At 36.8% G+C, this 130,125-nt stretch overlaps 3 protein-coding genes, 1 long non-coding RNA gene and 1 pseudogene across 4 annotated transcripts; 1 reads left to right on the top strand and 4 right to left on the bottom strand.

The window, feature by feature from the left end:
- Nucleotides 1-9,881: 9,881 nt before the first annotated feature.
- On the bottom strand, nt 9,882-11,419 carry LOC149843697 (uncharacterized). The gene is made up of 2 exons (XR_016431151.1): nt 11,012-11,419; nt 9,882-10,288 (listed from the first exon to the last, which is right to left on the bottom strand). It is a non-coding gene; the product is annotated as an uncharacterized LOC149843697 (long non-coding RNA).
- A 27,370-nt stretch (nt 11,420-38,789) lies between these two features.
- On the bottom strand, nt 38,790-56,773 carry LOC149843698 (protein CLT1, chloroplastic-like; annotated as a pseudogene).
- Nucleotides 56,774-58,352: 1,579 nt separating this feature from the next.
- On the bottom strand, nt 58,353-61,897 carry LOC149843699 (Thioredoxin z). Its single transcript, XM_090001896.1, has 4 exons — nt 61,693-61,897; nt 61,285-61,407; nt 58,945-59,025; nt 58,353-58,838 (listed from the first exon to the last, which is right to left on the bottom strand). The coding sequence occupies exons 1-4, from the start codon at nt 61,879-61,881 to the stop codon at nt 58,722-58,724; spliced, it is 510 nt and encodes a 169-aa protein (XP_089858022.1). The 5' UTR covers nt 61,882-61,897; the 3' UTR covers nt 58,353-58,721.
- A 1,961-nt stretch (nt 61,898-63,858) lies between these two features.
- LOC149843700 (transcription initiation factor IIB-like) lies at nt 63,859-96,466 on the bottom strand. The gene is made up of 7 exons (XM_090000027.1): nt 96,071-96,466; nt 90,766-90,790; nt 75,002-75,131; nt 73,724-73,854; nt 73,483-73,571; nt 64,241-64,317; nt 63,859-64,151 (listed from the first exon to the last, which is right to left on the bottom strand). Exons 1-7 carry the CDS (start codon nt 96,421-96,423, stop codon nt 64,018-64,020), a joined length of 939 nt encoding a protein of 312 aa, XP_089856153.1. The 5' UTR covers nt 96,424-96,466; the 3' UTR covers nt 63,859-64,017.
- Nucleotides 96,467-120,997: 24,531 nt separating this feature from the next.
- Nucleotides 120,998-122,620, top strand: LOC149843701 (cyclin-D4-1-like). Its single transcript, XM_090000955.1, has 6 exons — nt 120,998-121,135; nt 121,239-121,325; nt 121,439-121,537; nt 121,640-121,841; nt 121,954-122,078; nt 122,215-122,620. Exons 1-6 carry the CDS (start codon nt 120,998-121,000, stop codon nt 122,389-122,391), a joined length of 828 nt encoding a protein of 275 aa, XP_089857081.1. The 3' UTR covers nt 122,392-122,620.
- The last annotated feature ends 7,505 nt before the right edge of the window (nt 122,621-130,125 follow it).

Genomic DNA, 130,125 nt, shown 5'->3' on the forward strand with positions numbered 1-130,125 from the left:
ATGTTGGGATGCTGACAGAGAAATCTTGGTGTGATTGTCGTCTGGTGAGCCGAGATGAATCATATTTATCTGATTGATTTTCTGAGAGGTTTCTTGGTCCTCCCATGAAATTCTTCTTCCGTGTACTCTCATTTCTCCTTGAAAGTAGACCTGACAAGCAAAATATGACTAATAAGTACTTACATTACTCACAAAGGCTCGAGAAATGCATGTCACTGAGTTAGTGGGCAGTCCTTGCTCTATAGCCTTTTTCGAAAATCAATTATCTTTTGGTTCACAAGCTTGGACCCCTACTTCCGTATTATGATTTGGGAAAGGCTATTGAAAAATATGCAGGTCATTGTTGTACAGTTCTGTGGTTCCTTATTAATCAGGAGCTCACCACTTTCAATGTTGTCTTGTATGATATGCCTAAGGATGACACATTTTTCAGTGTGGTGGCCCATCACCCGATGATATTGATAGTACTTGGATGAGTTTTTACCTTTCATTTGTGGTGGATTTGACACTTTTGGTAACTTCACCAGGACATCATGCAGTAGAAGATTAAGGATTTGTGATCGAGCTTGCTTGAATTTAGTGAATCTTTGGTCTCTGGTCCATTTTGGATTTGCCCCATACCTGCTCTCATTCGAATTTGTCTTCTTTGGGGCAACTTTCTGTCCTTGGTTACCTTGCTTCTATGGAGTATGTCTCGAGGCTCGAACAATATTGACCTGATCCTTGGATGGGTCTGATTTCCTATAGACATTGTTGTCCATGTTGCTTTTTAGAAATCTAGCATACACTCGCCTTCTTATGCCTACTTTAAAGGGAGTAGCCTTCTTGATGAGTTTATCATAAGTTTCGACATGAGCCATACTGATCAGGCTCCTAGAGGTTGCAAGAAGTTGTCCATGACAATCATTAGGGCATGAGAGTCTGATATTAATTCCTATATTTGATTAGCCATGTACCATCAATTATTTATGAACTCATGGGTGCCTTCTTCTCTCTTTTGTTTTAGGGCATAAAGTTGATTGTTGGTTGGAAGGGCCTCAAAGTTGAAGCAAAAATGGTCCATGAATAGGTTCATGATCTGCTTGAACTCCTTGACCTTTTAGAGGTTCATGGTGACTCAGGGAATATCAGAGCTTTTTTCTTTTTTTTGGTCGTTCATAGACTCATCAGGAATGTTGGTATAGGTCATTTCTTCTAGATTCTCATCGAATATGATGTTTGGCATCCCGAATGTGGGATTATCTAGAGATGGATCCTGTAGGATGATTGAACTTGAAGTTTGTGGGTTTTAGATCGAGTATTCATTATACCCCACGCAATTGGTTCACAAAAGCCTAAATAAGTAATGAGAGATTTTCAAAATTGATAGGCATCCTAATTCTTCTCAAAAGATGTATCCATGAATTTACAAGGTCTCTTCGAGTTCGAAGGTTCAGAGTTCCTTCCGAATCTACACTGATATACCCAAGCTAACAACTTAAGGGTATTGATGTGAAGTATCTTGCTTCAATGGTATCACCACCAATATTGGTCGGAGGATCCGAATATCCAAATGCTAGGGCAATAGATTTCTTTTGAAAAGCCCAAATAAAAGAGGGGATCTAACTTAATAGATGAGGGGATAAAAAATAGAGAGCGCACATAATGAATCAAACAATGTCCAAATCAAGATCCTAACTTGTTGAAGGTAATATTTTCCTAATTTCTAATGATATGAATTTTCTCCAATAAGGGTTTCTAAAATTGTGATAAAACCTAAACCTATTATTTATGCATGCACCTATTGCAAAAAGATAACCCTAAAAAGAATAAAATTTATCGAAAAAGCAAGTGCAACGGTCGTACAGAGGTAACAATGACAAAGTTTCTGAAGAACAAGATGGCAGATGACAAAGTACCAGATGACAATGCTATCAGACATTAATGCTACCGAATGATAAATGGGTTCATATGGTAGTGCTATCAAATGTCAATCTTATCGAATGGCAATGCTATCGGAAGGCAAAGCCCGAGACAATAATGCTACCAGATAGTAGTCCTTACCGAACGATAAAACCTCAGGTTTAGGGGTTTTACAAATGGCAAAACCCTGCAGACAACAAAAGGCATATAGAAGGATACTGAACGACAAAAGTGTTAGACGGCAAGAGGGACAAATGTTAGACTCTGCAGACTGGTGGGTCTACAGATGACAAAGTGGGGTTTAGAGAGTTTGGGCTCATTAGGGCTCAAATTCTCTTGGCAGTGCAATTCTAACTGCGAGAAATAAAAAAAAGTATGACATCCCATCGTGATCGTTAAAAATTGTTGATACAAATTTTAAGGTTTGGATGAATAACTTACCCAAACTCGCGAAATCCTTTGCTTGAGGAAAAGGTAAAATCAAAACAGATTTTTTGATCTTCGTAGCTCGAATCACACCTTCAAGAAATGCTAGATTGTAATAGAATAAAAAAGAAATGTATAAGTATCTATTGAAATTGAATAAAGAACTAAATAAATAAATAAAAAAGAATAAATTGATTTGAAAAGTAACTTTTCCAAATCGAGGGTCCATTTTGTTTCTTTTGTCTCTTTGTAGTCCGTCAGTACCTCTGCGTAGGTATGATGGTTCTTTGATGGCTTCAGGATTGCCAACTTAAGGGGTAAAACATCCAAGTTTGCAAGTTAGAGGCTTGCAGACAACAAAACATTGCAGACCCGCAATCTGCATATGATAAAACTATCAGACGACAAAATTATTGAATGACAAAAGGCGTCAGACAATAATAGGTTGGATGACAAAGTGGGGTTTTACCGTCTGAACAAAAAGAACCCTAATTTGGAGATTTTGGGCTTGTTAGGGCTCAAATTCTTCTAGCAATGCAATTGTAACTATGAGAAATTGAAAAAAATATAGCATCCCGTGTGATCGCCAAAAACTGTTGATAAAAATTTTGAGGTTTGAAAAAATAACTTACCCAGATTCACAAAATCCTTTTAAAGCCTTTTTGAAAAGATGTGGGGACACCGTTGGTAAGTCTTGACAGTTCTTTGCCTAAAGAAAAAGTAAAGTCAAAATAGGTTATTCGATCTCCGTAGCTTGAATCACATCATCGGGAAATGCTTGATTGCAATAGAATAAAAAGAAATGCATAAGTATTGAAATGAATAAAGAACTAAATAAATAAATAAAATGAGACAAATTGATTTGAAAAATACCTTTATCAAACTCAACAATCTGTTTTATTCCTTATAGCTCTTTTTAGTCCATCAACACCTTTGCGTAGGTATGATGGTTCTTTGATGGCTTCGGGACAGAGTGCAGACATGGTTGAAGTAGCCTTGTTTTGCAGAGCCAACACTTAGATATCTAATTTTTAGATGAGCATGCTCTAGAGGAAGGGTTCTATTTATAGGTTTTTTGGACGAGATATGGATTACTAGATTCTCGAATTTGGATTCAACACAAATGAATTAAGGCATATCCAGAACAATCCATTTTTGAGAAATGCTCAGGAGGGGAAAAAAAGGTTAGGGAATGGCTTATCCGCACATTTGGTGCAATGGTCGACAAAGAAGTTGTGTCGTCCCATAGCGGAGTACATCTCCTTTTTCCATCCTCAATAGCGAACGATGTTTTGTTTTGCCATCCCCAATAGCGGACAACATTCCATTTTGTCGTCCCTTATAGCTAACGAGTCAAACAGAAATGAGACAAAACTGAATGGCATAGACACTTTGTCATCCTCTATAGCTAACAAGTCAAACGGAAATGGGACAAAACAGAATGGCAGAGACACTTTGTCATCCCTAATACCAGACGAGACTCGACGTTTGCTCCATACGAGGGAACAGGGGTCCCTAGTGGATGACACTTCTACCAGACGACAATCCCTACCGAACGGCCTCCTATTAGATGACAAACCTTAAAATTTCAGGATTTTCTTATATTTTAGGTATTTTTGATATTTTTGTAGGATTTTCCTAAAATTTTAGAGTTATACCTAACTTGTTGGATTTTTTCCTAAACTAGGGTAAGAAATGACTCGGTTTTGAGATTTTCGCCTTAAGATATAAAAAAGCACTTTCTAACAATATTAATATTTGGGCATGTTAGAGAAATTTAGTGTTTATACTCTCAAAAAATGTGTGTGTAGACACCCAATTTTTCACGATGCCCAAATGCTAACATCCTTTCAAAGCATGTTTTTAGGATCTAAGGTGAAGATCTCATATATATATATATAATTTCATAAAAAATAAAGCCTTTTTCTCTTGGATGAAAAAACTCTGTCATTTGGCATAAGGGATGACAAAGTACTTTGTCAGCCGGCAAATGGGACGACAAATCTCTTTGTCATCCAACATATGTGACGAGTCATCCAGTCTATAGGATGGCAAAAAACTTTTCCTTCTGGTCTTTGGGACGGCAAAGCACTTTGTCGTCCAATTCATAGGACAACAATAATTTTGCCATTTATTACTAGGATGACAATCTCCCGTCGAACGTGAGGATAAGCCTTAAGAGGTGTGTCCCAATCCAAACCAAACTCTTCATGTGAGTAGGACTCTTATTGGATGAGTTCTATCTTTTTTGGGGGATAAGCACAAATTCATTTGGGTTTGATTCCAATTAGAAAAACCCTTTTGTATTTTGTCTTAAATCCCTGTAAATAGGGGCAGTCCCTTAGAGCCTAATCATATGGAAATTCTCTATCTGCTGGCCCTAGTGAGAGTACATACCTTAGCCTTGTCCTCACTATGTCACTCTATCGATCCCTAAACTATCATACCTTACGTGGAGGAATTGTTGAAAAAAGCAAGTCATTTGGAGCTTAAAAGACAAGCAGACCTACAATCCCAAAAAGGTAATTCTCAGATCAATTTGTTTGTTTGTTTGTTTTTTTATTTTAATTTTTATATTCATTGTCTTTTATTATTTGTTTCATAAATAATTTTCATAAATATTTATACACATTGATCTTGTTCCCATATCTTGTTTGATTTCGAATCCAAATTTTCTTGATAGTAAGCTTCAAGCTGGAGAGATCAAACATGCTTTTGCTTTACTTTCTCATGGAGAAAGGTGGCATAGGCTTGAAATGAGTGTATCGTGCCTTTTAAATGAATTTGAAAAAAGGTTTTATGAAACCAAGATGAATAAATATTTCTTTTATCACAAAATTCTTTTTAACAATGTATAAACATGAAAAATACCTAATTTAATGCTAATTTTTACAGGGGAAAACCATGTCAAACGCATCTGTACGTTGACATTAAGCAAAAAAACATTTAGTGAACCTAACTAACACAAGTGGCACACACACATGATATATATATATATATATATATATATATATATATATATATATATATATATAGAGAGAGAGAGAGAGAGAGAGAGAGAGAGAGAGAGAGAAGGTGGCTAATGTCTATCGTACTTTTGAATCGTCCAATTCCAAAAACATGTAGAGAGGTTTTTATAATATTTACAAATAAACGATTTAAAATTTTCATAAATATTTAAGGCTTAAAAAATCTTATTTTTTATCGAAAAAGCATGACCTAAGTATTGTTACCTAATACATGTGCATGGTCAGATTTGCAAAAAAAAAATACCCAGAATGCCCGTTCGCTGGTGGTAGGCTGACCGTAGGCCAAAAAGGTGGTAGCTGCCCTAACACTTCTCATATACAGGGTGATTTTATTGTAGCATCGTACCACCTTAACTTAAGGTGGTACGCACCTGGCATATGTTTCAAATGCGATTAAAAATGGTATGTAATTTGTACATGTGATTTGAAACGACATAACTTCGAATCACATTTGATTCCATCTCATGTGATTGAGAATCACGTGTGATGCAAACAAAGATACCCTGATTTACATAGATTTAAGCTCAAAAAGTAAAATCTAACATTTGGATCAGTATGTTTTATTTACCATGACCCAGTGTTAAAAAGTTGATTCAAATATGCTCTTTTAGAACATTTTTTAAACTGCTCTTATTTTGATGAATTGTGATCCGTTGAATTTTTTTTTTTTGGACATCTCAAAAGTAAAGAAGTTAGTCCAAGACCATTGCTAGGTCGTCGCCCAGAAGCGACGCGTCACACCGGCGCCCGGGTGTGGTGTCAAATAGGCAAGGGTTCCCTCACTTTGTTGGACGGGTGGGGGTAAAGAAGTTAGTCCAAGACCATAAAATTAGGTTAGCCACTTGGAACATAGGGTCTTTAACTGGTAAGTTGGTAGAGTTAGTAGATGTTATGTGTAGGAGAAAGATTGATATTTTATGTCTTCAAGAGACCAAATGGGTAGGTGAGAAAGCTAAAGTGATAGAACCTTGGGGATATAAGATTTGGTATACAGGAATAAATAGGAATAGGAATGGAGTAGGGATTGTTATGAGTCGTCAGTTTATAGATAATGTAGTTGAGGTCCGTAGGAAGGGTGATAGAATTTTACTTATTAAATTAGTATTAGGTACGGATATTATTAATATTATTAGTGTTTATGCACCTCAAGTAGGTTTAGATGATTCCATTAAGCATCAATTTTGGGAAGATTTAGATGGAGTAGTACAAGAGACATCTTATGGAGAAAAGCTTTTCATCGGCGGTGACCTTAATGGACATGTAGGCATTAGTAGGGATGGATTTGAGAATATCCATGGAGGCTATGGTATAGGAGAAAGAAATGAAAGTGGAGAAAGGATTTTAGATTTTTGTTTGTCCTATGATATGATCTTAGCAAACACTTGGTTTAGGAAGAGGGAGTCTCACCTAGTAACATTTAAAAGTGGGGTTAATACGAGTCAGATAGATTTTTTCCTACTTAGAAAGAGAGATAGGGGTTGTTGCATCGATTGTAAGGTTATACCAGGAGAAAGTGTAGCTACACAACATAGAGTCTTAATTTTAGATCTTAGAATTAGACAATGCCGCAAAAGGGATAGACATAGGATAGATCCTAGAATTAAGTGGTGGGCACTGAAAGGAGCTAAACAAGGAATGTTTGTAGAGCAGGTAGTTAAGGAAGTTGATTGGTGTCTCGAGGAGGATTCAGAATCAATGTGGAATAAGATAGCGGGTGGTATGATAAAAGTAGCTAAGGAGGTATTGGGTGAGTCTAAAGGCGGTGCACCACTAGGTAAGGATACATCATGGTGGAACGAGGATGTCAAATTAGCTATTAAGGTTAAAAGAGAGTGTTATAGAAATCTAAGTAAGAGTCGTGATAATGAGAATTTGGAGAAGTATATGATAGCAAAGAAGGAAGCTAAAAAAGTTGTTCGAAACGCGAGGGCTAAGGTATATAAGGAGGTTTATGACAAGTTGGATACCAAAGAAGGCGAGAAGGATATTTATAGGCTTGCAAAGATGAGAGATAGGAAATTGAAGGATTTGGGTATGGTTAGATGTATCAAAGATGAAACGCAAAGGGTTTTAGTCAAAGATGAGGAGATTAAGGAGAGATGGAAAGATTATTTTGATAAGCTATTTAATGATAGTCATGCTCAAGATCTTGGTGACTTCTCCATTCCTTTTCATGAGATAAATCGTGACTTCATGCGCAAGATTCAAAAGAAAGAAATTGCAGAGGCTTTGAAGAAAATGAAATCAAGAAGGGCAGTTGGCCCATATGGTATACCTATCGAGGCTTGGAAATGCTTGGGAGAGAAAGGTTTAGAATGGTTGACAAATCTTTTTAACTTGATTTGGCGAACAAATAAGATGCCTAATGAGTGGAGGAAGAGTACTTTGGTGCCTTTATATAAGAATAAGGGTGATATACAAGATTGCACAAACTATCGTGGTATAAAACTCATGAGTCATACTATGAAACTTTGGGAGAGGGTGATTGAGTCTAGGTTGAGGAAGGTTGTCATGATATCGGAGAATCAATTTGGTTTTATGCCTGGAAGATCAACTATGGAAGCTATACATCTTCTTAGACAACTTATTGAAAGATATAGAGAGAGGAACAAAGATTTGCATATGGTTTTTATTGATTTAGAGAAGGCATACGATAGAGTACCTAGGGACGTTCTCTGGTGGACAATGATGAAGAAAGGTGTTTCTCTCAAGTACATTAGTATAATTAAAGATATGTATGAAGGAGTAGTAACCAATGTCCGCACTTGTGGAGGGGTGACAACCAATTTCCCGATAACGGTTGGGTTACATCAAGGATCTGCTTTAAGCCCTTTCCTATTTGCGATAGTGATGGATGAGCTTACGAGATCAATTCAAGAAAATGTACCGTGGTGTATGTTGTTTGCTGATGATATTGTTTTGATTGATGAGTCTAGAGCTGGGGTTAATGCTAAGTTAGAATTATGGAGACAGACATTGGAAGCTAGAGGTTTTAAGTTGAGTAAGAGTAAGACTGAATATATGGAATGTCGGTTTAGTAAGCAACGAAGTAGTGATGGGAGTGTAGTGAAGCTTGGTGAGCAAGATATACCGGTGAATGATTATTTCAAATATTTGGGATCCATCATTCAAAAGTATGGAGAAATTGATGGAGATGTAAATCATAGGATAAAGGTTGGGTGGATGAAATGGAAAAGTGTTACTGGAGTGCTGTGCGATCGTAGAATGCCATTGCGGTTGAAGGGAAAGTTTTATAGGACGACTATTAGACCCGCTTTACTATATGGTACGGAATGTTGGGCTGCCAAGAGACATCATATTCAAAAAATGAGTGTAGCTGAGATGCGGATGCTTAGATGGATGTGTGGAAATACAATAAAAGATAAGATTCGGAACGAAGAGATACGTAAGAAGGTAGGTGTTGCACCCATTGAAAATAAGATGCGAGAGAATCGTTTACGGTGGTTTGGACATATTCGGCGAAGGCCTAATGATGCTCCAGTTAGAAGGTTGGAGAAATGGGAAAATATATTAGTTAAAAGAGGTCGGGGTAGGCCTAGGAAGACTTGGATGAAGATGATAGGAAAGGATATGAATGCTTTGAACCTCACCGAGGACATGGCGTTGGATAAAAATGATTGGAGGAAAAGGATTCATGTGGAAGACCCAAAATGAATTTCTTTTTTGGTTCATATCGCTGACCCCAATTGTTTTGGGATGAAGGCGTAATTGTTGTTGTTGGACATCTCAAAAGTAAAATCTTAAGTGTATCAGTTATGATAAAACCTTTTAACATAGCAAATAAATGATGCCTATAGGTTAAGGTTCATCTCGGCAGGAGTGCCAAGACAATATTTTTCAGATGAAGCAGCCTGTCGTCCACAATGACAAAATCCTCTCCCATTGGCCATTGGTCTTCAGAGACCATGTCCTCCACCGCAGTAAACCTCTTTTGAGGGCGGATCAGGTGCAATCACACATTGCACACTTTGAGTGTGCTGCTGCACCTGACTGCCCTCCATCCCTGGGACACAGCCTGTCAGAAGTGGGATCCAACAGAAAATGGACGGCAGATCGGCACAATAAAGTGTGCAATGTGATTGCACCTGATCTGCAGTCACCTGTTTTGGGCACTCATTTACCCGCATAAAAAGGGGTAGCAGACTTGCAGTGTAGAGCACAATGCAATCTCCCAGGTTTATAATTTCACCTAGACGAGTGGGAGTATAAAAAAGCACCAGTAAGGGCACTGCGAAAGAATAGTGATAACTGACAAGTCAAGGCATCCTCACGTCCCTCTGCTACGGAATGGCTAAGAAGATGATAATAAGTCTACATAGCCAATGACCAGAAGGTACTAAATCCTTCCAATAAAGGGTACAAAACCAGCAGGGCCATAGCTGTCATCATATGCCACACACAACTCATGACGATACCTTTAAAGATGTGCAAATGACATTGGAATCCTTCAAACAATCTCATTTGATGCAATGTTCTCTCAATTTCATCCATGACCTCACTCCATTGATTGAAAAAATAAAAGGCAAGATATATAATTTACAGAATGAACTATGCTAAAGATACAGTATCTCATTCTCATGTTCATTTGTTGGGAGATGAAGTCCCACAGCTTACACCTAAAACAGGCAGCAGGCTCAAATCTTTCTAATGGGATTCACTGTTCAGCTAGCTCAACCACTATCTTGGATATTCATTAATGGCATTCATCTCACCATCTTGAAAAACACTTGAGCAGCCCTTGCATAGAGCTTTTGTCTCCCTTTTATAACAAGCAACGATCTAGACATGATGACCGGGGCCAAGTTGGTATGAGCCTTCCACTCGTTAGTTTGTGATGTGAAACAATATAAGCCATCCTCTCAGGTTCCCTCGTCCAACTTTCCATCAAGCGGCGATTGTATTAAACAGGCCTACTGATGCAAAACAACGGCACAATGTAGCAACAACTCCAAACTCTTTCACACAAAAAAAAACATGAAGGGGAAAAGAAAAAGAAACAAAGCAAAAGAAATATAAATTCTTTATGATCCCGTGATCACAAACCAAAATCAAAATCCAAAAAATACCAAACGCCCAAGACAAGCAATAAATCAACAGACAGACCTACTTAAAAGGCTAAAAATATACCAATTTAGATCTGCATATCACACAATCATTTTACACTTGAACCAACAACAAAATTTAAGCAGGAAGAAAAGAAATTACAAAGACAAAACCTTATTACAAAACTTGGAACTCTTCCCCTCCAACTCCACCCGTTTTCTTTTCTTTGATCCTTTTATTTAGACAACTAATATAGATAAGGATTATCTGCCCGCCCCCCATCTCTCTCTCTCTCTCTCTCTCTCTCTCTCTCTAGACTTTCTAGATCCCCATCAAAGAGGGGAACCACATACACAGCACGGAGATCAAGAAATTCGGATACCCAACACCCATTTAGATCAGAAGACCGCGTAGAGCGAAGAAAGGAGGCCACCCACCATCCCTCTCTCTCTCTCGTTTCTCTATCTAGACTCTCTACATCCCCATCAAAGAAAGGCACCACAAGCGCATAAGGGGATCACGAAAACTTGACTAACCAATACCCATTTCGATCAGAAGACCTTGTAGAGCGAAGAAAGAAGGCCACCCACCATCAAGAAATAAAACAGAAGTGGATCAAACGACCATATGAGTGATGTGAGATGGGGCGATAGCGAGGAACAAGAGGACCCCAAGTATGGCAACGGGCACCAGGAGGAGCATCAACGGCGGCGGAGGCAGAGGGGGCAGCACGAGAGGCAGCAGCACCAATGACGCCGTCAGGCTCAGCAGTATCAGCAAGGAACCAGAGCCGAAGTAGCGAAACATCCACGCCCTCTCCTTCATCACCACTTACCAACACTACCACCACCTCCTCCGCCTGCCGGCCTCCACCACCGTCTTCCCGGAGCACTTATCCCGACGACCACCTCCGTCCATTCGATCGGAGAATCGGACTGCCGGAGACTCTTCCCTTCCACCGCGAAGCTTTCTGCTCCGTTTGGCCTTTCTCCTCACCAGACGACGAGTTGGGCAGGGCAGCAGCATCATTTTTATACCAGGGGTTTGACAACCTAACCCTGGGTTCGAACTCTTGGTTAGGAAGGGGGGGGGGGGGGAACTCCCCCTCACCAAAAAGCTAAAAAAGTCATTTGGTGGGTGTAGGAATGACCAGGAAGGGATGACAGCTCTTTCTCTCTTTTGGTTTTTATTTCCGAGGGGGAGTGAATCGAGTGATCGTAGTTGAGAGAAATCCAACGAATAAGTTCATGGTTTTCAAAATCTCAGCAAATAAATAAAATCGGCTTTTGAAAGTTAGATCTTTAAAAATTATATTCCAAAAATCACAAAAACCTAGAATATGAATCCACTTTTATCAAATCTTAGGTTCAAAATTCTCGATTCCTATATTCAAATGTTGAATAAAATGAAAATTAAATAGTAACAGTTTCCCAAAACATGGTTCTTATTGTTGTGCACAGCGTGCACCTTATGATCTAAATATAGAATCTAATAAAAAAAAAGACATCAAATATGAATGAATTGGATATCATTTGATATCTTGGGATCCAAGAATTATCAGAATTCAATTCTGTCCAGGGGTAAGCTCACGGAGTTTTACTTTGTCACAGCGATTTGCAAGTACGGCAGGCAGAGTTTGCACGGCTAGGTCACTCATCCTGTGGGCTGATCCTGTGGGCGGTTTGTCCGTACGAGTATAAACAAAAAAATCTGCCTTGTTGACAAAAGTTGGTTACAAAATATCAAGTCGACAGGTAATTTGTTGTTATTGATCTTTCCTATAAATGATGAAATGAATGTATTTTATTCATATACTAGAATTTATTATTTGCTTTTGTATTTTTTACTATTTTTTTGTGTTGTTTTTATCCATTTTTTAAATTGAAAACCATTTTAATCATGTATTCAGTCTTTATCAAAATTTTGCCAATTAGGGTAATGCTAAATACGAGAGCGATGGAATTAAACGGTGCTGATATTGCTCTGGTGGACTGTCTCATGTGGACCATACCCAAAACATTTGGAGTTGGGTTTGGACCTAGCAGGAATGCCACTCGTATGTACAAAATTATATATATATATATATATATATATATATATATATATATATATATATTACAAAATTATAAGAAGTATATAAACTTCCGAAAATTTATAATATGCAAATTTTCAACAACATTGTGCAAATTTTCAACAACATTGCCTTCTTTTTGCATTTCATGAACTTCCGAAAATTTATCGCATGAGAAAATCACGATGCATTGGAGCATGGAACTTGTTTGAGTCAGAATTTATCCAAGTTGAAATAAAAAATGAAGGACAATTTACATATAGACACCTAAAATAAGCATTTAGCTTCCTATGGTTTAAAATATATTTTAAATATACATTTAAATTTTCAGAAATTGCTTAGATGATCACCTAATTTACTTTCTAATTACCTAACTATTTTTTTTTATTAGTCAAAGGGCCCAAACCCCATCATCGACCACACGTTTCTGGACTCTGGTTGGTAAAACCCTTGAGGCCCCCCTGCCCACCGGGTAGTACACCCAATTTCAAAGGGGCGCCATCTTTGGGTTTCGAACTTATGACGTTCCATCAACTTAGTGACACTCACAAGTTGCCCGACTAGTTGAGCTGAGCCCTTGTGGGCGACCTAACTTTAATTAGCTTTAACAATGTCACTTTGTTTTACTGGTGGTTTTTGTGAGAATGAAGATAGTGGCTTTGTTAGTTTTCAGAGAGGTTGGTACAAGAAGACTGTGGAAGGTATTTGGTTGCAGATGGGATAACCATATTGTACTCTCTCTCTTCAGTGTGGACGGTGTTAAATTTTCATTTTTTTTTCAATTTTCCCATTTTATTTCTGAAATCTAACATTAAATATGTGATCTATATGGTCTCTTCAATAAGATTGAAGCTCTTGGATTATACGGTTATGACATTTGAGTAAATTTCTAAAGGATTAAAAAATCAATAGCCTATAATTTTCATAATTTTTGAAGTTTATAAAATCATATTTTTATTGGAAAATACAAATTTTTTTTAAAGTCAAGCTGGGTTTAGGCAGACCCCTACCAGTTATACAACTATACCATTGGGTTTTGAACCTGCAATGTCCCAACATAAGGTGACGTCACTAGCTGCTCCAAGCAGAGCCCCAGTTAGTGAAAAATACAATTTAATCGGCCGATTCCTACCAAATCGATCATGTTGAATATATCTATAAGGTCAGATTTGCAGAACATGACTTGCAATGTAACTGCCTACACCAACCCATACCTAAGCTATTATGATGGGCTCTTGGGGGGTTTATCAAGCTTATCTCAAATTTGACTATACAGATGTGTTTTATATGCTTGATTTTTTAGGGTACTGACTCTTGACACGTCTGATTTTGACACATGGATATGTTTACAGTTTAATTTTTATATAAATACTCAAAGGTTAAAAAACCATGTTCTTTTGTTGTCAAAATCATGATCCGAGTGTTGTTTCCTACTAAGTCAATCATGTCAAACACATCTACAGCATTAGAATTGTGAAAAACATCTCAAAAGGCCTCGTTTTCTGGCCGTAGATGCCTAACTTTTGTTATCACCTACTCCTAGCACTACAATGATGAGGGTCAATAGCGACAGACTTTTGTGGCTGCTAGTATTCTCTTTGTCACCGCTATAGGTCTATAATGGTGACAAAAAAGTGGCCATCTAGTTTTGGCCGCTGTTGAGTAATAACGGCGACAAAAAGGTGACTATCTAGTTTTGGCCGTTAAAGGGTACGCCCCAATAGCAACGACTTAGCCTATAACAGTGATGTCCCTATAATAATGACTAGCTTATAACAACGACTTTAAGTTGCCGTTATTGGCATATAGAGGCAACATTTTTGTCACCGCTTTAGGCTGTAGTGGCGAAAAAAAAAATATTTATTGGCCTATAGCAGCAAAAAAATATATATTTATTGCTATTAAGCCTATAGCCAACAAACAGACCGATGAAGGTATTTATTAAAAAAAATAAAAAAGATTAATTTAATAATAGATGGGCACCAACCCAAGAATCTTATAATTTGAATCAATTAAGTTCAAATTCACTATGTTAACCATCAGTCCAAATTATGGCCATAAACTGTATTTCATATGACAAGGCAGAGAATCGATATCCAAAACAGAGTAACAGTAACTAGAACATAAGTTACCAGACGAAACACGAGTTCACAATTCTACCAAAAAACAATACAATCAAAACTCTTGAACAAAGTGAGGTTGAAAATATTTCAGTTTTCAATTTTCATACCAGATCAAAAATCTGCAGATAGATCTAAATGTTGCCGATCAAATTCAATCTTGTGTCAAACCTCCACATTCTTGAACCAATAAGCAACAAAATCTCAGCATCTTAATCTTCTTCTCTTTCAGGAGGTAAACCCCAGGGCAACAACATTTTCTGCCAAAATAAAATGCAATATTATGAGGCATAACACACAAATGCAAGGAAAAGTTCTCCCATTATGTAACATGAATTAAGATACAAGACTGCTATAGTTCCAAATGATTTAAAAGATCCTGGTATAGAAAATTCAGAGTGATTTGTTTGACTCTTCTTGTCCAAAGGCGAAAAAAAATTGGAAACTGAGTCTATCTTGTATTGATGAGTCAGATACGATCACATTGACATTGCAACTCCTAGAAATAGAGTGACCATAACAGGGTACTGGTCATAAATATATATATTATCTCATTAGATTCTGCAAATCTTCACTGGATTTAACACAACTCACAGGGAAAAAATGCTGATACCTTCTCAGCATGAACATGTGCAAGATCCACCCAAGAACTTTGGAAGCTGGTTGAGGATAGTAAAAAGAAAATTAAAAAAAAGTAACATTTCATCTGTCCATCTTCCACTCAACAAGAATAAAACAGATAGAAATGAACATACCATGAGTCGATGTTTTCAAGTAGTTTATTCCAGTATCTTTGACCAATACCTGCAATTCACAAGTGTAATTAGAACAAGGCAGCTCAGACAGTGTCAAATGATTTAAGAGTAATATGTCATCCATACGTTTATCTTTGCAGCAGTCATTGCGTCCAAAAAACCTTTAACAGTGTTTCAAAGAAGCTTGAAAGCAGGTCCTGCATTTATGATGAACATTTGATGCAAAGTTTGCCCAAAAGAATAAATATAAGAATGTCACAGAGCTTTTGTGAAGTGACCTCAACAATTCTAGGTGATGGGATAAATACCTCTAGATAATAATCACTATCAATTTGTTGAATGTACATCAACATATCTCTTGCATTCTTACTAAAATTCTTCCAACCCTGTTCATCTCTTATAAGATCAGTATAAAAGACATGCCAGACAAATGACAAGTTCTCTTAATTGATTTGCTTTCATAAAACTAACTTACAGGAAAAATAAACAAGAATGAACATCAATTACTATTATAATAAACTATACTAATAAAATACCTCAGCCACAAGACAATGAAGGAAAATCATCAAACAACATCTAAACAGTTATTTTCCTGAAAAGTTATGCAAGACACATCCCCTAAACATTGCATAGGGAGAGAAAAAAAGAAACATTAGATCATAAAAGAGAGCACATTCCAAGACCATGGCACTAGAAGTGACTAGCACTTGCAACATTAACACTCTTGGCATCATGTGAATCTGATATTGCACTAGTTCTTTTATCCTACTAATCACAGAGGTTTGGTGCTAAAAATGTACTGTTATATTCTTTGAATTTTGTAACACTCTAAGCATCATGTGAATCTGATATTATACAGAGTTATGGCTTCTATAGCATGTTTATACCAAAATTTGCCTCATTATAGATTATGGTTTGTCCAAATCTCAATTGTGGATAGTGGCATGTATTTAACTTGAAGGTTGCAGTCGAAGCCTATCAATGGGTTGAAAAAAAAAACATCTCTTATATTACCAATTGGTGAAGGGCATAAAGATAAATTATTACAAAATCTAAGATTGGCTATACGCTCTATGATTCAAGACTCGAAGGCATGATTTGATGCTTAGTTATATCCAGTGAAATATGGTCTAAAAACTAATTGTATCCAATATTTTAGGAGCTGCATCCAACACTTTCTGTGTCTCAAATATTGCTTGAGTCAGTCTTTCATAGAAATATAGACCTTGAACAAGTAACAAACTTGTGCATTAATGCAACACTAACACAAGATTCACATGGTGCAAGCAAGAAAAAGAAAGGTGCTTCATTGAATCTACTGCAGCAGCAATAGCCCAACCGATAAGACGGTAGATGAGAGGAAGACGTTCTGTAAACAAAGATTAAAAATCAACAAAAAAACCAAAAATTTTGACCCTATAAACAAAAAAACGAAAAACCCACAATTTCATAGGCAATAATCACCACCGAACTGCACAAGATCAACTAACCCAAATCAAAACAATAGATGTAAATAAAGACTACTCACATAAAAAACAAGGAAGAAGACACCCATTACAAGTTCAAAAAAGGTAAAAAAAATATTATAAAAGAAACAAATCATAGAACAATAAACCACCCACCATGTTTCTCAATTAACAACAGAATAAGAGGACTAGTAAACAAAGGAGACAAGATCCAAATTCAACTGGTGAATGATTACCTGAAAGATGATAGGGGATGGGGTGATGAGTGAGGAGGTTTGTGTTGAGTCCCAATATGGTGAAAAACGCAGGGGGGAGGGGGTGAATTGAGTTTTAAAACTATTTCTCTTTTCACACAGACAAATATAAGTAAATCAAGAAAAGTGATGCGAAAGCAAAAGAAATAAGCAAACCACAACACAAGGTTTATATAGGTTCGGCCAAACCCGACCTACGTTCTCTTGACACTCTTTCCCAATCCACTATACCCCTAGCTTCACAGTGCTAGAAACCAAATCCTCTAGCTTCACGGTGTTTCATCAAATCATATGAAACAATGTAAGCATATAAAAAATTGATCTTTTGAAAGAAAAATATTTATTCATAACATAGAATTCATATGAAATAATATAATCCATTAACACCAGAAATAGAATTCATAAGCAACATTTAAGCATGAGATAGAAAAAAACATTCATTCATCACACAAACATCATGAGATCCATCCAAAATGTACAGTCACTTAACACTTAGGTAGTCTAATTAGCCAAAATAGTGACTTGTAACACATGATATTCACAAAATTGCTACATTTCACAACAATAATATTCTAAGATTTTTTTGGATCCTGAAGCTAAAGATTGATGCAGTACAGGGTATCTCTCATCTCCTACTGAAAAGCTCTTACTTCCTGCTGAAAAGCATCTTGCCGACTATTCATGTTGGACATCTCAGTCTTAATGGACTTGATATTTTCAAAGATAGCTTGTAGACAGTCAGTTATAACTCGATGCTCCCCCTCAGCTTGTGCTGCATCCAAAGAAGATGCATGATGTGCACCTAAGGTGGGTACTTCAGCAATGTTCTTCCTTTTAATTGCTGCTTACTTCCTCCTTGCAACCCATTGAGTTCCATCCCATTTATAACCTATTCTATAAAGAGTGCTCTCATAAAAAATGACGTCTTCAAATTCTTTCCTTTTTGTCCTTTGAATTTTACTCTATACTTCTCCAATATCTTAGTGATAACAGAATCGTACGGCAAAGGTCCTCGAGTTTTGGGTACATTCAACATATGGTGGATGATGAAATTGGGTAGATTTATAAGAATTTCCCTAATAATGTAATCCATAAACTGCAGTTGAAGGGTAGAAACTCTATCATAATTACCGTTTATAGGAAAGATGATAGAGGTCGTGATGTAATGGATTAACTTGTAGTCCAATATGAACTTTGGGGCTCTGAGGTCTTCATTTTCTGTAGCATTTGAATTTTTGGCGATGAGGCTTACAATGGTCTTCAAATATGTATCATGCTCATCGAAGCCATTCATCCCACTGTTTGGGATATTTAAAATGCTACTCAAAATCTCTCTATTGATCACAATGTCCTTCCCTTTAACAAAAGTTGAGAATCCATCAGAGGATTATTTCATATTGGCTTAGAACAACCCCATCAGAAAAGGGTAAGAGGGTTTCTTTAGGGCCAAAAATTATGTCCATCCCATAACATCAGATTTTTCTCTTAACGGAAGAGAGAAATTATCCAAGAAATCAAAATTGAGTGGCTTGCTATTCAAGATCATTCGATGCCTGAACTTATCTTCAAATAACTTTTGATTGTCCTCAGTTCAAAAGAGTAAGCGGTCAAAAATCAGTGGAGGAGGAGTCAATGTATCGTTGAAACTTTTTTAATGAACCTCAAAATCACGGGTGGAAGGAGAAGTTGTTCGTTTCTTGCATGCACCGACTTTCTTGGTGGTCGTAGAGGTCATTCGACTCTTCTTCGCATAACTCTTCTTCCTCATGTTCTTGATTTCTTCAAAGATATGGAATTGAAAAGGTAAAAGCTCCCAACAGATGGTTGATTTTTAACCGCTCAGAAGAGGGGCATATCAGTTGGGTGACAACTGCCCTTGAGGATGATTGAGGGAGGAGAGGGAAAGAAAACATGGATGACAAAAGAACGTTATAGTTTCCACAAAGAATTTATATCGCTCCCGGAGATGTCAATATATGTAATAAGGGGTCGACATTCGAGTATATGTATGACTCTTTAATGAATAAGATATGGGTCGACATCTAAATACAAGGGGTCAACATTCGAGTCTATGTATGATACTTTAATGAACAAGAGATGGGTCAACATCTAAATACAAAGGGTCAACATTCAATGTTCGAAATCAATTTTTTAAATAGAATCAATGTGGATTCTGAAGGGGATTTGACTTTTCTTTTAAATAGGTTGATTCAGACACACTTGAGTTACAACCGTAGAGGATTCAAGTTGAAACTTGAAGAATTAAGATGATGATCTGAGATACTTCTAAAATTCTAATAAAATTTCTTTTTTGACTCAATTTCTATTTGAAAAATACATAATCAAAGCACATAACTTCATATGATTTATACCAAATAAGACACATTTTTTTTACAGTAAATCATACATTGAGGAACAAGAAGTTTCATAAATAATAAACTGCAATTACACATGCCAAGCTCTCTTCTAATGTTAGAAAATCTTTCTTTACTCAAAGGTTTTGTAAAGATGTCAGCTAACTGCTTATCTGTTTCAATAAATTTTAGTTCTACATCACTTATGCTAATATGATCTTTAATAAAATGTTGTCTCACTTCAATGTGCTTATATCTAGAGTGTTGAATAGGACTCTTAGATAGATTTATAACACTTGTATTATTACAACAAAGAGGTATGTGGTTTAAGTTAACATCAAAATCATGTAATTGATACTTAATCCATAGGATTTGAGCACAACTAATTGCAGCCACACTATTCAGCCTCAACAGTGGATAATGACACATAATACTATTTCTTGGAAGACCAAGAAATCAGGCATCCACCAAGTGTGCTTTTCCTATTAATCTTGTAACTGGCATAATACACATCCGAATAAGCTGTAAGATCATATGAGAATCCTTTTGGATACCATAGACCAAAGTCGAAAGTGTTCAATAAGTATCTAAATATCCTCTTAACAACAATTAGATGAGATTCTTTAGGATTGCTCTGGTATCTTGCATACAAGCACACACTAAACAAAATATCAGGCCTACTTGCATTTAATATAATAGTGATCCCATCATGCCTCTATATAGTTTAGTGTCAACACATTTACCTTTTTCATCACTTTTAAGCTTGATTGAGGTAAACATAGGAGTTGAATAACCTTTTGAGTTGTGCAATCCATATTTTTAATAGTTATTTGATATATTTGATTTGGCTAATGAATATACCTTTTTTTATTTGCTTTATATGAAGACCAGTAAAGAAGCTCAATTCTCCCATCAAGTTCATCTCAAAATCTTCCTACATAAGCTTAGAGAATTCTTTGCTCAAAGACTCATTAGTAGCACCAAATATGATACCATCAACATAAATTTGAACTACTATAATTCTAAGTTCATTTTTTTTTATAAAAAGAGTTATGTCCACTTGGCCTTTGGAAAAATCTTGATTAGTCAAGAATGTGCTAAGCCTTTCGTACCAAGCACGAGGGGCTTGCTTTAAATCATAAAGAGCTTTTTTATGTTTAAAAACATGGTTTTGGAAATGAGGATCTTCAAATTCGGGAGGTTGTTCCACAAAAACTTCTTTGATAAAACCATTTAAGAATGCACTTTTAACAACCATTTGATATAATTTAAAATCAAATATGCATTCAAATGCCAAAAGCATCCTTATAGCATCTAATCTAGCTAAGAGTGCATATATTTCATCAAAATCAATTATCGCTTCTTGACTATAACCTTGAGTAGCCTAGCCTTATTTCTAATGATTTCTCTGAATTCATCAAGTTTATTTCTAAAGATTCACTTTGTTTTAATGATATTTTGATCTTTAAGTCTTGGAAGTAGATCTCACACATCATTTCAATCAAATTGATTAAACTCTTCTTGCATAGCTAATATCCATGATTCATCATTGAGATCAACATTAATTAACTTTGGTTCAATCTGAGACACACAGCCTAAGAACTTGCATATGTTATTCAAATAGTACTTTGTTCTTGTTCACTTTGATTTCTAAGGATATTTTCTTTATGATGATCCTTTGCATATTTTCAATATTTGGAAAGATTATCATGTTCAACATTCTTCTCTTACAAGTCTTTCAAAGGAGGATTCAATTCATTTTGAACATCATTTTCTTTATCCATGCCTTTAATTCTCTTTTTATTCTCAAAGATACCTAATTTATGATCAACAATGATTTCACTTAGAGGAAGATTAGATTCCTCAAATAACACATGAATAGATTCTTCAACAAGTGTTCTTTTATTGAATACTCTATAAGCTTTAGAGTTCAATGAACATCAAAGAAATATGCCTTCATCACTTTTATCATCAAATTGATTTAAATTGTCTTTTTCATTATTTAAAATGAAACATTTACATCCAAAAGACTTAAAGTAAGAGATGTTTGGTTTTCTTCATTTATAAAGCTCATAAGGGGTCTTTTTAAGAGTGGGTTTAACCATAGCCCTATGTATTATATAACATGCAGTGGTGACGACTTCACCTGAAAAATATTTAAGAAAAATATTTTCATAAAACATGGTTCTAGTCATTTTCTCTAATGTCTTATTCTTTCTCTCAATAACTTCATTTTGTTGAAAATTTCTAGAAGCTGAGAAATTATGGAAGAATCCATTTGCATCACAATACTTAGAAAAGTCCAAATTATTAAATTCCCCACTATAATTGCTTCTAATGTGAACAATTAGAAAGTCTTTTTCTAATTAGATACATTTGCAAAGTTTGATAAATTCATGCAGTGCATTGTTTTTGTTTGTAAGAAGAATGACCCAAGTAAAACATGAAAAATCATCTATAATAACAAAACCAAACATTTTTCCACAAAGATTGTTTGTCCTAGAAGATCTAAATGTAAAAGTTTCAAAGGTCTTGAAGTGAAAACAATATTTTTTGATTTAAAGGATGATCTTGTATGCTTTCCTCTTGCACAAGCATCACATACCTTATCCAAAGCAAAACACAAATTTTGGCAAACTTTTGACAAGATTATGCTTGACAATTTTAGAAATAATACTAAAGCTTGCATAACCAAGTCTTCTGTGCCAAAGCCAACTCACATCTTTGTCATTAGATATGAAAAATACATTAGAATCATGAAATTTTTTTAATTTAACAACATAAACATTGCCAACAAGATTACCAAGAATTTTAACAACATTAGTTTTAAAATCAATTACTTGACTGAGATTCTTCAAAACTAACTTTATAATCCTGATCACATAGTTGGCTAATGCTAAGAAGATTGTGTTTTAGCCCTTTTACATAAAATATATTTTCAATGAGTTTAGAGCTTTCATTTTCAATTGTACATATACCAATGATTTTTCCTCTCCCATTGTTTTTATAGACAACTGATTCATGATCTTGCATTATGAGAGAGTGAAAGTATGATTCGTCTCTTGTCATATGTCTTGAGTATCTACTATCCAAGATCCATATATAATCATCAATCTTGGCTTTAAGACATACCTGCAAAAGAACAAGTTCATGTAGAGGCTTTTGGTACCCAAATTTGTTTGGGTCTGTTTGAGTTAGTCCATAATCTTAGTTGATCCTTGAAAATCCACTTGGTTTTCACCGTGTGTCTATTCTTTTGAAACCAACAAGCATTGCATACATGACACTTCTTGCCACACAAATTGCAAGTGACAAATGGAGTACTTGACAATTTAGCTTTGACAAAAGGCCTTCTTTTCTAAAAACTCTCATTTCTGAGTCAAGCATAACATTTAGCATTTTGGTACCACCAACAAATTTAGCAAGAAAATTATTTAAAGCAACATTTTTTTCTCAAACAAATCATTCTTGCTATAAACATCATTTTTCTCATTTATCAAAACATTTATTTCATTTTGCAAACATTCATTTTCAATACAAATAAATTTTTTCTCATTTAGTAAAACATCTTTTTCACTTTGCAAACATTCAATGTGTTTGGTTAAATACTTAACATTTTTCTTAAGTCCTTTGTTTTATCAAAATTTTCTAACAATTTTTTAAATTCCTCTAAAATTTCATCATAAAAACAAGAAGAATGTTCATTATCAATTACCTCATCATGGTTGACTTGATTGGCTATGTAACAAACATTTGCAACTTCATGTTTGCTTTCATCGAATGAAGAGTCATCTTCATCACTCCAAGTTGCCATGATAATTTTCTTATTTTTTTTCTCCTTCTTATGGAGATTCTTCTTCAATGAGAGACAATCAATTCTAATGTATCTTGATTTCTTGCATTCAAAACAAATGATTTTATCTTTTGGTTGATCCTTCGAAGGAGATGATTTCTTTGAGAATCTCCTACCACTTGATTGACCTCTTTTTTGATATCTAAGGATTTTTCTGAAATTCCTTGTTATCATGGTAAACACTTCTTTCTCACTTGGTTTTTCTTCATTAGAACTTGAATCCATATTTGATGACTTTGCTTTTAAAGTAAAAATCTTTTTATCCTTTATTTTTGTATCATTATCTTCTCTTTTCGAAGATATTTCATGGGTACTGAGTGAACCCATCAATTCATCTAAGAATAGCATGTTGAGATCTTTAGCTTCCTTGATGGTGGTTACTTTCAGACTCCAAGACTTTGGAAGAAACCAAAGTATCTTACTCACTAGCTCTGAGCTTGGGTATTCCTTGCCAAGAGATTTCAACCCATTGATAATGTTGGTAAATCTCGTGAACATATCAAAGATGGACTCTTTGGTCTTCATCTTGAAGAGTTCATAGTCGTGTACCAACATATTTACTTTGAATTGCTTCACTTGAGTTGTTCCCTCCTGGGTAACTTCGAGCTTATCCCAAATCTCCTTTGCACTCCTTCAAATTAAAACACGGTTGAATTCATTAGCATCAAGCTCACAAAATAACAAATTCATAGTTTTTTGTATTTAAGGTCAATTTTTTATGGTAGGATTTTGTCCACTTGTTTTCATCAACTTCTTCCGATTTGAACGAGCATTTCACAACCATTTTTCATACCTCATAGTTGATGGATTGAATAAAAATACTCATTCTAATTTTTCAATAGTTGTAACTTGTTTCATCAAATCTAGGTGGTCAAATAAAAGAAGCTCATTTTCCAAGAGGAGTTCTTACGCCATATGGATCTACTTCTTCGAACAGTAAAATTCTTGAATAAAGAAGTGAGGCTCTAAGACACACAAGATGGTGGGGTGAATTGGGTTTTAAAACTATTTCACTTTTCACACAGACAAGTATAAGTAAAACAAGGAAAGCGATGATGAAGCAAAAAAAATAAGAAAACCACAATATAAGGTTTATAGAGGTTCGGCCAAACCCGGCCTACGTCCTCTTGACACTCTTGATCAATCCACTATACTCATAGCTTCACAGTGCTAGAAACCAAATCTCGTAGCTTCACGGTGTTAGGAACCAATAACAATGGTTTCACACTGCTTGTGAAACCCAACCGTGAGCTCTACCGACTCATCATAACTCAACCCAAGAGTTACGAATACAAATAATTAAATGCAATCACTCTTGTACACCATACAAATGTGAACACAGATATGTACAAGAGTTAAACCCAATACAGAAAAGCCTCAAATAATCCCAACACTAAGCAAAGAAATCGATGAAGATCGTTTGTTGAAACACTTTACAACACTTGAGAGCTTTGATCTTTAAGAGCTTGATGATTTGATTTGTTTTCACATATTCAACAGTATTGGAGTAGTTCTTCCTCTTCAATAAATACTTTGGAATGATCTTGATCCGTTGGGAGAGCCATTGGGCACACAAACAAAAAATTTCAAATGGATTTATGTTCATTAGAATTGCCCACTGCTCTTACATGCCAACATTTAACTTCACGTGTCAACATATATTCCCCAAGTGTCAACATATCATCATCCGGGTTGACACTTCATTCATATTTTAAATTTTTTTTAAAGCTCCTTTCATCATCAGATGTTGACATTCAGATTCAGGGGTTAACATTTCACTTTTTGATTCCTAAAGGGGTTGATACTTGCTTCATGAATGTCGACACTTGTTGTGCTCAGTAGATATTCAAACATTTAGTTGCTGGAGGTTGACAAGTCATTCAAGGATGACGACATTTATAGGATCGATACTTCAATCCCGAGAGTTGATACTTTTTTATGTTTTCATGAGTCGACACTTCATCTTTAAGGGTCGACACTTTGAGCTCAGTTCAAACAAACATGCATTCGGTTTGTCGAGAGTCAACATGTCATTCATGCGGGTCGATATATTTTGCCTTTCAACATGATATTCTTTTGAACTTTGTTTTTGGGCTCTTCATGGGTTGACATGCTTTTCAAGGGTTGAAACTTAATAAGTAAACTCTTTGTATTTTTGCTTAAACACCTCATTTTAAAGTGTGATCTTTTTTGTACTTTTGGGAGGAATTTTTAACACTAAAATGTGAATGTTTTCTGCATGTAAAGTCAGTTAAAATTCCTGCACACTTGAGGTATAACCATTAGTCCATTAAAGAGTTTTGTTATCATCGAAATCAGTATAGGAGTTCAACAGATCGAATGGGGCCAGATGAGTCACAAGAGAGGGTGGCCTGAACCAGTAAAAGTAATGGCAAAATAAAAAGTATAACCCTGCCTTACTGTGGTATTTTTTTATGCCCAAATAGCAATATAAATACACAACATTTGTTTGTTTGTTTTTTTAGAGAAATAGATTTGAATTAAGAAGTATTTTTTTTTTTATAACCCGAAGAAACTACACCCGGCATGAAGACCTGGTGGTGCTGGCTCAATCGGACATACCTACGGTCGTCATGCCAGCAGCGTAAAACTCTGAGGCTAGGACCCCGCCCGCCCTCCGGAGCTTATGCTGGGCATAAGCTTGCACAGATAAGAGACACTAATGAGAACCAAACCTTGACCACCCATCTAGTGGTCGAGGTCGATCCTACTATGTCAAACCCGATCCAGGCTACTTCAGTTTTGTGGCAAACAGCAGATGGGATTTCTCAACCTGTTGGATACTCTTGAAATAAGATAATTGATCACCGAGCCCCAAGGGGTTTGGTGCAGTGGATGGTGCCTTGGCCATTAGACGGGTGCACACGGCTCCATTTACATAAGTGTACCCATTGCATTAATGAAGGTAAAGGGATAAGCCCTCGCTCAGCTGAAGCCAGGTGACTGTCTAAGTACAGCAGGCTTAGCCAGCGTTTAGGTCTCTGATTCTGAGGGTGGTTTTCCCGTCCATTAAAAAAAAGAAAATTGATCACCGAACATTCTGCTGCTTTGCTTCAGCCCGAACCTCCACCAGTCCAATAGAATCCACCGTCGTTTCTTTGCCAACTTGAACTTAGGAGGACCAAGGAGCACCTGATATTAGGCGAGGCCACACAGACAGATGTTGAAAGAAATTGCATAACAAATGCAAATGATACGTCCTTTCCTCATTGCACCAACACATGATACACTGGGAGGCAAGATGACACCTTTTTTTTTTTTTTTGAAAGGCAAGCTGGGGTTAGGCAGACCCCTATCAGTTATAAAACTATACCATTGGGTTTTGAACCTGCAACGTCCCAACACAAGGTAACGTGCACTAGCTGCTCTGGTAGTACACCCCCCCCCCTCTCTCATAAATGATAATGTCTCCCCCCTCTCTCATAAATGATAATATTGAGTAAGGACTTGGGCAACAAAAAATATTTGGTCAGCATTAAAAGCTCCAACCTACCTTTTATCATTGCAGTCGGAACACATTGTGTGCTCTCCAAGGTGCCAACAATGAAGCAAAAGAAAACTTGGATGCATGCGGGAAGATGGAGACCTCCATTAAAAGGTTGGATTAAACTGATCATCTACTCACTTGACAGTCATAAATGGTTTGCTACATTCATTGTTAGAGATCAGATGGGTCATTTCAAGAGCTGGGGCTTCTTGTCCGCTTGTCTGGCAGGAGCAGTTATAGTGCACGTCACCTTGTGTTGGGAAGTTGCAAGTTCGAACCCCAAATGGTATGGTTGTATAACTGGCAGGGGTCTGCCTAAACCCAGCTTTCTCTGTCGAAAAAAAGATCTGGGCTGGTTTTTGGAGTACTGGTTTATAAGTCTTAACTTCAGCCCACAAGGGCTCGGCTTAAGAAGTTCAAGCTGAAAGATGTCACAAGTTCAATACTTGAAGTGTCTGAGTCTGCACAAGCCCTGCTTATCTACAAAGAAAAAAAGGTGAATACATACAGAGTTATGCTAGGGTGCTCCCAGAGTACCTACTCCCCACGTACTAGAAATCATGGTTGTAGGTTGTACCTTCTCAATTAAACCTTATGGATGTACTCAACATAGTTTATTTGATATGAATCATGCTTTGGTTCATGTTTTTTTAACATAAAAATAAGATTTTTTAAGTAACAAAATTTTGATACATTACCAGCCAATGATTTTTAAAGTTCTTAAAAAAACATACATCTATGCTATAATCACATGATCTAAAAACTTGTTTTCTACAAAATAATAAAAAAAGTTTAAGAAATTTGAAAATCTAAAGCTTCTATTAGGTGGGAGTAGGTACTCCGGGAGAACATTAGATAGATAGATGTTAGTATTAGACTATTAAATACTTTTTGTTATTCAAGCCTTATGTCTTGATTCCTACACATAAAACTCTTACTACCTCGGGGTTGTGTCCATGTCCTAGTGGACTTATGGACAAATTGTTTTTTTTTTCCTCACCTCATAAGAATAGTTGAATATTATTTCTTTTCCAACTACAGCTTATCAGAATTTTGGTGTAGTCGTTTAGACGTCATAGTGGGGACCTTTGGTTGGGTGCATCAGAATGAACATGAGATCTACATCAGTGAAAGGGATGGTCCTCCTCCCTTGGCAACTTTCTATGGAATCGTCTTCATACTGATGCAACATATACTAGTGAGAACATGGGCTTGTGTTATGGGGGCACGATTTTATTGTCAAGGTCGCTGGACAACCCAACCACAACCATTAATTCTGAAGATAGATTGAACTAGTTTTAACTACCAAAAAAGAAGAGTAAACCAATGTGACAACGACATTGTAAGAGCTTGCAATGGGATGGAATTGACTTCCCTTGGAAGTAAATGGGTGGCATAGCATGTTGTGTTGTAGAAGTCCTTTCCCTCCCTCCCCCGAAATTTTTGGTCCATTTGTTTAGGGAGTGCCTTTTTGGAGGTGGGACAGAGGGAAAGGAAGGTTGGAGGGCCACCATGAATAACAATTTCCCAACAGTGTATCAAAGGGATGGTTGAACAAGTGACTCATGAATGCGGACAGGTCAGGCATGACAATAACTTCGATGTGTTTGGTCCATCTTTTGAGCAACAAGCACAACATTATCTTACTTTTATCATGATACAGACTTTAAGTTCTTATGGCGACATTTGGTCAATACAAAAGCTTTATGAACGGATCAAATTGACTGGACTCGTGATCTATTGTTCGCTTAGGGAGGTGTTTGATTGTTTGTCTAAGATTGAACGGAACATACAAAACACATGTTTTATTTGTTCTATAACAAATGTACTATGTTCAACTTTTGTTTCGACTGCACAAGAAGCTGTGTTTTTTTGTATCCATTGTTTGATTTTTACGTTGTACGAACAACTTGAACACATAGGGATAATAAGTCGGATAACTTCATTTTGGATCGTACGACTTGATCTATCCCACCATATGAGCGTTTTAACATGTTTATTATGGATTTTAGTCCTGAATATGGATCTCAAATTGGATCTAAATATAAAAAATTGTTTAAATTTTAGGTAATTTGAGAAAAAAATAAGAATTGATATTTTTTATATATAAATGATTTAATCGATGTCATATTCGATCTAATTATAAAAGTTATAGATTTTAGCCCTAAATATGGATCTCAAACCGGATCCAAGTACCAAAAATGTCTAGGTAAATTTTAGGTAATTTGAGAAAAAATAAGAATTCATATTTATTCATATATAAATTCAAAAACCATAAATAAATCATAAAACCCTAAAATACAAGAAAATAAATCATAAATAAACCAAAAATTGCTAAACTACATGAAAAGTAAACCATAAAATTGAATATAAAAATTCTTAATTCAAACCCTAATAAAAAAAATCAAAGAGAAACATTCCTAGTCAATTGCAAGAAAAGCCCTAATCAAATTAAATATAAAAGGTCCTAATGAAATAAATTTATAGAAAATCCAAGGAAAAAAACCTTAATCAAATAAAAAAACCATTGTCAAATTAACTATAAAAACCCCTAATTTAAGAAATTTGATTCAAGGCTATAATGAAAAAATCAAATAAAAACTTTAATCAAATTAACTATAAAAAGCCCTAATTTAAGAAAACATGATTCAAAGCTCTAATAAAAGAAAATCATAGAAAAAACTCCCTAATCAAATTAACTAAAAAATCAAAGAAAAAACCCTAATCAAATTAAAACCTTAATCAAATCAACTATACATTCCCTAATTTAAAAAATTTGATTCAAAGCCCTAATCAAAGAAAAAAACCTTAATCAAATAAAAAAAACCCTAATAAAATTAACTAGAAAATAATTAAAAAAAACCCTAATAAAAAAATGTCTTATTCAAAGAGCTAATCAAAACTCTAAGAGAGAGAGAGAGAGAGAGGGGGGGGTTGGATGTAGAAACCATCCCCCGACTTTTTTTTAAGAGCATTCCCCACCGTTCCATGGATGTGTCCGGTGTTTGATCACTGCAGCATCCCACATCGCGATCAAACACACTCTTAATGACATGTATGACTTGGAATCAAGTGGTTCACAATAAAACTGAGGCTAAAGCCTAGAGGGTCAACGAATGGGATGATCGTGAAGGCGCACAAGTGAGATGAAGGAATCGTTGCTATATCTACAACTCATCAAGATGGGAACAAGACATTAGAAAGCAACTTTTCTTGAGACACAAATTCTTGGTTCTCTGCAAGACCCTGCTTGCATGCAGCTTCTGTCATTCTAGACCAGGGCTGAAATTTGCACAGGAAGGTCATTGATCTAGCTAGAAGGGCACTTCTCACATGATTAGTAGGTGGCCAGACAGTTCGCTGTCGGGTAGAGAGAGAGAAAGAGAAGATCAACATTACCACTCATGAAGATCAACAAAATGTTGAACCCATGAACCGAACAATATAGAGAACAAAACAAAAAATAGCTAAAGAAAAAGAAAGTACAAAGAGATAACAACCGACAACAAAGCCAAGCTCAACCAGGATCCGTTGGATTAGAAGAAACCACCGATGAGTGAACATTGTTAAGAGGGAATGAGAGGTCTCTAAGATGCATACGTAGAATCGCATATACATCAACCAAGATTTTATGGACAAGATTATTAAGGACGACCGGAATTTGACGAAAAGTAGCATCATTACGTGCCATCCAAACAAACCACCAAGTAGTAAGCAACCAGATCTTCCAGATTAGTCTCCACCGCTTGCAACGTCTAATTCCAATAAAGCCCAGAAGCAGATCAAGCGCAAAAGACTTTTCTTTGACAATTACGTCCGGAGATCTTCACGTCTTATTAAACAGGGCCACAAAGATTGGGCAGAACCAGAATAAATGAGAAGTAGTCCCTTCAGCAGCTTGACAAAGCACACACCAGCTAAGAAACTGAAAGCCCAACTTCTTTAAATAACTATGAGTCTATATCCTATCATGCAAAATTAACCAACCCAGGACCCGAGATCTTGGGGAGGGGCCCTTAGCCCATAACACACACTCAGGGAACCAATATGCCCCCGGGGGGAGCAACGATCTATACACTTTGTGGGTGAGGAACGCACCATTTGGCGCAATCGCCCATTGCAACCACTGATCGTAATTTTCCGCATCTCCAATTTGATCTCTGAAGAACGATAAGGCTCTCAGCCACATGCTTTGCAAGTGCGAGATCGCCAACCCCCCGGGTTCCATGACGAAAAAGAGATAAATCAGGAGCACTATATTTAGCATGAAACAAACTAGCGCATAGAGAATCTGGATGATGGGCCATCCAACATTGCTTGGCCACAAGAGCAATACTCCTCTGTCTTGGAGCAAAAACACCTAAGCCAGCCATACGCCTAGATAACACCATCGTTCGCCAACCAACCAAATGGCGCTTACTCTAGAGTTGACACCCAGACCAAAGAAAATCCGCCATTAAACGACAAATATGTTTCTTCACACCCACAGGCATCACGAACATTGACATGAAGAATTCAGGAATAGAAGAAAGAACATGTCTGATTAAAATTAGATGGCCAGCGATGGAGAGATAAGACGCTTGCCACGCAAAAAGCTTATTTTTTACTTTTTAAATAGTTGGAGCCCAAGCAGCGGAAGAGAGGCGCTTCACTTGTAACGGCATACCCAAATACGTCATCGGCAACTCAGAGATAGCGCAATTAAAAATCCATTGACCTACTGCAAGCATAGAAGACTCAACATTAAACATAGTAAGAGAGCATTTGCTATCATTTAGGGAAAGCCCAGAAAGGGACAGAAAGAACTGAAGAATAAGTTTGAATCTAAGCATCTCCTGCACGTTTGCTCGCCCAAAAATAATCATATCATCAGCATAAATAAGGATATGATCCGAGAAACCCGGAACATCTAAAGGATCTATCAGGCACTTTTCCGCAACACGCTTGAGCAACACCACGAGACCCTCAGCAATCACATTAAACAACAAAGGCAAGAGAGGGCAGCCTTGTCGTAATCCACGCCCCAACTTGATTTGGCCACCTCTAATGTCATTAATCTTAATCATGGTCTGAGCATTAGAGATCAATTCCCTCACCCACCCAGAAAAACGACAACCAATGCCAAAATTGGATAACATTTGAAATAAGAAGGGCCAATGCACAAAATCAAAGGCTTTATGAAAATCTAATTTAAGAGAAAAGTAGGGCTGACCACTAAGATGTAAGGAGTGAATTACTTCAGAGGCCAAGATGAATGAATGGTGAATCCTCTTATTGTGGATAAAAGCGAACTGAGAGTTCAAAAATATTTGGTTAGCCACGACCTTCATGTAATGAAATAAGCGGAAGAAACCAAGAATGCTAAAGCATTCACTATGTCCCACACGGACAAATGCAACAAGCACAAGAGAGAAAATCCACTAAGGGATATACAAAGGGCCTTATAAAAAGGCTACACACATAAAAAATAATATCACTATTATTGAAGAGGAGCTCTCAAGAGCAATACAACATACATGGGGGGTTCCCCCTATTTATAAGAAGAGGAGACCAAAGGGGCTCCCAATAGAGTCGTTGGGAGCCCCCAACGGTCACATATGTGACCGTTGGGGGCCCCAACGACTCCATTGTGGGGCCCCTTTTCGGTATCCAAAAAATACAAAAATAAAAATAAAAAGAAAAATAAAAAATAGTGAAATACGAGAAACAAAATAAGTACCCCTATGGGGTACTTTGTGAAATGACCATAATACCTCTATCGAGTATTATGGTATTATTACATATGTTTTAACACCCCCCTCAAACTTTACGGGGGAATGACCGAAAGTTTGCCAAGGAGGAACAAGAAGCGAGGAGCAGGTAGGGCTTTGGTGAAGAAATCAGCAAGTTGATATTCTGAAGTGACATATGGCAGTGTTACTGTCCCACGAAGATATTCATCACGTACATAATGACAATCCATTTCAATATGTTTCGTCCTCTCATGGAAAGTGTGGTTGCTGGCAATGTAGATAGCACTTTTGTTGTCGCAACAAAGCTTCGAAGCCCCGGTAATTTCGACTCCCATATCTTGAAGAAGTCTTCGAAGCCACACCAGCTCCATTGTAGTGGTTGCCATAGCCCTGTATTCTGCTTCAGTAGAAGACAATGAGACTTTCTGCTGTTTCTTGCACCTCCAAGCAATTAGCGAATCTCCTAGGAATACACAAAAGCCAGTAGTTGAGATTCGATCATTTGGGTTTCCTCCCCAGTCAGCATCAGTATAAGCTAGTAAATCTAAGGAAGAGATTGAGGATAGGAATAGCCCTTTAGTCAAAGTATTTTTAATATATCGAATGATCCGGAGCACAACACTCATATGCACAGATGTAGGAGCATGCTGAAATTGGCTTGCAGAGTGCACAGCATGAGCAATATCGGGCCTGGTGATAGTCAGATAGGTGAGGGAGCCTATGAGTTGCCTGTAGGGCGTAGGATCGTCCAGCAGAACTCCATCCTCCAGTCGTAGTTTAGCATTGATAACCTCGGGAGTCTCCACCTTTTTATCATCTGAAATCCCAGATTTGGAGCATATGTCTGCAGCAAGCTTCATCTGTGACAGTATATACCCTCGAGGAGAGTATGCAACTTCTATGCCAAGAAAGTACCTGAGAAAACCCAGATCAGACATATCAAAATTATGTTTTAACATATTTTTAACTTTAAGAATACCGCTTTCATCATTGCCAGTGATGATCATATCATCAACATAAAGCAGAAGGATGATGATACTATTACCTGCATTTTTAACAAAAAGAGCAGTGTCAGTATAACATGAGCGAAATCCCAATTGTAACATGATAGCACTAAATCTATCATACCAAGCCTTAGGGGCTTGTTTAAGACCATATAAGGCTTTTAATAACCGAAGGGTTTGACCTTGGTTAACATTGATTCCCGGCGGAGGATCCATATATACTTCTTCATTCAACTGACCATTAAGAAAGGCATTTTTAACATCTAATTGGAATATAGGCCATTTCTTAGATGATGCTACCGCAATTAAAGTTCTAACGCTTGTCATGCGAGCCACGGGAGCAAAAGTCTCCTCATAATCGATGCCATATTCTTGTGAGTATCCCTTAGCAACTAATCTAGCTTTATAGCGCTCTAGGGAACCATCACTTTTTGTTTTGACTTTGTAGACCCATCGACATCCTATAGCTTTCTTATTTGGAGGAAGGTGAACTATTTCCCAAGTTTTAGCTTTATTTAAAGCATCTAGTTCAACTTTCATTGCTTCAACCCAATGAGGTATACTTTTTGCTTGATTATAATGGGAGGGTTCATAGTAAGAATGCAAGGCTATTAGACAAGCTCTATATTTAGGTGAAAGAGTTTCATATGAGACAAACCTATTAGGTGGAATTGATTCTCTAGAAGAACGCCTAAGGGAGGTTTCTTCTAGGGGTTCATTAAGCCGCAAGAATTTTTCTAAAGCACTAATAGGTTGGGCTTCCTCACGCCGAGTGTATACTTGGAGATTGTCACCATTAGTTGGTGATACATCATCATCATGAGAATCATGAGTATTTTCTAAAATTTCCGGATGACTCAAAGGCTCATCATTTGAATCTTCTAAAAGATCATTGATAAACATATAATCAATTTCATTTGATTTTTCCAATATGTCAAATCCATTTTCATCTTCTAAAAAGGTTACATCTTTGGAGACAAATAACTTATTGTTTTTATGATCAAAGCATCTATAGCCTTTTTTATTTTCACCATATCCTAAAAATACACATTCTATTGCTTTAGGTGACAATTTATCTCTTTTATGTAAAAGAACAAAGCATTTACACCCAAAAATCCGAAGACGATTGTAGTCGGGTGTCATATTAAAGAGTTTTTCATAAGGAGAGATATTATTCAATTTTGAAGATGGCATCCTATTGATTAAATAGGTGGAGGTTAACACGGCTTCGGCCCAAAAATTTTTAGGAATATTTTTAGAAATGAGTAAGGATCTAGTGGTTTCCAAAATATGCCTATGTTTTCTTTCCGCTAGACCGTTTTGTTGAGGAGTTCTTGGGCAAGATTTTTGATGACAAATGCCATGTTGTTTTAGATATGCTTGAAAATCATTTGATAAGTATTCTCCACCCGAATCGGATCTAAGAATGGATATTTGACTTTGAAATTGATTTTGAATTTTTGCATGGAATTCTTTAAAGAAGTTAAAAACTTCCGATTTAAAGTTAAGAAAATAAATCCATACATATCTAGTATAATCATCAATAAAAGTAACATAATATGAATAACCACCTTTAGATAGAACCGGAGATGGCCCCCAAACATCGGAATGCACCAATTCAAAAGGTCTTGTTGTCACAAAGGATCTAATAGGAAAAGGAGTAGACTTCATTTTGCCAAAAATGCAATCTTTGCAATTGATATCTTTTTCTTTACAAAACTTGTGTCCAAAAGGAAAAAGATACATTTTAGAGTAACTTGGATGTCCAAGCCTTTTATGCCAAGTTTCAATATTTTTGTCTTGGACATAAGTACAAAATGAGGTATTTGGAAGCATTAAATTATCCATAAAATAAAGGTCTCCCTTCCTATGGCCTTGCCCAATCCGCTTCCCGGACCGGAGATCCTGCACAAAGCACCCTTGGGATGAGAAAGATATTTCACATCCATGGTCGGCTATTTGAGAAACGGAAAAGAGGTTAAGATTTAATTTTGGAACTATTCTAACTTTTGGAACAAGGAAATTTTGAACATTTTTAGAATCAAGAGTTCCAACACCATTTATTTTGAGAAAAGTTCCATCGGCCGTAGAAACACAAGACATTTTTGAATTGGTGTGCACATTGGTTAATGCATTTTCATGAGGGGTCATGTGAAAAGAAGCTCCAGAATCTAAAATCCAAGAGTACGTACCGGGAGGTGATGATGAGGCAATGGCGGCACCGGAGGTGGAAGAAGTGACCTTTAAGATTTGTTGAAGAGCCAAGGAGATTTGTCCAAGAGTGTCTTTGAGATCCCCGTTCTTGCCGTCATCTTCTTTGGTGGTGGATTCTTCAACAGAAGCCACCTTTGGCTTGAATGCCCCATTTAGCTTTGGGCAAATGGGTTTAATATGTCCCAGCTCATAACAATGGTGACATATAATCATTTTTCTTCCACCACTCCCTTGCTTACCAAAATGAGGTGGTTTGTATGTTTTAACATGATTGCCGAGTTTAGATACGGCAAGAACTTCCTCTATGCTTTTACCCATGCTATGCCTAGTCTCTTCTTGAGTAATCTCGGCAATAGCTTCTTCTAAGGGAGGAAACGTGGATCTATGGAGAAGTGAGGATCTCACTTGTTCAAATTCGGGACGAAGCCCAAATAAAAATTGAAACAATCTATCTTGTTCCATTTGTTTTTGTCTTAGAACCACATCCTCCATAGATACCCATTTAGGCTCTAAAAGAGCCAATTCATCCCACAAAGGATTTAGAGCACTATAGTAATCTTGTATGCTCATGTCGCCTTGTTTTGTGGTTCTTACTTTTTCTTGCAAGAAATAAGCTCTTGCAAGATCCTTTTGGGTAAACATACCCTTCATAAAAAACCAAGCTTTATTTGCCCGACAGAATTTTGCAATATTTGCACATACCTTAAGTTCGACATTGTTCATAAACCATGCAAGGATTTTTGCATGGTTGCTCTCCCAATCTTCCATTTGATGATTATAATCTTCAATGGCCTTGAGACGAGCATCGCCTTCAAGTGCTTTCTCTTGATCTCCTTCCATCTTTGTGAGCTTAAGTTGGGGTTCCGGAACGGTTCCCATTACATAACCCCAAAGCTTCTTGCCTTTGAGATTATTCTCCATTGCGGATGCCCACATCATGTAATTTTTTCCATTGAGTTTGAATGATAGATCGATCTTGACTTCCATTGCTACACAAGGAAGATGTGAGAAAGAAAGGAAGTAGAGAGAGACAAGATTTTACCTTTAGAAGATCTTATGGCTCTGATACCATGTAATGAAATAAGCGGAAGAAACCAAGAATGCTAAAGCATTCACTATGTCCCACACGGACAAATGCAACAAGCACAAGAGAGAAAATCCACTAAGGGATATACAAAGGGCCTTATAAAAAGGCTACACACATAAAAAATAATATCACTATTATTGAAGAGGAGCTCTCAAGAGCAATACAACATACATGGGGGGTTCCCCCTATTTATAAGAAGAGGAGACCAAAGGGGCTCCCAATAGAGTCGTTGGGAGCCCCCAACGGTCACATATGTGACCGTTGGGGGCCCCAACGACTCCATTGTGGGGCCCCTTTTCGGTATCCAAAAAATACAAAAATAAAAATAAAAATAAAAATAAAAAATAGTGAAATACGAGAAACAAAATAAGTACCCCTATGGGGTACTTTGTGAAATGACCATAATACCTCTATCGGGTATTATGGTATTATTACATATGTTTTAACACTTCAACCTATTAGCCAACACATTGGCAATCATCCGATAAAGAACACTCATAACAAAAATTGGACGAAACCTAGAGGTATCAGTGGCAGCATCATTTTTTGGAATTAAAAAAATAATTGCCAAGTGGGTTTGAATAGGCAATCTGGAGTTGCGATAGAACTCATCAAACATGTTAATAACATCAGGCTTCACACACGACCAAAAAATTCTGAAGAAATCCACATGAAACCCATCAGAACCTGGAGCTTTCTACCCCGACAAACCTTTGATGGCCCTAAAAATCTAATCTTTAGAGAACTTCATTTGCATAATTCTGGCTTGATCTTGCTGAATCGAACCAACAGAAACAGGACCAATGACACCCTCCACAGTAAGTGAAACAGAATATAAATCTTTAAAATACTGAGTGACAGCTGAAATAACATGTTGACAATAGTTGTAACCATGACGATGATGATGATCATTACCTAAAGTGGTGGTGGTTAAAGAAAATGAACGATGTTCATGTGTTTGACAACATGAAAGACGATGATTATGAATTGTGATGATTATCATGATCATGGTGATGCATACAACTCTGAAGAATGATTGAGATGCTGCTATTGATAACGGTCTTTTGATGAGTAAGATGAGATTAACAACATGAAATGATTGACAACCGCAAAGTTGGGCCAACTTGATCAGCTTTGTGCATAGCCTGATGCGTAGCAGGTTCAGGTCAACGTCAGGTAGAACCTAGCTAAGGGAGGGCCATGGACCCAGTTAGGAAGGACAAAAGCTATACCAAACATAATCGAATGAAACTCTTATTTTGCCACGAATTTTATGTTAGACAAAATGGGCGTTAATGGGTTCTATTTAGGTCCAAATATATTCGATTGTCTAGATGGGAAGAAACCACCTTGCTCTACCATATTCGAGCTGTGGTGTAAAACCCAAGGCCCACCTTAACCATCGAGCTGTGATGTACACCCAGCTTCAACCTTGCTTTGGGAATGCGCATCCCATGGGTTTCTAAACACAAACAAAGGAATAAAAACCCATTTCCATTTCTAGTAGCATGTTAAGCAAAATAATTGGAACCAAAAATTAATTACCTGAAGTTGATTGTGTTAAATTCCTCAATACTAAAAGGAGTCATGTCACATAAATCTGAAAATATAACATGAGGATCCTTATCATGGATCCTAAGGAAGAATATTCTGATATCTAAACTTAACATAGAGTACACAAAACTCACTTGAAAATTAAATGGCATCCTTGGTCTGTCACCTACATAGAGTGCACCAAACTCATACCTGTGTCGCCATTAGGCACTAGGCTAGCAATTCATTTTTCCGTTAATTACTCTTACATATCAATTCACAAACTGGCAGCACAACATTGGATATGAGAGAGAGAGATTTACCAAGCTTTTCTCCCAAGAGCACAAGCTCATGAGATTGTTAGCATCTACCTCTCAACTCTCTCCCTCGAAGATCAACTTCAAGGCCAACAAACGATTAGCCTGAACAATCTAATTTAACAACATCAAGCCGTATCAAGCCAGTGATATTATATATTTGTTCAGATGAAGATCCAACTGATGATTGCCATGCATACAAAAACAAACCAATCAAGAGGATGCCTGCCCCTGATATGAAGCCAGACGGTAGAGTTGAAGGCACTCCAAGGTAAGGTAGTGGAAGGGTGAAAACATATATAGAGATGGGGACTCCATCATGTAACAAAAACAATGAGAATTGGAAGGTAAGGAAAGCTTAAACTTCTTTTTGCTCAAACATAGTTGTTTGGATTTGTGTAGTCATAACATGAGAAAGTTGCAGCAAGAGATGACACCATTGCAGAGGAGGTCTTGATAAGATGAAGCAGTGATATGTTGAAGGCCATGTTGACTGATACAAACAGTAATGGCAAAAGTGGTGCACCTTCACATCTGGATAATTATAACAAAATCATGTCAGCCAAAGGCTATATGAAACACAGAAATTTTCTCGTGCATAAGTTTTGAATTGAAAATATGCATTGTTTTGCAACTCTTGTCCCCTTTATCCTTTTTTCAGTTTCCTCAAAAACAAAGGTTTTCAATTACAAAGGAAGCAAAAACATACAAAAAAATGTTTGAGAGAGAAGAAAGAAACCAACTTGTTTTCTTTTTTTTTTCTTCTAAATTAGGACAAGAGTAGGTACATAATTTGATTTATCAGATTAAACAGATAGGTCAAATAAGTAGATATTTTTTTCTAAAAAATTGGGAACTATCATTCTATATCTATCTCAAATGTGCCTTACACCGATTTAATGTGTATTACATTCCAAAAATCTACATAAATCCCCATAAGTCCATAAAAAGACAAAAAACTAAATGGCTCACAGATTTTCTATTACAAGTATATAATGCATAACAATCAATTTATTAAATTAAGAAACTTTGATTTGTATTAGGAACCAAGTTCCATCATGTTTTATATAAAGGCTGAAACAGTCCCATCACTGACAGGTATTTTGCTATAAGCTTATAATGTAGAAATATTGAAGATCAAATCATATCATTGGGCCATTTCTTAGCATAGATTCCGTTCAGCTGTTAGTGTGATAAAGGACACACAAGTTTTAAAGCGTAACCCAGTTCATACATATCTTAATTAAGAAAATAAGCAGGCATACCACTTGACAAGGAACCCATATTCAAAAAGCAGGCTGCCCCATCTCTTAAATAGCTGGGTAACTGTACGAAAGGAACACCCCATAACTTGGACAAAAACAGGAGTAGAAGGCAAATAAATAGTGTCTGCAGGTAGAACAAGAAAGATAAATGGTAAAACATCAGCTTGTGAGCAAATAAATTGTTCGTATTGTAGAATCTTGTGATCCAGTCTTACTTGAAAGGCTGATCCATAAGAATTTACAACAAACAAATCAACTAAATCCCCCTGCATTTGAACGAGTAATTCCTGTTAGCATCCATATACAATATCTTTGACATGAAATCCACAGATACAAGGTATGCCTGACTAGACCAAACGAGATACTCATCCCATCCTAGTATAGAGATAATAGACCAATGGTTTCTCTCAGCATATGTACCTTTAGCTGGTGGGCAGCATCCATGAAAATTATTTCCTGCCAAACACATTTAGATTTTAAGGTTACTAGAAAAATAGAAGAGCAAAAGAGGTAAACCAGTTAACTTTAGTTATTAAAAGTTGCAGTAATCTTCAAAACTGTATCAGCAGCTTGAAAGAAAAACGATGTGACCATCAAAAGTGCCCAAAAAATTCCAGCTTCTTTCAATGATTGACCAGCAGCTGACCCACTGAACAAGGGAAACAGTCAAACGATTTGAATTCATGTTATTCATAGAAAGCAGAGTTCATATGAAGCAAGTCGTGACAAAAATACAGGACTAATGCATGAAATTCATAAGATGCCTAGGTTATTTTGGAAAATAAATTCTCTCACTAATCCTAGATAGGACATTAAGAAAATGATGCAACATACTAATATGACCAAAATACCCTAAAATGATAAGCATAAAACGTGTACTATAAAGGGACCATAAGTTATACAATGTACGATTCTAAATACTTGATACCATTATTCTTCTCAGATCCATCAGCAAGAAATTTGTCAAAAGCTTTACACCACATTTGTAAAGAAATCAAGTAAAAGTTCAACAAAAAAGAGCATCAAAATAATGCCATTTAGGTGTTGCTATCAGTTAAAATGAGAATGTAACTCAATATATATTTGAGGCTTGTAAGTTTTCTAGTTTGCAAGATATATAAGAATCTTATTGTTGTGGTAAAGTATAGACAATAAAGGCAATGAAAGACCAATAAACAAACTAAATAAATGAATAAATGAACATAGACCATAGTATTTTGCTTTGAATATGAAGAAATTTGGATATGCAAATGCTTCTTGTAGCACCATTCTACAGTGGAACATAGCCTATGTCACAAATATCTTGAGAACTCCATGTTGTTTTTGCAGAGATTTTCTACAAAATAAAATTTCAAAAATTCATGGAAAGTATACCGAGTTGTGCTTATGTCAACATCTTAGTTGTCAGAGGTGCTAGGAGGAGTCTAGGCAGTGAGCCCCTAAAAAGACTAGGCGAGGCCTAGGCAGTACTCCAAACAAAAAAAATTAAAAAGAACATACAAAATATGTAAACAAACTACTAAACTTAATAACAAACCTGTGTACAACATAAAATCAATCAACAATAAGCAATAGACAAATAATAACATGTTGTCAAACACTGTAAAGCAATTATATTACATAAAAACAGTCAAATAGATAACTCATATGCTTATAGATTATATATGAATTAAGTACGCCGATATGTATATATATATATATATAATATAAACACATAATACTGTAAATTTATAATATATGTTTATGATATATTAATATATATAATTATATACAATTACACAAAACACACACACACACACAGAAAACATATATATATACAATTACACAGAAAACATATATATATATATGTGTGTGTGTGTGTGTCTGTGTGTGTGTGTGTGTGTGTGTGCATCAAACTGAGAGACTACCTCGGCTAGGCCGCTTTGGCGACACCCAGGCTCCGCCCTTGACAACTAAGCAAAGGGGTGAAAGGAGGAGGAAGAAGAAAAAAAATAAGGTAAAAAAGAAAAACAAAAGAAGAAAAGAAGAGAATAAAAAAAGAAAGCTTTTGGAGGAAGAGGAAGAAGAAAAAGAGAAAAAAAAGAATGAGACAAAAAATTATAAAAAACATGACTACTATGTCCCTGTGGCTTAGGCATGGACAGCTTAAGCAGCCTAGGTAAAAAAAAAGGGCTCTACTGCCTAGACCCATAAGTCTAGGCGGTGGCCCTACGCCTATCCAGCCTAAGCGTAGCTTTTGACAACTAAGGTCAACATTATATCCTGATATTCACAAACTTATAATGATATCTTTTAACCCAAAGCAAAGCATCATCTAGACAATTGACCACTTCTCCTATCAACAGCTAGAGTCTCTCTTGACTATACAGGGCAAGAATACTTCCAGTCCAAAAGTAAGCAGGACTAAATAAATTGCAGGAAACACCAAGCAATCTTCTTGACTTGGTCATGCTTGTGATCAGCAATCACATGCAAAGGTGACTTATATTAAATATTAAAGCATAAAAAGTTTAAAAACTTGACAAAATCTTAAATGACAAAACTGATGCCAATATCAGATTAAAAATTAATCACAACATATTATAGGATTAATTCAGTGATGAAATTTTAACTATGAGCAGTCAAAGAGTCCTTCCCAAGCTAGAGGTCCCACATAGAGCAACCAACAGAATGGAAAACAACATCATAACCATAACCATTAATTTAGGAAACAGAATGTGGACTAAGAGAATCTGGATATTTGATAAAGTCAACAAGCAAAAATAATAGATGTATAATAAGAGACTGGAACCTGTTCTAGAAAAGGTAGGCATGTCATACCAACAATGGAAAAGCAAAATAAAAAGAATCAAAAGGGTGAAAAAATAAAAAGAAAAAAGCAATAGCAAAGAGGACTGTGAATGATGTCTTAGAGACAGTAAGGCAAGATAATATACCCTGAACAAAAAGGACTAAACAGGAAAATAGCAAATATAACAGATGAGCAATTAAAGAACTACTGAAGCTGCACCTCAATCAGCTGATGGGAGAAAAAAATTATTTTTCATCTAAGAGAATGGTTGGGGAAAAAATAAATTTCAGTAAAAGGATTGACCATTGAAACCAAACTACACCATTTAATATCAATGCCACGAGAAAACCAACACAAAAACCAGATAGAGAGGATTACCTAGCAACAATTATTATCACACCAACAGCAACAAGAAGGCATCCAAATATTTGATTTATTTTGTAGCGTTTGCCAAGAAAAACAGTAGACAAAAGAAGCTGCCATACTAGAAATGTCTGCAGCAAGCATTTACACAATAAAAAAAAAAGATGCTTCATTCTTTCTCAAACTCAAAATCCCAGACATTACACTCTGTTTTGTCTGGATAGAGAGCGTAAATTACCTGAGACAATATTGGTATTGCTGCACCAGAAAGCATTGCTGCAATTCCAAAGCAAAGATGCACATGAAGATCTCTTTAGACAGTATATTGTATAAAATTCAAGAAAATGGTTGATCTATGGACATATTTATAAAACCAAAAAATGGATATTCAGAAAAACAAGGCCAAGTCTTACTATGAAACTAACAAAGACTAAAATAAGCAAAAAAATGCTGAGTACAGTAAGATTTATTCAAGACTATTAAAGTACAGATGATCCTACATCAATAATGTGTTATGCAGAATAGTGGATGAATCTAGAGAAGCAGCAGCCTCAGTTATCTCATTGAAAGCTCTTATTTGGAGATGAAGACAATGAGTTTCACGGATACAAACTAGCCTAATTTACATGGATTTTCTTAGACGTTTATCAAGTATGACCAGATACATTGCTGGAAGAAAGCAGTCGCCTAAGTTATATCCCATTTTATCTCATTGAAATGTGAAGTCTATGCATACTGCAACTCTTAATGAAGACAACAGCATTTTCATGTGTGTGAACTGGTACAATTGATGTAGTTTTCCTCAGGCATGAACTAGTAATATTGAGTTGACTTTTATAGAATACTAAATTAAACCTAACTAAACTAATCAAGGATTAGACATAGCAATTTGAATGTTGATATTAGCAACTACTTCAGTGCACATTTCAAAAGACACTACTTTTCAGGCCACAAAGCAGAATGTGAATTAGAGACATCACTTCAGGACTGGTTGAAACTTCGCCCCTGCTCTCTAATCAATGTTCTAGAAGGAGTTCTGCAAGAGTTCTTGCCACTTGCTGCAATTACAAGCATTCCCCCATGCTATCCATACAATATTTTGGGAAGTTAGATACTGTGCTCATAGTTACTTCGCATAAGTGCCTCTTTGGTTAACCATAACACAAGCATCACTAGACAAGAAAGCATATGAAGACTAGGAAAATAACATGAAAAAGTAAAGCTCATTATTGGGTCTGCAAACAAATTTTGAGCAATAAATTAACAGCAAAGAAACTGTTTTCCCACATTATAATAACCCCCAAAGAATGGCAGCTCATAAATTATTGATGAGAGGGTGGTGTATGTTTGCCCCCGATGATTCACTGAATCCCACGTCTGTGTTCGGGGCTTTGAATGAGCACCACGTATACAATCACATGGGGCTCGTATTCCCGTGTATGTTGACATAACTTTGCATCGGACTCTGGTGTTGTTGCAAAGACTTAAGTACCCTTTCTTGCTATTCTTCTCATAAAGTGATGGTTTGAGTAAATGACAAAAATGCCCTTCATTCAAAAAAGAAAAAACAAACAGTTCAAAAAAAGGACAAACATGTCCTCCATCCAGAAAGTCGAGGATGATGTTGACTCTTCAAAGTCTTCTTCTTCTTTCTCTGTTCAAAAAAAGGACAAACATGTCCTCCATCCAAAAAGTCGAGGATGATGTTGACTCTTCAAAGTCTTCTTCTTCTTTCTCTGTTCAATAAAAGGACAAACATGTCCTTCATCCAGAAAGTCGAGGATGATGTTGACTCTTCAAAGACTTCTTCTTCTTTCTCCGTAAAACACTGTAAAAGCCTCTCTCTCTAGAGAAGAAATCAAGGGAGGCAAAGAGTTCTTCCTGGAGAAGGCCATGAACATCAACCCTCTCACTCTCTCTCCCTTCTCTCTCTACTTCTGTGCACATCCAACAGACGATCCTACATTGCTCCATCGCCATCTTCTTCTTCTTCTTCCTTCTTCGTAAAACATTGTAAAACCCTCTCTCTCTCTAGAGAAGAAATCAAAGGAGGTAAAGAGTTCCCCCGGGAGAAGGCCATGAACACCAACTCTCTCACTCTCTCTCCCTTCTCTCTCTACTTATGTGTCTGATTTAGAGTTTTTGCCCTTACAGGAGGGGGATCCGGACCAAATTTTTTTTGGGCCTTCCAACAACGATTTGTAGTATTATCGGGCTTTCCTACAACAATTTGTAGTATTTTCGGGTCTCCAACGAAACACTATAGTGATTTGCGGAAGACACTACAAATCGCTATAGCGATTTGCGGAAGACACTACAAATCGCAAATCCCTATAGCGATTTGTAGTGTCTTCCACAAATCGCTATAGCGTTTTGTAGTGTTATTCAGTAAGCAAATCGTTGTAAATCGCTACCCGAATTAGGACCAACTTGTCAGGGCCATATCTCCCTAACCAGAGGTTATATTCCAAATCCGTAAAAAGTGGTGTCTTTGTTATTAAGTCTAGTTTATTTTTGTAAATTTTCAGCGATTTCTATTATCATTTCATTCCTCATTTTAACTAAAAACCAGACCTCTATTATTTTGTGTTATTTGAGTTGCACAACACCATTTTTGCTTGACATCCATATCTTGATTCTGGCATGCTCCTTGTTGAATTTTCCATTGATTTCTTTCAACCTTGCTTGGAACAAAAATATGTCTTTCTCACCACGATACCCTGTGCATTTTTTGACCACGACACCCGGGACCCGTGCCGGGGGGAGCCCCCGAACCCCTCTCCTGTAAGGGCAAAAACTCTAAATCAGGCTCCACAACGAATCAAGTTGAACAATGCTACCCACGCTGGAAGGAGCCCCCAAACCCTCCTCCTATAAAGGCAAAAACTCTAAATCAAGCTCCACAATGAATCAAGTTGAACGATGCTATCCACGCTGGGAGGAGCCCCCAAACCCTCCTCCTATAAGGGCAAAAACTCGAAACCAGACTCCATAACTCATCAAGTTGAATGGTGCTACCCATGTTGGGAGGAGCCCTCAGACCCCCCTTTTTGTAAGGGTAAAAACTCGGAATCAGACTCCACAACTCTTAAAGTTGAATGATGCTACCCACGTTGGGAGGAGCCCCCAGACCTCTCTTCTGTAAGAGCAAAAACTCTGAATCAGGCTCCACAACGAATCAAGTTGAATGATGCTACCCACGCTGGGAGGAGCACCCAAACCCTCCTCCTGTAAGGGTAAAAACTCTGAATCAGGATCTACAACTCATTTAGTTGAATGATGCTACCCACGTTGGGAGGAGCCCCCAAACCCTCCTCCTGTAAGGGTAAAAACTTTGAATTAGGCTCCACAACAGTCAATGTGCAGGTTAGCCGGTGTTTGATGGATCAATGTAAGTTCTTCTGTTGGATGTGCATAGAATCAAAAAGAGAAGGGAGAGAGAGAGAGTGAGAGGGTTGATGTTCATGGCCTCCTCCAGGGGAGATTTCTTTCTCAGATAATCCTGCAGTGCAGAGACTGGGTCTTAAATAATCATTTTGGGGGCACTTAAGTCTTTACAACCACTCCTTTTCAAGAATCGTCATTTTTTTTTGCACCAATGAAGGAGAGGGTACTTAAGTCTTTGCAATCGCATCAAACTCCAATGCTAATTAATGCTGACAAACATGGGGATACGAGACGCACATGCTTACATACGTGGTGCTCTTTGGGACCCCCGAACATGAGATGTAGCTAACTGCCCTGTTCGGGGGGGGGGGGGGGGGGGGGGACATATAACCTGCTTTGATTATTGATAGAGCAACCATCTTCGTTTTATGAAAAAGGGATGATATTGCTTATCATAAATTAATGAATCCATACCATAAGAACGTAAATAGCTTTAGAGAGTTAAGCTACACATGTTTAAGGAAACTTGGTAGTGATAATGGAATATAATTTCACTACATATGCAATTATATCTCATTTCAAAGATGATCAAAATCCCCTGTTGTTATTGAAACTAAAACTTAACTACACCAAAAGTAGATGATTCTGATAGAATAAGCTGCCCAGAAAAGTGTTGGACAACTCAAATAAAACACATACCGCCTGCTGCCATTCCAGAAGCAGCACCAAGAGCCTCTAGAAGACCAACATTAAGGAAACGGTACTTGGGTAATGAAAGCATCACATTCGTAACAATACCAAACTGGTAAGTGGTAACGGAAGTAGAGAATGGAGAAGTACACTACCACGTACCTGGCAAATGATTCAGATGGTGATACATTTAGAGAACATAAAGAAATATGGAGATACAATTGAATATGCAGTTAACTGAAACATGTAGGCATACAAAGAAATCTCAGTACATACACTTGATTCAACACAAAAGAAATTGGCAAAATCAACCAGAGGAAAGATAAAATAAGATGATTTACAGGTACCAGACATAGCTGTAAACAAGATGACAGAAAACTGATATGTATAGGATAAGATGGACTGGTTAGTCTGGTTAGCTGTCCAATAAAAACATGATCAAGTTAACAGGTCATCCACAAATTCCAGAAAATACTGCTAGGTGGAACCATAGTCACAAATATTGGCGATATTTTCAAAAGATCACAATATTATCACTGCATTTTCAGCGAATGATATTATATAAGAATATTGTGATAGTGATATTATCAATTATTTTTACTTTATTTATTTATTGTTTACATCTTAAGTATGTTTTTCTGCTTTATTTTACAATTTTTACTTATTTCTTTTACTATATATGTATTTTATTATCTAAACATGATATTTTCTTTCTAATTTTTGTTATATATATATAATTTTTAAGATCCTAGATTTACCAGAGATTTATCACCAAACCTATAATATCATGAGAAATAGCCTTGCCCATACAGATATTTGTGACTGTGGGTAGATCCTTGTCATTGTATTCTTCCAATGTTTCATTAGTCCCAAACAGCAGTATTTTTCTCATTTATGCTTGAATGTGTAAACACACCTCATTGAATAATCCCTATAATAGTACATAGGCACAATAGTTTGAGCTAAAGTGAAGATACTGGATCAATTTTGCCTATTGAAAATATTTGTTAAAGACAATATTCATAGTTGCATATAGGTGTGTTAGCTTGAACTTATATGGAGTTCATAGGTTTTTCTCTTTTTTTTTGGCGACAGAGAAGGTTTGCTCATTGAATGAGTGGCCCAATCTGCCCCCACCCAGTGAAAATAGTGGGAGTGGGGAAAACTTTTCTTTCTTGCATCAATCATGAAATCCAACATTCACCACTGCCGTGCATTGCCCTCTCGAACCAGCCAAAACTCATCTACATATGATTGTAGCACCTACTTATGTACCTCATAATCGGACGTACCATCCTCAGGTGTAACAACATTTTCTTTTACTTTTTCTTTTTTGCTTAAAAATTCATGGTGACTAAGTTTCAGCCTGAGTGAAATCTTATAGATGAGCAACCTTACCTTAGAAGGAAAAATATAAATATATTCTCCATATCTCAAAGAATCCATGGCTGATTCTGCTAACGCTGAATTGCTTCAGCCAAAAGTTAAAATAAAAAAAATACAAAGAATGATTAACACCATCTTTCCATGATGAGAGCTCTGAATTCTACTCGCGTATAGATTTCAAGCAAAACTATCAAACCGCATCAATCAGAATTTAGTAACGAGTGAATCAAAGCATCAAAATTGAAGGAAACCGACTATCCAGCGAAACTTTGGTGATGAATGAACTAGAAACATCACAGTTTAAGTTCTCCTTTCTTTCAGAGAAAAAAAAACATCACAGTTTAAGCAAAACATTCTAATGGGATCGATCAACATTTGGCAGATCAGCAATCGAGGAATCACAAATTTAAGCACATCAACCAAACGAGATGAATCAAAATATCAAACCAAAACCAAAACAAAAGGAAAAAAAAAAAGTAAAACAACTTTTTTTTTCTTCACCAGGAAACGGTCAACGGAGTTACCCGAAGGTAGCGAGCCTACTGACCCGTTTTTAAAAACATTGTGATACTACTTTCAACTGTCAATGCGCCATTTGAATGGTGCTTAGTTTACAAACAACAAGTGGAATTGGCAAAGTTGCTCCCGAGGAAACGTCTGTCAGTTTTCTTATCTATATGTAAAGTCCTTCCTAGGCAAGGAGATGCTTGTTGCCAAACTTGTAATTTCAAAGCATAAACAGAAGATCGCCTCTTCCTCTCTTGTTATTGAGAGAATGAGAGAATTAACCATGGGCATAGGTCATATATGACTTGACCACATAAATCCTAGTTTGTGTTTCTCTATATTTGTGTTTGCTTGATCCAAAGGCCCTTATGTATGATCTTACGGGGCTCATTGACGGCACAAGACCTCCAAAGTTCAAAGAGAATGCTGAGAAAAACTGGCGTTCTTCCAAGTAAAAATCAATGGAAGCAAAATATATATATATATCAACAGAAATTAATCTCTCAAAATGAGGTATATCGTGATCGATAGGTCAATTTCTTCTACTATCTTCAAACAAATTTTACAAAGTGGCCAAAAGGCATAAGCCTTACAAACACACAAAACTGTAAAAAAAAACAAGAGGAAAGACCTCACCAAAAAAATAGGAACAAATGTTCTGAAAAACTAGCCACACGAAACAACCTCAAAAGAAGTGAAAAAACTCATTGCTAGCCGAACCACTCCTCCCTAAATAGAGAACGAGATTCACATTAAATGTAGAAGACGAAGCACCAACACATAAATCGCTATTCAGCTGAAGCGCCATCACACAAATCGCTATTCAGCTGAAGCTCCATAAATTGATCTTGAGATAATCAGAGGTCGTGCTTGGGAATCCCTCCGCAATAACAAATACGTGTGATTCCAATGAGCATGCCAATAAATGTCAGTTAACAAAAGGTTCTTATTCAGTAAATAGATGGATCCCACAAAGGAGGGAAACCCAACATAGAACTCTATGTAGTTGAATCCATGCTACTTAGAATGGTTAAGACAAGACTCAGTTGCTAATGAATTGGATCATCTCTTCTTTATTTGAACTGGTGCATAGCCAAATAGTTGGCTTGAACTCGTCTAATGACATCTGGACAACATTGAAACATTCCTATGCTGCTCACTCCTGGTCCAGAGTGATGCAACTTAAATCTTAGTTTAGGACCTTTAGGAAGGTCCCAAAACCATTGATGAATATCTTCAAAGGTTGAAGAGCTTGGCTCATTAGCCAGCCGTTGCATCAAAACCAGTCGATTAAAAAGACCTTATTACTAATGCTTTTAGAGGCCTTCCTAGTGAATATCATGCATTCAAGACATCCATTGAAAGTAGATCTGACCATATTTTTCTCAATCAGCTCCATAGTACATTTCTCGTTCAGGAAGCACATGTGAATGAAATAGAGGTCACAATCCTATTACACCTGCAATGAATATGCCTGATAAGCAGGGAGGTCGTGACTTCAATGATTGTGGCAGAGGAAACCATGGTGGTGATCAGTTTAGAGGCAGAGGTCGGTTCAACAATCAAAGCTCTAGTTCTAATATACCTCGAGTCTCGTGTCAGTTATGTGATAAACCAGGCATTCAGTCAAGCAGTGTTATCAGCTATTGAGTTTTGCTTAAGCTAGCACAAGTTCTCTTCAAGCATATCATGCTACACCAATTTCGCATGCCAATCAAGTCAGGGATGATAATTGGTATCCCGACTGCATCACATCATATTGTGAGTGATTTGAATAATCTCTCAATTCATGGTGATTATCAGGGCCACGATGCAATCAAGATTGGAGACTATTTAGGTTTGCCTATTGCTCATATTGGTTCCTCTATTGTTAAGAATAAATTTAAATTAAATAAAATCATGCATGTGCCTTATATTTCAAAAAAAGTATTGTCAATCCAAAAATTTGCTAGAGATCATAATGCAGTGTTTTCACCATGATCACTGTTATGTGAAGGATCGATACACCGGAAAAAATCTCCAGCAAGGAGCAAGGAGCAAGGACCAAGTGATGATGGCTTATATTGGGTCCAACTAAAAAGTCTCAAGAGAAGTCTGCATTGTTAGGAGAGAAAGCTTCTTTGGATCAGTGACATAAAAGGACGGGGCAACCTTGGATGAGAGTGGTTGATTTTGTCATTTAAAAATTCGGTTTACCTTTTGAACATTCTATGATTAGTATCTGGGTGGCACTTGACAAAAAGCTAAAAGTCATAATTTGTCATTTGACACTTCTTTGTGTGAGACTCAAGGACCTTTCAATATTATCTTTTTTGATTTTGGGGGTCTAGCCCCAGTTAGTTAGTATGGATATATATGGTCATAGATATTGCGTAGTTTTTATATATGAATATTTATGCTTAGACAGAAATGGGATGTCTTGAAAACTTTTAGAATTTTAAGGTACTTGTTGAAGACATAATTGTTAGAAAAATCAAGTCCTTACATACAGATTGAGAAGGCGAGTATCAATTACTCACTAAATATTTGATTGAGCATGGTATTGAATACTGTTCACATACACCTCAATAGAATGGCGCAATTGAACGAAAGCCATATAGTTGAGACATGGTTGTCTCTCATGGCTCAAGGTGAGATTCCTACAAAATATTGGTCCATTTAATGTTGTTTATCTCATAAATCACATGCCATCAAAATTGTTTGAGGCAAAAATCTCATATGGAATGGAAGTTGTGTTTGGTGTTGAACAGGATTTTAATTTATTAAAAGTGTTTGGTTGTGCTTGTTATCCTTGTTTGCATGCTTATAGACAACATAAACTTGATTATAAATCTCAAACTTGTGTTTCTTGGCTCTGCTCCTCAACACCATGAGTGTTATTGTTTGAACATGAAAACATGAACGATGTTCATCTCTTGTCATGTGATCTTTGATGAGGGTGTGTTTCTATTCAAGAATTCTTGTAACCACTGCTCAAGGTCCCATTATTGTTTCACACTTGTCATTACTGACTGTTGAGCATTTTAGACGGTGAGTAGAGGTTTGTTTGGAGAGTATGGTGGCTGTGACTTATGGTTAGAGAAGAATGATAGTGTATTCAGGGGAAAACAACGGAGTCCGGACAAGATTGGCTTTTTGCTGAAATTGGAATTAATGATAAGGGTACAACGTAAGTGGCTAGGGAAGGATTTTTGATGGCTGGTCTGTAGACGGGTCCTGGCCTGAATTGTTGGGTGTTTGTGTGAGTGGGTGTGTGGGTGTGGGTGTGGGTGTGGATGTGGGTGTGAGTGAGTGAGTGAGTTCATATGGTTGTGTGTGTGTGTGTGGACTTGTGTTTTGTCAGTGTAAGTGAATTCAGTTCATATTAAACTGCGTTAGGCTTTTCTGGTTTTGCAGGCAGTTGACAATATTTTTGGAGGCATTGTAAGGATTCGTATTGGTGGCAGTTGGGATTGGATTGCTGGAACCTCTAAGTTTTAACTGGACTGGCTTTGTTCTTTCCTCTCCTATTTCGGCCATCGATGTTGGGGGTGGTCTTTTAGCTTGACTGCCCGGCTACTACAACAGCAACTAAGTGGAGGTGGATTTTTCTGTGAGCTGGGGCTGAACAGTTTGGCAACTTCAAAGAATCGTGTGGGCCTATCTGTCCCATATTTTTTCTGTTGTAGGATTATTAGCTTTTGTTGGACAATTGCCTTCGCTCCTGGTCCAAAATTCTGTTCTCATGGTCTTACACTCAATTTAGCGGACTTTGCAAGGCCTTTGTCAGCATATCTGCACCATTATCATTTGTGAAGATCTTTGCAAGATGAAACAATTTTTTCTCAAACACATCTCGGATTCAATGGTATCTGATATCTATATGCTTTGACTTTGAGTGAAAACTCGAATTCTTGGCGAGATGAATGACACTCTGACTGTCGCAATACACAAAGTACTTGTCTTGTCCTAAACCCAACTTCTTCAAGAATCTTTTCATCTACAACATCTCTTTGCAAGCTTCTGTAAGAGCAATGTACTTTGCCTCAGTAGTAGACAAAACAATACACCTTTGCAATTTTGACTACCTTGATACAACTCTCCCTGCAAAGTGAGTACAAAACCTGATGTAGACTTCCTCGTATCAATATTTCTAGCCATATTTGCATCTGTGTAACATGTTAATACAGGTGGTCCACCCTCAAAGCTTAAACAAACTTTGGAGGTCCCTCTGAGATATCTAAAGATTCACTTTACTGATGCTCAATGCTCTTTTTCATGGATTTGCAAGAAATCTGCTAGCAACACCTACTGCATATGCGATGTCTGGTCTCGTACATACCATCGCGTACATCAAACTTCTGACTGCTTGACTGCTGAAGCATAAGGAAAATTCATCATTTTCTCCTTCTTCTCATCACTTAATAGACTCTGCTCTGAGTTCAGCTTAAAGTGACCTACAAAAGGAGAACCAACTGGCTTTGCATTGTTCATATTGAACCTGTCCAACACCTTCTCGATGTACTTCTCCTGTGATAACCATATCTTTTTGGTTTTTCTATCACGAGAGATCTGCATGCCCAATATTTCCTTTGCTGGCCCCATGTCCTTCATTGCAAAGGTCTTACTCAGTTCCTTTTTGAGCCTGTCAATTATAGACATATATTTTCCAAGGATAAGCATATCATCAACATATAACAAGAGAATAACAAAATTCTCACTGAACCATTTTATGTAGACATAATGATCTGAAGCTGATCTTTTGTATCCATTTTCAGCCATAAATGAATCAAATTTCTTGTACCACTGTCTTGGAGCTTGCTTCAGCCCATACAAACTCTTTTTCAACCTGCATACAAGATTTTCTTTACCTTTGACTTTGAAGCCTTCTAGTTGCTCCATGTATATCTCCTTCTCCAAATCACCATGGAGGAAAGCAGTCTTCACATCTAGCTGCTCAATCTCCAAATCAAGGTTAACAGCAATACCTAGAGCAACACAAATAGAAGACATTTTAACAACAGGAGAGAAAATCTCTTCAAAGTCAATAGCTTGCTTTTGACCAAAGCCTTTCACAACCAATCTAACTTTGTACTTTGGTTGAGAACATTGTTCTTGAGTCTTTAACCTGAAAACCCACTTGTTTTTCAAGGCCTTTCTGCCTTTTGGTAGTTCCACCAAGTCATAAGTGTGGTTCTTCTGTAATGCATACATCTCATCGTGCATAGCTATTAGCCACTGCTCTTTCTGCTCACACTCTTGTGCTTTCTGGTAACTCTCTAGTTCACCTGTATCAGTAAACATTACATACTCATGTGGAGAATACCTTCTGGAAGATTGTGACTAGCTGGAAGATCTTCTCAGCTGGGGTTCTGGAGAAGGGGGCTCTCCAACTTCTTTCTGCTCAACATGGCCTGCAGGTAAGTCAACATTAGCCTCTGCATCATTTTACTGCAATGGTCTTCCTTCAACTTGTGCCATTGGAGGAGTAACTGGATCCAAGTAGATAGATTCACCTGCAGAATTCTGAATTGACACATCTTTCTTGATATCTTCAAGTGTTTGGTCTTCAAAGAATACCACGTCTTTGGATTTGAATACCTTCTGCTTCTCTGGATCGCATAGCCTGTAGCCGAATTCAGCATCACCATATCCCAGAAAAATATATTGTCGCGTCTTATCATCAAGCTTGAACCTCTCCTCCTTGGGGACATGTGCAAATGCCCTGCATCCAAATACCCTCAGGTGCTTGTAGGACACATCTTTTTCTAACTACACCCTATCTGCAACATTATTTGCTAAGGCATGAGCATGAGACAAGTTGATCACATCAACTGTTGTCCTTAAAACCTCACCCCAAATTTTCTTTGGCAGCTTGGACTGTGCAAGCATACACCTGATTCTTTCTGCAATTATACGATTCATCATTTTTGCAACTGCATTGTGTTGTGGGGTACCTGGAACTGTCAACTCATGGTGAATTCCATGAATTTTATAATATTCATAGAATGGACCTGTGTACTCGCCACCATTATCTGACCTGATGCATTTTAGCTGTTTTTTTGTTTTCCTCTCAACCATAGCATGAAATTGCTTGAATACATCAAGAACCTGATCCTTATTTTTTAGAAGGTATACCCAAACCTTATTGGAGAAGTCATCTATAAAAGTAACAAAATAAAGTGCATCATTGAAAGTTTTTACATCAGTAAAACCATTAACAGTTTTTGTTCTTAGAGGACCACAAACATCAGTATAAACTCGCTCCAGAATGCAAGATTTTCTATGAAAGGTATTTCTAACAAAAGATACTTTATGTTGCTTACCAGCTAAGCAATGAACACACGTGTTTAGATGTATACCTTTTAACTCTGAAAGTTTCTCCCCCTTAGCAAGAATCTGCAAGCTCTTCTCACTCATGTGGCCTAATCGATTGTGCCACAAATCAATAGAAGAGTCTTCAGTTGTATTCAACTGTTCCTTACATACCTTACCTTGCATCTTGTAAAGGGTACAACATCTCTTTCCTCTGGCCTGAACCAATGACCCGCTGTTGAGTTTCTACTGTCCTTGGCTAAAAACACTACTTTTGTCCTCTTCATCAAGCTTTCCTACTGAAAGCAAATTCAACCTCAAGTCTGGAACATGTCTGACATCCTTGAGCACCAACATGTACCCAAGACTGGTTTGGAGATGAATATCTTCAATTCCTATAATTTTTGACGTTCATGTATTTCTTATTCGGACAACACCAAAATTATCGGTCTTGTATGTACTCAAATACTCTCTCCGTGGTGTGGCATGGTACGAGGCTCTTGTGTCTAGACCCAATCTGTATCCTGGTACACACAGATACATGGAACATTAGTAGTAGACAAAATCACAAGCTCACCTTCAACTGTGGTTGTGATATCTTCTTTGGTTTATGATGATTCTATCTCTTTCCCCTTTTTCTATTTTTTTCTTTGGCTCTTTGCACTGATTCTGGAAGTGCCCTTTCTTTCAACAATTATAGCAAGTGATGTCATTCCTTGACCTAGACTTGTTCCTATATCTGAGGTCATTTTTTTTGTCCCTTGACCCACCCCTGTCTTTTGATGAACTCACCATCAATCCTTCACCAGAATCTTCATTCGATGATAGTCTTCTCCTAATTTCATTTGAAATGAGCGTACCTGTGACCTCTTTCATATCCAATGTTTCTTTTCTATAAATTATAGTTGTCACAAAATGCTCATAAGATGGTGACAATGAGGATAGTAATAACAAAACTTTATCTTTATCTTCAAGTTTAACATCCAGACTAAACAGATCAGCAATAATCTTATTAAACACACTAAAATAGTCAAGAATGGGAGCATCTTCCTTCATACGAAGACTATAAAGTTGTTTCTTGAGGTGTAACTTGTTGGATAAGTTCTTGATTATATAGAGGCTCTCTAGCCGCAACCACAATCCCGCCGATATCCTCTCTTCTATCATGTTATACATGACTTTATTTGATAGACACAACTCAATCACACCAGCGACCCTTAAGTCAAGATCATCGCATTTATCGTCAGTCATGGTCTCTGGCTTATTCGTCTTCCCAACAAGGGCCTTGTGCAACCCTTTCTGTGCAAGTAGAGCCTTCACCCCTCTTTGCCATAAAGAGAAGTTTTCTTTGCCATCAAACCTCTTCACCTCAAACTTGAAGCTAACTGACTTTGAGGACATGACTTTTCACGAACCAGCTTTGATACCACTTGTAGAGTAATCAAGATAACAAAAATATTTGTGTGAAAGCAATATAGGATCTAATAAAGGCATAATCAAATCACAATACAAGAGTTTACGTAGTTCGGTCAACACGACCTACATCCACGGGGCACAAAGAGAATAATCCACTATAATAAAAATAGAGAGTACAACATAGAGAGTACAACATCCAATAGCTTGCCCAAAGCTAAAGAGAATAACAACAAAAGAATCACAGGAAAAGATGAATACAAGAATACCTCCCGGGTGCACAACCCGAGTCAAAACCCACACCACAACCAACACCTCTCTCTGAGGATCAATGCGTAGTAATGAACCTTCTTCCCTCTTCATCTTCTCTCTACTCTCTCTCTCTCTTACTTCTTTTCTCTCTTCACACTACCACTCTGCCCTCCTACTTATAGATGACATAGAGCCTTCTAGACTCATTCCAAAAATCGAAGGGGTTTTGACCCTTCAACTTCTCTTGCATTATTGAGAAGCAGTGGGTGGCTATTCCACTTCTCCATATCATTAATGAGCGATAGGGCTGGACCCAATAGGTATGATAGGCTGAGGCAAGGCAACCAGGTCTTTGTGTTGAGTATCAAGAAAAGCAAAAACTGACTACCTGTGGGGCATTATCACAATATAGTTGGTCTTACCGTACCTGATGATTTTGTACATGGGGTTCATACTCTGGCGACTACACTGTAGCCACATGGTGGACATCATACTCAAATGCCTTTTGTTATTTCATTCTGTGGGATTATTGGCAATGTGAAGACATGGATGCAATGGAGAAAGAAGCTCAAGGATATAACATCAAGTACATAAAAAGGACTGTTGGTGATGATGATCCAAGCGGGTTGAGGATTGATCAGCTGTTTTTCAATGACCCTGATGAATTCATGATTGAGAAGAATCTTGAGTTCGTGCCTGCAGGTTCACTCGGCTGCATCAGAGGCTGCCAATGGATAGGCACAACCCACCTCTTGCCATTTAAACACCCCAATCATGAAGTTCTCTCTCTCTCTCTCTCTCTCTCTCTCTCTCTCTCTATATATATATATATATATATATATATATATATATATATATATATATATATATATTATGGTCATATAGATACAAAAAAAAGAATGAACCAATCTCGATGATTTGTGGTATCATACCTGAAAGGAAGAAAATCTTAAAGGTGTCATTTGATACGAGTGAATGCATATGATGCAAGGACCGGTTTTCGCATTGCAAATACATGTTTGATGAATGATAGCCGACGAAAGTATTTTGCTTGGTTCACGAGACTCTTCATATGGCATCAAAATGGCACTATTTCATCTTCACTCTAGCATGTTTGCTTTGGTCACAGGTGGGGATGAACAATCACCGTTGAGAAAGTTGTGATTGTTGGTCACAAGGCCAAGCTTGTGACCAACTTTCACAAGATTAAGTCTGGAACAATCACAGCTGGCAATCACAATCACGACTTCTACTTTTTCTCATGTTTCACTAACCATGTAAAAATCTTGTGATTGTGATTTACAATCACAGGATCTTGAGAAAATTCAAGAATCACAGGGCATTGTAAATATTGTTTTTAAAGCAGAAGGAAAACATAATCTCTGAAAGGGGAAAGCATTCATCCCTGTTTATCACCTACTCAAAATAGTGCTCGCCCATCAGTTTAGTATAGAGCAGGCTTCATAGGTTCTCGCCATGTTCATTGCTACAATGAAAACTTGAATACACAAAACGCCATTATACAAAAAAAAAGACCAATTCTTTCTCTTCCCTTCTGCCTTCAATTCAGCCATTCTTGGCAAATAATTTACAAATAAGCAATTGATCTAGCACTTTCAAATTCATGGTTTTACCATGAAGCCTAAAGATCCAATGAGAAAGTGCAGTTGGTCTTGTGGAGCTCTCACAACTCGGTGTCTATAATTTTTCTCATCATCTCTATGGGGATGAGACCCTCTGTTCTTATCGCATCTTTTGAGGGATCTGGGCTCACAAAAAACAATGTTGGCAACCCTCGTACCTAGTATCATGAAAAACATGAGATCCACGTAAATGAAATTAGATAAGATAGTGATTTTACTAAAGTATGCGTGGTGTAGAGAGTGCGAGAGACAGACAATCAGTACCTGCATATCTCGGGAAAACTCGTACTCATCATCTGTGTCCACTTTGACAATCATCACGTTACTTTCATATTCCACTGCAAGCTAGAGCAGAAACAAAAAATCAGCCAAGAGCCAGTGTGTAACAACATCAGCAATGCTTCTGAGTTTAATTTCAAATTAATTTGAACTGATGCGATGAGCTGTCATACAGCAAATATATGAAAAAAATTGGTAACTAGGAAGGGAAACAAGCAAAGGGGATAATCACGCTGTGCAAAGGTTGGAAGATCATAATTTTGGCATCTTGGCAAATGGGTATTAGGTACAGCAACCATGTCTCTTGCCCAGGAAAAAAGGTAAGAAATAAAAATGAACAGCTGATCTTTACGAATCTGAAATTTGGCAGGTCCAAATGAATTTTGAGGAATAAATTGTTGCTGCTGCGCTCTTGTTGAGGCATACAGTGATAATTCGAACAAGTGGCTAGTCAGAAATTTCTAAACAAGTTTCAATTTATACTTGAGCGAAACCAATTATTTCCAGTGAAGGTACAAAGAAGATTGACAATCATGAAGAATTAATCCATAGACTCATTATAATGTAGAAACTGCTACAATGAACTACACGTAAGGCATGCCCTTCCAGCCCTAGGAATCCTCTGTGTGGGTGTGAGTGCACGTGCATGTGATTTTGATGTTTTTAACTCTTGTATTTCCTCTATTCTTCACCAGGTTACTCCAAGTGGATTCTACATCAAGACTCTGTTTGGGAGCCTTGCATTGGGATGGAAACACCATTTCCATGTGTTCTCCAAATATGATTTTGCCAAAATGTGGTGTTGAGGATGGAATTGCCAAAAGCATCATCTTGTAAATGGTGTTGAAATGTGGTGTTGAGGCTGTCAACTCCATTCTCAATGTAGTGTTTGGACAACACTACTACTATAAAACAAATAGAAAGCATGAGAGCACACGGGGGAACAGAAACACGCCTGCGATTCAAGGCTCCCAAAACAGAGACCAACTCAAATGGCACGTGGTGTCCATGACTTGTTGCTTGTTCACTATTTTTTTTTCTTTTTTTGGAAGGGCCAAAAAAATAACGGACAAGAGACAACACATGGACAACAGTTGCCATTTGGCACTTGAAAATGAGTATCACCACATACCTTGTGCGGTTGATGCTTCTCATAATTTAATGTTCCAAATTATGATAGAGACCCTTATATAATAGATTATGGGAAGCATTCAGCAAGATGACCTGCATCATTCAATGCAATTTCCTCCCAGTGATGCAAAAACTGAATCACAATTTAAATTGGTTTGTGAAAGGAATTCTGCTAGAACCACATCATGGTTAGCTTCAAGGTATGAACTCATCGTCCTTCCATGAACAGTGTTCTTTTTCATACAAACTTAATCTAGATGATTCAAGGTGCTCGATAAGATCGTGAGTTATCTGAGTGGAGATATTGGTGGGTAAGCCTACTATAACCCCATTAAATTTCAGTGGAAGGATCTCAACTGATACATTGTTCAACTAATTAACAACGCTGTCCACTTGAGTCCACAAAGAAGGACAACACCATCGTTGAGATGCATCTCTCTCTCTCTCTCTCTCTCTCTCTCTCTCTCTCTCTCTCTCTCTCTCTCTCTCTCTCTCTCTCTCTCTCTCTCTTTTAATGTTCAAGTGTGAGTTCACATAGCCCAGCAGATGTCAATACCCAATACTGCCCTCAAGAGGAATCTTGGATTGTTTCAATTTGCTCACAGGACTTGACCAATCCTCAAGAAGAGTTCCAAAGCAGAGGGAGCATGTGGGTCGGATACCAATTAGCTTAGGCTTAATAACTAGCTAGAACATGCATAATGTAGTCCATGAAGTTCCTTCTGCATTTCTAGCTGGAGACGACTCTTACGGGCCATATTAACCAATTATTTGATCCTGAGTTGTAAGGACAGAAAGTCACTAGAAACTATTATTAACTGCACAGTGTAAGTTTGTAAATAAGGTCTTTTCGTTCACTTTTTACTATCAATCTATGCGACTGAGATACCGATCTCTTTCCACAACATCTGTTAAACTTACCCCCTGTTCTTATTACAAACCATTCATGCAATAAGCTGAAAGAAGCAGGAGGATATGTACCGCTGCTCCAGTTTAAGCAAAGTTTCCATATTATCCAAGGCAGTAATTCTCAAATAGGTCACAGAGATTGAATAAACGCATAGCATGCCTATTTTTCATCTTATAAAAAGTCTACATAAAGTTCATGCCCCACACAATCTTACATTTCTAGCTAGAAAATCACAAAATCGAGAACAAGAGAGAAGGCAAAATGAGCAATGCGTAAAACCGTACCATTTCGAGATCTTGTGCCATCAAAATGCACGGACCACACCACGTCGCGTAGAAATCAATAATAAGGGGGACGTTTCTCTTTCCCTGAACTAAATCATAGACCTCCTTCGCAGATACCTTCTTCTGCTCAATATCAACGCAAATCGCAAAATACCCACTTAGATTTTTCATACATAAAGAAAAGGGGAAATAAACCCATTACGCAAAAACAAAGAATAGACACGATGGTGGGACAAATTTGAGGAGAAAAAGGTCACAAGATAAGAGCAGCAGCAGGAAAAGAAAGAAACGAAAGAATAAAAAACAATAGGGAGAACCCACCCATGAAAAACGAAGAAACAACCGAATTGATGCAGAATCAAAGAGGAAAAAGAGATGGGTAGCACAGAAACGGAAGTGAAAGCATACCACTAGATAGTTCTCCTTTATATACTTGCCAGAAGAGGCTGCCTGCAGACGAACAGGGCGAGCTTTTAGCGGAGAAGGCAGGCGGATTCGAGGGAGCGACTGAAATGCAGAAGATGGTGGCCTTGTTTTGAGAGAAAGATGGAGGGAGGGAGCCCTCAACGATGACACCGCTACTTGTATTGCAGCCATCCTAGAGATAGATAAAACACTTGGGTTTCTTCTTATTACAGACTGGGCGGGCTCCTGTGGCTATTTGTAGCATCATGTGCGGGTGAAGAGTGAAGACCCATTGGATATGGGTCAGTTTCCGTTTGCAGCGAATCTAATTTATATGGTAAAATGGATTTAAAATTCTGTCCAGATCTTATGATTTATGTTTTCCTATAGTCATCACTTAAGTTAAAACACAAGCATTCATATGCAACAATATCTTATATACACTCGATACGTAATGTAAAGGAAAAAGTAAAAGATGCACAAAAAGATTTAAGACTTAAAAAAGATAAGTCATCACATGTATTTAGACAAAAATATTGTAACATCTAAGAAACCACATTCACAATACATATTTTTAAGTGTAAGATAAAGTTTTTTGATTGGTTGAAGTTTCTTGATGGCTATGCATATAAGATTGGATGATGCGTAAACATAAACGATACTAAATTTTAAGGAATGAAAAGTCATGATTAGAGATGAGCAGCTGGATCGACAGTTCGATGGGCCAAGCTGACCCAGCCTGTCATGGACCAAGTTTGAGCCATGATTTTAAGCTGCCCATCAGGTACTGGGTCAAAACTCGGCCCGTTATATACGTGGGCTGGGCTCAAGCCAGCCCGCAGGCTATCAGGGCATCCCGATGAGCCTGAGTTATTTATTAATTTTTTAATAATATATATATTTTTTTAAATTGACTCTTACATAGTAACTTGGATAACTATTATTATTTGCCTAATTAGTTGCATAGAAACTCACTACCTGTTAATTATTACCATTTACTTAATTAGTTGTATGAGAACTTGTTATTCTCTTATTAACCCATAATTTCAGTCAAGCATTTATACATTTTAAGATTGGGTCAGGCTGGACCCGACCCGCTTCACATTGGCCAATGGGCTGGGCCATGGGCTTCTCTTTAAACATGAGCCTCTTAAGAACTGGTTCATTGACTGGGCCGGCCCGATGCCCACCCCTAATCATGATAGTCACATCTTTTAGCGCCCACTTCTTACTATAGTTCATGGGGAATTTAAGCTCATGTTAGCTTGGACGGTGGGTCTATATGCATGCGACAGGATCACATAGTTAGCATATTTACTAGGACAAGAGATGTCATATGCTTAAATAAAGGTACACTATGTTGGTCTCTAGACTACATACTGGCTATGCAACACTCAAGCTGTTTCCAGCAACACATAGGAACGGCATCAATATATGAAACTTATCAAAATTTAGTAGTAATGTTGTCATAGTATTGCATTTAAATCACACTGTTGTTAAACGTGATATTTGAGAGAGAGAGAGAGAGATTGTATAAATCCTGTAGTACACCTCTTTATACTCAATTGGCTGCTGTATTGCAACCCTTAACCAGGAAAACCCTTAATAGTGGGAAACAAATTATGGATTATGGAGCTCATCCTGTGCAGTACATACACAACCCCACAATGAGGGGCCGTTAAGACTAAGGGGTAAATCCCAACAATACAGAACCTATCCTTAAAATGTGCTATATTTCTGTTCAATTGCATAGAAACCCATGAGGAAATACGAACATGAGACTGATGACTCCCTTTTCAGTTGCAGACTTCAAGAAAATGGCGTGTTTGATGAAGATATTTAGCTTTTCAAGTGGCCTTAAAATGATTTAAGCTCAGGAAAAATTATTTCTGGATTCACCAATGTTGCTTCTCCAGCTCCACGCTGGTTTCATCCATTCATATGTACCTCAATTTCATATAACTGAACCAGGCCCTGCCTCAACAAAACAATAATCTACCACCTTTGACATGGATCTGAGAGCAAGCAAACGTGCACAAAGCACCCATTAAACACATGCATCCCCACAGCACACGCACGCACACACACACACAAAATGAGATTTGATAAGGAAATCTAAAGTATTGGTAGCTCATCTTGAAAGATAGAAAAGGAAATTTTGATTATATCCAAGCAGCAAACACCCGAATATCACCTTCCCAATTCATCAATATGTCTACATTTTCAAAGAAGAAAATGGTGGGAAAAAAAACACTAATTTTCTTCCATGGATATTAAACATTATCCAACTTTCTCCTAAATAATTCCTGGAAATCCAAACAAAATTCATCAGGGACTGCAAAGGTTTTTGAGATCTTCAGGTTTGGCAAACCAATCCGGTATCAGCTTAGAAGCATGAGGATAGAGATCTTTGTACGAGTTCCTGATTGTGCCTTCTGCAACTCCAGTGGCTAGCGATATATCTGATACATTCAGCGGTCATTGAAACATAAGAAGATGAACGAGAATGCCACGAAAAACAAAAGAAAGCACAAGTTAAAACTTTTAAAACCTCTCAGAAGTTTCTTATCATCTGATAATTGTGATATCATGTAAATAACAGCTGCTGCAATTGATATGGGGCTCCTCCTGCAAAATAGATATTACTCACAAATTTTAATACATGAGTTTTTGTAAGGCAACAATAAGCAGTTTTAATCTTTTAAATAAAGAAGAAAACACTTCCATATAATAGCAGAGAAGCATAAAATGGCTAACCAACAACCCTGGTAACATGTGCACCTCAAAAAACAGCATGAACAGCTTGCCTAGCCCATAGAACACAAGTTTGAGTATAATATATGCACAGCTTGAATTTGAAAATTTACAAACCAAACAATTGCCTGAACCTAACAGGAAAACACCCAAATCCGTGGTTCTTATAAGCATGAGATCTCCAGTCTAAGGATCCGAGATCAGAAAATACCAAGGTTGCCAGACTAGAAAGCGGAAGCGGAAAACGATACGGGAAGCAGAAGCGAGAAGCGAGGAATATATATATATATATATATATATATATATATATATATATATATAAAAGAATTGGATGGAAATCAAAATAAAACATAAATAAAAAACTAAAATAAAAGTGACTAATATTAAATTTCATGATCTTTTATTGTAAGAATTAAATTTTTAACAAAATCTAAAAATGATGACTACCAATTTAAGGAAAGCACATGGAAGTGAGTGAGAAGAGTGAGAGAAAACACAAAAAAAAGGAAAAATTGAATAAAAAAACATATAAGAAGAATAGATGAAGTGCGTGGAAAGCATAGGAGAAGCATGGGGGAATTGAGGTTCTCATCAACTTTCGAAAGCAAGGAGTATAGCGCTTCCGAAGAGAGCTTCCCACCTATCTAAAAAGCTTCCGGTAACTCTGGAAAATAACCCTAAACTCATGAATCTTCAGCCTGGGGGGGGGGGGGTCGGCCAGAGAGACACATCAAAATCTGGATTCCAGATTCAGTTTGAAATCAGAGGATATGATATCCGAGGAAATCAAACACGCCTTTTTAAAATAACCATACATGTGACTTTCTCCATGCCGATAAAGGCTCTAAGCAGCTTAACCCAAAGGCAATTCATAACTTTCTTTGCTTTTGAAAACAGCACCCTTGACAAAAATATGGATAACAGTAGTACCATAGTATTATGTTTGAACTCTTGGAGCTATTTTTGGAGTGCATCAGGATGTGCGTTATTTCGTGACATGGTATCAGAGCAAAGCATCTTAGTCTTGGTATCTTGTTCGTGTTTGTTCCTCGAAAGAAAATTCTTAATTGATGTATGGCTTGAACTCGATGATCTCACATTCTGGTATGTGTTTCATATTTGGTGAAGTATCTTTGGTAAATTTTCAAAAATTGGTTTTTGTATGTTGAAAAATTGGTATTTTTCAAATTAATTGAAATTAAAGCTTCCTTTTTCTCTTTTTAAATATATTATTGTTTCGTTGGCTCACGTGGGCATGTTGATTCAAGTATAGTTTGAGTATGCAAGTACCCTTTTTTTATCAAAACATGCTAAAAATTATGTACTAAGTAAATATGTGATTGTCAAAGATTTTTAAATTATGATTACATGTTCTTCATGTTTCTCCTACTTTGATGAATGAATAAAATATTTTTGTAATTGAGCCTACTTGTGTATGCCCTTTTATGGGCTTTGTTGGTGTTTCCTTCGACACTTGTTGTATTTGTTCATTTAGAGCTTTGGTGGACACTTTTATTCTTGATTGAAGACTCTTGATTTATTGCATACTTGTTTATTATAAATTAATTTATTATGCCCTTCTTTGGTATGTACTCTTAGTGGTTTTCATGTATTCTTAGAGGCCTTTGTGATCATCTATTGGCAAATACTTATATCACATATCATATGATTCTTATATATGACTTGCATTAATCTTACATGGATGAATATGTTACCTCATGTATGTTTTGCTTATTAAGTGAGATTATTTTCAAATTAATAACTTGTGTTGAATTAAGGGATTCTTGGTATATGCCTCAAGTAGTCTTTATGATTATTATTGAAATAAGCATGGCTTGTCATCATGTACTCAAATGTACATTTTAATATTTAATGTGTTTTTCTATTATGTATTCTATCTTTCTCTTAGAGGATTCTTGTATTTATGCTTCCTCTCGAGCATTGTTAAAACTTATTTTTGAAAAATTCTTGTTGTTGAGTCTTTAGTGACTTTATGTGTTTTTGCCCATTGATGATTTATGGACTTAGGTACTTGTGCCCTCTTGCAACCCTTAGTGGTTTCTTTCTTTGATATTTTATATCACGACTCTTACAAATTTTATACTTGTTGCATTGAGATAAAATTTCTTATATGACATATGTGAGTTCATGATTAGAGATAATTATGAATTAAACATCTATATGAAAGATCTTCATGAATCTCTATATATGTGCCTTCATTGTCTCATAGTAGATTTATGATTTAGATTAGCTTCTTAAAACTATTATTCATATCTCTTTTGATTGGATCTTTGTGCCTTGGTGCACCTGTTCTTTGATTGGTGAATTTATGAAAGGTAATCCAAAATTTTAATCTTCTATATATTGACTGCTTAAATTGAGAATGATCCGTGTTGATTGCTTGCTTGCTCAAATTTGTGAAAAATAGTCACGAGCCATCATGTATTGCATATAATTGCATCAATAGACATACTATTGTGCATATGATTGCACAAATTTTTATAAGGTTTTTACCTAATTTTATTGGACTTTATTTGAAACTTGCTTTTTTAAATCGGATATTTGATATGAACTCACCTATTTGGAAATTGAATTATGAAAGTATGTATTGCCTTTTTATGGCATTTGGATTGTCCATCACAGAATTTTATATGATACATCATTTTTCTTGGCCTTGTTATTTGTTCAGGGATGTTTGTTAGGGTGAGTTGTGTGCACCTCGTTTTATGTCAGTTTAAATTGTCAACTTGTGGTTTGGCTCTAACCGACGGTTGTTTGTTCTCTGGATTTATGAGTGTGTTGTATCACTCATTTGTTGTTTGGTTATTGCTATTATTATGGATGCTTATAACTTTGTTTATCTATTATGGCAATCTATTGTTTGAAACCATGGTATTTCGAAATATTGTTAAAATTGATATTTTTTTTGTGACATTAATGTGTTTCCTGTGTGTCTTCTCCCTCTTATGTCTTTTATTTAAGTGTCACTTCATGTAGACAAGAGACCTTGTTTATCAGTGTGGTGACGTATGTGCACCTGTTGAAACTGATCATGTTTATAAGAGATTTTGGATTATCAGCGTGGTCAGCGTGGTGAGTTATGTGCACCCGTTCAAACTAATGTTGTTTACAGTTTTACAGTCATTTGTAAGGTGAGTTATATGCACTTGTTGTGGATTGTAGCTGATTTGTATTGACAGAGAGCCCTGTATTTCCTGTGCATGGTCACAGATATGATTATTGCTGACATTTGTGATTGATTGCTTAATTTGTATTGTCAGAGAGCCCTGTGTTGCCTGTGTATGGTCACAGAGATGATTGTTGCTGACATTTGTAATTGTGCTCTTGTTCTAGTAGCTGATACACTTAAAATTTGAGGTTTGGAGGTCTAGTGAGGTAATTGAGAGTGGTGGTCAAACTAGTGTTTTGATTTGCAAAATTCATTCATTATGATATATGAGATTTTTAAATGTCTTTGTAATTTTTATAAATTCATTTGCTCTTATATGAGAAATGGTTGTTGAAATATTTTCATGCATTTTTCATTTTATATGCTTTAGTTGCATGAGTTACTATGTGATTGATTTCATTTTATATGCTTTAGTTGCATGAGTTACTCCGTGATTGATTGTCTTGCATAATTTGCATAAGTTTATACTTTTCTAAGCATTTCATTAGTGAAATCTCTTATGTGTATGCCCATAGTGGCTATTGTGTGCATCTGATTGCTCTTGATATTGTTCTTACTTTGTATTACTTTTTGGTAAATTGGTGCTTGTGCATTCCTATTGTATTTATGTGGATCCTCATTGAGATCTCTTTTGTATTTCCGCTTGTTTTTAAGCATGTGCCCTTGAAAGTTTGTTTATTGTTATCACTTACAATTGGTCAATAAGTGACTTTTAGTTGCATAACTGATATTGCTTACAAAAATATAATTGATCTTTGTGTATTTGACTTCTCTTAATTAAATGATAAAAAGTATTTCTTGTATCTTACGCTGTGTAAAAATGTTTTGGAATTTAAACTCTTTTATGAGTTATTTCTTCATGATATTAATGATTGAAAATTTTATATTTCAGGTCTATTATGCATTAATGTGATAAATATGTGTACTGACTTTAAATGATGTATGTTTTTCATTAATGTTTAAAGTCATTAATGATTTATAAATATATTTTTGAAAAAAAAATTATGTTCTCTCAAAATTAATGGTTTTTTCTGAAAAATGGTAAATTGTCTTATTAACATTTCCTATATATTGTATTTTTGTGTGTTTGGCCATCCTCTCTCCATAATATATATGTATAATTATTTCTTGTTAGATTGCTCTTGGTTTGCTCTATTTTTCAGGTTTTTCTTAAGAAATAATGATATTGAAGATCCTGTGTATTGGAGCATATGATTGAAGAAGCCAGTGCCCTCCTTTAAAGAAGCATCAAATGGAAAAACATGATAAAGAATTTCATAATGGGTTTCTTCTTATTGTAATTACAAACTTACAGTGAGTCACTATAAGTTTGAGGGGGGAAGGTGTTAAGATGAATGTACTTTTATATGTATATACATGTATACGTATGTACATATATTAATATATATAATATATTATATATTTAGTCAACCTAGGTTGACTAGGATTGGGCCTTAGTCAACCAAGGTTGGCTATGTCTAGCTATTGGAGGCTAGTCTAACCGCTAGAAGGCCTCTCTCTCCTATCTCCCTCTCCTCTCCTCTTTTGCCTATATATATGGGTGGGCGAGTGCATTTGTTGAGGGAGAGAGTGACGGGTAGTATTAGGTATTTTTTGCGTTTTGAGAGTTATGTGGTGAAGAATTTTTTTATTTTATTTGTGTTCTTTATTAATGAAGATATTCATTCATATTCAATATGCTTCACCTTTGTTGTTATGGTTTTGTCCAAATGCATTATGTTTCAACCAGTGTTGTTAAAAGCGTTGAGGCGTAGCGAGGCGCTCCACCAAAATCTGAGGCGAGGCGTAAGCCTCGAGGCGCAAAGCGTAAGCCTCAAAATTTTTTTTTTTTTAAACTTAAAAAAAACTATAAAAATGATCTAAAATTATAAATAAATAAGAAATGCTTTATTGATGAAGCGCCAACCAACACGAAATAAAAAATCTCAAATAAATACGAAAAAAATATGAGATTAACATGTAAAAGTAGCATTAATGCAACAACTTGATCTATATAAGTATCTAATTACATAAATATGAGCATTCATTCAATAAAAAACTAACATTAACAACAAAATGCATATTAGCACTAACAACATCATGTCATAATTAAAAAATGCATGTTAACATTAACAACCAAATGTTCTACTAAGTTCAGGACTTGTCTATGTTCACCATGCACCAGTTTTTGGGTTGGTAAGTGGACTTCTTGGCTTCGATTCAGAAACAAGTCAGCGAGCTTACATGTTCATGACAATGCGTGATGCAATTTCTTCCGCAACAAGATTGAATTTGGTTGGCCCATTAGGAGCAGCAGTGCTGCAGCACCAGGTAGCTCATGTTGCGGAGGAAATAGTGAAGAAATGGATGAATCAGCCTGTTGAGGAAGCATGCCAGGTAGCTCCTTTGCTTGACACAGTACAAGGTTGTCATGGATACTTGTTCTCTCGAATGTTCTGTTCTTGAACTGATTGAAAGCTAGACCTAGCCCAGTTTCGTCTTTGTGAAATACCAACTCCAATTGAACAAATGCTGGAAGTGGCTGGGGACTGGAACCTCATAGGTTTTCCATAGAAGACCCACTGGCTTGAGAACTTTTGGATTAATTGTAACTTATTGTTAATGTTTTTCTTAAGTACAAGAAAGCATATTTTGTTGGGAGAAAAGGTGGTAGCTTCCTACCACTTTTGTTGGGAGAAAAGGTGGCTACAATTATTAATAAAAATCTATTTCATATGGACAAATCAAACTATTTGCTGCAGTCAGGGCTGGGCTAGGACTGGGCTGAGCTACAAAAATGGATAAAAATCTATTTCATATGGAATCAAGGTTGGGGTAAGACTGGGCTTTTAAAAAAAAAAAAAAATTTAACTGTTTCGGGAGGCAGGACTGGGCTGTAGCTACGCCCCTGGTTAATAAAAAAAAAACGAAAAAGCCATACCTGAAGGAAAACGATGATCGGCGACGGGTGGTGGCCGGCGACGAGTGGTGGCCGACGACAGCAGTGGCGGCGGCGAGTGATCCCTTCTCAGCAGAGGCGGTGATCGGCGAGTAGTGGCCGGCGGCGAGTGGTGGCCGGCGGCGAGCAGTGGCCGGCGGCGAGCAGTGGCGGTGGACGAAAGGGGACGGAGTGGAGAGAGAATGGGCGAGGGCTTTCCCTCGCCCCGAAGCGCCTGTGTCTTTTTTAAAGACACAGGTTCTCGATCTTTCGAGAATATGGGCCCGGATCCGGGTCGAACTCGGGTCCGGGCCATCCGATGTTTAATGCGCGCCTCACTTTGAGGCGTGCCTCGCCTCAAGGCGCATGAGGCGTACGCCTTGAGGCTTTTGCGCTTTTTACGTGCGCCTCAAGGCGAAAAGGGCCTCGCCTCGAGGCGAGGCGCGCTTTTTGCGCCTTGAGGCGCGCTTTTAACAACACTGGTTTCAACTCTTGGAGCTATTTTTGGAGTGTATTGGGATCCCCACTATTTCGTGACAATATTGACCATAAAGCCCCTAATCAAAACAAGAAATAAAGAAAAAAAATAGATACAAAATTCCAAAATTGTCTCTAGTGGACATCGACTATTACATGAATAAAAAGACCAAAACACCCTTGATAGTACAAATTTACAAGTAGTTATACATATAATATATATATAACTATATATATAATAACTATATACAATATAGTTTAACACATGTTCTGTAATAATTGTATTACGTATAATGTTTGTTTCGACTGAACAAGTTGTGTACCTTGTGTCCAAGGTTTAATTTTTATGTTGTGCGGACTACTTGAACACATATGGATAATGGATCGGATAACTTTGTTTTAGATTGTACGACTCGATCCGCCCAACCACAAGAGTGTTTTAACTTTTAACATGTTTATTATAGATTTTAGCCCTAGATATGGATCTCAGATTGAATTTAAATATCATTTTTTTAAATTTGAGTAATTTGAGAACAAATAAAAATTGATATTTTTTGATATATAAATGGTGTAATCAATGTCATAATAGATCTAATTATGAAAGTTTATAAAAAATTATGGATTTTAGCCCTGAATATGGATCTCAAACTGGACCAAGTACCAAAAAATGTTTAAATTTTGGGCAATTTGAGAAGAAAATAAGAATTCATATTTTTATATACAAATGCAAAAATCATAAATAAATCATAAAACCTTAAAATGCAAGAAAATAAATAATAAATAAACCAAAAACATTAAACTACAAGAAAAAAAACCATAAAATTAAATAAAAAAGCCCTAATTCAAACCCTAATCAAAGAAAATGAAAAAAAACAGCCCTAATCAAATACAAGAAAAGCCCTAATCAAATTAACTATAAAAAGCCCTAATTAAAAAAAATCTTTTAAAGCCCTAATCAAAGAAAATAAAAGAAAAAAACTCTAATCAAAACAAAGAAAACCTTAATTAAATTAACTATAAAAATCCCTAATTTAAGAAATTTGATTCAAATACCTAATCAAATAAAATCAAAGGAAAAAAACCCTAATGAAATCAAAGAAAACCCTAATCAAATTAACTAGAAAATCAAAGAAAAATCCTAATCAAAGCCCCATGAAAGAAATTTCTTATTCAGAACCCTAATCAAAGCTCCAATTAGGTCCCTATAGCCCTAATCAGAGAGAAGAAAAGACAAAAAAAAAGAGAGAGAGAGAGAGAGACCAGGGTGCCGTCACCCGCGGCGAGGCGACAACACCTTGGTCTCACCGCCCGGCCGCTGCACTGGAGAGAGAGACCTCAGCCTACGCCAGAGGGAGGGTCGAGAGGCGTTGGAGGAGGAAGGCTACGTTGGAGGGAGGGTCGCATAAGCACCAGAAAAGGCCGGCAGGCAGCATCGAGGGGATGAGAGGGAAGGGAAGGGGTTGCAAGAACTGAGGTCAGGGGATGTCTGTGTATTACCCCCGCCCCGATTTTTTTTTTGGGAATGCTTCCCCCATCTCGGTTATCGGTGTAAGGGGGGGAGGATGAAACGGTGAAACATCGTTCCACAAACACGGCAGACGTGCGTTGCTGCGTCCAGTGTTTGATTGTGGCGTTCCGCGGGACGTGTGATCAAACACGCCCTTATGTAATTGTAAATCACAACCACAATACTTTATCAAGTTTAGTGAAACATGAGAGTGCAAGTTGTGACTGTGATTCTCGCTTGAGAATGCTTATCCCTTAAATCCTGTCAAATTTGGTCATAAGACTGACCTTGTGACCAACAATCACAGCTTTTGGATTCTCAGCTGTGATATTGTTCAGTCCACCTGTGACCAAAGCAAATGCAAGCCCATGATCACTTTCTAGCATAGTCTTCTTTTCCTAAGTGAATTACCTCTGTTTTTCACTATATTAAAAAGAAAGAGGCTTAGAAGGGAAAGGTAGGACATATAGTCATTTGTACAAACTATTTTGAGGTCAATCCCTCCACACAAACTATACTGCTTGACATCTGCCAGAAATTCTGAGAGTTGGTTTTAACACAACCAATTTATTAAAATGCACAAAATAACTCTCATGCATTAAGAAAGAGGGTGCAACACCGAGAATAGAATGAATGAGAGATAGCCAATATAATATGTTATATTCTCAAAAGAGAACACCTGTTTAAACTGAGCCATAAAATAAAAATAAAAAGCAATACATTAATGACCAAAAGTTGGGAAAGTATTTCAGGTCCCCAAGTGTTTAACTGATGGTTCATATAAACGTGAACACAATCTTAAAACTACAGATAATTACTGGAAACAGCTAGCAAGCTTATGCATCAAATTTTCCAGCTTCTACAAAACTCAGATTCATAAAAGCACATCAAATCATTGTCATGTTCCACATGTAAAGAACAGAGTACCTGATATCAAGCTCCTCAGATCTCATAACAGCTTCTGTAGCAGCTTTGACTGCCTGATTTGTCATGCCAAGGTGGGAGCAGAATCGTCTCTGCAGTATAACAAAATGGTTTGTGATTAGAGATAAAGATTGCCAGCTGATTGTGAAGGGTAGAAGCCTGATCTGCAGTATATTCTCCTAACTCCAGAAGGAAAAAGGAACAGAAGTGAGAAAATATGTGATATCAATTATAAAGAACCCACCAAAAAATCTCCAGCATGTATGGTTCCCATCTCCATTGACTTCCCTAATTCTTCCTCAAGAAGTTTCACAATGAACTCTTTAGCACGACCAATTTCCTTCTTTGAAGCACCATTAGCAACAGAACATATTTCTGCAGTAAAAAAATCACAAGACTTTTTTTAAGATCCAAAGATCCGATAAGGCCCTCTGGATGACAGTTTTCAAAATTTGAGTTTGTGATATGAAAATTAATTTATCAAAATAAAATTTTAGAATTCATTTTTGTTTAAAGATTCTTGAAACAATGTTTGGCTGATAATTTGCTTTCAAAACCTTGTTTTACAATTCTTTTATTAAATAAACCACTCCATGTTTTTTATTTTCTGATGCCCATCCTGCCATATAAAGGAAGAAAACCACTCATTTGACATTTGTTTTCAGGTGCCTATCCTGTAAAACCAGTCCGAGCAATATAAAGTCATGAAAACCAAGGAAGAAGGAACTAGGCCAGACATGAGCCCATGACTGCTCACGTTCACTGATTAAGAGGACTAGACTCCAAGAAAGTTTTATTTATAGTAAAGCCCCAAATAACAAATCTCCTAGAAGATTTTATTTATAGTAAAGCCTTAAAAATAACAAATTACCAAGAGTATATATGTTAATATTAAACTATAAACCATGCCACCAATATACAAAATATACAAAAAATTACGAATAAAGCCACTAAGCTTATTCCACTTTGTGGAAGGACCAAAATTCCCTTGACACCATGGTTTTCAACACACTCACTTCAAGCTATACACTTTTGTGGAACATATACAGCTTGTTCTTCAAAAGGTGATGTCTAGCACTTGATAAACCTCTTTTGAAAATATTCAACAATTAAGAATCTCAACTGACAAGTTTGGTTTCCTTTAACAAAAGTTTTACTTTTAATCTATCTGAAAATGCTTATATTTGTCATAGAATGCATGACTTGTGATAAGCTGGCCGCTGATGATAAAATGATATCATTTTCACGCCAACTCATGGCAGATGGATTCCAGGAAATGGAATGCAAATAGGTGGCCATCTGGAGACTAGTGAGAATGGAGAAGAGCGAGGAGAGGATGGAAGAGGATAACACCCATTAAAAGCATTGAAAAAAAACACTACTCTATTTTCAAACCCTTTTTCTAGTATGCAAACTAGTTACAAAAAAATAAATAAAAAGACACCATTTTGAGTGTCAACCCAAATAGGATATGAGGAGATACTTCTTTTGTTGGAGGAAATTTCTGAGACTACTGTAGTACCTTTTACAGTCCGTGGCTTATCTTCTTGGCGACAAGCAATGTATAGGCAAGCAGCCAAAATCGCATCTTGATTTCTTCCTCTAATAGACTTTGAATCTTCCACCTTTTTATAGATCTCATTGGCACGATCCTTCAAAAAGTGGTTTAAAACCAGAGTTAGGACTTAGCTAATAAGACAGCAAGTCCAAAAGACTAAAGTGGAATATCCATAGACATCTTAGTCCACTGCACACCATGCCGTTAACACACATAAGAACCATAACCTGCTACAACAACCACCAAACATGAGCCAAGTGAACATGAGGGAGACCAGTGTAAAGAAAATAATTTAAATAACGTGAATGTAATAATTTGCCTAGAATACATGTAATTCTGATAATAGCCATGTTCTCAAAATAAACAAGACTGCTACATGGTTAAGAAGTGAAAGAATATCTGTTAAAATTGTACATGTACAATTTTGTACTATATATATATATATATGTATATGCAATAATATGTATATACATATATATATGTGTGTATATATTTTATTTTTATATTTAGTTATTTTTGGGACAAATTTGACTTAGTCAAACTAAGTTTCACTAAGCCTTCCCAGGCCCCAATGGCTACATTTCTAGCCGTTGGGCTCTCCCAGCCCAACAGCTAGAAATCTAGCTTTTGGGAATGGGCCTGCTCTCTTTTTTTTTGTCTTCTTCCTTCTAATTCCCCTTCATTGTGTATATATAGGGGTCTTCCCCTCCTTTGTAATGCATGCTTTTGCACAATATCTCCACTGAATAAAATATATATTTTTTATATTGTCATTTGTATATCCTGTTTGTGGGGTTTGTGAGTGTGTTCTTTTAGAATACTTTGTGGTTCCCTTTGTCGGTGTTGAAAGTGCATTCCTTAGAGAACACTTTTCTTATCTACTCAAGTTGAAGATTGGTGGACTTTTGGTTTGTGATTGAAGTCTCCTTAAATCTTTACATAGTATCAGAACTTGGAAGTATTAAAGCTTATTTGAAGACCCTTCTTCAAAGTGTTGGTGATCTTGCAAGTATTCAAGTGATCGTGTGAATCATTGTTGCAGGAGTGCTTGTGTTCATTGCCTCTCCTTTCTCCTCCTCTTCTCTCTTTATCTTTCTCTTTCTTTTCTCCTCTCTTATCCCTTATAAAAATGGATGACAATGATAATGTCACCATTAAACCCATAAAACTCAATGATTTCAATTATGTAACATGGGATTTTACTATGAAGCACCTTATTAGGCGAAAAGGGTTGTGAGGACTAGTAGATGGATCCGATCCGATCCGAAAATCAAGCTAGTTCTCTGTAATACCCGTGAATTTTATCAGATAAATAAACTTAAAATTTATGTCCTTAAGCTGGTACGAGGATATTTTATTGTTTTAATTGTTTATTCGTACCTGGATCCCGGATATCCTATTTGAGTCTTCAATGTTGGATTCTTAGTATCATGTTCGAATCTTCAATATTCCATTTGAATCTTAGATAACGGATCACAAATATTTTAATTGAATAACCATTGAAGGATTTTAGGCAAATGGATCGGATCTCTGATATTGGATCCTCAATATCATGGTCATATTGGATACTGGATGCAGAAAGAATTCAGTGGATCCGCGAAGTTTAAATTAAATGTTAATGAGAAAATTTTATTTTGGACCTATAACACTTTATTGGGATCCGTAATAGCCTAGGCGATGTTTGGATCCACATCACTCTATTTAGATCTTAGATATCGGATCCTTAAATTTCAATGTCAATTTTACACCGGTATACTCGGGTCCAGTTAAAACTCTACTTGAATCCAAAATAAGATCATTTGGAATCTACGATAACGTATTTGGATCCATAGTAATTTAACTTGAGTTCATATTCGAAGTTTTAAAATATTAGTACTTTAAAAACTAAAAAGAAATCCGGATCCGTGAACGGGCCCGAATAGGCCAAGTACGGACCCACTGAAGATTTGGGTCGTGGGTCACGAGTGTGGCCAAACCGAAACCGTACCCAATTGGGAGTGTTAAATATATATATATATAGATATATAAAAGAAAATAAATAAATAATAATAAAAACATAATAATAATATATGTACATCTGGATCCGCAGTTGGACCCGTATGGGCCCAAATGCGGGAAGTTCGCGGGTCACGGACCCGATCGAACCGAGCCCACACCCCACTGGTGCGTTAAGTAAAGAAAACAAAAAAAACTTGGACCTGGGTTGGATCTGGATCCGACAATCCGTTAGGGTTAAAACTTGCACGGGCGAGGGTTTCTTTTAAACCCTCTCCCTCGCGCCGCTTTCCCTCTTCCTCCCTCTGCTGAAAAGGGAAACCCCTTTGGGGTTTCATGATCGACGCCCTCCCGCACCCTTAAAATCATGCAAGGGTGAGGGGAGTCCCTCATCCCTGCGCACCCCCTCTTCTCTCTCTCGTTCTCCTCTCCCACTCTCGATGTGCGATCAAGTCCGACGCGACGACCGCCGGCCCTCCTCCCAGGTACGCCCTTCTGTTGCTTTTCTTTTTCTTTTCTCCTTTTTCATCTTCCCTCCGATTCCTCTCTCTCTCTCTCTCTCTCTCTCTCTCTCTCTCTCTCTCTCTCTCTGTGTGTGACCTTCGGCGGGACGCCGATGACCCCTTTTTCCTGATTCCCCCACTGACACCGTCGCCGCCACCCGAACCTGCCGACAACCCGAGCCGTTGTCCTCTACATCCTCCCAACAACTTTTCCCCTTTGCGAGCTTCAGTGACATTGCTGCCACCTTCGCTTCCCCTTTTTTCCAGCAGCACCACCCGACAACGACTCTCCTCTCGTTCCCTTCCGTTCTCGCACCCGTCGGTGAGCAGGAGTTCGGCTGCACCCAGAATCACGGCAGAACAAGAGGGGAAATCATCAAACAAAGTAGGTTTTTACTGTGCTTTTCGCATATGGTATTAATTTATCAGTATGTATTGGATTTGCCGTGAATCCCAAATCAAAAAATTGGGATTTAGGTTTGCCGAAAATCCCAAATCTTCGATTTGGGGATTTTGGATTTTGGATTTCTGATAGTAGGGTCTCTATGATTTTGTGTTGTGCATTGTTACAAGGTTGTACGATGACCGGTCAATACCAGGGAGTTTTCTGGTATGACTGGTTATGCGTGAAACAAGAATACATCAAGCCTTTTTTATAATGCTAACAGGCCTACTGTGATGTTTCTGGTTGGCTGTTCAACTATTGAACAACACCCAGCCAATTTGGGATTAGTTGGGTGCTTGATTTCTTCTTATTTTGGGAGGGACAACATGTTTCCATTAAGTGAAACCTGAAAATCTTTGATCAGATTAAGCGTTAATCTACTTGTCAATCATTAAATTGAACTCTAGATGCACTGGAAGAAACCATGTTCTGATAATTCTGATCTTCTATTTCTATTAGCAATAGGAGATACATCCTGTCATGGAACTGCAATTGGTATTTGATGAATTCTGGACTTGAAATCTTAAAATAGATATTACAACCTAATTTCTAGAGTCTGATAAATTCAGTTAAAGATTAGCAGCGATTACTCTTTCGGATTATAGCATGAGTTAGACTTACCAAATTATGAATATATATTTGTTTTTTTTTTAAACCATTAGACCTACAAATGGCTACATACCCATGTAAAAACGGATTCTCATTAAATTAATAATTGGCTGGAGTTCTAAAATCTTGGTAGTAGCATTATTCTTTTTCCAAAATTGTTTTTCTATGTTGATTTCTGTCCTTCAGGCCTAGTAACATTTATATTTTATCAGCATTTCATTTATTGGATCTACTTGTTTTGGTTTCAGAAACATTCAGTTATATGTTCAATAAAGATATTTCTAGAATGCGTGTTTTGTCTTGAAAATATTCAGTAAGATGTTCCATGAAGAAAATATCTGATTCTGCATAGGAGTATGGCTGTTATTCAAATCTGGAGTTCCATTAGGAAAGGTGTTCACTAATCTGTAAACAATGTTTCTGTTAGACTATGTCGTCTAGTCATGGTATTACACAGCTTAGCGTGAACTTTAAACTGTTGTCCTTAGTTTAATTTCATCCTATATAATACTATTTTTGTAAGCAACAACAAATGAAAATTTTTATGACAACATAAGGTTATTATTGAACTTGGGCCTGAATTGTAAATTGTTGTTTGATATACCATTTAAATCTATCCATACTGTTGTATATATATTTAACTCTGTATCGCTCACCTCTCGTTATTCTGTTAATAAAGTCTGTTAAATGCTATTAATAGAAAAGGGTTCTGTACACACACACACACACACACACACACACATATATATATATATATGTGCTAAAATTTCTGCACACCCACATGTATGTGGTTTAATACTTTTGCACATATACGTGAGTGTTAAAAATTCTGCATACCCATCTGTATGTGTGTATTAACATCCTTGCATACATAAGTGAGTGTTGTTTAAACAAGGCCTTCCTTATTAAGGAAAAAGATTATGCACCTATACAAGGGTGTTAAAATGTCTGCACACAAGTATGTGTGTGTTAACACATTTGCAGACATATGTGGCTGTGTTAAAAACTTTTGCATAATATGGTTCAAACAGGGTATTAGAGGAGATGTTTTGCACACATAGGTGCGTTAAAACTGCTGTATACATAGGTATTTGTGCGTTAAATTTTTTGGCACTTATAGGTGTGTGTTACAACTGCCTACAACAACAACAACAACAACAACTACGCCTTCATCCCAAAACAATTGGGGTCAGCGATATGAACCAAAAAAGAAATTCATTTTGGGTCTTCCACATGAATCCTTTTCCTCCAATCATTTCTATCCAACGCCATGTCCTCGGTGAGGTTCAAAGCATTCATATCCTTTCCTATCATCTCCATCCAAGTCTTCCTAGGCCTACCCCGACCTCTTTTAACTAATATATTTTCCCATTTCTCCAACCTTCTAACTGGAGCATCATTAGGCCTTCGCCGAATATGTCCAAACCACCGTAAACGATTCTCTCGCATCTTATTTTCAATGGGTGCAACACCTACCTTCTTACGTATCTCTTCGTTCCGAATCTTATCTTTTATTGTATTTCCACACATCCATCTAAGCATCCGCATCTCAGCTACACTCATTTTTTGAATATGATGTCTCTTGGCAGCCCAACATTCCGTACCATATAGTAAAGCGGGTCTAATAGTCGTCCTATAAAACTTTCCCTTCAACCGCAATGGCATTCTACGATCGCACAGCACTCCAGTAGCACTTTTCCATTTCATCCACCCAACCTTTATCCTATGATTTACATCTCCATCAATTTCTCCATACTTTTGAATGATGGATCCCAAATATTTGAAATAATCATTCACCGGTATATCTTGCTCACCAAGCTTCACTACACTCCCATCACTACTTCGTTGCTTACTAAACCGACATTCCATATATTCAGTCTTACTCTTACTCAACTTAAAACCTCTAGCTTCCAATGTCTGTCTCCATAATTCTAACTTAGCATTAACCCCAGCTCTAGACTCATCAATCAAAACAATATCATCAGCAAACAACATACACCACGGTACATTTTCTTGAATTGATCTCGTAAGCTCATCCATCACTATCGCAAATAGGAAAGGGCTTAAAGCAGATCCTTGATGTAACCCAACCGTTATCGGAAAATTGGTTGTCACCCCTCCACAAGTGCGGACATTGGTTACTACTCCTTCATACATATCTTTAATTATACTAATGTACTTGAGAGAAACACCTTTCTTCATCATTGTCCACCAGAGAACGTCCCTAGGTACTCTATCGTATGCCTTCTCTAAATCAATAAAAACCATATGCAAATCTTTGTTCCTCTCTCTATATCTTTCAATAAGTTGTCTAAGAAGATGTATAGCTTCCATAGTTGATCTTCCAGGCATAAAACCAAATTGATTCTCCGATATCATGACAACCTTCCTCAACCTAGACTCAATCACCCTCTCCCAAAGTTTCATAGTATGACTCATGAGTTTTATACCACGATAGTTTGTGCAATCTTGTATATCACCCTTATTCTTATATAAAGGCACCAAAGTACTCTTCCTCCACTCATTAGGCATCTTATTTGTTCGCCAAATCAAGTTAAAAAGATTTGTCAACCATTCTAAACCTTTCTCTCCCAAGCATTTCCAAGCCTCGATAGGTATACCATCTGGGCCAACTGCCCTTCTTGATTTCATTTTCTTCAAAGCCTCTGCAATTTCTTTCTTTTGAATCTTGCGCATGAAGTCACGATTTATCTCATGAAAAGGAATGGAGAAGTCTCCAAGATCTTGAGCATGACTATCATTAAATAGCTTATCAAAATAATCTTTCCATCTCTCCTTAATCTCCTCATCTTTGACTAAAACCCTTTGCGTTTCATCTTTGATACATCTAACCATACCCAAATCCTTCGATTTCCTATCTCTCATCTTTGCAAGCCTATAAATATCCTTCTCGCCTTCTTTGGTATCCAACTTGTCATAAACCTCCTTATATACCTTAGCCCTCGCGTTTCGAACAACTTTTTTAGCTTCCTTCTTTGCTATCATATACTTCTCCAAATTCTCATTATCACGACTCTTACTTAGATTTCTATAACACTCTCTTTTAACCTTAATAGCTAATTTGACATCCTCGTTCCACCATGATGTATCCTTACCTAGTGGTGCACCGCCTTTAGACTCACCCAATACCTCCTTAGCTACTTTTCTCATACCACCCGCTATCTTATTCCACATTGATTCTGAATCCTCCTCGAGACACCAATCAACTTCCTTAACTACCTGCGCTACAAACATTCCTTGTTTAGCTCCTTTCAGTGCCCACCACTTAATTCTAGGATCTATCCTATGTCTATCCCTTTTGCGGCATTGTCTAATTCTAAGATCTAAAATTAAGACTCTATGTTGTGTAGCTACACTTTCTCCTGGTATAACCTTACAATCGATGCAACAACCCCTATCTCTCTTTCTAAGTAGGAAAAAATCTATCTGACTCGTATTAACCCCACTTTTAAATGTTACTAGGTGAGACTCCCTCTTCCTAAACCAAGTGTTTGCTAAGATCATATCATAGGACAAACAAAAATCTAAAATCCTTTCTCCACTTTCATTTCTTTCTCCTATACCATAGCCTCCATGGATATTCTCAAATCCATCCCTACTAATGCCTACATGTCCATTAAGGTCACCGCCGATGAAAAGCTTTTCTCCATAAGATGTCTCTTGTACTACTCCATCTAAATCTTCCCAAAATTGATGCTTAATGGAATCATCTAAACCTACTTGAGGTGCATAAACACTAATAATATTAATAATATCCGTACCTAATACTAATTTAATAAGTAAAATTCTATCACCCTTCCTACGGACCTCAACTACATTATCTATAAACTGACGACTCATAGCAATCCCTACTCCATTCCTATTCCTATTTATTCCTGTATACCAAATCTTATATCCCCAAGGTTCTATCACTTTAGCTTTCTCACCTACCCATTTGGTCTCTTGAAGACATAAAATATCAATCTTTCTCCTACACATAACATCTACTAACTCTACCAACTTACCAGTTAAAGACCCTATGTTCCAAGTGGCTAACCTAATTTTATGGTCTTGGACTAACTTCTTTACCCCCACCCGTCCAACAAAGTGAGGGAACCCTTGCCTATTTGACACCACACCCGGGCGCCGGTGTGACGCGTCGCTTCTGGGCGACGACCTAGCAACCCTTGCACATTTATCACTGCCTCCGGGCCTAGAGAGTACAGCGCGTCGCTCAGTAGGGAACGCCCCAACGAAATTCTCATATTGGTTCATTTTCATAGGATATGACAAAGTTTTTATGCTGGCTGTCACAGGCCTACCGCAACCCTCCTCCTTTATCCGGGCTTGGGACCGGCAGTGTATAACTACACAGGCGGAGTTCAAATCTGTTTTGAAATAGTCTGGGTTTATTTATCAATGGAAACGGTTTAGCAGAGTCCTGGTAAAGGTAGTTGCTTTTGATTCGTGTATTCTGAAACTAAATTTCTGTATTACCTTTGTTTCAGATTTAATAGGTGAGACTTGTTCCCGTAGGCATATATGAATTAGCAAGATAATTGATCTCAGTGTTAAGTTGTGTTAGTTTTGATTTTTCTGTATTAGTTTCATTGACAGAAATTTATTTGTGTCAAGTTCAATGACAACATTTGTTGAGTTTAAGTTACTTATGATTTTAGTAAAATAAGCTCTTATTCGAGCTTGCGGTTCAGGTGAACCATGGTGGTGTCATGTAAGTACGGGTTATGTTCTTATATGTGATTAGAGAAAATGTGTAGTAATGAGTATTGAAGGCGCATGGGTGGACGAACCAGGGTGTTGCAAACCAAAAGTTTTCGGAGTACTGCAAATACACATAAAGCTTTATATATATATATATGACACAAGAACTCATAACTCTAAATATTTTTTTGCCTGACTGGTTTAAAGGTACTGGGGCACTCGTGCTTGACGGTTTAAAGGTACCGAAGCACTTTGAGTGGGTCTGCACAATTAAATGGATAAAGGTTGGTTAACATACCTATTTAAGGTATGAATGATTGGAGATCTACTCCTAATGTGGTATGATTCAAAATTTTGGAGAACTCCAGTGTCTTTGAGTACTGGGTTCAAATCAAAGAAAACCCTGACACATCGGAAAATACAAATTAATAAGAGAGCAACCCAATCAGATTCGGGCTTACCTTGGAGAGGGTAGGTGGTACACAACTCCGGAGACATGTGTTTATTGCTTCGAGCAGCAATGACTCGTTTCTTCCTCAGTTCTCGGAGTTAGGGGACCCAGACTACCAAATTTGTCCTAGACGGTAGCTCCACGTTCTTCTGCAGAAGATAGGGATGCATCATGTTTGTTTGAGCCTTTGGGAGGTTCTTTCGGTTACTTGACTGCTCCCTTAGGATTACAGTTTTAGTTAGAACGTTCGGGTTAATAAAACACCAATACATAATTAAAGAAAAACACTAACTAAAAACATCTTGTGTACATCATTTGAGCAGGGAGTTGGCAGGTTTGCACTTGAGCACATTAAGAGTTACTTTTAGCATGTAATTATTTAAATTAGCATAAAATAAATTCAATATATCTGTGAGTTTGATTTGAGCATGCTATTGTTCACGTATGTTAGTTAGATTCTTAGAATTTGTCGTTATAGTACTTCAGTTCATGTTATTTACTTTGTGTTTTCACCTGTCATTAGTTAACTTAGCAAGAAATAAATTCTTTATTCCTATGGTTGTTGATTTGATCATATTGGTATTCATATATACTAGTTAGAAACTTAAATTGGCAAGGCGCAGTAGTTTAGTCATGTTCAGATTTTCATGCTATGCTTAGTGTCATGCCTTATTGTCTGTAATTAAACAAATCTCTTGCATACTTGTTACTTAGCATATTTGTCAAATTCATAGTATTTTCCTACTTAGACTAGTTGTAGTCTAATTCCAATTATCTTATTGTTTTTCAGATGAAGAGTAGGGTACAATGAGCGGATGCGGGATGGGGTGCTGATCGAGATGCTTGGTTTATTGTGTTCCCGAGTCGACGAATAATAACTTTCTAATTATTGTTATTCGTGTTAGAAACTCTGATTTCATCATTTATTTAAAATAAAATGAATGTTATTGTTTCGATTACTCTTGTAATGTGCCTGAATGCTTAACCCAATAAAGTGAATTGTTTCCGCTATCATGAAAAAAAAAATCCTAAAAATTTAGGTTAAAATTTTGGGGCATTACATTCCCACTAAGGTAGAGGATGAGAAAGAGGTACCTCTAACCGAAAATAAGAAAGTTAAGGCTATAACCACTTATGAGAAAAAGTTGAAGGAATGAAGGATGGAACATGCCAAGATCATGTCTTGGCTTATTATCAATGTGGATGTTAAAAAGTGTTCTAAGTCTTGCTAAATTTGAGCATGCTAACAAGGCTTGGAATTATCTTAAGAGAATGTATTCTTTTAAAGATATTCATATATATGCAATGTGCAAGATAAAGTTCGGACCAGGGTTACCGGAAGCGCCTAGCTAAAAGGGGAAGCGCGCTTCCCCGAAGCGCGCTTCGGAAGCGCGAAACGTCGCGCTTCCGAAGCGTGGGGGGAAGCGTCCCCCTTTTTTGGGAAGCGCACTTCCCTTTAATGGGGGACGTGTTTCCCTTTAATGGGGGACGCGCTTCCCTTTAATGGGAAGTGCGCTTCCCATCACGCTTCCCCCTCGCTTCCCTTGTTTTTTTTAATTTTTTGTATTTTTTATTTTTTATTTTTTATTTTTATTTTTTTCGCTTCCCCCTCGCTTCCGAGATGCTTCCTAGGTCGCTTCCGAGACGCTTCCTAGGTCGCTTCCGAGACACTTCCCGAATCGGTCCTAAGTGGTCCCACGCTTCCTAAAATTTTGAAAGTGCCTCGCTTCCCGCTCCCGCTTCCCGTATCGCTTCCCGCTCCCGCTTCCTCAACTGGCAACCATGGTTCGGACTATTGTCCAAGGGGATAAAACTATTAGAGAATACTATAATGACCTATCCGAACTTTGGGAAGAATTAGCTCTTCTAGAGCTGAAGTAGCATTGTCTCGAAGATATTGAACTCCGCCAAAGAAAAATAGATGCAGAGCACTTTTACCGATTCATTAAAGGTCTAAGACTGGAATTTGAATCTACAAAGTCTATTTTTTTTTCAGAGAGAAAAAGTTTCCTCTATTGAAGATACTATAGAAGAGTTGAGTATGAAAGAAAATAAATTGAAAAAACATGTAAGAAAAAGTGAAGATGACTCGATCTTAGCCGTTTCTAGACCGAGAAACTATGCTTATATATATATAAGCCACTTTATTATAGAAAATAAAGAAGTGACTATGAGAGAAAGAAAATCATTTATTATTATTCTCATGAACCGGGTTACACTAAGCCCCAATGTCCTAAAGTAAAAAGGATATTTGAAAAGAAGGTTGCTTTAGTTGACTCTCAAGAGTCAAAGGGCAAGGACATTATCACTCATCAAAAATCATTTATTGGAAGTATGTCCCTAACTCAATTAGTTGAAGCCCCTTCAACCTCTTCTTAAAGGATCATCTTCCTCAGTTGAAGCTGTGGTATCATCTTATTTGGACCCAGGTAAGATCCCTTGGCCTCTTGATTCTAGTGCATCTTTTCACATGACCCTAAACAATGATATTTTATCCAAATGTTATAGCAACTCAAGTGTCTCAAAAGTTTTTACGGTCGATGGTACGCCTCTTGAAATCAAAAGAATATGAAGTTTTGAAAAGGATCTTTCAAACTCCAAAATATTTCTCATTCCAAAAATTAGATACATTCCTAAATTAAATTTAAATCTTTTATCCGTGTCTCAAATATCCGATTATGATTATAATATCTCCTTCTTTTCAAATGAATGTTTGGTGCAGGATCGCCAGTCAGGGAAGCTGATTGGACAAGGCCATAGAGAGGGAAGTCTCTACTATATGGATTTTTTAGAGATACCGAAATATGCTTTTTGATGTAATGTCCAAAAAATGGATTTAAAATTATGGCATAGAAGATTAAGACATCCTAGTGTATCAAAAATCCAATATTTTTCAAGTTTGAATTTTTTTTGTAATATTAATGATTTCACTTAGTGAAGACTGTGTTCTTAGAAAAATGAAAAGATTGTCATTTAAAGATAGAACTTTTGTTTCATCTAGACCATTTCAATTGGTTCATTTGGATGTTTGGGGTCCAACACCAGTTGTGTCTAAAGGTGGATATGTATATTATGTTATTTTTGTGGATGACTTTACTAGATATACTTGGATTTACTTTCTTACGTATAAATCTGAAGTATTTTCTTATTTTCAAAGTTTTCATAAGATGGTCAAAAATATATTTAAAAATGATATTTTCATATTTCATATTGATTTAAGAGGAGAATTTTTGTCAAATGAAATTAAAAATTACCTCCACTCACATGGCATCACACATCAAAGATCTTGTCCACACACATCACAACAAAATTGCTTAGTTGAGAGAAAACATACGCACCTTATTGAAACGTGAAGGACTTAGTGCTAGTTATGTGCCTAAGATTTTTTGGGCAGAAGTTGTTGTGACTGTTGTTTATCTTATAAACAGAATGTCATATTTTTTACACAATATTTCACCAGTTGAAAAACTCTTTAAACTCACCCCTGATTATTCAAAATTACTGCAAATGTTTTATTTTCACCAATAAGAATGACAAATTTTCTCCTAAAGTTATTCCTTGTGCCTTTTTTGGCTATGCTAATAACAAAAAAGGATATAGGTGTTATGATTCTAAAAATGAAAAATTATACATCTTTCGAAATGTAATCTTCTTGAAAAAAGAAAATTTCTTTGATAAGGATCAACCAAAGGAAGTAACCGAGTACACTTTTTTGTTTGATCTTGTTTCAAAACAAGATATTGACAATTGTGATTACGAGCATGATTTGAAGAATGTTATTGAATCTAGTGACTTTGAATCACTTGATGAATTATCTCACAATGATCAAACTTGTATTCAATATTCTAGGCGGGAAAATCAAAACTCTCCAAGTGCACTTGAAAAGTTTTCTAACCTTAATAAAGATGAACTGTAAATTAGGAAATCATCTAGAGTATTAAAACCCCCATCAAAATTTGTATCTTATGATTCCTTTTCTTCAAAATACCAAGCATGTAGACCTAATTCACTCATATGTAGAACCCTCATCTTATGCTCAAGCCAATGAACACCCTGAATGGGTTAAAGCTATGAGGGTAGAACTTAAAGTTTTAGAAAATACTCAAACTTGGTCTATTCAAAATCTCCCACCAGGAAAGAAACCCATAGATTGTAAATGGGTATATAAAATAAAAACTAAGAGTGATGGAACCCTTGAGCGATATAAAGCTAGGCTAATTGCAAAGGAATATTTGCAAGAACATGACATTGATTACAAAGAAACCTTTGCACCGGTAGCCCGCAACCACGGTTAGAACTCTTATTGTAGTAGCTTCAATTAAAAAATTTTCTATATACCAAATGGATGTTAAAAACGCCTCTTTAAATGAAAATCTTATAGAATAAGTGTATATAGATAGAAACACCTCCCGGTACGAGTCTTCCTCAAGAAAAGACTCTTCGCCTACAAAAGGCATTATATGGGTTAAAAGAAGCACCCAAGGTCTGGTATGATAGATTAAGCAAAGTTATGTTTGATATTAGTTTTAGATCTTGCTTGACTGACACTGCTTTCTTTGTTAAGGATTCTAATGCAGGTATTGTTATTTTGTTGCTCTATGTAGATGATATGATAATCATTGGAGATGACAAACAAGGAGTTCAAAATATTAAAAGGATTCTTAAAACTAATTTCGAAATGACTGACTTGGGTTTTTTATGATATTTTTTGGGCATAAAAGTTGCTTATTCTCATAAAGGATACTTATTATCTCAATATAAATTTACTTCTGAAATTATTCTCAGGTCTGGAATCACGGATGACAAGAAGGTTGACACTCCAACAATGACAAATGTCAAGATGAAGATCGATGATGGGGAGCCTTTGGATGATCCAACCCTTTATCAGCAACTTATTAGAGCTCTTTCTTACTTATCTATTATGAGACCTGATATAGCACATGTTGTACACACAGCTAGTCAGTTTCAGCATGCTCCCACATCTGTTCACATTGGAGCTATTTTGTGTATTATTAGATATCTTAAAATTTTTATTTTTAGAGGCCTTTTTATATCATCTACGTCTGCACTAACCATGCTTGCATATACCGATGCAGATTGGGGAGGAAATCCCAATAACACACTCAACCACGGTTTTTTGAGTTTTTTTAAATAAATCGTTAATCTCATAAAGGTGCAAAAAGCAACAGAAGGTCTATCTTTCTTCAACTGAAGTTGATAAACGGGCTATGGCCACAACCACAATGGAGGTGGTTTGGCTGAGAAGACTGTTGGCTGATATGAGAGTTAATATACTAGGAGCGTCAGATGTGTTGTGACAAAAAGATCTGCTGAGACAACAAGAGCGCTATTTACATTGCCATCAACAACACTTTTCACGAAAGAACAAAGCACATCGAAATGGATTGCCACTATGTGCAAGAGGAATACCTTCAAGGGATCATTAATCTGCCTCAGAGTACCAATTGGAAGACTTCTTCACCAAACCTCTCTTTGCTCCTAGATTTCACTTTCTTTAAAGGCAAACTTTTGGTTATTCTACCATAAATTTGAGGGAGAGTGTTAAAATTGTACATATACAATTATGTACTATAGATATGTATATATTTTATTTTTATATTTAGTTTATTTTGAGACAGATTTGGACTTAGTCAAACTAAGTTTGACTAAGCCTTACCAGCTCCCAACAGCTAGATTTCTAGTCGTTGGGTTCTCCCAACAGCTAGAAATCTAGCCGTTGGGAATGGGCCTGGTCTCCCTTATCTTGTATGCTTTTGCACAATCTCTCCATTGAATAAAATATATATTTTTTATATTGTCATTTGTATATACCCTTTGTGGGGTTTGTGAGTGTGTTCATTTAGAACACTTTGTGGTTCCCTTTGTGGGGTTTGTGAGTGTGTTCATTTAGAACACTTTGTGGTTCCCTTTGTGGGTGTTGAAAGTGTGTTCCTTAGAGAACACTTTTGTTATCTACTCAAGTTGAAAATTGGTGGACTTTTGGTTCGTGATTGAAGTCTCCTTAAATCTTTACAAAATCTTCAAATCATGGTTGATGATGACGACATTGTAAGGTAACAAGAACATAGGTTCAAAAAGCACATGTAGAAGCATGGCAAGAAGCTCATGTCACAGATTCCACTTCAGTTTCATCACATTTAAACTATTATGGCTTAATGTTCCTTATATATATGACTTTATATCTTAATGGAAGTGCATGTGTGCATGCATGTAGCATGTATACATAGATGTGTCTTCTTCATAATTTGCCTATGAAACTTCATGATGTGCTTGTTCAGACATATAACCTCCATCACTCTTGCCAAACAATGTTACTCAAGGGTATAAGTCACACAAAGTCTGCTCTCACAAACAAGATAAAAGGGACAGATAGGAAGCAGACATGACAAGAAGAAAAATTATAAAGATTAAAACTATTCATATACACGTTAAGGATCAACCCATGACTACAAGAAGCAATGAGCTAAGGATCATCTGTACACAATTTAAAAAAGAAAAAAAAATGGGATGCATACACGTATGATCAGTTTCCATCTATGTCACAAGGATTCGGCTAGCAGGGTGCTGCACCCGCGTCGACGCGGGTGCGGGTGCGTCACCGGGTGCGGTCAACCCGACCCTGGGTGCGTTGACCGCACCCAGGGTCATTTTGGTCCATTTTTTTGAATTTAAAAAAAAAAATCCGTATGAAATGGGCTGCAGAATTTAAAAAAAAAATCTTGGGGGGGGGGGGGGGGGGCTGCCCCCTTATAACCCGCTGACCGCGCAGCAGGACCTGCGCCGGGGGGAACCCCCGGACCCCCCTTATATATATATATATATTACATTTTTGCCCCTGCAGCACCCCCGCACTCGGGTTTTTTGGAAGTGCCGAATCCCCGCACCCATGTGACATAGGTTTCCATCCCTTGTTTATTTTATCTTAATGAAGAAAATCACAAATTTTAATGATGCAAAAAAAATGCATAAAGTAATGCAATACCTTGATCGTTGCGACCAGCCCAAGCCTGAATGGTCAAGAAAAAAAACTTTGATCAGATTAACAACGGTAAAAATGGCTGCTTTAAGAAAACTACAAAATAAGAATGCATTATTAAAATGTACTTTGCACATGATGAAGGGAGAATAATAAAACATGCCAGAACCTCATTTGAGAAACATTACAGTGACATCAACAGCATGCTCAAAATTGAACTTATGAACCATGATTTTTAGAAAAGGAAACATCTTAATAGTCAGCGTTAAACATGTCAACCAAAAGAACAGTGAATAAAATAGGCAGCCAATACAAAAGAACATAATACTAAATAAAAGAGAGAAGAAAGAAGCCCCACAAAGACATACAGAAGACTCAGAAAACTACTATGTAATACTCCCAATTTCTCAACCATACACACCACGGTTCTCCAGAGTTCCCATCTATGTGCAAAGCGTCATTCGACCACATAAAGACGTCAATGTGCTCTCTAAAAGAAAGAGATGGCAGTGATGATGCCCAAGCAAGGTACTCTCAAAAACCCTCTACAAAATCAGTTGATGAAATAACTAAGCAACAATGAAAATTTGCATAAATCACCAATAGAAACAAATGCATAGTGTAACTCCTCAAAGTTTATGAAGATCCACTAAAATCAATATACGGTAGATGGATGAATGGGTTTCAGAAAGGGGACCTTAGAACATATCCTGTGAGAAGAAGAAAACAGATTCTGTAGGTATGTGAAGCCCATCAGCACATCTTATCCATGGAATAGGTTAGCAAGAGATAAATTCTTAGCCCTCGTGATAGACATTATTGATCTTTCTCAAATATCATGACATTATTATGACATAGCAACAAAATGATTAAAAGGGAACATATCATGATATTTCAAAAGTTTCGGCAATTTAAAATACAAAACCTTGCCATAAAATTTTTGCTAGATGCACCATATGAATCCCGTAGAACTTAATTGCCATTTATTTTCTCCATAAGAAACATTCTAAGTTACAAAAGCAATCTATTGTTCAATCTCTACAATTGACAACCCCCAACACAAAAAAAAAACAAAAAGACTTATGAACTTATGCCCATATTGGTTGTACAAATATAACTTTACAATCATGCATCCATGCACAAAAATTTCCCTATCAACGCATCAGAAATTATGAATAAATCCAAACTGGGGTAAGCATATCATCTATCGTAAATACAGTGAGCTCCAATATTCAAGATTCTTACATAGTGGAACCATGCAGTACTAGACGTGAGAAAGATTTTCCAAAGAACAATGGTTTTTTTTTTTGAGGCAGACAACTGAGAGGGGTTTTACTAAAGGACCTGGGAACCTTTAAAATTTTTGGCCCCCAACTGCCGCTGCTGCATGCACAAGTGACCAAGTGCTGCAACAGCCTCGTGTACAAGGTGTGTCAGGCTTCGGAATACATAAAAGGGTGCAACATGAGGACTTGCATGAGATCACACATCTCGGTACTACTCATGCCTAAGCACACTCAATTTTGGAGTTCTGATGTGATTTAGTGCATTAGTGCTGGTATGATCAAACCCCTTTTTATGAATAAATCAATCCGTCGATATCTTTTGTTCGAAATTTTGTTCTTATCCAAACATTATCCCTTTTTATTTGTGTTTCCACAAAAGATCTTTTTGCTACAGAAAAGATGTCAAAAGCACTTATTACTTCTCAAAAAAAAATTGAATAGTCTTAATCAATTCAAGATAATATTCTATGTAGTTGAAATAATTGAATTGCGGGTTGTTCAGTAAAGGAGCAAAAACTCCATAGGTTCATAATTTTCCCAGTGTATTGTCTGAATATTCAGGAGATAAGACCATTCCAATGCTCCTTTTCCTCATGGACAAATACCTAAAACTCAGATAAGCAGGAAAAAGCAAAGCTCTGATAGAGACAAACAGCCCAATACATTGAAATTTGTAGCCTGTGGATAAAGAAAGACTGTTTAAACATTAAAAACAGAAAAAACAATAGCAAATATGTAACATAATATTGAGAGCCACATCAGACAGTCCCCAATTTACACAAGAAAAAGTTTTTTCTTTTTGCATTATATTTTTTATTTTATTTTTATGCTGATATTTTTCCGAGAATTTCAACAAGGCTTACAAAAATCATATGGTATCCAGAGAAATTGCTTCACTGAGATATTTCTAAGACCGATATGGTGACTATGGGTTTGACGAACTAGATCTGGGTTTAACAACAAAGAAGGTGGGTCCTTATGTTAACCTCAATTTTCTTAGGTGTATATTTTGAGATGGTAGACAAGGGGGCAAATTCGATGGTATACAGAAGTTGGAGATTCTCCTAGTGGACAGATCAACTAGGAATAAACCAGTGTTGCCAGTCGGGGAAGCGGGAGCGGGAAGCGATACAGGAAGCGGAAGCGAGAAGTGAGGCACTCCCAAAATTTTGGGAAGCAGAAAGCGCAGAACGACTTAGAAGTGAACCAAGAATTGTCTTGGAAGCGACTTAGCAACGAACTGGAAGCGAACCGGAAGCGACATAGGAAGCGAGGGGGAAGCGAAAAAAGAGAAAAAAGTAAGAAAAATAAAAAAACACAAAAAAATAAAAAAATAAGGAGAAGTGAGCATCCCAATTTTTTGGTGCTTCCCCGCACGTTTTGGAAATGCCATGTTTCGCGCTTCTGAAACACGCTTTCCCATATGGTATGGCGCTTCCGGTAACCCTAGAATAAACCAATTACGAATAGCAAAAAGTAAACTGACAAGCAAAAGTAGATATCAAGGAATCGAACGGGAAGCAATCTAAGAATGTCTAATGTCCTAGAGAGTTCTCGGTCCAGATTCCACTAAGTCACATACATGTTTTCATGGGAACCTAAGAGTATCATGTTGCATATCATTTTGGCTTCTTTCGTAAATACAATATCCTAAGGCTACTTAATTATGTGGTTTACATGGTTCTCCCTTATCTAGTGATGCAAAACAAGCCTCAACATTTACAAAAACTCAAGCTCAACTTGGTAAACTCTTTCAAGTACATTAATATAATTAAGGATATGTACGAAGGAGTAGTAACCAATGTCCGCACTTGTGGAGGGGTGACAAACAATTTTCCTATAACGGTTGGGTTACATCAAGGATCTGCATTAAGCCCTTTCCTTTTTGCTATAGTGATAAATGAACTTACGAGAACAATTCAAGAAAATGTGTCGTGGTGTATGTTGTTTGCTGATGATATTGTTTTGATTGATGAGTCTAGAGCTGGGGTTAATGCTAAGTTAGAATTATGGAGACAGACTTTGGAAGCAAGAGGCTTTACGTTGAATAAGAGTAAGACATAATATATGGAATGTCGGTTTAGTAAGCAACGAAGTAGTGATGAGAGTGTAGTGAAGCTTGGTGAGCAAGAAATAGCGGTGGATGACTGTTTCAAATATTTGGGATCTATCATTCAAAAGAATGGAGAAATTGATGGAGATGTAAATCATAGAATTAAGGTTGGGTGGATGAAATGGAAAAGTGCAACTGGAGTGTTGTGCGATCGTATAATGCCATTACGGTTGAAGGGGAAGTTTTATAGGACAACAATTAGACCCACTTTACTATATGGTACGGAATGTTGGGCTGCCAAGAGACATCATATTCAAAAAATGAGTGTAACTGAGATGCGCATGCTTCGATGGATGTGTGGAAAGATACTAAAAGATAAGATTCAGAACGAGGAAATACGTAAGAAGGTAGGCGTTGCATCCATTGAAAATAAGATGAGTGAGAATCGTTTACGATGGTTTGGGCATATTCGGCGAAGGCCTAATGAAGCTCCGGTTAGAAGGATGGAGAAATGGAAAAATATATTAGATAAAAGAGGTTGGGGTAGGCCTAAGAAGACTTGGATGGAGATGATAAGAAAGGATATGAATGCTTTGAACCTCACCGAGGACATGACATTGGATAGAAATGATTGGAGGAGAAGGATTCATGTGGAGGACCCAAAATGATTTTCTTTTTGGTTCATATCGCTGACCCCAATTGTTTGGGATGAAGGTGTTGTTGTTGTTGTAAGTTCAACTTGGTAAAGCTCAAGCAAGCAATGCTAGAGCCTACTTTTAGCATCATCTGTTTAACGAGCTAAGCCCATGATATGAGCATGACCTGACTTAGTTAAGTCCCCTTTAAGCTTGATTTTTCTTGATATAATATTTTAATGTCCTTTTTTATTTTGTATGACAAATATGGAACAAAAAATAACAAAACTTGTCCTAACGATTAGAATGTCAGCCTATTATGCAGGAGATGGCGGATTTGTACCTCGCCCCTCCACTAACATTACCTTTTAGTTGAAATATATATATATATATATATATATATATATATATATATATATATATATATATATATATATATATATACTAGCTCCAGCTCTAGTGGAGCTGAGCTTGAACCTGGTTCACCTGAATCCACCTGAGGTTGAATAAGCTAGGCTCCAACTCAGTTCCGCCATTCTTTTCCGACCCAACCCTAAACACCCAAATTCTTTTCTCCTGGTCTGCCATATATTATGCCAAAAAACATCCAATGGTGCGGATTTACTTTGTTGACCCTAGTCCCCATCCAAATCCCAAAATGAATGTAACCTTTTTCTTCATTCTATCATGAAAATGGAACTTCTCTTTCAAATAGTGGGGGAAAAGAGAGAGAAGGTATGCAGGAAAAAAAATCTAGTACGTATCTGTACAAGAACAAAGAGAAAAGGAGAAACTATGCATCTTCATGAAACACAAAATTTGTATTACAAAACACGGGGAAGGCAAGTTATATTCAGGAAGGGAAAACTATGTATCGTGAATTCTCAAACCAAAGAGAGGGCAAATAACGACAAAAAATGGGGCAAATCTTCAATTCCTTTAAGAAACTAACACATAGGTAGTCATCAAAATTTTCACCTCCTTTTCCACAAGGCCGATTCAACCCGAAAAAACCCATTACATACCTACTATTTACATCAATAACACTGTTCCATCGCATCGATCACACATCCATCAACAAATCCAACGTCAAGAAACCACAAAAATGACCAACCACAACCAGAAAGAAACCAATCGAAAAGGCCATATTTGTTGATACCAATTCCACCAAACTACCCAACAACAAATCACGGACACCAATCAATTAAAAACCTCAAACCCCCAAAATTCAAAATAAACAAAGGAAAAAACGCAAAGCCCAAAAAATCAAGAAACGAAACCCCGGGGGATCAAGAAGACAACAATTCGTCAAGGAGAAGAAAGAGGGAGAAGGGGACCTGTCGGACATGGTGGCGATGGCTCGGAAGGCGATGATGAGGGATCGGTCCGGGTTGGAGCCGCGGTTCTGCCATCTGCCGAGGGAGGAGGAGAGGAAGTCGGACTGGACGCCGTTGGGCTTGGAGATGACGGTGGAGAGGCCGCCGTCGGTGAGGAGAGGGTTGGAGGGCCCCCCCACACGGACGGGGTCGTTGTCCCCCGTCTCGTTGGCGAAGGTCCGCCACTCGGAGGTCTCGTCGATGCAGTGAGCCTCCAGCACCAGCCCACACTCCGAGCACACCGTGTCCCCCGCCGAGTGGTCGAACACCACCTCCGTATGCTTCTTGCAGTCGGGGCAGTACGGCTCCACCATCGTTCGTTCGTTCTCTATACTCGCTCTCTCTCTTCTGTGCGTCTTCTTCTTCTTCTGTGTAGGTGGTAGTTGAGAGAGAGAGAGAGGTCGGTTGATGCAATCGGAGAAAAACGTACGGCCCGCCCTCGCCTGCTTGTGTATACCGTTACCGCCCTTCGAGTAATGGGTAAAAGTATAGGTCGGATCAGGTAGGATCTGGATCCGGGTACTGGTCTTTCTTTCGTTTTGTTCAGACGAAGCGAAGCGCGAAGCGCGAACCGAGAACCGAGTGTTCAACAAACTCGTGGATACATATGATATGAAGCATAAATGTGTTGCAAATAGGAAATTGCACTCAACCCGGGTGGATTTAAGATAAACGTTTTCTGACTTTTGTGATACAAATGGAGAGTTGGCCTTACGATTCGGGATCACGGTGGGATTGCTAGTTAGACCAGTTTAAAGGACTCAACGGAAATGGATAGTTTGAAAGGAGGTATTGTCTTTGGTTCTTCCGAATTAGGGGTGGGCAACGGGCAGGGCGGCCCCATGGGCCAAACCGATCGGGCCCGCCATGGGTCAGGTTTGGGCCACGATTTTAGGCCCGGGCCTGTTAGGTACTGGGCCAAAACCCGGCCCGTGATCTATGTGGGCCGGTCCGGGGCCGACTGTCGGCAAACGGGCCGGCCCCGATGGGCCTGAGTTAATTATTAAATTTTTTAATAATATAACATTTTAAAAATTAAATATTACATAGTAACTTGGTTAACTATTACTGTTTACCTAATTAGTTGCATGAGAACTTATTATTTATTAATTATTACTGTTTACCTAATTAGTTGCATGAAAACTTGTTATTTGTTAATTAAGAATTGGGCTTTCTATAGTTTTTTGCAAGCCTGTAAGACTTGACTGCAAGTCCTCCATCAAACTAACAGGCCAGAGCACCAGCCGATGGAGCAAGACATACTTGAACATGAGTAAGTCAGATAGCTTCATTTCCTCTATCATTGATTCTAATTCTTTCACCATCTTTCTCTCACTAACTGCCTGCCGGCAATATAGTTCAATATGTCACTGCATTTGGTAAGAGACTCATCCCATTAATTTTCCTGCAGTGCTTCCGCATATTATCCATGTCTTCAGCAGCAGTCACATATATAAACCTATAGAGATGTTGAAAGTAGTTATATCCTGAGAAACACCCTTTTCTTTCTGTAGAGAGGATGACTAAACCCGGTTTTCTTACTAGAGACAGACATTGATGGTATAAAACATGCATTTTATGTTGTTATGTCTTGCACTTCTCAAAACAAGCTGCAGCTTTTAGTGTCCTCAAATTTTAAGGTACATTCAAGAGAGTTGGTTTTGATTTGGCATTGTGGCAATGAGAGTTGGTTTTGATTTGGTAAGTATTACAGAAAGTGACAGCATTTATTTGTACTAAAAAATGGGTTTAGTTTTGTATTTGCACTCAAAAATGGGTTTTGGTAAATACTAAATACCACCTGTAACTGACGATTCTGAAAATGAGATCAAAATGCATAAAACTTCTTTGATTCCTAGCTCATAGTGTTGCATAGGACTATAATTCAAGATCGTGCTTTATGTTATTTTGAAAAACTGATGTTGATTTATTAGTTCAAATGCTATGTCAAGGACTAAATATTTTGTTATAAACTTGATACTTTGAACATGAAAGATGTGAAATTTTAAATTTTATGTTTTTTTCATTTAATTTATTTTGTTTGGTATTCTTAGAATTAATGTATTAATTTTATTAAAAATTAACCTACAAATGGGTTTGGGCAGAGCCGGGACGAACCCCACCGGATTCACATTGGCCCACAGGCCATGGGCTTCTCTTCAAACCCAAGCCCGTTAAAAACTGGGCCAAAACCCAGCTCGGCTCTAAACGGGCCTGGGCCCGGGCCGGGCCGATACCCACCCATACTAGGAATTCTAAGGTTAGCTCGGAGTTTTTAAATATCATTGCTGCTACAAATCGTGTGCTTGAAGGTTGAGGCGACCTTAAGACACTAGCATTGGACATTGTGATTCATGTCCTTCCCTAACTCTGTGTAAGATCGGGTCATGGTGGGCACCCCTAGACCCGACTCATGTCCTCCCCTTCCATATACTCGACCCCAAGTCCCAATTCGTCTCTCTCTCTGACACCGGATGTTTGCCATTCCGGTAGCCCATCCATTGTTCGACAACATCATCAGCGGTTCACACAACTCCTTGAGGTTCTCTCTGTCTCTCTCAATTTGGTCATAATATTGGGTCTGGTTGTCCGCTGTCCAACAACCTTTTTGGCACACAACCCTTAGCCTTGGTGGCTGAGACACTGAGTCACCTTCTCCTCCTCCTCCTCCTCCTCCTCCTCTTCAAACTTTTTTTTTTCAGGAGATTAGGGTTTTATTTTTTTAATTAGCATAATATATTTTTAGGGTTTAGGTTTTTTATGCAGTCTTTTTATTAGAAATATTATGAATGTTTAGTTAGTGTTTTAAGGTTTTTGTGTTTTTACTTTCAATTAGCATTAGTAATGAACAATGAATGCTTCATTTTGGTTAGGATATTAGGTTTTTTTTTTAATTAGCTTAAATCTATCATTTTTTTAGGACTTTGTGTGTTGATTTGTGTTTGTTTCAAATGACATGAATATGTATGTAATTAGGGCTTTAAGTTTTTTTTTTTTGCTATATTCTTTTCAATTATATTAAACATGATTCTATTAATGAATGCCTAGCTTTAGTTATTAAACCCCTAAATCTTTGATTTTTTTTAGAATTTAAGTTTTTTTATTTTGGTTTGTCAAATGACATAAATATTTAATTTAGAGTCTTTGGCTTTGTAGGCCTCCCGTAAGGTTACCATGTTACTGAAACCCAATTCAGGGTAAAAAGTCTCTACCTTTTTACTCTAGCTTAATTAATTTTGAAATTTAATGAATTATGATCCATAATTTATTTTATTATTTGATTAATAAATAAAATTAATAGATATTAACATATTATATTAGATATGAGACTCTTGCCTAAAGCCATCTTTAAATAGAGACCCTTACGAGGAGGACTAACAAGGTTAGTTCTCTCTTCCTCTCTTATTCTCATTAGAATTCTTTTTCTTCTTCTTCATTTTTCTTCTTCCTTAGAGTTTTTTCAACAATCATTGAATCTGCTCCAAGGTGCTAGGAGAGGAGACCAAGGTGCTGGTGGTTTTGAAAACACGTTTTAGGTAGGATCTATTCTACATGTAGCAAAGATCGAATGCAAACGCATAAACCGTGTATCTTGCCGATTTTATGGGCGGATGCATGGTGGATCAGATCTGAAATAGATTTGAAAAAGGTTTTAAAAGTGTTTTAAATTAATTATTATGCTTTAAAACAGATTTACAAAATCGTTTCTGGTAAATCTTTGTCTGGACGGCTAAACCAAAAAAAATAGGTAACCTAAAACACATAGTTTTGTATTCTTACATAGTTTTAGATGGTTAAATCTTTGTTTTCAGCATGAATGTGTATATATTTACTTTCTTTCATATGTTTACTTTATGAATCATGTCTCTGTAAATTTATTTTATACATTTCATGGTATTTTCGCATGCTAACATATTAAATTAGTTATTTTGTGCAAAAATCATAATTTATTTTGATAGTTTCGATTTCAAGGCATGTATAATGATCATATGATATCTCTTTATGACTGTAGATGATGTTTAGATATTTTCCATGGATTGATGCATGATTAAAAATTGTTATTTCATGTCGATGCTTGATTTTTCTTATTTTTCTCATGATTTATATTATATTTTTCATGCTTTATTGATTTTCTTGACTGATCTATCATAGTAAAATAATTATACATCTTAAATAGGATCACCAATGGCCAAACCCTTTTATGGAGACCTTTCAGACATCTAAAAGGTATCTCAAAAAAATATTGAGCCTTATTGGTGGTACAAAAGTGAGGGTTATGACTACTGCAACCCAACATAAAATTTGTCATGTGTGTAGAGCAATTCTTGATAGTCAGTCTTGCAGAAAATCTAATAAATCATTGATTTTGAATTAATAGCTGATTTTTTGTTATGTCATTCATATCATATGAATAAATCTGAGAAAAATAAAAAAATATGTTTGATTTTTTTAAAATCTTGAAGGCTCACACAATTCGTGAAATATTCAAGATTTTACAGAAAGCCTAGATTTGAAACTATGTCAGGCAGGGTTTGGTCCATAAAACCTAAAAAATTCATATGATCAATTTTTTTGACAAACTCAAATGATTTTAAAATCTAACAAGCATACCTTTTATCAAAAACTCTGAAGGACAAAATCCCTCTCGAATTGGGCCTGGTGACTACGTATTTGGAAAGCAAGATTCTGGCAGGTTTTGTTAAGAACAAAAAATAGTTTTGAGTCCATAAATTTTTATGAGCAAATGAAATAGTTTTTTTGAGATCTATTATTAGAATTAAAAGCTAATATCCTCTGACATGATGGTGAATTTTTATAGAGTTATATCCATTTGTTTTGATGGTCTATCAGACCCGTGAATAATATACAAATTTTGATATTATATAATTCTTGATTTTAAATAATATCTTAACATGTAAAATTTTGTTTTTTTAATCATATGATTGATTATAATATGAGATGTTAATTATGCATATGTTAATGTAAAATTTATCATGAATATGTTGTATGTATGCATGTGAATTATTTGGGCATGGTGTTATATGAGGCTACATATTAAACATGAGAATTAAGTATGATAATTAGATCAAATGGTATGCATAATCATACATGTATTATTCTATAAAATTTATGGTTCGTGCTTAATTGAAATAAGTCACATGCATCATGGAGTGTGATATGTTCTAAGTCATGTGGAGCAATCATACATGAGGTATGAGGCTCGAATGCGAGTCAGGCTCGGTAAAACCCATGGGGTGGTTATAAGTGCATGGTTTGGCTTTGATAAATATATTCATATATACACACTTTAACTAGACTCTTAGGTATACTTTAATATGAGTATGTACCTTAAGATACTCTTGGGTACTCCTTAATGTGAGTACGTACCTTGAGATACTCTTGGGTGCTCCTTAAGTTGAGTTCAAATGAGCTATATTAGGACACCTAAGTGATTGTACTGAGGTGTTGGTTCATGCCTTATGAGGCTGTAGTTTGTTGAGCTGCCCATAGTAGAGCATGGGGCTGTTGAGCATGGTGCTGAGTGCACCTGACCTACCTTGGAGAGGGTATGAGGTACACTCATCGACTGACATGTTTTGAGGTCATTGACACCTCTTAGGCTTCGAGTCATCATTGTAGGGGGTGAGGTTGTCAATTTATCTTAGGTAGACAGTCATGCTCTGCAGAGTAGAAATTGATTCTCTTGACCACTGTAAGTTTCTCTATCGTTTAAGGACCGCTTCAGTGGATGTTTGGCTTGGATCTTCAAATCGATGGGTTAATTAAAATATATAGCATAGTAAACCCCCATATGATTGATGAGTTGGGATTAGGTCCAAAGTGTGTACCCTTCAGAAAATAAAAGAAAAATAATGCATTAGATTAGGTTCACTAGTGGTCAAATGATTCATTGAATATTGACATAAATTTTTATGCATGTCATGTACAATTTCTAGTTCTTGCATAAGTTGACATGTATAATTCATTTTAATTATCATTTTGATTGCTAATGATATGGTGCATGTACGTTACTAGATGATAATATTGAATTATTGTGAACTCTTGCATGATTAAATTATTAATGTTGTGATCTTTAACTGTGTTGAGTTTATATGTTATGACATGCTATGATTTGACTGTATTGAGAAATATGTATGTTTTGTGATTTCGTGTTCTTTTCATGCCTATGTGTAGAGTGTTTTCTTACTGTGATTGTGATTAACGTCCCTACATTTTAAATATTTTAGGTAACGAATAAGCTAGATGACCATGACAGGAGGTTCAAGGTGGCATCAAGAGTGTCATGTTCTTTTAAGCTTGTTGAAAGGACTAAAAATTTTTATTTACTTTATTGTTTTTCTTTAGTCCTACAAACTTTGATGTTTGAAAGATTAGTATTTGATTTATTGTAATTTAATTAATGATTTTATTCAATTATTCTAGTCTTTTAAGTGTGAGTTGGTAAGTGTAACCCACTTAAGGTTTGAACCAAATCTAAAAAGAGTTTCTGTTGTGTTCTTAAAAAAATCGTGTAAAGAGATTTAAAAAAAAAATCCTAAAATCTTTGGTTTTAAAAATTGGGGCATTACATTATCAATTAATATAAATGCATACTCTATAATATTTATAAGAATTAGGATTTTGATTTATTTGTTTTAGAACAACATAAATGTTTAATTATGGTTTTAGGGTTTTTTTGTATTTTTTTCTAATTACCATTAGGTATGAATCCATAAATATTGCTTAATTTGATTTTTGGTTAGAATATTAAGTTTTTTATTGGTTAGTATAAATACATAATTTATGAACCTTGAAGGATTAGAGATTTAATCAATCTAGAAGTGTACTAGTTGGCTTCTATTGTTGTATGTCTTCCTCTTGTTTATGATTCATGATAGCTAATTGCTCTAATTTTTAAACACGCAAATTTTCATTTGCCAAATTAAAAGTCATACACTTAATGGGTGAGTTTAAAAAATTTCTTTTGGTTTAAAAAATAATGAGTTATTTTCATTTAAGGCTGTTATTTTCTTTTTTACTCCCTTTGGCTTGTGGGAAAGAGTCCTTTTTTAAAAGATTCCCTCCTATAGTTTGAATTGTAATTTTCTGTTTAATCATTCATGGTTCTGCAATACAAACAGTAGGCCTGCAAAATACAGTGACCTCTATTTTGAAAGTTTCTAGGGCATGCTTGAATTCAAGTCTTAAGCAGAATGTACTTTTGAAAATAATTTAAGCACCAAATAAGCATCGAGGTTACCAACTTTTATCATCTAGAATGTTAAGTGAAATTAGATATTCCTACCTCTGCCTCTAGTTGAGAAATGCCATTATATGAGTAAGAATAGCCCATGGAAATATGATACGAAATTACATGGTTGTCATGTCTTGGAGGCACATCGCAGGGTAGGTAGCGTTTTGATAATTGTTACCCCACTTGGCACAGCTGCTGTTACGCCTGATTTTATTCGCCACAAGGGACTCTTTGAGTAGGAATCATGAAATGGTTCTACCAACAACGATTCGATGTCATCTGCATGCTTGGATTTATAAAAACCCGAATCATCCGATTTTTATGTATAAACATGATTTTTTTAAGGTTTTAAAATCAATGGCTCATAATCTTTATAAATATTTAAGCATTCAAATATCACATTTTTTCAACGAAATACATGATCCAATGGTTGATTCCTAGCAAATTCACCATGCCAAGCACATCCAGATGGTTCTATTTGCAAAAAAGTGCTGGAAATGCCCACATTTTTAGTTCTCATATTCTAATATCTCTCTCTCTCTCTCTCTCTCTCTCTCTCTATATATATATATATATATATATATATATATATAAAGTGGTAGCTGCGCAAACCTTAGGTGCACAGCTATGAGTGAAACACTGTTGAGCGCTCAACATCTTTTTCGCATAAAAATGACCTTTAGTCGCGGTTTTTGACCCCCACTAAAGGTCCAGTTTTCTGATGGGATCTTTAGCAAAGGTTTCAACCATCGCTAACGCCCCGAGGAATGTGCACATCATTTTTAAAAAGAAGATTTAGTGGTGGTTTCAACCGTCACCAAAGGTCCCAGAAGAATCGCTGCTAAAAGTCTTTTTTGCACGATTTTGATGTTGAACAACATTTTTTGCTCAAAAAAGATATTGAGTGTCCATCACTTGCATGATGGACACACATGAGTGTTCCACTCATAGCTGCGCACCTAAGGGTTGCGCAGCTAGGCATCACTATATATATATATATATATATATATATATATATATATATATATATATATATATATATATATATAGATACTTATAGAGAAAGTAGAGTGTAAGTACTTGTGATACTTGCTTTATATGGTTTTCAGGTTTTCTTCATTTTATTTTTAAATTCTGACCGTACAAATGCAATCTATGCACTTGATTTTATAGAGATCAGCTCTTTAAGTGTTCGATTCTAACACATGGTTTGGTTTTTATAAGGTTTTAAAAATCAATGGTCCAAAATCTTTGTAAAATTTTTAGGCTCCAAATATCATTTCTTTCATTAAAAACACATGATCAAGGTGTGAAATCCTCGTAAATTGACCATGTCCAACACATTTATGGGTCAAAATTGTGAAAAAAAATACCAAAAGAGCAGAAAAACCCATCAAGCATGCATCACAAGCACCTACGCTCTACTATATATATATATATATATATATACAAAAATTGGTAGTTGTGTAACCCTTATGCAAAAAACACAAAAAAAATGTTGAAAATGCATTTTTGGGCTTTAACGATGATTAAAACTATCACTAACTTCCCAGAGGACTTGCCCGACATTATAAAAAATCTTTTTAGCGGTGATCCAGAATCACCGCTAAAGGTTTTTTGCGTAAAAAATGATACTTTTCAATATTTTTTACACAAAAAACATTGATCGTCCATCACTTGCACGATGGATGCTCAACAACATTCCACACACGATTGCGCACCTTTGGATTGTGCTCCTACTTGCCACTCTAAGTATATATATATATATATGCACTATAAGAATGAGGATCAATAGAGATGACGAAAGTCGCTACTATTACTCTATTTGTTGCCGTTATAGACCTATAACAATGACAAAAAGTGGTTGTCTAGTTTTAGCCTATGTTGAGTAATAATGGCAATAATTATAGGTTGACGTTAAAAGATGCATTCCAATAGCGGTGACTTAGCCTATAACGACAACTTCATAGTCATTGTTATAGGAGATAATGACGAGAATTAAATTCTGCTATAGACTATAATGACAAGCATGAAGTTGTCGTTATATGCTATAACGATGACCTCATAGTCGTCATTACATGCTATAACGGAGACCTCATAGTCGACGTTATAGGCCATGACGGGTTTACGACCTATAACGGCAACACAAGGATGTCGTTGTCATAAACCTTAAACCTGCAAAAATAATTTTTTATATTAGTAGACTATAATTTTTTTGCATACAAAATTTGCATATGAAATAGTGACAATGCAACAAAAATTCAATAATAACAATGCAAATGGAATCACTCAAACAATAACAATTCAAACATTACATTCAACAAGATTCAAACAATAACAATGCAAATGGAATAACTCAAATAATAACAATTCAAACATTACATTCAAACAATTACAATTACAATTATAATTATACAATCAAATAAAAGTACATGATAGCTTTTAATATTCATTAACAGGAGCAAAAGTTCAAGTTGCCCAATCATTGACAGGATTGGCTAGAATCGCTCTCATCACTGACCCAATAAAATTACTCAATAGCAAATTAATCAACCAATCAACTTCATGTGCCAATGAACTAATCTTACTTCTCCCTGCTTTCCTGCCATAAAAAAATAAAACAACATGTTAGTACTTATGATAACTATTAAGAACATAATGTGCAAAATCACAAACACTCAAGTAAATGTAAAAACGCACCAAAATATTATCCACTTGCTATATATTAATAAAAATTTAAGATATACCAACAAAGCACTTCATAGAGGCTTACCTTGTAGTCAAAGTTGAACATGCCCTGAGAGAAATATAGCGCATTTACCAGTTGCACAACAATACCATTAAAATGAATAAGTAAATAAGAGTATTTTAAAAAATTAGTTTTATTATCAAATTAGGTAACACTATTTCACACTTAATTATTTCAACAATAACAATGTAAATGGAATCACTCAAACAATAATAATTCAAACATTACATTCAACAAAATTCAAACAATAATAATGCAAATGGAATCACTCAAACAATAATAATTTAAGCAATTATAATTATAATTATAATTATACAGTTAAATAAAAGTATATGATAACTTTTAATATCCATTAACAAAAACAGAAGTTCAAGTTGCCCAATCATTGACATGATTGGCTGGAATATCTCCCATCATTGGCCCAATGAAATCACTTAATAGTGAATTAATCAACCAATCAACTTCATGTGCCAACGAACTAATCTTACTTCTCTCTACTTCCTTGCCATACAAAAATAAAACATGTTAGAACCTATGATAACTATTACAAACATAATGTTCAAAATCACAAACACTCAAGTAAATGTGAAAGCACACCAAAATATTATTCACTTGCTATACATTAATAAGAATTTAAGATATACTAACAAAGCACTTCATAGAGGCTTACCTTGTAGTCGAAGTTGAACATGCTTGATAGAAATATGGCTCATTTACTAGCTGCATAATAATGTCACAAAAAATAAATAAGTAAAAAAGAGTATTTTAAAAAATAAGTTCTATTATCAAATTAAGTAACACTATTTCACACTTAATTATTTTTCAAGAAGACTAGCAGCTTAACATGATGGTAAAATATAAATATGAATGTACATTTGATTTAGCATATTTCATTTAGCAAAGATCTATTACTCCCTCTCTCTCTCTATATATATATATAGTTATAGTTATAGATTTTGGATCTTGATCCTTTTCTTGAAAGGTCTCAAGGTCTCCCTTCCCTATATATATATATATATATATATATATATATATATATATATATATATATATATATATATATATATATATATATATATATATATATATATATATATATATATATATAAAGAGAGAGAGAGATGATGAGAAAATAGGGCGTACCAAAATCGTAAAGAGATCTAGGATGTGGGTTTTGTCTGAGTGATGCCATTATATTGAGCATGTGCTCTTTGAACCTCTTATTTTCTTCTCTCTCTCGCGCGCGCTCCAATTGTTATTCGAGTTGCAACTTGTTCACCCTTTGTTCTTCTCTCTCTCGCTCAAGTTGTTGTTCGAGCTCTGTCTATGTTGCTATCAACTAAGAATATAACTCTGAAACTCAGGTTTTGCATTTGGAAGAAATGACAAATGCACCCATCCCTCTCACATGTTCAGACTGTTCTCGAGGACCTTCACAAAGACTTCACATTGCGACATCGATGTGCCTCCTTTGTGAAAAACATGTTTCATCATCTTCAATCTTCATAAATCACAGTTTGTTTTGTACGTCAATGATATATAATTAGTTATCAATAACTAATGATATTGTGCAAAATAGAATGAATGAATGTGACACTATAAAGTGTAAGTTACTTACATAGTTCTCTGATGCTTCGTTGTAGACAAATGTCTTGTGATCTGAATGAGTGTGTGTCTTTAAGTAAAACTCACTCACCATCAATTATTTTCCTTCCATTTCAAGGTCTGAAAATAACAAATTTAGAATATATTGCATCAAATATATTTAACATTTAAGAAAAAAAACTTAAAAAATAAGAAACTTACCCTCGTATGAAACTTCTGGAGGTATTAAGACGATCTAGTGGTATGTTGCACCATTTGTTGAGCTTTGTTCATCGGTTTTTTCTTGGGCCATACTCATATGAGACTGAAAATATTTCATGGTAGAACCACATGCAATCAAGTGGGTTTTGATGTGATCTATAGGTCTATATTTTATATTCTTGCAGTCCCAATATGGGCATCACATCCGACCAACTCCATTAATATAAGCATGTGTCGCTTCTAGGAATCAATCAATTCTGGATGTATAAGGTTCAAAACTTCTATCATGAACATATATCAACGATTGATCCATATTTATAGACTACAACCCTACTTTAATCAACAAAAGAATCTTTCAATAGTGGTGAAGCTAGGAATCTAAACTAGGGTGAGTACACATGCAGTGTTTTAAAAGAAAAAAATGCCTCTAATTAATAATTTGGGAAAGATGTAAAATTAAAAATAACATTTTACTACACAAACATCATTCACATATGTATGCCAACATGATAAAAAATGCAACACAAAATTCAGATTATCATGTTCATGCAGCAAAGCATGAGATTCAGTGGCTCATGCCTAAGGGTACCTACAACACACACCTCTTATCTCCACTCCTACCTCCACTAGGCTGAGCATGGCTACACAGTTTATATATGTATATACACTTCATATTTTCAAACAATCTATCATGCATTCGTAAGATATCCTCATTTCTTGCATTTTTGTAATGCATTTAGAATTTTTTGCTTTATTATTTGGATACTTAGTGTTAAGTATCATATTTGCTTAACCTGCATAGCAAATCACATCTAAACTCATACGCAAAAACACAACAACCCTATATATCCACAATTAAGTGGTGTATGCACATTTTTTAATTCAATCAATATAGACAACCATAACAACCCTAGATATCCACAACTAAGTGGTGTGTGCATATTTTTTTATTCAATAAATATAAGCAACCATAACAGCCCTAGGTATCCACAACTAAGTGGTGTGTGCACATAAATGAGTTTAAACATAATTATAACTAAGTGGGGGACTGGATCATAGATTTTTGACAAAAAAATATGATTTTTTAAATCATAAAACTGAGTGTTTTATGAGCCATTGATTTTTTAATCGCTAAAAAATCCTTCACTTAAGTGGCATTTCAGTAATTAAATATTGATCTTCACTAAATGAATCAAAATGACTTGCATCAATGAAATCCCAAAGAAGGGGTATGAAGATAGGAATGTTAGATGACTTCCCAAAAACCTTCTAATAATTCACTTGTATAATGCTTCTTGAATATCAAATCTAGACAACCATAATGAATTCCAATTTTAAATAAGTTTTCTAACACATTCTATAAAAGTACATTATAAATTTTTATCTTTCAAAAAAGTGTTATTATAGAGCTTGATAGAACTTATGCGTCCCACTAGTACCACAAAGAGTTTTGGTGGTCTTATTGGTGAATACCAGTGTAATCTTCAACTAGAATGAAGTCATAATGCTAAGTAAAATAGTGTTTGTGTCAACTAGACAATTTGGAAGGACCAGAGTGTCTTTGTAAAAAATGGCCAGACACCACCATGAGATAATTAGAGGACGCACCGCCTTCTAAATGTTAAAGAGTATATTCTCTTAATGGCCCTCCTTGGACTACAATTACCTTATGCAATAAAAAGCTATCTAAGTTGTGCTTTAAGTTATTTTTGTAAAAAGAGTAGATATAGACCCTTAATTGGTAGTGAAGGTTCCTGAAAGAAAACCATCTACATAATGAAAGAGATTCGGCTAAAAGAATGCAAGAATACCAAACAACAATGTTAAAACTAGAAAAGAGAACAAATTTTCCCTACAGTTCAGAAAAATTGCAAACAACCAAATATGCTTCAGAAACTTCGCAAACAACTAACTTTTGATTTTAAATTAAAATAGGAAAAGATTGCTTTGTTAGCTAAAAAACTGAAGGGAAAAATCCAAATCGGCAAATGTAAAACTAATGTGGAATGTCCTAAGAAGAAGTTTGAATAAAAGAAAGAAAAATGCACAACTTAACGCAAACAAGAAAAGCAAGCCTGAACATTCCCACCCAAAAAAAAACTATGTTGATCAAATGAAATTCAACCCTCAAGAAGAAAAATCCAAGCGCACAATCTAAAACATGATAAACCCTACTCATAATTTCATTAAAAACTCGCCAAACAATCAGCGGGCAGACAACACCCTATGGAAACAAAAGCAAACTACACAATAAAAAACAAAATGAGTTCTAATCAATCTTACCACTCATCATGTAAGGTTTTCAACTGGCTGCATTCGTAACACGATTGAATCGATCTACCAAAACCCCTAAAGAATGAATCCCCTAACAATCACACCAAGGATCGATCGCGAACAAACTTACATAAATAACAGAAACCCCAACAACATAGCTGAAATCGAAAAACAAAGAAATAGAAACCTATTGTTTTGAAATGAAAATTCCAAGATGTTCAACCAAAAAGTGGATCGATCAAGAAAAAATCGATGGCATATAACAAAGTCTAATCATCTGAACACCTACCTTTCACTACTGAGCGTTGTTATGGTTGAGACATTGGAGGAGGCAATCCTGATGGACGTACCTGATGTTGTGTCAGGCAATGTCACCCGAGCAAGGAGGAGGGAGGAGGCGGTCCGACGACAATCCAACAACAGAGAGAGATTGCAGAAAGAGAAAATTTGAATTAGGGCCTGATACCATGCCCTAATTATAAACCCTATAACAGCGACACTTAAATATCATCGTTATAGAGTAAAACCTATAACGATGACATTTCATGGCTATTAAATATAGTCGTAAAAGTGGTTTAACGACAACATCTAAAGATTGCACATGTCACCGTTAATGACATATAACGATGATGTTCTAATGCTGCAGTTATTGATCAATGACAGTGACATTTAATAGCCATTAAATATTATCGTCAAAAGTATTATAACGACTATATTTAACGGCCTAATATATCCTTGTTAAAGACAATCTATAATGGTGACATTTATTAAACATCGTTAGAGACATATCTTTAACTGCAATATATAAAGTCATCATTATAGATATATCTATAACGACGATATATAAAGTCATCATTATTGCAACAATTCAACTCCAATAATAGCGGTAACTTTTTGTGTCACCGTTAATGAGTCACCACTATTGACCCTCATCCTTGTAGTGATAGGTTAATATTTGCTAGAGTTGTTTGTATATGCAAACGTCCTATAAAATGGGGTTGTTTGTTTTCTTTTTTTTCTCACATCTAACATCATAGATGTGATAGGTTTTGTTTAGTTTGAACTAGTTTTTGGATCATAGAAGTCCGACCCAAGGTTTTTCAAGCTATGGAAGCATTGATTTTTTCGTAGTCGTAAAAATATTTTCTTTATTCAAAAAACATGATTCAAGAGTTGATTCCTACCAAATCAAGCATGTGGAACACATCTATAAGGTTAAATTGTTTCAAAACAACTCACATAGTGAGATTGAGATTAGATTGTACAATTGATTATATATATATATATATAATCTAGCATAATTTGAGTGTCAGTAAATATTTGCTATAATAGAGATATGGTGGGGGTGGGGGTAAGAATAAAATCCACATCAGTCAATTCAAGTAACACCCAGAATATTCTCTTTTGGTTCTGTCCTAAAATGATAAAATACTTTTTCACAGATGTTCTTTTTCTTTTTTGCTTTATTAGGGTTGTAATATGTAGGCACATTTCCATTACGAGGCTTTTTGTGATACGTGCAAGTGAACGACCATGTGATTTCTTAGAATCCATGAGATACGCAATCATGTCTGAGTATTGAATAGTGACCTATATGCTACTTCTACCACAGCTTCTCAGAGATCTCTGCCAAAAGCTGCCGAAACAGTGTTGGATTGCCCAATCATATGCGAGTTGGGCCCTCTATCTAGCCGTCTGTTTTACTCTACCTGTGGGAATCTCTAGGCTACACAGTCATCTTCAAACTATTCCTCAAACTATTCCTGATGCAAGGAAAATCCCAGCAATTGGAATTGCAGAACATGGTCATTTCCTAAGGGGGGAGTTTGTGTTACGGAAGAGAGGTACACGGTCGTGGAAGATGAGTCCGACCCTCTCCTCCCACGACAACCATTATCGTTGGAAAGGGAGGTCTAGCAGTGATTTTGGGGTTTATTTTCTGCGAGGAAAGGAATCTCCGTGTTTGCGTTGCCGCGTTGGGCCCTGCACAAACGCATCAAAAGTTGTGTTTCTACGTAAAACCAGCTTTTCACGGCACTCAAATGCGCCCTAAGTGACAGACAGTCAGAGGAAATTGATTTGTTTCAAGTGTTTGTTGGACAGCATTTGGATCAATTGCTAGGGAATTGAGGGGACCTTTTTTTTTAGATAATCTAAGGGTGCGTTTGATTACCTTGGATTAGATATCCGAGGCATTTGAAGTAAAGATTCTCGGATCTCTGATCTGATTTTCTCTAAACTGACCATCCTCCATCGGACTTGAAAACCTCGGTTTTGTTTTTACGGGGTGGGTGGGTTTGACAGATGAGGATTTCAAAACCTCAGCTTTGAGATCCTTACTTTGAAAAAGGTTGGATCAAGACATTGCCCCCATGACTCGATCCACTAAACCTCGGTTCTCCTTAGAGATCCAAGGTAATTAAACACACCCTAAGGGGGTGTTTGTTTGTCACAAAAAAACTGGGTTTTTCTGTGTAAACACATTGACGGACATGCATTTTGGCAGAGCCCATAATGCCAAAACAAAGAAGGTATCGTTGGAACACCTCAACGGGCATGCCAGAATGCATGATGGACTTCCTTTTCCCCGGAAAGCATCCCTGTACGGGGAAGGGGGTTCGATTTTGTTTTCACGGCAAAAAAATCCACAGATCAAGCAAATGCACCCTAAGGAAAACCCCCCATCACGGATCACACATTGGTTGTCTGGTTGGTAAAACCCCTTGAGTTCATTCCTGTCCACCGAAGAGTACATTCAGCTTCGACCTTGCGGTAAGGGACGCCAACCATGGGTTTCGAACTTGTGATGCCCGGTCAACTTGGTGACATTCATAAGTCGCCCTTAACTGATGAGGAAACTTGGATAATTTGTTGTGAGAAAGTAAAAGCTGAAGTTTTTTTTTTTTTTAACGAGGAAACTTAGTTTTTTTTTAAGATAAGTTTAGAAAAGCCTCAGGTGATGATGAGGTATCGACCCTCAGCTTTACAAAAAGATTAGGGCAGCTAGCAAAAATATACTAAATCTAACGAAGGCATCTTCGGCCATTTCTGTCTAGCCATATAAAAAATATCTGAAAGTACATGAAAGAGCAAAGAAGAAACAAAACTTCTATAGCCACATTGATTACACCAATCGTGAGTTGCATCTTTTGTTGCAAGGCGGAAGCTGAGAGTATTGTTGAGGGATGCTATGGACCTTAGGTACTTTATCGGTGAAGCTTGCACTGGAGCCGGCTGGGTTGACATCCATTTCAGCTGCGATCAATGAGAACCGAGTTTCCCATGGCTTAGCAAAAAGGGAAAAAAGAAACAAAATGGCTTGCTATCCAGACGCCTGGCCTTATTTGAATCCAGCATGAATTCCTCTGTTGTAAATATATAATTACTGTTATCATTTCAATAAACAGGTAGGGGTCCGCCTAACCCAATCTTTCTATGTTAAAACAAAAGGAAAAAAAAACTGAATTTAAAGTTTGGAAGCCATTATAAGAGTGAGATTCCAATATATTTCAACTCCCAACCTATAAAATCATGCTTATGATTGGACCATTAAGTTAGACAGATTCAACCAAGCATGGTCCAAATTCCAATAGATTTTTTTTACATGACAATCTCGGCCTCGGGCTTACTTTTTTAATAAGCCAGTGCAGCGTGACGGTCCTTTCTTACCGCCGCAAGCCTTCCTATCGCTCTGTCACGGGCAAAAAAAAATTCACAAATCTGCAATGCGCCAAACTGTCATATCTGAACAGCCTAACAGCCAAAGGCCGCGCACCAACACTTTTTCATGTGCTGAATCATTTTCATTGGTCCTGTGCACCACCCCATGTGCAGCTGCCTAGCGAAAGCTGATCAAGCGTATCTCCAAATGCATACTCTATGTAGTCCATGCTGCTTAGTGCATAGTCGTCTCATACCAGCTATCACTTTCGAAAGGAGCACAAACTTGCCTTAGCCTTGCGTGACAAGGAGCAGCAAAACCTCGCTACTGAAGAAACAAGACCTTGTGACCTCCAATCTGAAGATCAGTTGATGATTGAACACCATAGCGAAGAGCATCACCCAGACTTATTCATCGACACCTAGGCATTCACTCGCCTAACCCCGAGTTACCATACTCGGTTGGAATCACCTAATATGATCCCTACAAAAATTAGCCCTAACCCAGATGCACACCCGTGTGTCCAACCTCTATGCGTAAAAACTCTTGCAAGCCGAGAGGTCTTTAACTAAATCTCTAAAAGCAACATCCTATGATCTACTGACATTGCTTAACCAAACAATGCTCCACGTATGTGCCATCATACAACAATGCACTAACGATGATACTATTGCCTATCGTGTGTTATGCTACCATCGCACGTCACCTATCAAGCCAATGCACGCTGCATGTTCCTACACTCGATGTACTTTTCACTCAGTAGAGCTCCACACTGCATATGCCCTATTTCAAAATATCATTTCGGGACATTCTCTCTCACCCAAATCATTGTCATCCTCGATAATGCCGGTGCAGGTAAGAACAGTCTTTACTGATATGTTAGTTTTCTTTTGTAATTGTCTCTGGTTTACTTTTTTTCTTCACCTTACTCAACTTGTTTTGGTTTTCATCCACCATTGTTGCAACCATTAGTATGCCAAGTCGCATTTTTTAACGCGCCTCTGATTACTTAGACAACAATCTTCTATTTTATCAATATCGAGTATTCTCTACTTGTGAGACCTCAATGTAGTCTCAAACACAAACGGGTCATCCTCACCTGTACGACAAACTTATCATCTTCATGCTCATGATTGGGGTGCCTTCCAACCCCAGCAAGGGCAATTTCAAGCCCTTCGTGGTCCTTGTAGAGAAAGATGAATGCCAATGCATGCCATGAGAATATCAACTCCCTTAGCTACCAACTTACGATTTTTCAATGGTCCAAACTAGTCTTCAAGTGAAGAACGTCTTCTTGCATATCAGCCCAAAGTGGTCCTTTAAAGCATCGTTTTGAGCACTCATCCTTACATGGGCACCTTTGACCCAACGCTGCAACTTTCCTCCCAGAGGCAGCACATTGTAACTCTCTCTTAGAATCTGCAAAACATTCTCACAAAAATCGATGGGTCACAAACAACTTTTTTTTCACACACAATCCATATAGGATCTGCCAATTCAAGGGACCAAAACAATGAACAATATGCTCAACATGAACACTCCGCTAACCCACAATCTTGAGAAATAATCTAAAAGTTTAGTTGAGTCTTTCGTATCCAAAGGTATAAATCCATCCAGCCTAATTCAATGCAGATTCTCTGTATACACAAGGCAACCATCACACTCCACCTGTGAGCTTAACACAATTGGTAGAAATCTTTTGACTTATCTACGTTCTCTTAGCCAACAGAACAACAACCTTACACTTCTGTTTATCATGGTCAATATGTCACATACCATCTTGCCAACATTTTGCTTCTATACTCAGCCAACAGTACTTCAGCAACAAAAATTTGTGTAACCAAGATAAACCATCATTGTCCTCTTCAGTGTTGCACTCCATGAACAATAAGGTCTCCATGAATCTTTCTGCTATGAGTCAAATTTGTCATGGGCTTACTTTTTCAATAAGGCAGCACGACACGATGGTCCTTTCTTGCCACCATAAGCTTTCTCATCGCTCTATCACGGGTATAGAATTTCTCTCAAACCCATGATGCGTCAAACTGCCCTCTCTGAACAGCCTAATGGCCAAAGGCTCTGCACCAACATTTTTCTATATGCTGAATCATTTTCATTGGCCCTGCGTACTACCCCGTGTGCACTACCACGTGCGCAACTACCTAGCGGAAGCTAATCAAGCGCATCTCCAAATACGTACTCTATGTAGTCCATGTCGCTTAGTGCATAATCGTTTTATACCAACTATCACTTTCGAAAGAGGCACAAACTTGCCTTAGCCTTGCGTGACATATAGTGTATTACAACTCCATGAGCATGCTACAACAAACACTACAAGAAAATCGTGGATTAGCGACGAACAATATCTATCGCTAAACAGTTTAGCGATGGATTAGCATTGGATAACACGCATCACAAATTTTTGGTCACTAATTAGCGACAAAACTTATCTGTTGTTACTTTCATCGCTAATTTGTGACAGATTAGCGATGGACATTATCTGTCGCTAAATTAAAAAAAATAAAAAAAAAATTGATCCCTGTTGGGCGGTATTCTGGCAGCAATAAGCCGAACTTGTACCGCACCCGGTAGACATTGCACAAGGTCTTAGACCCGAAAGAACCGACCCGTCACTGCGGGGTCTTCTGCACAGAACCGGTGTGCTCTCCAGCGTGCTCGCCGGTGTCATCGTCCTCCGATATCAGCTATGTCATCCTCCATGAACCAGTGTGCTCTCCGGCGTCGCCGTCCTCCAACGATCGCTCTGCCTCATCGTCATCCTCCGTGAACCGGCGTGCTCTCCAGCGCGCTCTCCGACGTGCTCTTCGGCGTCGCCGTCCTCCAGCGATCGCTTTGCCTCGTCGCCGTCCTCCATGAACCGGCGTGCTCTCCAGCGCGCTCTCCGACGTGCTATTCGGCGTCGGCGTCCTCTGATATCATTCCTTCCGCCGTCCTTGAACTTCGTCGCCCTCCACGAAGAACTCAGTTTAAATCGAGCGAGGTTGATTTAAATTTTGAACGGGGAGAAAGAAAAAATTTTGCGCTCTTGATGGGTCAGTTTAAATCGAAAATTAGCGACAAATTTAGTGAGAAATTTTTTTCGTCTCGAAGCCATCACTAATTAGCGACAGATTCGTGATGCAAAAATTCTCTCACTAAATCTGTCGCTAAATTATTATTTTTGTATTGAGAATTAGCGTCAAAAAATTGGCATCGCTAATCCGTCGCTCAATAGCGATGGATTCATGATGAAAGTTTTCTCTAGCTAATCTGTCGCAAATTTGTGACAAAAAAATCTGTCACAAATTTTCGTCGCTAATTAACATTTTTCTTGTAGTAAAAACCTCGTTGCTAAAAGAACAAGACCTTGCATCCTCCAATTCGAAGATCAGTTGATGATTGAATATCACAACGAAGAGCACCACCCAGACACATTTGTCGGTGCTTAGGCATTCACTCGCCTAGCTTCGAGTCACCGTACTCGGTTGAAATCACCTAATATGATCTCTGGAGGAATTATCCCTAACTTACACACATTCTCGTGCATCCAACTGCTATGCTTTAAAACTCTTGTAAGTCGAGAGGTCCTCAATCAAATCTTCAAAGTCAACATCCTTTGATCCACTAACACTGCTTAACCAAATAATGCTTTTATGTCTGTGCCTTCATTCAACAATGTATTAACGATGGTACCATTGCCTATCGGGTGTCATGCTATCATTGCTCGTTAAAGATCAAGCCAACCCACATCACACGTTTTTATATTTGATGTATTTTTTACTGGGTACAACTCTGCAAAGATCAGTTGAGGACCATCTCATTTTTTTTTAAATAATAAAATTAAAACTGGTTTAATGTACTATCTATCAGGAGAACTATTTACTTTCTCAAGGTTTTGAAGATAACATCCACCAACGTGAACCCATTCCAAATATCCGTATAAAATCTGGTCCCATATCCTCAGAAGTGGTTCCCAGCTTTGTCAGGGTCATCATTGACATCATGTGACAACTTGCTCGAGCCAACAGGTCCATGCAATTATAAGCTCAGAGCTAGGTCGAGTTTTATTGATAGGGCAATCAACTCAATCACATGCCAACATGCCAACGTGTTGTGCTTACTGAGCGTTTCCTCTTTCTTCGGTGCAAACCTAACCAAGAAATTGTAGATGACCACATTAGTATTATATGTTATACAGTATGCCTCACCTCATTTTCATGTTCTTAGTCTCCGAATGCCAACAGATGCAACGCATATGCACTTTGAAAAAAATCACCCCTAGGGAGACTTCGAAAGTTTGGGGCTTTCTGAGAAAACGCACAGCTTTTGATGGGTTTCTGTGGGGCCCACACCCGCAGCGCAAACGTGGAGCTCCCTTTCCTTGGAAAAAAGAGCCCCAAAATGAACATTGGAACCCCGTTTTCCACTGTAATGGTTCTCATGGGGGGAGGACTCATCTTCCACGGTAAAAGCTACTACGGCGCTCTCTTCAGTGACACAAACGGCCCCTACTGTAACCAAGAATTACCCATTGTGTCAACGGGTTGGACTTCTGTCAAAAATAAAAGGGTCCGAATCTGGATCAGATTAAGAGTGCTGGTATCGAATTGGGACTCAACATCCTTCATAAGAAAACCATGCCGGGTTCAAATAAGGATTATATAGACCAGACTCGATAAAATAATACTTTATATATTTTCATTGAAAATTTATGGATCTTAATTGGATCTCAGGTCAGACCCAGGTTTAGGTTTGGTGTAAATTTTCATGAATCATAGCCGGGCCTCTACGGTTTCTGAATCTCACGGGCCCAACCCTATTAATCAGACCTGTTCCTTTGGTACCAGACCCTAACCCTAATGGATTCAGTACATGTTGAGACTAGGTCATACCCAACCTGTTGACACCCTTACTTATTATGCTGTTTTTTTCTTTTTTATATGGATTTGAATTGCCCATTTTGATATAGGGCTGGTAAAAGAGCCGAATGAACCAAAGACTGTGTTTGGGCTTAGCTCGTTTATTACAGGACCCAACTTAGGCTCAGACTCAGGCTTGTGTCTGGCTCGGCTGAGGTCAAGTGGGGTTTAAGCCTGAACCAGACAAACGGAGCCAAAGCTGTATCATCTAAAAACTTTTTTATGCTACTTTTTGTAGCTACTGACAGGGAAATTTGAACCAAGGTGGTCAGAAACTCTACTTGCATATAGGAAACTCGTTTCTTGATCAACCATTTTCGAAACTGAAAACCATGCATTTTTTAAACTTGTGAAAAAACAAATAAAAATTAAAAAACCTATTTCACATCGTGTGGAAAATAAACTTTATATGGTAAACTCGCTTCCTTTATTTGGGTAATGCATGGCTATTACTATATTTTTAGGGGTCACCGACTCACCAGTCACCACCAAGGCATCTAATTGTTACTGATATAAGCAATATGCTTGAATATTGTGTGTGAAAACATGTTAATAACCTTTTTAAAAACATGTTATATGCTTTACTGTAGAACACACACACACACACACACACATATATATATATATATATATATATATATATATATATATATATATAAGCAACACAATTTTTAGTTGATTGTGAAGGATACATAATATAACTGCCCCAATTATTGCCCCTCTGTATAAATAAAGATATTAAATGGACTCTTTTGTTTCACCCAATTCTCACATGAAAATGAGGGTTTACATATGAAACCCTCCACTTTTCATATGCAGGTGAAACAAACAAGCCAACTTCATTCTCTTGCAGAGTCTACATTTTCTTCCATGTTGACCATGCACTTACTATGTAAATTCATACACATACACATCTTAATAGATTTAGATATGCATTTTTTTCACACATGGGATGACCTTTCCTTTCTTATGGAGTCTTTTCTTATTTGTCAAACGACCCTTTTATAAAGTGAAACTGAACTTGCACCCGCCTATCAGTAGGACAATTCACTATTCAACCCAGTTTGTTTTCGAAAAACAGGTGTCACACATTATTCACATAGTGACCAAAATAAATGATTTTTTCAGTAACGCATGGCTATCACTATATTTTTAGGGGGTCGCCAGTCACCACCAAGGCATCTAATTGTTAGTAATATGCTTGAATATTGTGTGTGAAAACATGTTAATAACCCTTTTAGAAAACATGTTATATGCTTTACTGTGGAATAATGAAAAAGCAAAATGCCATTTGTGAGAGAAACTATTTTCCTCCCAACCAACTTTCATTATTTTTACCATTTCCAAGACGCAACAAAGTAACATTGGAAATGTGCATGCAGACGAAGACAATTAGGTACCCTTGTTATTTATACCGAAGGCCAAAAGACCCGTATTCTGCTCAAGCTATCCTACAGCCAGAAAGGGATATGGGTCATGGCCACATGGACTCTTGACTTGGTTTTTTTAGTGACAGAAAACCCTCACCAAAAGTGAGGAAAACCGATCCCTACGACTTGACTTGCCGTGTTTTTGCCTCAACTTAAGCCATTGAGATGTGTCACAGTAAATTAATAACCCCAATGTGGGTCAAAGTAATTTATAGGGAGGGCAGCCATATTGTAAGGCAGTCTAAGGCTCAATCCATCTTCAAAGCCTCCCATAAATGCCAAAAAGTTGCAACGTGACACAGGGGACGTCCCTAAAAAGAATATTTTGGTCATTTTGGTTTTCCTAGGACACTTTAGTCATTTCAAAATTTATTACGCATGCACAAGCAACACAATTCAAGGACAATTTACACTAATAATATTTAAAAAAGAAACTCCTTGCTCTTAACACCCCTTCCATCCTGGGGACAGCGTTTCTCTCTCCTCTCCCCTTTCTCTCTCTACCCTACAGTGAGGGGTCACCATTAAAGCAGTGAGAAACGCCAATGGTGGTAGTGATGGGACAGGGAAGATAACCAAACAGACCTCCCCAAGATCAAAAAGAGGAAGAGAAAACATCCCCACCTCCCCCTTCCCCTCCTCTCAACCCACCAAGAGGACAAGGGGAAGAGAAGAAGGCATATAAAATGAGTCTTCTGTGCGGAGAAGACTGTAGCAGTTTCGTAGATGAAACTGAGGGTGAGGCTCCGTCCCCATTGAGGGTCTCCATTGAAAACACACCCTCTTTGTTAATGATGGCAGATGAGAATCTGATAGTCTTGTTGTTGGAGAAAGAATGTCAGTTCTCCCCCAGAGAAGACTATCTCGACAGGCTTAACTCTGGGGGACTTGATGTCTCCGCTAGAAACGACTCGGTTGAATGGATTTATAAGGTTTTTCTTACATTGATTGGTTATTATTCTTTTTATATTCTGAGTTTTGTGGTTTTCTTTTTGAGTTATTGATGGGTTTCCTTTTTTCTTCTTCTCTGTACAGGTTATTGCTCACTACAATTTTGAACCGTTGACTGCTTGCTTATCTGTTAATTACTTAGATAGATTTCTCTCAGTATATGCATTGCCTGTACGTAATCACATAATCTGTAACCCATCCTTTGATTTTTTTTTCTTTTGGGGTATTTTTCTCTGTTTCTGAGATGGGTTTTTTTCTGGGTGGTTTCCTTCTGGTTGTGATAGGAAGGAAAATCATGGATGGTGCAATTGCTATCTGTTGCTTGTTTATCCGTTGCTGCAAAAATGGAGGAGACCAACGTGCCATTGACGTTGGATTTGCAGGTATTAATGAAAAAAAGGCATTTTTTTTATGGAGGGAATGAGTTATCTAGATATTGTGTATGAAAATTGCGTGAATTTGTTCTTTTTGTCTCTAATAATTAGATGGGTGAGCCTAAATTCGTGTTTGAGCCTCGAACCATTCAGAGAATGGAGCTACTCTTACTCAACACTCTTAAATGGAAGATGAATGCAGTGACTCCTCTGTCCTTCATCGGTTCCTTCTTATACAGGATTACACAAGAGAACCCACCTCCCGATTCTCTCGTTTCTAAATCGGTAGATCTCATCCTCACTGCAACCAAAGGTATGCATTGCTCTCTCTGTCCCAAAATTTTGATTGCAAGTTGCAAATTTTAGTCCTCTGCAATTTTATATTTTCATTCTCATATATCCTTCTCTTTTTGTTGGGATGGCAGGGATTGAGTTTCTTGAATTCTTCCCTTCAGAGATTGCGTTAGCAGCAACGATGTCGGCAATTGGTGAATCACAGACTCTGGATTTCATGGAGGCTGTAGATTCATGTTCTTCACATATCAACAAGGTAAATACAGGATTGAGAAATGAGAATCGATGCAGTTGTTGGTTTGTTTGGTTACATTGTGAGGTATTGATTGTTACCATAGTTGGTTCTTATGTTGAACTTCTGTCTGTACTTCATTTGTGGTGTGAGGAAACAGGAAAAGGCGTTCAAGTGTCATGAATTGATTCAAGAAATGCTGATGGTGAAGCAGTGGTGGAATGTGAAGAATGGGGCTTCTGGGTCTTCTGTACCAGGGAGCCCTGCTGGTGTGCTGGAAGCAGCAGCTTGTCTTGGCTATGAGAGCTCCACCAACATGACTGTAATTCTCATTTGAGGGGTCTAATAATGTGGGAGGGCCCGGCTCATCTCTTTGGAAACAATTACTCATCCAAGAGAAGGAAATCTTGAATTTTGAGCTTGTGGGTTCGAGGTATTGATTGTTGTGGGGTAGAGGTAGGCTGATGGTTAATTTTGAGCTTGTGGGTTCGAGGATAGTTTTTGTGAAGTTTTGTCCAAGCCCCACTAGAGACTGAAGAGAAGTAAAAAAGGATAAAAACATTTACAGCTTGATGGTCCATGTGCGAAGAAAGGCTCTCCAACAAGTTTTTTTTTTTTATGTCGTAGCAAAAACACAAGTTACCTACTGTCTTTACCCAAGAAAAGCGGACTGAAAATGCACGCCAGAAAACACTGGTTTTGTATCCAAAACAATTTTGATGTAAAAAAATAAAACTATCAGATCTTTGGATCCAGATATGCACCTTATTCAAAAGGTATATCTGGGTCTAAACACTACACACAACACAAAAGACGATTGTAGATACAGGTCAGAGGAACCGGTGCTCTAAAACCCAAAGAAAAATGAAATCCGATCCATTAGAGGGTGTTTTACCAAAATTATTCTAAGTCAGGAAACAGTATAGATTTTAGATTACAAAAATGATAGAATGCGAAAAAACTTTAAAAAAAAAACAAATAAAAATATCTTTTCAACGGCATATGTTATGTTATGTTGGAACCCTAGATTGACCTGGAAGTGCTCCTAAAAACAAAGAGAGAATGAGAGCCATGCAGTTTGTATAAATATTATTTAAAGGTCATCATTATTATCATAATATTATTATTAAAAATTTGTAATCATCAGCATTATCCGACACATACACACTGTGTATATATATATATATATATATATATATATATATATATATATATATATATATATATATATATATATGAGTAATGGGTTGGTGTTAAACTGCATGCTAAATGGGTTTTTCGGGCCCTTTTCATTTTATTTTTAAATTGTAACCGTACAGATGTGATAAATGTACTTGATTTTATGATTTTATAGGGATCTTGTAGCATTTGATTCCAACACGTGTAGGTTTTTATAAAGTTAAAAAATCAATGGTGTAACATTTTCGTAAATTTTTGAGGCTCCAAACATCATTTTTCATTGAAAACACATGATTCAGGCATGGATTCTTAGTAAATCGACGGTATCTGACACATTTATGGAGCTAAAACAACGCACCGGAGAAGCACGAAAAACCCATTTAGCATACTGTTTAGCACCAAATTGGTTTAGCACGGACCCATTTTCTTTTATATATATATATATATAAAGAGAGAGAGAAAGTAATGTGTAAGTTTCATACTATTTATCTTCCAAATCATTAAGACACTTTTAAAAGATATAGTTATATGTGTTTTTTATTCAATCTAAATGTATAGATGTTATCTTTATGTTTTATTTAGTAGAAAGTATGCATGGGTTTAAATCATTTTCATATTTAGATATGTTTTTAGCTAAATAAAAAAATTAAGGGTTCATGTTATACTAAAAACTGATTAACTAAAAATAAAGAATTATTGTTAAATTGATTCTATCCAAATCATGGTTCTTAGTGAATAAGCAATGATAACCATATCTAAAATTTTTAATTAAGCATTAAACACATGCAAGTTCTTTTTTTAAGGGGTTTGGGACAATAGATAAATGGTGTGAAACTTATAGATCTCTCTCTCTCTCTCTCTCTCTCTCTCTATATATATATATATATAGGGAAATAAAACCTATAAAATAGGCATGGCGTTAAATAAAACATGCTATTTGATTTTTTGTATTTTTTTTTAAAATTTGATTTACAGTTGAGATCTATATACTTGTTTTTATAGGAATTGCTTCCTGGAGCATTTGATTCTGATGCATGGATAAATTTTTATAATGTTTCAAAAATCAAAAGCCTACAATTTTCATAAATTTTTGAAGCGCCAAATATCTTTTTTTTTTTCATCCAAAATGCTTGATCCAAGTGTCGATTTCCTAATAAATCAATCATATTGAACACATCTATAGGGTTAGAATTAAAAAAAACATTGAAAATCCAATATTATATTTCATTTAGCACAGCGTTCATTTTGTAAGTTTTTATTTTCTTATATATATATATATATGTGTGTGTGTGTGTTAAGTGGTGCTAAAAAATGACAGTAAACTACTTTAATATTTGTCCATACACCCGTCTCAGTCGCCTGAGTGGTAGCAGGCTTAGAGAGAAGGTGCTGAACCCTAGGTTCGACTTCCACCAGCTTGTGCGTATGGATCAACAATGCTCTTTGGGTTGGTCAGCGGCATGAGCGTCCTGACTCGTGAGTGTGTGTCCTTCGTCGACTCCTCATGGCCATATATGCTACCAGTGTGTCATTTCTAGAGACTTCAAGCTGTTTCTGTCCGTGACCGGATTTTCAGTAATCAAGACTGCTCGTAAGAGTCAAAAACAAGAGTCACGAGTTTTCCATACTAATTTATTAGCAGAGAGTAACTGATCCGTGTTTGCCGTCGTTTAAAGGGCTTTTTAAAGGTTTGTTTCGAGTCTGACTGTATAGATGTGTTATTATAGGAATGGACTCTTGCAACGTTCGATTCCGGTGTGGGTAGGTTTTTATAAGTTTTGAAATTCGATGTTTTACAATTTTTATTTATGAATATCATAACTTAAAAAATCATGTTTTTTTATCAAAAAAATTAAGATCCAAGCATTGTTTCTAACAAATTGATCATGCCAAAAGCTTCTGTTAGTAAATAGAAGACTTGGAAGAAAATGACAGGAAATTTGGTGTAAAGAAATGTGAAATTGTTTGGGGGGTATAGGCCCTAATAGTTGGGCCACTGATTCAGCTGTATCGCCAAAAAAAAAAACAAAGAATATTATGTGTCAATCATAACTTAATACATGTTAAAATATTAAAATAATAATAAAAAATTATTTTTTGTATTTATTTAAAAAATAACCAATTTAGGGTAAAGCATATCGATTTTCTGCCGATAATGATATGCACCGATACTGATAACATTATATATAGAGATTCCCGGATTGCCCACCGTTTCTTCTCTCTCCTTTTCTTAGGGAGCATTTGCATGTCACGGAAAGTGAGTTTTTTCCGTGAAAACTCATCGATGAGCATACATTTTTTGCAGGGCCCACGATAACACCACAAACGGTGAAAAGTGCCATTTCTGCAAAAAACCATGGACAGTTATGCCATTTTACACGCTGCACGTGGGCTTTTCGCGAAAAGGGTTCCGATTCCATTTTTATGGCACCCCGTTCCTTCACATGCAAACACCCTTTCCTCGATGCTTTTTGAAGCCGTGTCACCTGCCCCGTCTCGTACTTTTACACATCTGACACTCACTCCTGCACCAACTTACCCTAGTTAATGCGGTCCCCCTCACCCCAGTCAAACTCGGGATCTCTCTCTCTCTCTCTCTCCGCCCATCAGTACTATTGTCACATGTTTGAATACCGACCCACGTACGATTCACGAATTGTCTTGTACCCTCTGTATTTGGTCATCTTACTTTGTCTTTTCACATTGGAGCAAGCAAGGCTGTTAGGGACACTGTTTCAATGGTGCCCCCTCTATTTGTTTTACTTATCTTATGAGTTGTGTGATGGCTATGTTTGCTCCTCATCTTTATATTCATTACGGATGGTTTTCACTCTGCAGTTAGGGTTTAGTTTCAAAGCAGTTGCGTTTTGGGTCGGTGGTGCTGTGGACATCAGTGTCTGGACCGTTTGTGTGGAAGTTGTCTGCAGGATGACAGGAACACCAGATTCGTGCATTCCCTGTTTTGTCTCCTTTGGTGCTGTGATCGATGCTCAACCGTTAAATGTTAACATGGTGTTTGGGGTTTAGTTGGAAAGACAAAAAAAACCCTAAAAAACAGTGGGACTAGGGATGCACAACAAACCCTCCTAGATGGAGCTATTTGTGAACATAAATGAGCCGAGCTTGAATAAGTCCAGGATCAGTGTGCATAAATGAGCTGAGTATGATCAAGTCATTGAACTCAATTAAACTAAAAAAGCTCACATAAAAAGTATATATGCAATATGTTTGCAAAATAAAACCAGAAAGTCATTGTTTTCTTAATGGGTAGGGCGTTAGTCTCTTCCTCCAAAGGTGCTGAGTTTTCTTGCTAGATAATAATCTAGGAGAATTTTAGTCATGTAAGCTTTTCTGAGTCAGTGTTGTGAGAGGGGTACGCCTCAGTACCTGAAGCGTACGCCTCAGAGGCGAGGCGCACGCTCAAGGTACTGAGGCGTTGCTGTGATGCGCTTAAAGTAAATATAAAAAGTTTCTAACCCAATTCTGAGATTTCTGGGTTAGAAGGAGCCATGTTCACCATAATAATGATGAAATGTTTCACTAGTGCGAGGCGTTGAGTGTGATGCCACATATTTTTACGATATTTTAGATAATACCACGGATACTTGAGAGTCTCATGTTGTGAGAGGCGTACGCCTCAGAGGCAAAGTGCAGGCTCAACGCCTCGCTTTGCCTCATCGCATTTAACAACCTTGTTCTGAGTCATAATAAACAAATTACACAATTTCGCATAATGAGGGTTGGGATAGAATCCCACCTTTTCAAAACCCTTTATAGTGGTAAACAAACTTTTTGGAACAACAGTCAAGTTTGGATCAGCTCGAGCTTGGGAGCAATCTGAGTCTGGACAATGTCGTTCAAGCTCGGCTGCGAGCTCGAGTCAAACTTGAACAAAGGCATTTTGAAGTGAGCCGAGTTCAAACATCTCAGGTTCATCTTGAACTTGGCTCGTGTGCACCACTAAGTGGGACTGTCTGCCTAAGTGCCTAGGCAGTGGAAAGGAGTAGGAATGTCAATGTCTTGGACCTTCATTGGACCCAGTTCAATTCAAACCCAAACCCAACTTTGAGGTGCTTATATGGGTCAATCGATCAAAGCCCTTGCTCGATTTAAGGCTGCCACAAATTATAGAAGCACAAATGAAATTCTTGAATGATGTGTAACAAGCAAAGGGCGCAGCTACTTAAATAAGGGTGTCATGTAGCCAACTTTGGAGTTCAATTTTGGGTAATGAATGTTGGGGCTTGTCCATTACATGTGGCCACTTTCGCATAATTCTATTCTTTCCGATTTTGAGCTTGTGTGCGAACACATTAATGTATTAACATTTGAGCTAGCCCTAAAATAAAATATGTGATTGCTCCTTGTTTCATTCCCACAATTTTTCATTTTATATGAAGTTATTTAACTTGAGGTTTGCGAGGCGAGGGGTACGATTATAAGGTAACTGCGGTGGTTAGTTGGAGATCTCCTTTACTCTCTCCCTCTCTCTCTCTCATATATATATATATATATATATATATATATATATATATATATATATATATATGGGTCTGTGCTAAATCCATTTGGTGCTAAACGACATGCTAAATGGGGTTTTCAGCTTCTCCGGTGCTTTTTATGCTGTTTCAATCCTAGAAATGTGTTGGACATGGTCGATTTACAAAGAATCTGATCAGGTTTGAAAATTTACAAAGATTTTAGAATGTTGATTTTTCAAACTTTATAAAAACCCACCCATGCGTCGGAATCAAGCCTTTCAAGAGCTGATCTCTATAAAATCAAGTACATAGATCACCTCTGTGCATTCAAAATTTAAAAATAAAATAAAAAGCTCAAAAACCTATTTATCCTGTGGTTTAGCACCGACCCATTACTCTCTCTATCTCTCTTTATATATATATATATATATATATGAAAGGGGCATGCGCTTGAGGATTTTTGTGCCTACCGAGCTTGGATAGGGGTTTTCATGTTGTTTTTAAAAAACCTAACTCTAAAGATGTGTTGATCAATTTGCTAGAAAAGCACACTTGGATCATGGGCTTTTTTTTTGAGGAAAAAATGTTTTTTTAAGCATTAAATAAAATTTTAAATTATGGACCGTTGATTTTGAATCTTATAAAACCTAACTTGGTGTTGGAATCGGATGATCCAAAAGTTGATTCTCAAGCATGCAGATCACATCTGTATGGTCAGATTTTAGAAAAAATAAAAACAATCTTTCCAAAGCTCGGTAGGCATGAGGTAGGCACAAAAAAGCGCCAGCACCTACCCATCACTATATATATGAGTCACTAGAATATGCGAACTAGAAATATGAGAACTAATGTGTAAACTATAATTTTCATGGATTTTTATTCTTTTCTCTTGAATCTAATAATATTGATGTGATCTACATGCTTGGTTTCATAAGAGCACACTCTTGAATAATCCTATTTTGATGCATAAATGAGATTTTTTTAAAACTTTAAAATCAATGGCTCATATTCTTCATAAATATTCAAGCATTCAAAAATTATATTTTCATCAAAAAACAAACAATCCAATGAATTTCTTTTTTGGTTCATATCGGTGACCCCAATTGTTTTGGGATGAAGGCGTAGTTGTAGTTGTTGTTGTTGTATCAAAAAACAAACAATCCAATGGTTGATTCCTAGCAAATTCATCATGTCAAGCACATCCACATGGTTGGATTTGCAAAAAAAAGTGTTGAAAATGCCCATATTTCTCTTTCTCATATTCTAGTGACATATATATATATATATATATATATATATATATATATATATATATATATATATATATATATATATTGATAACGATAGGTATCTCCAGCTCATGGAAACTTAGTTGCCATTATAGAAAGATCTCTTTAGGATAACCGTAGCTATCCTCTCTACTGTTTCCTCTTTATTCCTTTATATTGCAAAGTTATTTTTGGTGTGAGGCAGCTATATAAACCCTTGTAATCTGCTTGAGAGATATGAAAGAATAGAATAGAGCTAGAGCTTTCTCCCAATAAATATAGGTCTCAAAGATCGAACCACGTACATCTTGTGTCTGCCTTCTTTTTCTGATGCGTCTCATTTTTCATACTCGCATTATCATGGTATCAGAGCCAGAGATCTCTCTGTGCTGCATTAGATTGTTCATTACTAAGTTTGTACATTAGACTGCACACTATTCGTTTTGCTTGGCAGTTTATTTCTATCATAAGCATTAGTCTGCACATTGTTGAGTGCATCAACCTGCATCTGTCAGGTTTTCTGCAACAACATATTTTTTTGGCTCTCTACTCACCAGACAACACATTCTTGAGTGCATCAGCATGTATCTGTCAGGTTTAATTCAGATTGCACACTATTTGTTTTGTTATTGCTCGCATTTTTTTCCATGGTGAATCCAAGTCCTTCCACCTTGTCGACCAACAAACAATCTCAAGTTGTTGCGATCTAGGAACAACAAAATGCCTCTCTTAAGATCACGATTGTTCCTTTGAATGGTCAAAACTATACGACATGGGCTAAATCGACGTCATTTTTTATTAGCAGCAAGTCCATATTAGGACACGTGACTGGAAGAAAGCCAAAACCTACATAAGACGATCCCAATTTTGAGGAATGGCAGTCCAATGATGATATGGTGATGGCATGGTTGTTGAACTCAATGGAGCCATGTATTGTAGACAATTTTATGTATCTTGATTCAGCTAAAGTCGTATGGGATGCAACTAGAGACATCTATGGGCAGCTATATAATATAGCTCGAAGGTACCAACTTGAACAAGATATACATACATACATTGAAACTCGAAGGTTTGTCATTCAGTGATTATCTTGCCTCCCTGAGAGGGATGTGGGATGAGTTCAACTCGTATATCTCACCTATT

Source organism: Nuphar pumila, chromosome 3 (genome assembly GCF_984573655.1).
Source record: "Nuphar pumila chromosome 3, dmNupPumi1.hap1.1, whole genome shotgun sequence".
Classification (NCBI taxonomy): Eukaryota; Viridiplantae; Streptophyta; class Magnoliopsida; order Nymphaeales; family Nymphaeaceae; genus Nuphar; species Nuphar pumila.

Coding starts and splice junctions, on each gene's coding strand:
- LOC149843701 (XM_090000955.1), top strand. CDS start 120,998: ATGGCAGATGAGAATCTGATAGTCTTGTTGTTGGAGAAAGAATGTCAG. Junction 121,842..121,953: donor CATCCTCACTGCAACCAAAG/GTATGCATTGCT, acceptor TTGGGATGGCAG/GGATTGAGTTTCTTGAATTC. Junction 122,079..122,214: donor GTTCTTCACATATCAACAAG/GTAAATACAGGA, acceptor GTGAGGAAACAG/GAAAAGGCGTTCAAGTGTCA.
- LOC149843700 (XM_090000027.1), bottom strand. CDS start 96,423: ATGGTGGAGCCGTACTGCCCCGACTGCAAGAAGCATACGGAGGTGGTG. Junction 90,791..96,070: donor ATCGCCACCATGTCCGACAG/GTCCCCTTCTCC, acceptor TTGACCATTCAG/GCTTGGGCTGGTCGCAACGA. Junction 64,152..64,240: donor TGATAAGAAACTTCTGAGAG/GTTTTAAAAGTT, acceptor TGAATGTATCAG/ATATATCGCTAGCCACTGGA.
- LOC149843699 (XM_090001896.1), bottom strand. CDS start 61,881: ATGGCTGCAATACAAGTAGCGGTGTCATCGTTGAGGGCTCCCTCCCTC. Junction 61,408..61,692: donor TAAAGGAGAACTATCTAGTG/GTATGCTTTCAC, acceptor GATATTGAGCAG/AAGAAGGTATCTGCGAAGGA. Junction 58,839..58,944: donor AGTTTTCCCGAGATATGCAG/GTACTGATTGTC, acceptor TCATGATACTAG/GTACGAGGGTTGCCAACATT.